Below are 144,179 nucleotides of genomic sequence, written 5' to 3'. Positions count from 1 at the left end.
ACTTCTTAGCATTCATAGAATAAATGTCTCCCAAATGAACTGAGTATGAAAAACTCTGATACAACTAATTTGGTAAATTTCTAAGAATATAGAGAGTTAAAGTTCCCTATTTTCTTATTGAAAAAAATTCCCATCTGAAATACTCCACCCCTTCACTTGGGGCAATTGTGTTCCTTCACAGATGTCTTTCTTTAAGTGAGAATTTTCTTTAAAGGAATGTATTTTGTTCATAGTTCATTTTTGAGCTACAAGAAAGACAAATGAGAGGAGAAGGAATTGTCCAGAAATCCTTTAGGCTTCTTCCATATCTAACATACTAGAATTCCAAGAAGGTTTGAGAATGTTTCTGATACTCACATTTGGCCCAAGAAAACTAATTCAGTCAGCTTTCACTTTGAGTAAAGTCTCACAGTCCACATCCTTGGGTAAAACGTGAAAAGACCCCGGTTAGTCCCTCTGATGTTCTATGAACTGGAATCCCACTTCTTAACCTGCCATTCATTTCTGAGTATGAGAAAAACAGGAGTGATATTTAATGTCTTAACAAGCGAGTGCTAGGATACCAATATTCACTAGCTGACATAACACAAATTATGTTTCAGAGAAATCCACCCCCTTATAAATCAACTATTTTTAAAAATCTGCACATGCATAAGCTTGTGTATGAATAAGAAGGAGAAAAAGCAATTTTCCTGGAAATGTAGAGGTTTATTAGTGGAGACAAGCCCTGTCCATCTAGTACTCCAGAGGTACATTCCCAGTAAAGGCATTCCTTAGTGTGCTGGCTCCCTTTTTGTTTGCCGACCTTTTGCCAGGAATTTGGTCCTAAGTATCAGCCAGTACAGAGAACCATCTACAAGACTTAGCAAAGTGGTGGTGTTTCATGCGCTGGCCAACATCCCCAGAATTCAAGTTGGTTCTTCAGAGAGAAGAGAGAGCCCCCAGAAGCAGAACAGCAAGAGCCTGAAGGCTCGTAAAGATCTTTTAGTTCAAGCCCCTCTCTTTACAGACAAATAAATGGAGCCCCAAGAGTTGAGATGACTTTTCCTTGGGCGCTCATCAAGATAGAGCAGAGCTGGAGACAGAGGGGAGGTCTCCTGATTCCACACCTTCTGCTCCTCCTTCACCATCACACTTGCTCTAACCAACGTCCTCCTGTAGGGTAATGCAAAATACAAAGGTGACGAGAGAGCTGGGAAAAGCCGCCTGTGAGTATGTATAATATACATCACTTAGACTGAATGTCCTTCTCCTTTAAAGAAAGAAATAAAGTCCTTGATGTAAAATAAAGGGGGAAGGGAGAAAATGATAACTCAGGTAAGCAGAGGGCATGCAGCGAAGCAAATGCTGATGCCCATGTTGTTGAGCATCCACTACGTGCCCAGGTACATTGCACACATTATCTTCAAGTCTCATCGACACTCTTCAATATAGCGTGATTGTGTCCATTTCATCGGTGAGCAGACTAACGCTCAGATGGGTAAATTACCCACCACTGTGTGGTAATAAAGGGCAGAACCCACACATGAAACCAGGATTCCCTGACTCCAAACCTCATCATCTGTTCCCTTCACCAGGTTGCCTTCTCCTAACACCTACAACTGTGCCCATTCTTATGAAACCTGGATAGGAAAAGGGGCAGAAGCCCTGAAGGTCCCCTTGAGTATGTTCTGTTTCAAGAACCTAAGGAGGTGCTGTTTCTAATAAGCCAAATTAACACACAGAGCTGCCCTCGGCAGTGTGACTTCCACAGCTGTTGAGCTCAGCATTTGCCTTTAAGATGAGAATTGTTGACTCAACTGAAGACCTCAGTTCAAGCATGAGTCATGCAGCATAGCAGACCTGGTTTGTTTTTAGCCAACTGTAGGGTGTATGTGTTCACCAGCAAAGCATGTCAAAGAGGATGTAGACACACACACACACTCGTCTGCCTCTTACAGCTGCCCCAGGCACCTCTCGCCTGACAGAGTAGGGTCTGTTTCCGACCCCCACACATCCTTAAGGAATGTGATCTTGAAGATCATGGACAGGAAATAACCTCGTGGAAAGTCACTTGATGTCATTCCTTGAATGTTCTGTTGTCAGCTCCCAAAACTGTCAGGAATGAGGTCATGAGTGTCTCCTTCAGCTGCACAAACAGAGGCCACCAAAGGATTCCAGAAAAGAAAAAGCTGGTAATCATAGTAATTCACATTTGGACCAAATATGGCAGCACCAGTAGGAGGCTGCTCGGTCTGGTGATTCAGACAAACCCAAGCTCAAACCTTACAGCTGCCATTTTCCAGGGGTAGAACATTTACAAGCATATTTAACGCCTCAGTTTTCCCAGCTGCTTGGTGGGCCTCGGAGTGTGAGTCAAGTAGTCGGTCCCTGATAAATGCTGCTTCTCATTCTTTCTCTCTCCAACTTTGTGACGTGGTTATGAAGGAAGTAAATTATATTAAAAATTTAAAAGTTAATACCTTAGAGACAGGCACCTCCACACCCTAAGGATTCCTGGTATAAGGGGGAACGTTTATCGATCCTGACTGACTCTATTCATAGAAGACTCGCCCTAAACTGTTCGGGGAAAATTGAGAACAAGAGAGTGCTCCAGAGGGATAAGTTTGGGAGGGTCGGGGTGGAGGGGGTCCAGATGGGGACGCGTGTGTGTAACCTGATAATTGCTTCCGGCCATAGCAATTCGCCATAAAATGTAACTGTTTAAATGTTTTAAATTAGCCAATCATGTAAGACCGCGCCAACCTTTTCCCGCTTTATGCTTCCGAATCCTATAAAAGAGCTTGCCCCTTAAGGTTCGGGGTCGACCCCTCTGTCTCCTGCGAGAGATACGTGTCGACCCGGAGCTCCGCTTAATTAAAACCTCGTGCATTTGCATCAAGCTCGGTCTCCTGTGTCTGTGGGTCCGCGCCTTCCCGAGACTGGAGTTGGATTTCCTTTTTGGAATCCTACAGTTAGAAATCGCTGGTGCCCACCAGAACCAAAAACGGTGGCCCACACATAGGGCTTACCAGCCCAGCTTCCCTGCCATCAAGGTCACACTGACACTAAAATGGAGCAAATCACCAGGCTTGACATTTAATATAAAGCTACTTGCATCAGATTCTCAAAGGGGTCCATTTCCGCCCAAAAATTTAAGAATCGCTATAATAAATTCTTCTTCCTTGCAGCTCCCAGAAGCTCCCTCTTTTCCTTGGTAACTGTCACCACTTCAGTTCAAGACCTCATTGCCTCTCTCCAAACACTGTAGCATGTCCTCACTGTCTCGCTGCCTTCAATCTGCCCCTGCCACCCCCAGGTCCGCACCACTGCCAGAGTGAGCTCTCTGACATGTCAGTCAAAGGCAGTGAACATTATTGGTTGTCTCCTAGCATCATTCCAGTCTCCTTTCAAACAGAGCCTGGATTTTATTCAGGTATCCATAACTCGCTCCTTTTCTTTGTGCCTGGAGGAAAGCTGTCCCTACTCCCATCTCCTTGGGTGGGCCTGAATAGGCTAAGAGTCAGCCCATCTGCCTTACGAGTGACTGGTTTAGTATTGGTCTGCATCTCAATTCTGGGCAATGATATGCGAAGAAAGGTTTGTGGCTATTTCTGGGAATGCTCTTTATCACTCTTATATTGTAGGACACGAAACATGCCTAACTCTGCCCTGATACTATCACATTGCCCTATTCATTGCCATGTTTTAGTCCCTACCGAGACTGTAATTTCATAGAGTAGACCTTTTCTTATGCTACTTTTCATCCCACTCCTAATACAATACCAAGCATATAGTAAGCCCTCAAATAACATTTATCGAATGAATAAATGAATGAATGAATGAAAGAATGAGCAAGGAATGTCATAAGCCAACCAAAGTGGTGAATTTTCCTGATGTGCTTCCTAATAAACAAAAAGACAAAGATCCTAGTTCACAATAAAAGAATATCTACTTGGTGATTATGTTTGGCTACAAACTCTCATCTGTTACAGCTGTTTTCCAGAACATGATGCCAGGCCGGATTTCAACCTTCTTGACCAATTAGGAAATGGTTCCTAAGTGATATATGCAAGGAGACTTCCCTACAGGATGTTATGATCACAACAAATCAAGGTTTGAGGACACCAAACACAGAGAGACTTTCAACACCCTGTCTTCTCAGCAGAGAGACAATGCCACGTACCGGCCTGAGTCACCAAACTCAACAAGACAGGTAGTCCCAAAGGGATCCTGCAGGTGGATGAAGTGGATATAAGGTATAAGGTCTACTCCCTTAACCACCAAAATCATTAAATTAAAAATCCAGCCTGTCCCTATAAAGTCTAAAGGACAAATTAGCAGCATTGTGTACAGACTGCTACAGAATCATTTGCAATTAAGAGCAGTAATTTAGCTTCTGTTCCTGTAATTACAACTTCTCCTGTGTGGACAGACAGATCCCTCATTGTGTCTGGAACAATTGCAGCATTCCAAACACAAAGCAAGCCAAAGCAGCATACCCCAGGGCCAGCTCTGTCAACAATCCATCGCTCAACAGCTCCAGGCTGCAGCCAGCTCGAGGACCCAGCTTCCTGCCATTGTTAGCACGTTGAGCCTGGAATTCCATCCAAATGGATTTGACCCCTTTACTAAACAGCAGTGCATATTTCCCTGATTAGTATATTCCTGTGTTTAGATGGGAAGTGGCAGGATTGGGGGAGGCCAAGGAAGAAAGACAAGAAAAATAACAAGAAAAAAACAACTTCATTCTCTTCATGCTATAATGATAACAACCTGGAACTCAGCTTCAACCACAAGCATAATAAAAATGCTCACCCATACATGCATACACATACATCCATCAAAAATCCTGTTATATGTGTGCAATAAAGTAACTGGACTGAGAATGAGCAAGGACACCTGGCTTTATTAATAAACAGTTATTGCTATGGGGCTCTGTTTGTTCTAAACAGGAGAACGCAGAAACTTATAAACTATAATCTCTTGTGATTGTCCTTATCTACATGAATTCTCTTCCTTAAGGATATTATTTCTTCTCACGGTGACGCTGAATAATATAAGGTAACTGGGATGATTCCTAGATATGCAAGATGACAAGGGTCCTTCTTAGCACAACGCCTGCACTACACCCTACATTTTTCCTCTAATGTTACAACTTCTATCCATTTTTATTGCCATTTTATATCAAGCTGAAACTACCTTATATAGATAAATTCACTATACGTTCTATAGCAAATATTTAACCACCACATGTATATTAAGGTCTATTTGTAAATGACCCAAAGGCAGAGAAAAAAAAATTCACCATTTAGAAATCTATGAAGTTATCAAAATTTAAAACTTATGTGCTTTAAAAGACACCATCGAGAAAGTGAAAAGACAACCCACAGAACGGGAGAGAAGTTTTGCATATCATATATCTGATAAAGGACTTGTATCTAGAATACACAGGGAACTATTACAACTCAAGACAAATAACCCAGTTAAAAGTGGGCAAGAATCTGAACAGACATTTCTCCAAATAAGATGTACAATTGGCCAACAAGCATATAAAAGATACTCAACATCATTAGCCATCAGAGAAATGGAAATCAAAACTACAATGAGATACCACTTCACACCCACTAGGATGGCTAGAATAAAAAAGATAGATAATAACAAGTGTTAGTGAGAATGTGGAGAACTTGGAACCCTCCTACACTGCTAATGGGAATGTAAAAGGCTGCCGATACTTTGGAAAACAGTCTGTCAGTTCCTTAAACAGCTAAACATAGAGTTACGATATGATTCAGCCATTCCACTCCTAAGTACATACCCAATAGAAATGAAGACGTATATCCAGACAAAAATTTGTACACAAATGTGTGTAGCAGTGTTATTCATAATAGCTAAAAAGTGGAAACAACCCAATGTCCAGCAACTGATGAATGGATAAATAAAATGGGATATATCCATACAACAGAATATTATTCAGCAAAAAAAATAGTGAAGTACTGATACATGTTACAACATGGATGAATCTTGAAAACATACTACGTGAAAGAAGTCAGTCACAAAAGACCACATACTGTGTGACTTCATTTTATGAAATGCCCAGAATTTGCGAACTATAGAGACAGCAAGCAGATTAATGGTTGTCTAGGGCTGAAGAGGTGAAGCATCTGAATAGACATTTCTCCGAGGACACAGAAATGGCCAAATGGGGGTATTTGGGGCTGACTGCTAAGGGATGTGAGGTTTCCTAACAGGGTAATGAAAACGTTCTAAAATTGATTGTAGTGATGGATGCACACTCTGTGGATATACTAAAGGCCATCGATTTGTACACTTTAAATGAGTGAGTTGTATGTTATGTGAATTATACCTGAAAAAAATTTAAAAAAAACAAAAAACAAAAAACAAGAGGTTAATTAAATACTCATAATCTGCTAACAAATTTCAGTGAAGAGCATGGGGCTTAAACCCAGAATCTTTGCAGTCTTGTCCTAATATTGCCCCTATTTTGAACAGTTGAGTAACCAGGGCAAGTCTCATTAGTCTCTGACCTCTGTGTCTTCACCTGTAAAATGCGGAGGGTGGACAGATGCTCTCTGAGGACGTGCCCACCCTTAATTCTTTCAAAAAACAGTGACCTCCCAAACAATTGTGCTGATAAAATGGTCTGACTGTTCTTTGAACTCTCTGAGAATTATCGTATTCTTTTCCTTGGTTTTTAAAATTCCACTGTGGATTCCACTGAGTAGTTAAAATAATAAGTTAATTGTGTTTGATTTCAATCAAAGCAAAGTATTTTAAATTAGTGTGATTTGTTTATGTGCTGATAGCCTTTTTCTGTGTTCTGGGTTGGGAGGTGGACTAGTTAAATCTGCTCACTTAGAACCAGGCTCTGGGGGACCCAGCTGAGGACCTGGAAAGCCCCTTCCTACTTGGTCTAAGTGGGACCCATCAGTCCTCTCTGTCCCACTCATGCTAATTCTTACTTCTCAGTGACCTTCTTGTATGATTTTGAGGCCATTAGGTCCCTAGCCCAGCACCACATAGACTTGTGGATTCATCCTGGCCTGTGGGTGAATCAGATCATGGCCTTACATTTTTTGGACATGAGTTTTGTTGTTGTTTTGACTTTTTTTGACTTAACAGTGGTGGGCACAGAGTGCTATCTGCCAAGCTGTCGCATAAATCAGTGGTCAGATGCCTGCTTGACATGATGTAATTCAGCCAAGACTGGTCTTAGAGAGTGGGGAAGAGGGCCCCTGGTCTCCCAAGCCCCTAGGTTTATGGGTGACATGGCTGCGTTGACATAGTGACTGTTTATTTTCCCTCTTTCCCATGCCCAGCCCCTTGGCTCGGTTCCAACGATGCTCTTTTCCCCATCAAAACAGATATTTATGCTTTTAAATTACAGCTTCAGCTCAAATCCTATCTTCTCCTTAAAGCCTTCTTGTCTACCTACACTGATATCCTCTTTCTCTAAATTCCATTATAATGATCATGAGCATAAAATGAGCAGAATGGGTTGCTAGTTATTTAATGCCTATGATATCGGCATCTTCAACCGGACGTCAAGGTCAGAACCTAGTCTAATGTTTCTCTGCTGTCCCCCTCAACGCCTAGCACGGTCACAGTAAACATGAAATAAACATTTATTAGTTGCACTTGGCTGAAAATGGAACTCAGGAAATGCCTACAAAGATGTCATCCACGCCAGGAAAATGTCTACGCCGATGTCATGAGACAAGCATTTGAGAACGCTGACAGTTCTCAAACAAATTTCTGAAAACGGAAGTAGAAAATTTCCAGAAATATTATGGTTATGCCCTACTTTAGTCCAGTTAGAACTTTTGTCAAGGTACATTTAAGCATTTCTGGAAATAATGAAGTCATCACTTTCTTTCTCTAGCTTTTTTATGGGTGGGAGAGGGAAGGGAGAGTACCTCTGTCTCGAGATGAGGTCTCCATCTGTCTGATCCTCTCTCTCCAGGGCTTTAGAGCAGATCTTCATCTATTATCTGAAGACAGATCCTAAATGCACTTCTTATACTTGCCTTTTTATCCCTTCTTCCTCATCTCACTATATCATCTTCTATAGTAGCCTTTTTTCCTCACACTATTTTTGGAGTAATAAAAATGTTCAGAATCCATGTAGGTAAATTGTATATTACATATACAATTAGCAACCCTCTGAAAAATAGGATTATTGCAAATACTTAATTCAGTTTGGTCATGGGCAACTTTTGGAGCTTGGTTTGGTTTGGTAGATCACAGTAGCCTCCAAGAACATTTGAGTGGACAATAATTAGCTTTCCTCTGCAACCTCGTTGGCAAGTCATAATGAAAGCAAGTCTCAGGCCAAATTCTCATACACCTACAGACTTCTATTTGACAAACATTCATTAACAAAGCAGGCTCAGAACAGTTCATCAACGAGTTCTCTGAACTTGATCAAGTCTGGCTCTCTGTTCCTTTAGGTGCTCCAAACATGTCCTACAAAACGTTTGCTCACAGCAGACACAGCAAGATTCCTGGGCAAGATTCAAAACATTGTAATCAACATTATCTCATCTCTTAAACCAATGACTGGACATAGGACCAACTGGAGCTCAAGCTGAAAAAATATCGCCAAGGGGAATGAGTCTGTGGTTGAGTAGATTCTCAGGTCCTGTTCATTCAAGGAAAAGAAGCACCTCTACCCTCTCATCTACACATCTTGAATTCCTTTAGTTTCACCAATGAGAACTATTTAACAAGACATTAGTTTCACCAATAAAAGCCCATTGTTGATACCTAATGTAAGAATTAGCATAGCAATGGTAGTTGAACATGGAGTTATAAAAGATGTGACTGGCCTTTCTGCTATAATGGTGGCTGGCCATCTCCTAACTAGGCATTCTTGATTAGCACATGGAGTTGACCTAAGCTAAAGTAACACACAGAGTATCATGCTATTTATACTCAAGTATTTTTAAGTAACTTACAGGCATCATAACAAGCCTGTAAATTAACACTTTCTGAATTGAACCTCTTTGAAAAAATACTTTGCATCATTTTAGAAAGAATAGCCCCCATCCTCATATTTATCTTTTAAATGATTTTTTTTTAAAATCTAGTTTTCTTAAAGTTAGGCTCACATGTGACAAAATGATGATACTCTACCAGGCGCACTGTGCCTGTGAGTACTTGGAGGGTCTTCTGAATAAGTAATGAAGATGGAAGGTGGATGACATAGTGACATTGCCTGCTACCCGAGGAAGGGTCCTTTAAGCAATGTTGGGAGCGGAGGAACTGTGACTCCCACTCTGGACTCCCCACTTCATTTGTGGGACCTAATCTCTTTCCAAAAAAGTTGTGCTTGGCAAATTTTTTTCCACACCAATCCAGATATATGCTGAAAAGTCTGGAGGTCTCAAACTTTTGTGGTTCAAGGCCCACTTTGAGAATAGAGTGAAAATCTCTTCAATAAAAAATGCACGTAGGCACATGTGAGAAATAAATTTTAAATACCATTTCAGATACTTTACAGACCCCATCACTACCATCAATACCACCCGTAGCAGTTTTATTCTTCAATCTCCCAGGAATCCACTGAGGTGGTCAATAGACCACCTCTGACATCATGACATCAGGAAAACCAGTTAACCTCTCTGAGTCATCACGTTTCATCTTCCATAAAACCCGCTGTCACATTACTCCATCTTGCTCGTCACAGTACTCTGAAGAGGAAGTGAAATATCAATTATGGAAGCACATTGGAATTGTGAATTACTTTGTAAATACATGGTGATTCTGTTAACGAATTTACAAACTGCAGTGAGGACAGGCATCCACCCTCTGTGCATTTCCCTGGACATGCAAGACGTTACCTGGCACCGACCTGCTCACCCTCTTCTGTGTTTTATCAGAACCAGACAAGCAATACTCTTTCTCAGGACTGCTCTCTGTGATGATGGGGAATAAGCAAACCTTACTTTGGGTGACTTCTCCCCTCTCAAAACGTTGTCCCTTGCTTTTAACTGCTCAGTTTTCCTTCCCCACCCATCCTCACCCAGCGCTGCCATAGGGCCCTGAGTCCTGAACTGCTGAATTAATTCACACTGAAGCCATAAGCGATTTAATGTGGTGTTTATCCCCAGCAGTATTTTGCATTTTAAAAGCAAGCTGCACTGTTAGGGCTACAGTTGGTGCTAAAGAGCGAATCTCTAATATTGGAATTCCAATAACTATTGTACCGGTCTGAGGAAGCTATATTTTAAGGGAGATCTTCAAGTCAATCATGTAGGATATTGCAAATTCCTCATAAGCCAAAAGACTAAATTTGCCACTTGTTTGAAATTTTTAGGGGAGATGAGAAGATCCTCCCATATCTAGGCAGGAGTATTTCAAAAGGGATAGTAAAGAACTCTGCCCCTCTTTCTATAAAGAGCACAGCTTTTCCCTACAAAGAGGGGGAGAATAGGGTCAACATCTGTAGTTTCAGAATGTAAGCCGATGACCCTGGTTATCCCAAGGGCTTCCATTTCCATTAGCCCTGGGGCAAGCCGTCCTGGCCACCCTGAGCTCACGGCACATGTTCCGGGAAGGTGTAGGAACATCACCAAGGGATCCTCCTGGGATGGAAGACCCTCCCCTTCCCTCATCTCTTATCTGAAAAGCCTGATTTACTTGCCCCCACCTGGCCCTTTCCCACTCCCCCCCAAAAAAAACACACACCACGAGCAAATCTAGGCCCAGATCCCTCTGTTAAAGCTCTTGCCTCGCCCAATTATCTTGTCTTATTTCAGACTAACAGCCTGACCCTTGCCATTCTTCCTCCCATATTGCATTTTCCCATCCGTGACCTCTCCCGGCCCAGGATCCTGCTTGCCTAGTCAAGTCCTGGCTTGAGTCTATTTGACAGCCTCCAGATCCAACTTGCACCCCCTGACATTTTTGAGCCCACCCCAGTCCTGCTGGGGAGGAGAAGGGCTCTTCCTGGTTCCAGTTGCCTAATCCTCTAAGCAAACAGTCAGCTCTGCCAATACCTTACCACAAACTTACATTCCAAAGGAGAAACTTATAAGTTCATGTGCTTTCCTAGAAACCAATGATGATAGTGCAAAGGCTTCTAACACAATCATGTCTTTTAAAAAAATTTGAGTCTGCATTAATTTTGTTTTCCATGTAATTCATATAAGAATTCTGGACCCTTGTTTTCTATCCTCCTTCTATTTCCATTTTCCCTTGCTTCTCTGTCCAAGTTTTAATGGCTCAGCTGGAGTTGAGACCATATTTGCTACTCTTCTTTGTTTGAACACTTAGGTTCTGTGAAAATATTTAACTCCCAAATTCCCAACGACAGACAGGTGTCCTAGCTCATTGCTGTTATTTTTTAAGTATCTTGGCAGGGAGAGAACTGGCTTCAAATTTCACAGAATCCCTTTTCTACTCAAAAGTTCTGGTGCCACCACACGAAAGCACTTATAATGTGCACTCACAACATGGAGCCACCAGGACCCCCTTAAGAAGAAAAGATAACTCTTCATTTTCTCCCAGGGCCCACTAATTAGCTCAGTGACCTTGGATTTAACCTGTCCAGGTCTTGGTTTCCTCATTTGTAAATGAGGAATTTGTTTGATTCCTAAGCTTTCTTCCAGCGATAACCTTCTAAGGTTCTAGCAAAACAGGTCACAGCAGGCCAGCCCCATGGCCTAGTGTTCAGCACGCTTCACTTCGGTGGCCTGGGTTTGGTTCCCAGGCACAGACCTACACCACTCTGCGGCAGCCATGCTGTGGTGGCAACCCACACACAAAATAGAGGAAGACTAGTGCAGATGTTAGCTCAGGGAGAATCTTCCTCAAGCAAAAAGAGGAAGATTGGCAACAGATATTAGCTCAGGGAGAATCTTCCTCAGCAAAAAAAAAAAACATGTGACAGCAAAGGAAACCGTAATTTTACTCCCAGCACAAGGATTTTCAGGAGAATATTACAAATCTGCAAAGATGTCATCAATCTCCCTTTGCTAACAAAATGCATTTCCATTTGCTCCTGCTGTACTCTTTCACTGAGTAATTGGAAATAGCCTTGAGGGGTAAAGATTTGATGGGCCTTTATGACAGCGGAGTTCATTCTCCTGCCTTTAGATTCCAGAGTTAAAAAATTGTTGAAGCCACTTCCTCTCACTAGGCCAGATCTAGCAGTAGCCATCTCAATTGGGTCCATCTCAATGTCAAATGAAATGAATATGAACACATGTTTTCACGGATGGAACAAATGGAAGAAGGACCCCTGGCACAGCTCTTTCATTTTTTGTTTGTTTCACCGGCAAGGGACAAATCTCTCTTCTGGAATCAAAAGAAGTAGAGACAAACCACGGCCTATTGCAGCTGCCTTTGACATGTATCAACCCAATCGTTTGTTCATTGAGTCAGGGTTCCGCTGGCCCCTTAAGTTCTGGAATTGAGGGTGTGGGGGAGTGGGGATTGGGAGACAGAGTTGCCAGTCATCTGATGATTTTTCCTGTGCTCGGCTGTTAGTTGATTAACAAAGCTACAACTGCCACTTTGCTCCTACAGCCCCTGACTTCCCAGCACAGCTCTGAAATGTCTCTACATAGAAACATGCAGCTCAGTGAAAACGTCCCTGATCATTTTAGCTACATCACGAGTCTAATAAAGGCCGAGGGGCGAGCTATAAAGTAGTTAGCTGCAAAAACCCGGCCTGCTGCCTGGAGATTCTCGGCCTTTTCTCTGCCCTTATTCCCTGGATACTGCGTCTCCATCACTTTACTGTTCCTTTGGGGTCTTATGGAAACCCACAGGCTGTGTTTTTATGAACGAGTACTAAATGGAGATCTAAGATGTCAGTTTCATGCATCACTCACAAGAAATTGCCTATCTTAGCCCTGTCCTCTTACAGAGTTACAGTTACATAGGAGTATTTTTTGGCTCACAATTCAGTTCTCAACCTCCACTCTTCCACTATCTCTTTTCTAATGAAAAACAAAACAAAACAAAACAAAACAAAAAAAACTCTGCAAACACAACTAGCTGCATCTTCGTTTTGTTTATTGTTTTCTGTGAACAAAAAATATAGCCTTTCATTTCTTCCCATTAAGCACATCGTTGTGTGTAGGGGGAAAGGGTTGGAAGAGGCTGTATCCTATTCAAGAATCCATATTTTTTAAAAAAAATTGGTTGTTAGAATTTAGAATTCTTTCTACCAACTATGAGTTCAAAGAGTTTAGAAAAAATTTACTGCCAATGATTCAGTTTATAAAGGTCTAGAGAAACATTTCATATGGGGAAAAATAAGGTCAAGCAAAGAGGAAAAAGGAAGCTTCCACCACCAGAAATAGGGAAAGGGCCCTGGCAGAAACCAGGTGACAAGAGTATCTCAGAAGAAAAGCATTCCCAGGCAGCAAAAGGCATGCGTACACACACACGCACCCCATCCAGACACACACATAGACACACACAGATCTGGACCAATGGGCTGGTGCAACCATGTTCTTGTTCTTGTTTCCTGGGCTCCTTTTGTGTTTTGTCCGTGATAAACCAGTAATCTCTAACTTCTGCTGCAGAAGCAAAATTCTATAAAAGTCAAACATGATTCTATAGTTGTTGTTTCTTTTAAACATAGAAATCCCTGACTGTATCTCTTTTCGCTTCCTACTGAGATGACCATTCATTTATTCCACAAATATATTTTTTCGTGAACATCTACCATAGTCTAGGCACTGTGGAGACAGCACCAGAGCACAACGGCCTTGAGTTATGGTGCTCCTGTCTGGTGACTGAGACGGCATAGAAAGAGATAATTAGAATGAAAACATTTGGTATGAAGGAGTATATACGCCATATGTGGAAACACAGATAAAGGAATGACTAACTCTGCTTGGAAAAACATTTGTGCTCAGCCTAGAAGGATGGGGGGGAGGGGCTCACTAAGGAAGCAGGAAGGGCATAATGAGCAAGGGGAAGAGCGTGGGTAACAACAGAGGAGAGAAAGAGCGTGGGGTGTTCAGCAGACAGACGAGCTCCCATGAGGCTGGAGATTAGGAGGTGAGTCAGATTTTCAAAGTCCTGACTGGGGGAGTGAGAATAGAAAAGAAGATTCACAGACACAGGCCAGGAAGGACCCAGACCACAGTTGTGTCCTTAGTCTGGTAGATTACCCCTATTGGGGTCATCTGTCTCCTTCGAGGCCCAGTGAACACAGAATGCTCCATGACTCTTCTGGGAACAGCTGTCAAGCTCCATTGCAGGGGAGTGAAAACACCCAACTCTTCATTTCCCTCGGGCCTCCTGCCTGGGACTCAATGGGCCTAACCTTGTAGGACCAGAACTTATGCCAGGTTTAGAGTGTGGAGAACTCGAGTGTCCTTCTCAGGAACAACCTGCAATCTGGCTCATTATGATAGTAAAGCCAGCACTTTGACTCACCTTTGAAATCAGTTTTCAAAATAGAGAATCAACTTCCTGGATCATCAGAAGCAGCTTGGTCCTGGGGATGAAAGGTGAACTTTTTCACAACTCTGCATCACACATCAGGATCTCCCTCACCTTGAATATTAACTGTCGTCAACTCACAGTTTCCAACAAGGCGACCCAGATATGAACAGATGAGAAAATCCCCAGACAGATCACCCCACAATTAGAAATGGGATGGCAGTGGGGATGAAGGAGACTTTATGAGAATGGGCATGAGGGAGGGTTGAGGTGAGATTCGTCATCCCTCTGAAGGCAGCAGGCAAAAAAAATCAGCCAGTTTCAGCAAAGGAGGGTGGATGTTGCAAGCCATCTGCTCCCCACCTTCATCCATGGAGGGCCACCACCATCTGAAGCAACCTTCAAATATGGAAGCACAGTTAAAGGAGACATCAATAAGCACAGCTGTCTTTCCATATTTATTTTTTCTTTTAAGACCCAAACATAGCATGTTGTTGGTACTCAATGAATGCTTTTTGAATGAATAAGAGGGTTGGACTACACTACTGGTTTTCAAACTGGGCTTCCCTGAGGTCAAGTGCTTTCTGAGAGAAGCCCTGGGACCTGCTGTAGGGGAAATGTGTGCTGGGGCCCAGCAGAGCCGCTTTATCTGTGTCCCTGTGACTGTCCATATCTTCTTTCATTTTAAGAAAAGTTTCCACAAGTAAGACTAGGTAATGGCTAAAATCCTTCCATTCCTAAAATGTCTTTTGGATCCTATGCAGGAGTAAGACATCAATGAACTGCTTTCCAATGCTCAATGTGCTCTAGCAAGTCGTGTTTAACATATTTTCAATTCATTGATGACAAGTTAAAACCAGCTTTCTTCCCTTATACTGGGGGAAAAGGGAATTCTAGAAGTGGCCTGGTTTAGGAGGAATGAAGCTGCCATCATGGGGTTTGCCCAGCTTGCTTTATAAATATTATTCTACCCTCGTCTCCAGGTCTTCAAAGAGTCAGTGATACCACTCTGGCTTAAAATGACAAACTCTTGTCGGCTCTCTGACCCTCGTTAGTCACCCCCAAACCTCTCTAGGGAAGTGGGACTTCCAACCAGAATGACTTCCTCACCCACCAAGCAGTGGGACCTGGATTTTTCTTTTCTTAGGGTATCTTTCTAACTTGTTATTTCCATAATTAGCTTTAATTACTCTCCTCCTCCTCCTCGTCTCTTTCTTTCCAAACAACTCGCTATTTTCATTCTTTGTGGGGGTGGCAGACCTCCAAGCTTTTAGCAACTCTCCCTTTGGCTCAGGTCCCAGGGAAGAATCTCAGACGGTCAGCTGAGGGCATCTAGGAGAGCTGCATAAGAATGAGGCTTAGATGATGAGGAGGGGGTGGCGGAGGGTAGGTAGAGGGGAGAAAGGAACTTTACACTGGAAAAGGACTCAAAGAACCTTTATTGCAAGCTCCATTTCACAGATGAGAAAGCTAAAACCTAATGAGGCAAAGAAACTTACCCAAGTTTGTCACTGTGGGATCTTGGGGGACATCAGATTATCAAAGCTGAGGGTGGAGTTGAAATGAGACTGTCCTTTGTTGGCTTAGGTGGTAACCTGTACTTGTTCCTTTCCAAGTAATATGTGGTAGCAGCACAGTCAGATTTTTCTGGAAACTCCAGTTCATGTCTTAACATTAAAGGCATTTAGCCGGCCAGGCCTCTTTTGTAGATGCAGCCACATCTTCCCGCTGGAGGCTCCTCAGCTCTCTCTGCCAAGGTACTCAGGGTCTCCAGGGCCCAGGTCCAGGGCAAAAGGAGACGGGGAATCTCCTCACGGAAGGAAGGGATTCGCCAGCACAGCAGACAGCGCTGCACTCTCCTCCCGCAGACGCCTCTCTCCACACGCCTAAGACCATCACGTTTCACACGAGTGGTTTTTTTTTTTTTTTTTTTTTTTAAAGATTTTATTTATTTATTTTTCCCCCAAAGCCCCAGTACATAGTTGTCTGTCATAGCTGCACATCCTTCTAGTTGCTGTATGTGGGACGCGGCCTCAGCATGGCTGGAGGAGCGGTGCCTCGGTGCGCACCCGGGATCCGAACCCGGGCCGCCGGCAGCGGAGCGCACGCACTTAACCGCTAAGCCACGGGGCCGGCCCCACACGAGTGGTTTTGAACACGCTCTCTCCTTCCCTCATCTGTGAATCTAAATTGCTGGGACCTACAAGCACCGTTCCCTATGCAGCGCCACGGGGCCCTGCTCCCTCACAGCCTCCCCAGCCTGGAACTGCTCCCCCCCTTGCCTGGCTGGCTCAGCGTCGGGGAGCGAAATGGGGCACCCACAGGGCAGAGCGGGAAAGGTGGAGGAGGCAGAGTGTGGGTAGAGAGGGTCTAGGGGAGGAGAGAGAAGGGTTTGTCACGCAGGTTTAGTTGACACAGTAGCTTCAACACAGATTAGTAAAGAGACAGAAGACAATGAGATCCTGTAAGATTTCCCTGGAGAATAGAAAGGTTAGTTGAGGTCTGTAAATTTAGAAAGCATTTAGAAAGCAAAACTCCGTAGAACTAAAGATATGGGAAGGGAAGGAATAAAGCTGTTTGTCTGCTGGAAGCAAATAGACTCGGCGAGGGACACTGGGGAGCATGGAGTCCAGGAAGACAGGGAGCTTAACACCCAGACCCCCTGCCTCATGTGAGGGTGACTGCCTGGTGCAGCCCAGACCCGGAAAGAGGTTTTCTTAAAGTCCTACACAGCAAAGGCAGCCCTCCTCTCCTCAGATAACGTGGGAGAGCACACAACGTAGAAAAAAAATGACATGGAAAGATGGTCCCAGTATGTTGTTCGAGCCTATGATTTATTTCAAAGTAATAAATATAGTATGAGCCCATTTTGTTAAAGGTAATATACACACGCACACACACACTCACACACACACACTCACACACAGGCACACAAGAAGCCCACATTTCCCTAAACCGCCTCAGCCTCTGGGAAGAAATGGAATCACATTAACCATAGTTACCAACATTTCTGATCTTGTACCCCTTTGCTAATCGGGACCTCCCAGCCCCCTGAAGAACCTCGAAGCAGTTCTGGCGTCCCTGGAGGTATCCCTCATCTGGCTCGTGGCTAAGTCTCGGATGCTGGTTCTGCCCTGGCCCAGTGGATCTAAGCAGCTTAAGAAGAGTGAGGAAAAGAGTGAGAGGCAAACCGAGGGCGGGTGGACCAGGCCCAGCAGCCCCCTCAGCCCGGCTCCCACCCCCGCGGTGGGTGGGCACACGCCCCGACCTGTCCTCCTTGGGCTGAGTTCTCAATCCACACCAGTTTTGTTCCTCAAGCAACAGGCGTCTGCAAACCTCTCTCTCCTAGCTCAGCCAATTGCGCTTAAACTCAACCTGAGACACAAGAAAAATGTGCACACAGACACATAGGCCCAGGCACAAACACACACAGACATCACACAGAAACCTAGAAAATGGCAAGGAAGGATTGCTTTACTAGGGGGTTTATGTTCTTCTCTTTGTGTATCTCTCCTAAATTTTTCTTCAGCTCATTTAAATTACTAATTCAATTTGACTATTTAATAACAAAAATAAATATGTTATTTTTAAAGTGTCTACGAAAAGTGAGTTAAATAGGCCCGGTCTCTTCGTCACGTGTGCTTCATTCATTTGCTCAGCAAACGTTAGTTTTCACCTCATTGCCAGGCCCTGCGCTTAATGCTAAGGGTATGAAGATGACTGATAGACTGTTTCTGTTCTCAGTCTATCATCTACCAAGGAAAAAAAGAATACAGCGAAAACATCAGTTAACTACATTAAGTGTAAACCCAATCTTGATATTAAAATAGGATTACAAAAGATTTCTTAGCACCGGTTAGTGATCAGCGTGTTTCAGATTGAAATATTATCCCACAAAAGAAGTCTCCAGTCCAACCAAAGAGCCTCTCAGGGCACATGGGTAACGGAGTCCGACCTGTACAGGTGTAACTGAGAAGGTAACGGGGTTCAGCTTTCCTCTTGTGTATTCACAAACACACCAGATCTCCTGTCTCCAGATAAATGGAGTCCATCAGTGTAGTCACCACGGGGGGCTGTGCACTTGTTCTAACCACATTGTCATCGCTCAGATGACTTTTGGAGCTGTTCTTCTGGAACTTTGCTTACAACCAGTTTATCAACCACACGGGAAAATCAGTCACTGTTTTAACAGTCTGCTTCAGAATTCATATTTTAAAGAAAGGGGGGAGACGTGGTGTCGGGAGGGTCCCTGGGGGATTAGGACCCACAAGATGCCAAGTGTAATGGCGACCACTGAGCCCAGACCATGAGCTCTCTGAGGACAACCACAGGGCCTGGTATACAGTTGGCAATTAATAGATACTGGTTGAGAGGAAAAATAATTAAAGGAAAGAAGACATGAGGCAACATTGTGGTAAAATTGATAATCTCAATATGCCAGCCTCACAAGTGTCGGGACCAGCTAGGACGCCTCGCCTCAGGGATGGGCTGCCACAATTGAAATTCGAAGGAAAAGCCTCTTTCTTCTCTTGTTATCTTCTTTTCTAATGAAAGCACAGGGTTAGGCTTTAACTAAAATATTCTCAGTCTCAATGTTCATTACCATGTATTTGACACGAAGGCAAAGAGATGTCAGAATCATCATGATAGCCAAAGGCAGACAGGTTCAAAGCCAAATGTTTCACACTCAGGCCAAATCCCTCAAGTCAGGACAGGCTCTCATGGTGGCTGGAGGCTTTGCTGGCCCTGCGTTTCACACCTGCCCCCTTGCACAGGGTCAGGGCTCTGAGGCGGTGTCAGCCAGTGACAGACAGGTCCAGTGACAGACAAGTCCCCCTCTGCTGGCCCTGCCCTCTGGGCAAAGTGAACACCTGTCTGTGGAAGGCGCCTGTTTTGCTCCTGTCTGAGCCTGAGGAGCCTGACATTCCTAGGATTTAACCAAGATCCGTAGAAGCCCTCCTTCGCACCCCATCTGCCAGGGGCCTCTAGAGTTCACTGCTCTCCAGGCCAGGGGCTACTGGCCAGGGCTAGCAGGGGGCAATAGCTCTCTCCAACTTTTTCTCTAAAAGCAAAGGTATTTCAGAAGATACCCCTCCCTGGGGTGGCGTCAGGAGTGTGGGGAATGGATAAGAGGGTGAACTTTTTCCAGACAATCAAGATCTGCTGCAATTTTTCAGTTTTCCGGGAACATGGAAAAGAACTGCTTTTTCCCCCCATTCAAATTGCACACATCTTAAAAGAAAACAATGGCCTGCAAGTGTGTCATTCAGTAGCTGGCTGATATTTGCGCTCCTGGAAATCCCTGAAATGGGCAAGCCAGTCATGTCTTGCCCCATCAAGAATGTCTTACATCAATTCAGAAATTCCCTGAGTGGGCCTCTCCTTCATGATGCCCTCCCTTGGGCATATTGCAATCTTTATTAGTAATCAGAGCAAATAAAATTATTAGTTATCTTATTGACTACGCTCTATTAAAGGCTTACAACCCTCTAAACCCTGGGCTTAAAGTCAATTATCTCATCTAATCCTCATGAAAATACTATGGAATAGGGTTTCTTCTAATTTTATAGAAATAAAAATAAGATGTGTAGGTGGCACCCCAAACAGAGTAACAAATCCACAATATGATGGCGTTACTGATATAACTGATGCATATTGTTACGGATTATTTTTCAGAGTCCCTGGGAATTGTTCTTCTCTGTGTTGTGATAGCTGAAAGGCAATAATGCCATGTGAGCAGAAAATGAGACCTGTGCAGGCACAGCGTATACAGTTGTGATCAAATAAACTTCAGGTTAATCTGACCCCTGAAGCCACTCACAGCCAGAGCTTGGCTGTGAGGTAAATTGTGGACTGTACGGGGGGGTGAGTGGCCGTACAAATACCTCCTCTGCTAGAATTTTAGCCCCTTCTGACCTCTAGCTTCTCCCTTCCCAGCCCAGCTTCCCAGTATTGGTTATCTAAGTCTGGCCTCCCTCCGAGGCATCCTGTGATCTAGGAAGCTGTAAGACCCAGAGAAAGTAATATTTACAGTCCAATTCACCAGGACCTAGTGTATGCCTTGCACATAATAGATGCTCAACAAATACCTGCTGGGTTACTGATCCTTTGCCAGAGACTCTCATTGGGCAAGTGAGAGCAGACCCACCCCACCCCACTGCGTTCCTGAGTTAGGCTTTCTCAAAGAGACCCATAGTGCTGTAGATGTCAAGTGGTTACCAAGCTGTCATCTCCAGCTGGGTCTACCAGAAAAGCCACACGCGGTTCACACGAGTGGTGACCTCTACTGGCTTTTTCCAACCCCAGGCCTGATCTCAGGCAGGCAGGACTGAAGGCTGCTTCTGCCAGGGTTGGAGGCTTTCAGGGGATGAACCTGGGCCCCCAAAGCTGAGAAGCCACTCAGGACTGGTCCTGGACACTCATGGAGCAAGCACGTGTCTTTGCTGCTGCCCCTCCTCCTCTCTGTCCCTAAGCTTCTTGGTGTCCATTGTCTCATTCCTTTAAATATCCTGCTAAGGCATTAATAGATAACTAAGATAGAATATTTACATTTTAAAAGCAGGTCTCAAATCTGGAAAACTCTCATACCCAAATGAAGACAGCTCTGATGGGGAGAGAATAGTTGAGGTCAGGAATCCTTGCCTGATTTCCCTGAAAATCACACACTGGCAGTAATTCCTTGAAGCAGCTACTCAAAATGCTGGTGCTGCCCACGTGCTACAAAGGACTGAAGGACTGTGTACAAGAAGGTCCCCATTACAACAGCTGCACCAGAGAGATGCCAGAGTGTGTCAGCATCCTTTAGATAAACCACTGGTTTGAGGAGAATGGGAGTGGGGGGTGGAGAAAGAGAGGGAGAGAGAAGGAGAGAGAAAGTGTATGTGAGTGCGTGTGTGTGTGTGAGAGAGAGAGAGAGAAAGAGAAGGGGTTAGCAACTAGTTTCAGGACCTACTGCTCACCAGCAACTCTGCTGAGCCGTGGTCCTGGGCATAAAGAAGATAAAAGATAAATGCCCTCAAGGAACTCATGGGCTAGCATAGGAGATGAAACATATAAGCATGTACGGTTGACATAATGTACCAGGTCTTACAAAACCAGTGGGGTCAGGGAACACGTGGACTAGAAGGATAATCCATCTCTAGCCTGAGGTTTCCGAGTTTTCCCAGAGAGACTTCACTTACATTAAGATATGTAGAGAATCCCGGGTGTGGACCTACACACCGCTCACCAAGCCATGTGTGGCGGCATCCCACATACAAAATAGAGGAAAATGGGCACAGATGTTAGCTCAAGGCTGATCTTCCTCAGCAAAAAGAGAAGGATTGGCAACAGATGTTAGCTTAGGGCTGATCTTCCTCACACACACAAAAAAAGATATATTTTTGGGTTGGTTTCTGATAATTTAGTGGTGAAGATTTCCTCCACCTGGCTTTCCTCTGTCAACACTCTTCACAGAGCAGCTGTCTGTGCATGCTCCTCTGGCTGGAAGGCACCCCAATTCGATCATGGCGGACTGACTTCCTATCCTGCCTAGCCAGCGAGCTTCACGCCCCTGAGGAACAGCAATGCTATGTGCAGGGGGCCCAAAGGTGTAAGGCAGAGGAAAGTCAAATGTCGGCTGAATCTCAGGAAATGTTTGTCAACAACATCATCCCAAAGGCAAAGGCAGATCCAGGTCTTGTGGACCCTGGAGCTTAGACAATTTAGGGGACCTTCTTTAAGAAAAAGAATTTGAAAAGATTCCTTCCACTAATTGTCAAAAACACTGCAAGTGATGGGCCCTAAATCTTAAGCTTCGTGAACTTCATGGCAAACTCACCTTTGCTCAGAGGCCAAGAAATGGTCTTTCTCCAAAGGAAAGAATTGGAATCCACTGCACCTCCTGCAACTTAATCATCCTTGAACTGCAAAGGCAGAATGGCAGGTTGTCACTGACAGAAAAAGGAACACATGCCCAAACAGGGCTTCCTCTGCCTGTTCCTGTGGCTCTCCAGAAAGACGCAATGTTATTTTTGGAGGACAAACTTTCTTTAGCTTTTCAGTTTGGCCTCTGAAATTTTCACAGCAAAGCAAATTACAGTACTGGGTGGAAACAAAATAGCTTTCATATCGCTTTTTCTTGTTATTCTAATGAGCCAAGGAGAGAAGATATTAATTTTTTAAAAACATATCAAAAATATTTGCCCTTAATGCTTTTCTTTCTTTTTTTTTTTTCCTTTTTGGAGGTTAAAAAGGTCAGAGGTTCAAACCTCTCATGTTAACAGCAGCAACATATCTATTGCCTTTCTTCCCATCCAACACACAGTGTTGCTAAAGATTAGGAAAAAGAGTCTAATGAGCAGATGGATATTGACAACTGTTTACCATAGTTGTTATTATTGTTACTGTGACTATTACTAATACTAATTAACAATAATAATAACCAGCTCTCCCTAAGACTTAATAAGTGAAATGAAAAATGAATGAGTTCATCAAGTACCAACCTAAGCAGAGTTAGAAAACAAAGAACACTAGAAATGCTGGCCCTGCTGAGTTTCCACTCCAGATCCCCCCTCATGAGTCCTCCCCTGATATTCCAGGCCACGAGGCACTTACTCTTCTGTATTCAGCCCAACACTTGGAACAGGGCTAAGGCAGAGTGGCTAACTGTTTAGCAAAATCCATCCCTCCCTCCCTAACTTTCCTTCTTAGGGAAGCCGTCTGCCATGTGACACCATCCTGGATGGTGACATGCAGGCAGAAGCCACTGGGGAGGAGGCTCCATCTAAAACCAAAGGGCAGAGCCTTGCTAAAAGGAAGCTCTTCATTCTGCAGCCCCCTTTACCTTCTCTTTTTCTCCCTTCCCATCTCTCGACTCTACAGCCTGGAGGTGCAGCTGCCATACTGGAAAACAAGGAATGGCAAGTGTGGAGAAGGGTCCTCTGTGCTAAGCTTGACACAGTGGAAAGACAGAAGGTCCCAGTCCCTGGGGCATGGATGGGCCACCATCAGGCCTGGCCTGGCTTCCTCAGACTACGATTTTGTGAGATGAACAAATCCTTACTTCTTGAAGCCACTATTATCAATATTTTTGATGCTTGTTGCCAAATACATCCCTAACTGATGTAAGAGAAAGAAATAACCTTTTCTCCTCTGATTCCATCATGAAGGTATTAGCATTGGAACAAGTATAAGAGCTCTGCGCAATCTAAGGGTCAATTTTCTCCTGGGTAAAATAGGTAACTATGCTTGCCCTCTCTCCTCATTGAGTTGCTCTGAGGACAAGATAATACATGGGAGAAAATTTTGAAAACTATAAATTGTACATTATTAATTGTTGCAGGCACCATGCTAGGAGCCTCATCTAAGAGCCCACCTACCCTGGGGTATTAGGGTCAAGACCTGTAGAAACTATGAATAAATATCAGACTGGGGGTCAACTGTGCCAGAAGAAACATGAGCTTTCAGGTACAACCCTGAATTAGTTTCCAGGGATTTCTGCAAAGAAATGATCAAGCTGGGTAGTTTAAACCAACAGAAATTTATTTTTCTCAGAGTGTTGGGGGCCAGATGTCCAAAACCAAACTCTCTGGCAGGGTTGGTTGCATCTGGAGGCTCTGAGGAAGAATCTGCTCCATGCTTCTCTCCTAACTTCTAGTGGCTTCCAGCAACCCTTGGTGTTCCTCATTTGTAAATGCATTATTCCATCGTCACATGGTGTTCTCTTCTCTGTGTCCCTGTGTCTTCTTTTCTGTCTCTTATAATGACACTCCTTATTGGATTAGGGACCAATCCAATGGTGTTTTGGAACACAATATTAGGGACCACCCTAAATTAGGATCATCTCAATCTGAGTTTCTCACCTTAATTACATTAAGACACTTATTCCAAATAAGGTCACATTCTGAGGTTCCAGTGGGCATACCTTTTGGAGGCTACAATATGAACCCAAATGGTGTCACTCAAATCTTCTTAGGCCTGTGTCCTGGGTAACTGGTCCACATTCTTGCAAAAATATGAGTTTGTGTTTCTCCTTGGGGACCCAGAGGGTCTGAGATGTCCTCTGAGATGTAGGTCCTCACCTCTCTCCAAAGGCTATGCTGCAGGAGGGAGATCTGGTTCCCACAGCAGCAGATGAGAGAAGCAGAAACAACAGCAACCACTGCAGAAAAGGAAGCTATTCATTCCTCATCAACACTCCTTCTTCTCTGCCTGACCAGCCACCTGTCTGTCTTGACCCAAGTTCCAGAATAATCCTAACAAGACGTTCCAAGCCAACTCAGTCCTCCTTCTCCCATCTTTCCCCTCCTCCTCTCTACCTGCCCCCCCCCCCACTCCCAACCTGGCAAGGCTGGGAGTCACATCACTCACCCTTTTGGTCTAACCTGGGAAACCCCTGAGCCCCTGAGACCACCTTAGTCACAGCTCCTCCCAACCGTTGTCTCCATATGACCCTTTCTGGTCCCAGAACCTCTTTACACAACTTCCTCGTCTTGAATCCACCATGCCCTTCAGACCACTGAGTTTCTCTCTGCTCTATTTCTGAGTTCCGTGCTGTCATTTGATGGAGCTCTCCAAAATATCCTACTGGGACCCCACCTTGCTCTTGCCAGGCTTCTCAAATTCCACTCTTTCCCACCATCTTTCCTTGCTGAAAGACAATGGACATAGCTCGGAGAATGCTGAGAGAAATTGAGGCACAAGAAAGGAAGGTTATGAGGGTGTTGATGTTGACCCACCGAGTATCAAGGCTTCACATAACCACAGAGCTCACATGACTTGGGGAGAAAAGGAATCCATAATAACACTTGGAAGTGTCAAATGGGTGGGACAGACATAAAATCCCTGGAGGAAGTTATGTGAGGGAGTGACCACCTCAGGCACGGGGAAAGTAGAATTTGATTTAATTAAGAAAATGTTCCCTGAGAGTTCTTGGTTATCTTTTCTTCTCACACTTCTATAATGTCTTACCCAATCATATGGCTGAGGACTTCTCAACCTGTATCTCCAGCTCAGAGCTTTCTTCTCAGTTTTGCATGTGTTATCCGTAGCTCTACCAGGCATCTCCACCTGGATATCCCACAGGACCTCAATCTCAACATAGCCAAACTTGAGCTTCTTGTCTTTATCCTTGGCACATCACTGCCTTCCCAAAGCAAAAATCTAGGAATCACCTTTAGCAACTTTTTTCCTTTATCCTCTTACTCAACCAAATAGGCACAAATAAATATGTTTAAAGGAAGGAAGGAAGGAATAAGGGAGGGAGGGAGGAAGGAAGGAAGCACCAAAGGAAGGAAGGAACGAAGGAAGGAAGGAAAGAAAGAATGGGAGAAGGAGTTCAGGTATCGAGCCTCAAACACTAAGTTCTTAATTAATCCAGAGGCTCAATTTGCACCACGGGCCTTAGAGCCAACACTGCTCATTGCCTACCTGATAATCATGATTCCTTCCTTCCGTGTTAACAGAATCATGATTTGTTTTGGGGAAAGCAAAGTACCCAGCTAAAATTACTACATTTCCTAACCTCCCTCAAAGCCAGGAGTGGCCATTTGACACAACGCTGGCCACTGAGCTATAAGTGGAAGTCCCCAAGAAGGATGTCCCTTCTCAAAATAAAAAAAGCAAGTCCTAGCTAGAAGAAAGCCCTTTGCCATTTGCCCTTCCCTCATTCTTGCTTAGAAGGCAGCAGCCATCATGCAGCCACGAGGGGACAAGTTCAAGGGTAGCTGGAGAATGGTAACATGGAAAGATGGACAGAGCCCACATCCCTGATGCTGCAGATGCCCTGTTGGACCATTCCTACATGCCTACCTGGAGACTTCTTATTGCACGACACACACAAAAAACCCACTCTGTGTTTCATCTGCTGTAGTCAGGTTTTCTATTACTTGTGTTCTTGATATCTGCCATTATTTTAATATTAGTATTCATTCTTATATCTTTTTTTTAATCTGCAAATTCCTCAATAATCCTCCATAAGGCATAAGGGAATGTCCTAGATACTGACTGTGCTACTGCACTGATCCCCTCTTCAAGAATGAAGGATTTACTGCCCAATGCTGTCAGTCCCCTTTGGGAATTAGCTTTGCTAAAGAGAGCCACTCACCAGAGGTCACTTCCCCTTCTGGAGCAGCACACATCCAATAAGTGGCTGATGCAGGGTATGAATATCTGGCCTCTCTCCCCAGCTCAGGACATCTCTGAAGGGCCATCCCTGCTTCAGAGTCCCTTCCATCTGTGGAGTCCACTGAGACCTTGTGGTGACAACACTGAGGCCAACTTCTCCCTCTGTCCCCGCAGACATTGATCACGAGAGCACTCCCCTGTCAAACCCCTGCAGGCAAATCTCCATCTCAGAGTCTGCTTCCGGGAAGCCAGACTGCAAAGAGTTGTCATGATTACAAAACGTAAGAAAGAGAAATCTCAGCCTGTACTTAAGGCAGTCTAAAGTATTCACATTAAGGCATTTTCAATTTTACAATAAAATGACTTCTTTTTCCTTTTAAACAATCAAGTTACAAAATAGTTTTGTAAAAATAGCATTAACACCGAGCCAGGTATCATGCAGCATCCCATACTGGCTTGACAACAAGGGCATGTAGTGACTTCTTCGCCTATCATGGGTTCTGTCAACTTTTTACCTCTTGGCTTAAATATTAACAATCTATTGTCTGATTTTTGTGGACTTTTAAACGCAGTTGCCAACTCTCCTGGAAAAGATCTGTTTTGTCAGTAATTCAGGCATGAATATTGGAATTTGAAAACAAATAAAAAAGATATAGTAAGCTCATGGGACTTATCCTTCCAGAGGAAAAGAGTTCCCATGTATACACATCCTCTTACAAGCCTGTGTGCCCGCCCTCTTACAATCCTAGGTGTATTCACGACCAGATGTATTCTGTTTAGGGCTGCAGTAATCATGTATAATTTAGATGAAATGATTTTGTGCCAATATTTGTGTGAGTCATGGAGCCATGAATTTGAATTCCTTGCTGCCCAGGTGGGCTGGGAAGTCTGAGTAGACGTAGGAAAGAATTGTAAAGATATTTAGGAATTTTACAAAGAACTGTGAGCTCAAGAAAAAATGAGAAAACTTTATAGTGAGTTCAGTACAGAGAACTTGAGCATAAAAATATGATCAGAAGAGAGTTGAGTTTGGTTCAGGGAAATTCCATGAGCTGAGTCCTAAGAAGTCACTGAACTTTGGTGTGAGTAACAGCAGTACAGAGTAGACATTCTATGAGAAGGATCTTGGTCTCAGAATGGAGTCTGGAAGAGTTCTCAGAGAAAGATTTGTTGTCAGGCTAAACAGAACTGGAAACAGCTATGAGAGTTGGATCTTTGAGTCAATCTTGAGATTTTTCTCATGTTATGTTGAATAGCAGAGAATCTTGGCTGAAGAGGACAAAATGGGCAAGTGGAATGTCACTGATGGATGGGAAAAGGGCAACACTCCAGAGACCTGGTCAGAGGTAGAGGAACCACTGCGACCCTACGGGGAGGTGGGGAGTGCTCCTCCAAGTGTCCCTGAGTTGGAGATGGGGCCAGAAGGGTAGGTGTCCTGGCCTACTTGATGTCAAGGGTTCTTCCCTTTCACATACATCACCATATCACACAAATCACTTCATTTGTATGAACAAAAAGCCCAGTTTTGTCCACAAATTTCAAGGGACAAGGGGCATAGATCCCTATGCAGATGGACAGGCCTGTCCACACCACAGATGGGTTCTCTTTTTGGTCAGAGGATCTTTATAGCTAGTTCAGACATGCTGGTTTCCCCATGCCCATGAGATGGCCTTCCTCAGGATTGGGAGGTGGCATGGGGCTGTTGGTTACACAGAATCTCACAGAATAATCCCTGGCAAGGTGCGCAGTCACAGAACAACCTGTTATGGGCTGAACTGTGTCCCCTTAAAATTCATATGTTGAGGTCTTCATCCCCAGGACCACAGAATGTGACTGTATTTGGAGAGAGGGCCTTTGAAGGGGTATCCAAGGTAAAATGAGGTCATATGGGTGAGCCCTAATTGAATATGACTGGTGTCCTTATAAGGAGAGGTGATTAGGACACAGATACACACACAGAGGGAAAAGGATGTGAGGACACAGGGAGAAGACAGCCACCTTCAAGCCAAGGAGAGAGACTTCAGAAGAAACTAATACTGCCAACACCCTGATCTTGGACTTCTAGCCTCCAGAACTCTGAAGAAATTAAGTTTTCTATTGTTTAAGCCTCCCAGTTTGTGGTACTATGTTATGGCAGCCCTAGCAGACTAATACACCATCTATGGAGACCAAAGTCTTAAGAGACCCCTGAGTGTGCTGATGGTAGAGGGACTGTGTCTGCCTGGTTTACCCTGGCCCCCCAGGGCCAGGCCCAGTGCCTGGCCTACAGGATACTCAATCAGTGTTTGTGAAATAAGTGAATGACTCAGAAAAACCTTTCTGGGATTGAAACTTTCCAGGTGGTCTTGCTTGGCTAGAGAATCTTACCTGAGTGGCAGCCAGGAATCTTGCTCTGTCCCAAGAGGCAATAAATGCAGAGCAGTAGTAACCTGTCGATGATAACAAGCCTCTGGGGTAGGCGGAGGGGGGAACAAACTCTTTTTAGTTTCCTCTATTCAGCTTTCAGCACAATTGTTTTATGCAGTTCAATGCTTAATTAGTATTTCTTTTCGTGAAGGTAACTACAGTATTGTCCCATGGGCTGGTTCCACAAAATCCGTGTTTAGTAATACTAGTGCTATACAAACATTTTTCCCTTCTGTACTCATTGCTCCAGGACTGATCCCATTTTATTCCTCCTCACTTCTGTTAACGGTATCCCCATTCTCCCATGGCTCAAACTCAAGCCCTTGGAGTTACAGTTGATTCTTTCTTATGCTTGAATCCCTAAATCCAATCAGTAACAAAATCCTTTCCATTTTTCCTTCACTTGCCTCTCCTGTCGCTCCCTCTCCAGGCCCATCACCATCATAACCCAGCCCATGTCTCATGACATAGGAATCCTCGCTGGTCTCTCTGCCTCTAAACTTTCCACTCTATTACATGGTGTGTTCTGCTGCAGACTCACCTTTGTCAAGACTCAAAAACTCTCTCTAGGGGCCCTGAATAGATAGCAGAGAAAGTTAGTCTTAGTCATTTTATGCCTGGGAGCAATGGCTAAGAAGTTTGTAGAAGGAGGGGGAGTGGGAGGCTAGTAAAATTGCTGGCAATATCTGCTACACTCATCTACAATCATCGCTGTGGGGTCTTCTGGAATCTGCTACTATATAAAATACACATAATCAGGTTCACCTTAGGTTGTTGGACACAAGAACTCAGCTTTTACAACATACCAGAGTTCATGTGTAAACTATTAATTACACAATCTTTCTCGTTTGTTTATTTTTGCAAGAATTGTTATAAGATGGGGTGGGGTTGGGGGAGGAGATGACATGTGGAGGCCAGAGGGACATGGGGAGAGAAGACTGCTCCCAGGAACACAAAGTAATCGCCAAGAACTATAATTCTAACCTTCGCCCTGCATGGTTCAGTGGCTTATTGGCTGGGAGAAGGAAAGTGACATCTGTGATTTAGTCCATATGAGATGCTTGACCTCCCCAGCTTCATGCTTCAACAGGCTCAGTGTGGGGCTGAGGCCAGCACACAGCAGGACGTGCAGAGCAGGGGAATGTTGACAGAAGAAACATTCATATGTTCTTGTCTGGATGCTAATTACAAAAAGCCCATCCTCCTACAGGATGTTTTATGGTAGATTTTCTGCTTATGTAAATTTTTAAAACTAATTAATGCTTTTGGTTTAGTTATCCACGGAAGGATGATTTCCTGAAGAACACTGCCACAATAAAAACACCTTCCTCTGCCCTGGATTTTTCCTGAGACCGTGACCATGCACATGTCATAGGAGTTTCCGTAGCTGAGAGTCCCATAATGGCCAGCGACTGACCCCAGGTCTGAGTCTAGGTTCTCCATGCTTGACATGCAAAGGTGGTTTGGAATTAATAAAGGACTTGTGAAAAACAGAAATTGTTTTTCTTGTTAATCGCTACAAGTCTAGGCAGAGGCAAACTGACATGTCCACCAGAATCACTGTGTCCTGGATTTACTCCCTTACTCTGCCTCCCTCCGCTCCATACCACGATGAAACATTGAATACCCTGTCCCTGCAGGTACCCACTACCTTTGAATCCCGAGAGCTAAAACTTTGGGGAAAAGCACAGAAAGATATCTCCAAGAGGATCTGGCTTGGAACATCCAAGGAGAAGCATAGAGAGCTCTTCTTATGCAGGGTCAATTCTGTTTCCTCATCTGACAAATGGAAAAATAGCTGATCTCTAGCATCTCTTCCAGCACACAGATCTATGATTTTAAAATATTGCTATTTTAAGCATTATTAAGCTATTAAGGCTAAGAAATATTAATATTTCTTTATCTAATTGATTGGTTACTTATCTTAATTGACTATGGTTAACACTAACGCAAAATGTACGTGTTGGTGACAGTGGTATGCTGGAAAACTGGCTCTTCAGAAAAAAAGAAAAAGAAAGCCCTGATCTGTAGCACTTGCAGATTTTCATGGTGCAACTAGCCCTAGCGTGGCCAATTTCAGGCTAAGAACCTGACATTACTGAACCACTGAAGAGGGACTGGGAAGACAGGCATACCATTGGCTCTCTAGAGCTGGCTCTAGCACACCATGAGTTGGTTATTACCTAAGAAATGTCAAGATTGACTGAAATCAGTTTAAATTCCTATGTTATGGTTTTGTTTTTTATTTTCTCTTTAGGACACACAAAAATTTGTGACAAGTGTGTGTAGTCTGACAACAGACTGACACATATTTTGAAACTGAACTTCCATGGGACAAGAGAATAAGAGGTGAAAATACTGAAACCAGGTTGGAGTCTAGTCATCTAGCTCTTCTTCCGAAAGTCAGAGAATAGTGGAAGTAGCCAGACAATGAAGTTCTCCTCATCACTTCAAGACGCTTGACCTCTTAACTACTGGAGTAGCATATGCTGGCGGCAGCCCCATTTCCATCAAAGTCTTATTGAGCTGTGTTCCAGGAACCCAGCTCAACCCACAGCCCATGATAGGTATTCAATAAATATTAATCAAATATGAATGTATTCTATAGCAGGGTCTTGAATTCTAACCACTAGGGCACTCTAGTTCTGATCAAAGTCTGGCAGATCCAACAGGCTGTTGGCCAATTGAATGGAGAAAGAAAGTAATGAGTGATATGCCAGAAACCAAGATAAACACTATCCTCTCTAATGATGGCTGGACTCATTCTGCTGATGCTCTAGGGTTAGATCAAGTTTACGAAAAGCAAAGAGTTTCTGGGAAATCTATAAATATACTTTCTTCAGGGAAGGTAAGTCTGGTTATTAAGAACCACATCAGAAACATCATTTCTATTGACAAGTAGTGGTCCCTGGGCACCCACCTAGGATGGAAGCCCTACAAAGAGCCCATAATACTCATACAACTCCCTCTTCATCTTTAAAACAAAGACATCAGTGCTGGCTTTTCTGGTGGGTTGTGCAGATTAAATGAGATAACGTGTGTAGAGTACCTAGCACTGTGCCTGGAATATAGCAGAAATTCAGTAAATAATAGATGTTGTGATAATTATCACATTCTTTTAAGCCTTTTTATATCTTCTCACTTCTTCATATTGACTCCACTCTAGTAAAAACACATCTCTAAGGTCTATCAAAAGTATGGTTCTGGGGGCCAGCCCCACAGCTTAGTAGTTAAGTCTGGCACACTCTGCTTCAGTGGCCCAGGTTCACAGGTTCAGATCCTGGGTGTAGACCTACACTACCTGTCAGCCATGCTGAGGTAGCGACTCACAAGAAAAATAGAGGAAGATTGGCACAATTAGCTCAGGGGTGAATGTTCCTCAGAAAAAAAAACAGTATGGTTCTGCCTCTCCCTCTCTGAGACATCTGGTGTTATGTGGTATGATTGCAAGCAGCTCAAGCTCTAGGCAATAAGTAAAATCCCACCCTAGCTGGGGGAACATGCTGAAGGATCACAATTTCAGTATTTTCACCTTTTAGGCTGTGGTGGACTGAATAATGGTCCCCTAAAGCTGTCCTCATCCTAATCCACAGAACCTATGACTATGTTATCTTACACGGTAAAAGGATTTTGCAGATGTGATTAAGTTAAGGATCTTTAGATGGGTAGATTGTCTTGAATTATCTGGTGGGCCCAATATAATCACCAGGGTCCTTATGAGAGGGAGACGCAAGGGTCAGAATCAGGAGATATGATGATGGAAGCAGAGGTTGCAGTGATGCAGCTTTGAGCCAAGGAATGCTGGCAGCCTCTAGAAGCTGCAAGAGGCAAGGAATGGATTCTCCCCTAAAGCCTCCAGGAGGAACAGTCCTGCTGATACTTTGACTTCTGCCCAGTGAGACAGATTGTGGACTTCTGACCTCTGGAACTATAAGATAACCAATTGTTGTTTTAAGCCACTAGGTTTGTAGTAACCTGTTACCACAACAACAGGAAACCAATACATAGACAAACAATGAAACATGGATCACGTGTCCCAGAACGGGGGCAACCCTTTCTCTCCAAACTCTGTATGTGAGAAGAAAGGATACAGTCTCCTTGGCCTGTGACTAAGTCACTTCTTCAGATGACATTTCTTCAGACCACAAACATACTGGTCACCAAAGTTGCCCCAAACCTTCCAAGAATATAAAAGGAATATAACTGAAGTCAGGGAATATAAAAAGAAGGAAGATAGCAGGTGGAAGTTTAACATGTATAAAAGTTGTCAGCCGTCAGGATTGTTGAACTCGGGTGGTATATATATATTTAATTTTAGAAAGGTTGGGAGCGATGACCTTGTAAGTGGATCAAGAAAGCTAAGTAAAGCGTTTTTCAAATAAATACTAGAGAGGAATTGGAAAATGATGACCTCAACTGAATTATGGCCTAGTCTTCCAAGAAGGAATAAAAGCTCCAGCTTAGAACATGTTAGTCAATAAGTTAGTAAGAATTCCCTCCTCACAGCAGCCCCCAGCTCTCTCCTGACATCATAAGGAGTGTAGTCTGCGTCTCCAGAGCCTCAGCTGACCCTGCCCACCATGTGTGAGCCACATTTGTCAACTCCAGACGGACGTGCATTATTCGAGAGTGTCCTATGCGTTCTAACAAGTTGGCAGAGAGACTTGAAGAAAGCAGAAAGGAAAGTAGAGGGTCCTGGCTATCTGGCTGACACCCTGGACGCCCATTTGGTTCACGTTGTCCCACTTTGCAAAAGGCCCCCTGCTCTCCTCTTTTTAAGCAAAATGCTTTTCAACCGGAGCTGCTAATGGATGGAAGACCTTTCAGCAGGCTCCGTCTAATATTTTTTAATTGTGCTAGCTCAGAAAGCATATGGAAAAACAATCATTAAGAATGATTTTCTAATGTGTGTGTGTGTGTATATATACATATATATACCCAAACATAGAAGCCCAGGAGTATCCTACGTAGGATACAAATGAAATTGGTTAAGAGTGGGTACTTTTGTGGGTGGATTGGAAAAGCGGCAGGGGGACTTACGTTTATTTATTTATACGTTTTTAAGTGGTGCTGTTAAGGGTGCTTTTTCTTTTTTTGCGCATTGTTTCAGTTTTTGTTTCCCAAATACATTTTTTTAACAGAAAAGAAATCTTTCCCTTTGGCTGAAACAGTGGTAACACCGCACAGCAGAAAACAGATCAAGTTCTAATTTCGCCCATTGAGTTTCCTGAATTAAGTCCTTTCTTCTTACACCCAAATTGTCCTGGACCAGTGAGTGGCTAGTCTGTCTCATGGATATGCAGCATGGCATGCCTCCATTTCAGGTATTCTAGACAGGGCTTCTCAGTCTGAAACGTGCAAATGAATCACCCTGGGATCTTGTTAAAATGCAGGTTCTGATTCAGCGTGTCCAGGGTGGGGCGAAGAGTCTACATTTCTAATCAGCTCCCAGGGGATGCTGATGCTGCTGGCCCATGAACCAACTGTGGGTTGCCAGGGCCCAGATCATTGTCAGACAAGGTATCAAGTCATGCATTCTGATTTAGGGATCAGAACACAGAGGCCCACAACTATGTGGACCTCAAACCAGCAAGTCAGAATCTTCGCAAAACTAGGACCAAGGTCCGGCCAGGATCAGACAGCTGACTCCAAAACCAGATTGGATAACTGATGGTCAAGCTCCCAGGGCCCTCAAGGCTGAAGGCAGTTCTTTGAGGCCCCCTGATCTCAACACTGGAACACCTGGGAAGTGCTGCCGCAAGCACAAATCGTCTCGTTCAAACATCAGGTCCCACTTCTTTACTGCCTTTTACCATAAATGGAAAGCCTTCCCCTGGGAGGTCCCCAGGGGCCTTACACTGCACTGTGGTCACTGCTGTTATCACTGATATTACAGTAAGGGCTGTGATGCCAACGAGCTGGAATGTTTGTTCCACACACCAGGATGTCCAATTCTTTGCAATTACCCTTCAACAAGAACCTCTGGTATTTTGAAACTGACACACTTATTAAAAAATTTAAATACTAGATGATCAGTCAAAATCTGGGGGAATTTCCCACCCTGAATTGTGCATGCCAAAACTAACCAAACCACTTGGTTGTGTTTTCCTTTTTTATTGCTGGCATGCAAACAATACAAGCATCGTAGCTTGTGCCGGAGATACGGTATCACCCCTAACCAAGACAAAAGATCAAAACAGGCTTTGTTCTAGGACTCTCTGTTCTACGGCCAGAGAGTTCATGAAGGATTTCTACTTACGGGTCCTGGGAGTACAAATTGGATTCCTTTAAGTCCTCAGAACACTTGTTCCTGTAACCAAGACAATTAATAAGGACTTGGCCAGCTGATGTCGTCTGTGCCATTTCAATTTTCTGCAATTCCAGCCGTAAAAAGGCATTGCCCATGCTGGGGGTTTCCCTTTTTTGCTGAGATGACAGGGGGAGAATCTCTGCCTCCATATGTCTCTGGGCTTCTTACCAGTCGCTTTAGGGCCATTCAGAGATTCAGAATCACAGAATCAGATTTTTAACGAATTTTGGAAATCAACAAGCACAGTCTCTTCAATCTGCTGATGAGAAACCCATGGCCAAGAGGAGTGAAGTGCCCAAGGTCATCCAGTCAGTTCATGGCAGAGTCAGAGCTAGAATTCTGTCTTCTGACCCCAAACCCATACTAGATCCACTGCTCCAGATCATGGCTGGTACTGAGGGGGTCTCCCATCTCACATAGGAAAAGTAGCATTCCAAAACCTCCTTCCAAGTCAAATCTACCCACAAGGCATGGACACCACCTTGAGAGTCACTTGCTGAAAATCTGAATAAGCAGCATCTAAGTATCTAATTAACAGATTAATAGCCAAAAAACCTCACAGGGTTCAAGAACTGACTTTACTTCAAACATCAAGTACATACATGGATGATTGAGTATTTCCTGGGTGGTATTTTCCTAATATATAAAATGATATTAACAATAGATTCTGTCCTGCTTCCCAATGTTATTAGGAAGGTCATTGGGAGGAGGTGTTATTCAAACCGTCAACATAGATGGGTTTGATTCTTGTTTATTGGCAGCAGGCTTTGGACAAATCCTTTAACCACTCTGGCCATCAATTTTCACATCTTTAAAAATGAAGCAAATAATTCTATCTCATAAGTTTGTGGAGGATTAAAATGAGATAGACATTAAATTGAGCATATAACACAGTGCCTGGCACATAGTAAGCATTCAAAGATGGAACCTTGCAGTCTTCCCTCATCATTTTCTTTGTGTACCTGGTTTTCTCTAACTAGACTTCAACATCCCCACAGGTTTGGTTCCTTTAGTGAAAGGCTGACACACAGGAGATGCTCAATAAATGCTTCCAGTTCATTTCAAAAGCAGAAGAGAACACGATGCTGGCCTGTGAGGAGCTTTCATTGCCTGCAGAAAAACAAGATGAGCTAATGTGCCGAGCACTTACCACGTGCTGAGCACTTAGCACGTGTACTCTCATGTAAACCTGATGGCATCTCTATAACACACACGCTATCGCGAAGCTCGTTTTGCACTTGGGGATACATAGGCACCAAGAGATTAACTTACCCAAGGTCACAAATGTAGTAAGTGGCAGAGCTGACCTTCAAAACTCTTCCCACCTTGAGCCAGGTTTACAGACCTGCTGACAGACCTGCTGCCTTTTCATGCCCTTGTGCTCTGATCCCACATCATTTCTTCCAGAGTCCACTCTAGCAAAGAACTGTGTTTCCACTTTTCTTAAGAAAATTTTTTCTAACTGTGTGTATTCATTTGCTGGGCTACCATAACAAAGTACCACAGACTGAGTGGCTTAAACAACAGAAATTTATTTCCTCACACCTCTGAAGGCTGGAAGTCCAAGATCAAGGTGTCAGCAGGTTTGATGTCTCCGGAGGCCTTTCTCTTTGGCTTGTAGCTGGCCACTTTCTCCCTGTGTCCTCACATGGTCATCCTTCAGTCCAAGCTGTCTGTGTCCTAATCTCCTCCTCTTATAAGGATACCAGTCATATTGGATTAGGGCCCATGCTGATGACCTCATTTTAATTTAATTACTTCTTTAAAGACCCTATCTCCCAATAGTCACATTCTGAGATACCACGGGTTAGGACTTCAACATACGAATTCTGCATGGACAACATTCAGCCTATAGCACCGTGATTAGCGTCACAAATGTGTGTCTCCTCCTAAACAAATTCTAAAATCCACAGGTGTAGAAATGGTGGACAAAGGTTGGACGGAGAGCAGGGAGCATAGTCTCTGCCTAGGAAGATGCACAGATGTCTCTTGGAGCACCTTTCTGTGACCCCTTCTGCTTTCTTGAATGATTTTACTATTCATCATTCCCTGCACCATCCATGTTCTTCAACAGGCCCTTTCTACTGTTCGTCCCTGCTCAGAACCACCACATACCCACTCCATAGGTTGGGTTCTGCCAAAAGATGCTTAGGTCAGCAGTGAATGATGGCTGAATCCAACCCTGAGTCCACTTGCCATGTCAGGGGGCACAGGACTGCATCTTCCTAAGAATGGGATGTCTTTGCCTTTCTTTTGTTTTTTGGGGTTTTTTTTTGGTGAGGAACATTGTCCCTGAGCTAACATCTGTGCCAGTCTTCCTCTATTTTGTATGTGGGATGCTGCTAACGCATGGCTTGATGAGCGGTGTAGGTCCACGCCCAGGATCCAAACCCATGAACCCTGGGCCACCTAAGTGGAGCACACAGACTTTTTTTTAACCACTACGCCACTGGGCCAGCCCCTGAGATGTCTTTTTCTTGACATAAACGAGCACAGTTTTCTAATTGGTCTTCTCAGATGGGTGCTTTTTATAATTTTCCCTAAGTCTCCATCTAGGCTCATGTTGCCTTGCCTCTGCCCTCTCCTAACCCACTTCCTTCTCAGCCCTCTGAAATTTGGCTTTCTCCCAAAGCCACTCTCCCCCATTTCACTCACCCAGTCTGGTGGCTTGCTCTCAGGCTCTGTCCTCCATCATTGGACATTGTGCACTTTCCCAGCTTTGACACTCTTGACCTCCTGGACATCCCAGGCATCTCCCTCCTGGCTCCTCTCCTACCTCTGAGTTCTCTGCATGACCCCTCTGCCCTTCTCTCTTGACTCTACCCCTTGTAGATCCCAGCCACTCTCCCTTCTCCACTTCATCCATGTGGGATACTTACAGATAGCTATGTATCTATGGCCTTCCTTCCCTTCTGGATCAGACCTATTTTGGAAATGAAACAGACTACTTAACGGTAAGTAACCATCCATGCCTCAAACCCACAGATCTACCAATAAACACTTTACCTTCCCAGACAGAGAGGCATACCTACACTTCATCTCCATTCATCAAAATCCCATCTCTTTCCAGCTCAAAACCTCTCTCATCCATAAAATGTTCCCTGAACTCCCTGCCCTCTGCTTCTGAAACAACAGCCTCAATCACTTCTTTAACATCCATCATTTGTGGCTCGATGCTGGAATTTATTCCCATATCTGTGGGTATGGAGAGAGACAGATAAAGAGAGAAAGGGAACAAGTGGGATAAGAGGGAGAGAGAGACGGGAGGGGGAATATTTGATCTCTTTAAGTTCATCCTGGAGGGCAGATTCCTCTTCCTTTACATCTTTGGGTGTTTAATAACACCTAAAAAAGTTACAGTAGAGAGAGAAAAATTTGCATAAATTTATTCTCAGGAAGGTAAACCTGGGCCAGGAATGGCAGTGGGGTGAAGTCTATGCAAATTTCAGCTTGAGGGTCTAGAATTTAAATTCCTATCTCTGCTTCTCAATACTCCTAATGTCCCGCTATTTCTGCTGCTACTCTCAAATGTATCAAGTCCATTTTTTAAGTCCATCCTAAACTCTGTATATTGCTAAATTCTTCCCATTCATCACCACCTCCTTCCATAATTTATAATCTCAATGAGGGAAAGGACTACCAGCATCTCCCAGAGCAAACACATAAGGAGCTTTAATCCTCTTCCCCTGGCCAAAAAGAAGGGCTATTTTCCTCAAGACTCTCTCTTTCTTAACCACCCTCCTCTCCAAGTCCCACCACCCTCACTAATATCTTTCTTCTTCTTTTTTTTTCCTAGGCACACATAAAATCAAGTGCTTTCCTGAGCATTTCTGTTCCAAGTAGAGACCGAAATCTGGGGAGGAGCTATTGGAAGAAACTGATAGTCTGGGTGAAGGGACATTCTGATGCTCTTCATTCCTTTGTACCCAGCTTTTTATCTGGTATCATCTTCTTCTGCTTGCAGGATTTTCTTTAACATTTCTTGTAGTGCAGGTCTACCAGTGACGAATTCTTTCAACTTTCCTATGTCTGAAAGAGTCTCTATTTTACCTTTGTTTTTGAAAGTTATTTTTGCTGGTATGGAATTCTAGCTTGATAGTTGTTTGCTTTTTTCCTTTCAGCACTTTAAAATGTTGCTCCACTGTCTTCTAACTGGCATTGTTTCCAAAGAGAAGTCTCCTAAAATTCTTATCTTTGTTCCTCTGTATACAATGTGTATTTTTTTCCTCCGGTTACCTTTAAGATTTTTCTCCTTATCATGATTTCAAAAAATTTAAATCTAAATTTAAAATTTTTTCATGGACTTCATCCCCACCATCATTCTTAACCTAGGTTGAATTTGTTTGTGACGTACCATGGAGTCATTTTCTTCACATTTCTTCTGTTTGATTTTTGTTGAGTTTCTTGGATCTGTGAGTTTACAGTTTTCTACAATTTTAGGAAATTTTCAGCCATTATTTATTCAAATACTTTTCCAGTCCCTACCTTTTATAACTCCAATTACACATATATGTGGCTACAGAAGTTGTCCCACAGCTCACCACTACTCTGTCGATGTTTGTTAGTCTTTGTTCCTCTGTGTGTTTCATTTTGAACAGCTTCTATTGCTAAGTCCTCAAGTTCACTAATATTTTCCTCCATAGTGTCTACTCTGCTATTAATATCATCCAGTGTAATTTTACCTCAAACATTGTATTTTTGTACCTAAATGGTTGACTGGGGTCTTTTTATTTTAAACTACATTTGACGTTTTCTCTCAATATTCTCGTGCTTTCTTCCATCTTCTTAAACTTATGGGCTGTATTTATAATGGATGTTTTATAAACCTCTTGCTTGGTTTGCCAATACTGCAAGGCCCTACTGGTCTTTATCCAGGCATTCTCTCAGGATTGTTTTTGCAGCTGTTCACCTTGAGAAATGAGGCAACACCCATCTTTGAACAAGGGGCAAGTTAGCTTACTGTTTGCTATAAAAGCAGTGGATCCCCAAAGTTTAGTGTTGTTTACAGTGCAAACCCACTGAGTGAGGGCATCCATCTGGGCCACACTGTGTTTCTTTGGTGAGAGGTAGCATATGTTGCTTGCTATGCTGTGATTAATAGAGTCCTTTTTCTCTGACCCGAGAGTCTTATGGCTTCCTCCAACATCCATGAAATGGTAACAGGCTAACTTATTAACATGTATATATGATAAAATCAAACCCCAGTCCCACCAGAATAAAACAGTAAAAACTGAATAAAAAAGTAAAAATGGTCTGGTCTTTTAAAAATCTCAATGAACCTCGGGTGAGTGCATGCATACATACTCTCACACTGTTTACTTAATGTAAACTCTTAGAAACAAATGGATTCAGAGAACCATCCTCCTCTAAATGGCATTGTTTGAAGCACTATCATTTTACAAAGTTTACATTTTACAAGTGCCCGTTTGCATTTACAAAAAGCAGACCATGAGGATTTGCTGTATATCTGTCCAACCGTACATATTTCCTATGTTAACTCTCTGCATAAGTTGATTTCGTGGCCCCAAATCAATTCCTCAACTACTAATGCATTCTGGAAATCCTGCCCTTAGTACTTCAGGCCTGGAGAGCAGCTGTATTGCAGGCATGGGGCCCAATGAGCCAGAGAAGCTTGAAGGAGCCTAAGAGGAAAAACTGGAAACAGATACTGATGGTCAGCAGCCTGAAAAGGCAGAAGACAAAGGGGAAAACGAAACAGATGAAGGCAATAAAGTATGAGAAAATGAAAAAAATAGTGAGAGAGAAGAGGTTAGTGAAGTTAGTGAGGAGAGCAAAACAGAAGGAGACCAATGAGAACAAGGAACTCATGACGTTTGTAAAGAAAGAGAAAGTGATATTGGGAAGAAGAAAGTAGAATGTGAAATTTCTGAAGGAAATGTGGCCACAGCCACAGCAGCCGCTCTTGCCTCCGATGCCTCCAAAGCCAGGCACCCGGCCGCCGTGGAGGAGAGAAGATCCAGTCTCCGGTAGCTCTCCTGGTTGAGACACAGATGAAGAAACTGGAGAGCAAACGCTGACCTTTTGAGGAGCAGGAAACGATGATGGGCAGAGAGAAAGCGGCTTTAGAACAACAGAGGCAGCAGTTGCTCGCTGGATGCCGGAACTTCCCCATGCAACAGCTGAAATACGCCGAGCTGTGAGCCCGACAGCAAATGGAACAGCAGCAGCACGAGCAGAGCCCTCAGCAGACACACCAGCACTCTGGAGGGCCTGGCCTGGTGCCACACGGAGCAGCAGGGCACCCCGGCATGAAGCCTCCTCAGCAGCCCCCTCCCTACCCTCTGATGCACCACCAGATGCTGCTGCCTCATCCACCTCAGCCGGGTCAGATACCAGGTCTGTTCCGGGGCAGCTCCTGCCAGACCGCTTGATTCCCACCATTGCAGCCAATATCCACCCCTCTGGGAGTGGCTCTACCCCTCCTGGTATGCCTCCAACGCCAAGAAACATCTTAGCACCCCAGGTCCCCTCACAGCACCTAACAGCATGTGTCCTGAACTAGTGTTGGCCAGAAATCCTAGGCCTGCAGTTCAGAAGCTGTGGGGCCTGCCAGAACTGTTCAACTTGTCAGCAGCTCTCTCTCGAGTGATGCTCTCTGGCCCTTATAGAGAAAGGTAATCAGCGAAAACTTATTGATAATCTATTTTGTGCCAAGTGAAGCTAGGTATTGTGAGATAAAGAAAAGAAGACAGAGAACCTGCCCAGGAAGGAGCTTATCATTTAAGAGAAGAAATAAAATTAGCAGAGAGAACCATTAAAACACAACGGAATCAAGATATAATGAAGTGCTGAGAAAAAAAGTAAATGCCACCTGGAGTTGGGTGTGCACTGAGCCATTATCAGTCATTTAAGCCCCATGGGATTTTGCAGGGGACTGACTGGGCGGTATATCTCTGATCCCTTGCTACCCGGGACATGGGGAAACCAACAGCCAGACTAAAGTCGTGGAAGACTAAATTCACCACAAGGTCTGAAGCTGGCCTTTGGGCAAGCAGCACTGGTATGAGGTTCTCCGTCCCGGCCTCCTGATGGCCTGTAGGCTCTCCTTAGCAATACTGTGCTACCTGCGGATTTCCTGGACAGCTTCCATTCTGATCCCTGTATTTCTCTACTGTCCCAAGAGTTTCATCTCAAATTTTGCACAGAAACCGATGCAATAACCGTCATTCGGAACTCTCATCTATGAGGGCTCTTGTGATTGTGTTTCTCTGAAGTCTCACCCAGGCAGAGCAAAGGTTCTTCATTGTTTTATGGGTATTTTTTTTCCTGCTATGGGGTCTCACTAGTCATTTTAACAGGTATCTTCATTCTGTACAGAATCTTTTGTGCTTAGCTAACGTGGTAGATGTTCTTGGTATCTTGCCCATACCTGCAATGCTGTTCTTTAGGGCTATTTTTCTGGCCATGGTAGCCATAAGCAGAACAAGCCAGAAATTATGGAGAATTAATACCTAATAATAGCCTTCCACCAATGATAGATGGAGAGTTGGGAGACAAATACCCCAGCTTCCTTGGTCTTCATTTGGGGTAACTCGGGGATAACACTGCCTCCCAGCGATCCCCAGCAGGATGGAGCTCCAGTTCCCCACAGTGGTACCTAGTTTGGTAGCACACTGCTAAATGGCTTCCTTCCCTTCCTCACCTGTCTCTCTCTCTCCCCTATTGGTATTTTCAGGGATCATCTTCCAAATAAACTACTTCCACTTAAATCTTTATCTCAGGGTGTGCTCCTGGAGGAATCCAAACAAAGACAATCGCTAAAATGAGATCCTCCTTAAATGTGATGTGAACACTAGCAGGCCTGAGCTCTACAAATCTAGTCTCAGTGTTGCGCCTAACAACCATGTTAGGTGTTTCTGCAGACACTGGTGTTTATCACTAGCCACATATTTTGTGGGGCCCAGGGCAAAATGAAAATTGTCTAAAAGCAGGGGGAAGAGTGTTGTTAAAGGTACTATAACATAAAACTTTTTCCTTTCTTCTGCAGTCTCTCAACTTCTCATGGTATTTTTTATTTGCAATTTAACGTCATTCCAAGTAAAGAAAAACAAAAATTTTTAATTATTAGCATAAATTTTACCATTCATATTTACATTGTACAATGCCAATTTTAAATGCAAATATGAGAGTATGTAACTCATGTGCAGAATCACAAAAATTATGTAATTCATATTTTGTAGCTCACATATGTATATATATTTTGTTCTTACCAAAACAGCGGAAATGCTGCACAAAACTAACTCAACTGTTTTTATTTCACTTCTTGATATACACACTTTCTACTTTTGGGGACTTGATGTACACGGTCCCTACCTTTGGCTTGCTAGTGAGTGAGGAAGGACAGAAAAGAAACAGAACTGTCATTTGCCTTGTCTTTCCGTTTCTTTCAATGTCTTTATTTCCAACATAGGGGTTTGGCTAATACAGAGAAGTAACAAGAGTGAGAAAGGATGTGATACGGTTCCTTGGTCACTGGTGTTTCTTAGAAAACCACTGTCTTCTTTCTGCATTCAAAGCAAGTTCTGGTTCAAATGGAAAGTGTGTCCTCCTAGGACTGTCGGTGCCCCTCCTCCTTCCCGCCCCCACTCACCCGGTCACAGACGTGCTTACCTTGTATTTGCTTTGAGTCTTCCCTGGACACATCATGGGTCCTGTGGAGATCTGTGCTCCTGGGGCATCACAAATGCTACATGTGAATGGGCAGCAAGGACCAATGGACACACCCACAGTGCACGTAACTACTCAGCTCATGTGCGTGCTCTGCTGTCCCATTGGACTTCATTTACAAAACACAAGTGCAAAGGTAACATTAGCAAGGATTTCGACATGGCACAGCCAAGTGTTAAACCAGGGGTGGGTCCCTTCTGAGAGCGGGGCCTGTCCAACTGCACAGGTCACCCGCCCATGATGCCATCCCGCCTCACCAGGCCTATAGAGAGGGTAACGTGGCATGTGGAACACCGTGAGGCGGGAGTCATGATGCTGCATCACAACCATGCTTCACCCAGTGGGACGACCAGGGGCAAGGCACTGAACTAGTTGCTCATCAGAGTCTTTATAAAATGAGTGTCTTACATATGATATTTATAAAAGTCTTATTTCTAAAATTGTTCAGGGCTCCTTCAAGTTCTTTATGTCGATCAAGCAGGTCTTATTTAAGACCTAGAATGAATTCGAAGAACACACCTGCCCCTTTCTTTGTGGTTCCTCTGCTTTCCCTGGAGAAAAGTGAAAAAAACCTGACAGCTTTAGAACATATTTGGCAAGAGCAAACTTCTTTCTAGATGTTAAGATACATTCCACGGTTATTTTTCTCTTAAATGCTGAGGGCTTTGCAGGCTTTCCATTGAGTAGCTTTTAAGCCTGAGTGCACCCACAAACACACACACAGACACACACATGCCCTTGGCTTCCCCTCAGTACCCGCGTCCGCTTGGCGTGGTCACTGAGGCTGCTGTGGCCCCGGACATGCTGCTTGCTGTGTTCTCTGGTCCCCTGCACCTGCCGTCACCTCTGCTCTGTACGTTGCCGGACTGTCTGCTGGTTTTCCGTATCAGGCCCATGGAAGAACATAAACATTTCGCCTTTTCTGATTGAGCCTTCCAGTGTGTATGTGTGTGACTGTGTGTGTGTCTCACTTCCTAGAAACCAGGGCTGTTTTCTCCTGCCAGGCGCCACGGCGGGCCTTCCTGTGCAGGAGGTCATTTCAATAAGGACTCGGAGCTTAGTCAGTGGAGAAAAGAAGGTCATTCTCAGACAGGATGTTGAGAAGACGCCCTGAGTGAGCCTTGCTGGGCAAGAGACGCCAACGGGACCAAGAATGTGGGCCAGTCCCCCAGGAAGTTATTCATGAGCCTGCACCGCATGATAAACAGGCAACCGAGGCCTTTTTTAAACAACAAAAATCACAATGCTCCAAATTCCAGAAAATCCTCAAACAATGACTGGACATTCCTTGTTCCCCATTTGCTTATTTGTGCACCATGAAACCAGAAACTGGAGTTCTGACTTGAATTTAAGAGCAGGAATAAAGTGTGCGAGAACATGCGCTGGCACCAGCTGCACTACCCAAGGCCATCCCCCCTTTAGGGGGAGTGTGAGTCTCCCCTCGCGGTGCCACCCTCTTGTCCGGAATCCCTTCTGCTCCCAATAGCCACATCGGGCTGAAGGCCAGCATGAAGTAGCTTTAAGCCTGATCAGCAGGACAGGATCAAGAGGCGGGGAGATGCTTCTGTGGTCATGTTACCGAGATATAAACTGGTCAGGTTAGAAACTTCTTCCTGAATAAACAAAAAGACTATTCAGGGAACTAGCAATTTCCTATGTATCTACCTGACTTGAAAGAGATATCAAAACTCCTTGAGGGTACATATTTTTTATTAAATTATAATATATGTTATTATGTATATGTATGTATACATATATAATCTATAATTATTATAAATAATATTCTGAATATTCTAAATATAAATATCTGCAGAATATAAAATTTAATTCTGCAGATACAGATATGTGTATCACTTTCTCAATATTTGTTTATTGGCAAGACCAGTTCTTGGTAAGAGGGAATCAAAATTCTCATTTGTCATTTTTCTCACTCATTCGGTAAAGTTGCACTTGAAAATTTTATTATGATCTTCCCTTCCCCACTTCACGTGCATACTAGATCCCCCTTTTCCTGCTCTGTTTTTTCTATAGCACTTAGAACTTCTAATGTGCTGTGCAATTTATTTATTATTGTTTACCATCTGTCTCCTACACTCCTCTCCCTCTCTTATAATCTGAGCTTCCAAGGCAACAATTTTTGTTGTTGCTTCTTCATGTATCTCAAGCACACAGAACAGTGACTGGCACATACTAGATGCTCAACGTTAATTTATGAATGAATGAAGGCTTCTGCCTCATCTCCAAAATTCAAAAGCATCAGATACATACACAACACCAATGAACACTGCTGGTGAGTGTGGATCTAAATGGAAGGCTAGGTTGGTATTGGGGTGGGGTTACTTTCTGGAAGATGGATGACTCAAAGTCACAGGCATATAATTAAGATTTAACAGAACCAGCTCTGATGGCCTAGTGGTTAAAGTTCGGTGGCCCAGGTTCATTTCCCAGGCTCAGAAGCACTCTACCTGTCTATCAGTAGCCATGCTGTGGTGGTGGTTCACGCAGAAGACTTACAACTAGAATATAAAACTATGTACTGGGGCTTTAGGGAGGTAAAAAAGAGAGAGAGAGGAAGATTGGCAACAGATGTTAGCTCAGGGCAAATCTTTCTCAGCAAAAAAAAAGATTTAACAAAAGAGGTGTCAGGAGTGTAGAACAAACAGGATAGGTCTTAATAGGACAAACAGAACAACTTAGATCACCTGGAACACAACAGAATTGAGCCCATGAGGAAGCCTGTGGGGTCTCCACTCTCAGACATCTTTAAAGCCAGTTATGTGGAGGAACTGGTTTCCATATTACCTGCTTATAGACTCAGCCTGCACAGAAAGACTCTTCATGATCTTCCCATGTTCTCCTTTTCTGAGGTTCTGTGAATTTCTTAGTCCATTTCCCAGGGGCAGGAATTCACACCACATCAAACCTCCTGACGATGCTGGCAACAAGGCTGGTGAAAAAGGGGCTCCAGACTTGGAACAAGGAGAGACAGAGGAGAGTGAGGTTGAGATCAGAAACCAAGCCGGGCAGCCTGGGGAAAGAGCTCCAGGGAGGGCTGGCTTTGTTCTGCTCGCTTGCTCTGCAGAACTTTTCAGTAAGGCTTTTTCTGGCAACATTCAGATTATTTCTAAAATCAACACAACGTATTTTGTAAAGCTCCCTCTGTAGATCGTGATGTAGGAATGGAGGCCTGGGGGAGCCACAGGACTCAAGAACTGGGGTCAGGCTGTGAGACTGGGTCCATGAGGAGGAAGACGGGTTGCCTTTTGGGCTGTGACCGTAAATTCCATCCAGTTTACTAAATCCCTATCCCACTCATTTACCTGCTGGATCCCTAATCAGATGCAAACTGTGCTATCTTCTCTCTATTTTGTAGGTTGTCTGTTTTAATAAGGCCAGTGAGATCCTAAAACTATCTTTGGGTTTTCTAAATAAGAAAGGGGCGGCCCCATGGCATAGTGGTTAAGTTTGCGTGCTCCGCTTTGGCGGCCTGGGTTCGCAGGCCCAGGGCCCGGGGGCAGACCTACACCACTCATCAGCCATGCTGTGGCGGCAACCCACTTACAAAGTAGAGGAAGGTTGGCACAGATGTTAGCTCAGGGCTAATCTTCCCCAAGCGAAAAAAGAGGAAGATTGGCAACAGACGTTAGCTCAGGGCGAATCTTCCTCAGCAAAAAAAAAAAAAAAAAAGATGTACCTCCATTGAGGTTATGGATATGGACTGTTTTGTGTTACAATGATGCAAAGGAGGGCCTCCTTTGACATTGTTGGGTGAGGTGGAACATGCTATATATTTCATGTCTTTAAGATAGTAATCTTGTTAAGAATGAGGACCACTCTTAACTGAATCATAAATCACTATCCTTGCCAACTGCAACAAAAGTCAATACAAATATATTCATAGGCAGAGATAGCTTGGAATTAAATTTGGAATTGAATTTGAGGAGGAGGGTTATTTCTGGCTTTCCAAGACCAACTCTGAATGAGGCAGCCCCACTTCCTGTTGGGGGCACTTTCCACCTTGAAAATGAATATTAAGCAGAGGCCGGGAGATGACAGGTGTTTAAATTTCAACCTTTTTTGCCCAGGGCGGGCACCGATCCTGGCATTCACCCCTGGCACGCTGATGATGAGGTACGGGGCTTGAATCTCCAGCTGAGGGCTTTTGTTTGGAAAAGTCAGCAGACAAGCCCAAAGACCCTCCTAATAGGCGTGATGGCTTAATTATTACTTTAATCAGAAGGTCAAGGTTTCTTGAAGGGCAGCTTCTTTTCCTTAATTTTTTTTCACCCAACTCGCTGTACCCACAGCTGACTGTGCATAGCACAGTTCAGTAGGCTGTCTCTGTTACGAGAGGGCAAGTGGCCAACTGGATCTTAAACCAGCTTGTGGCCTGTAAACAAGATGTACTCTAATTAAAGGAGGCTAGATGGAAGCGCCAGCGAGGAGGAGGAAGCTGAACACGGGTACAGAGTTGGTTGACTCAAAGGTTAACTACCCATTGAAATGGATTCTAAAACCAGAAATGACCTTTCTTCAGCCTGCTTTTCATTAGCTGCTTGAGCTACAAAGGAATAGAGATACTGCCCAAGATAAGGGCTAGTGACAGCCTTGCCTCGGTTCACTGGATTCTGGCAAGCTTGCCAAAAGACTGAAGGGGGTGGGGGAGAGCATCTGCTTTTAAAAAAGAGTCTTAAATGCAAAATTAACCTACCGTATCTTGTTTTAGAAACATGCACTCTGCAGCAGCTCCACTGCCGTCTTTGTGTTTGAATGGTCAGCGTGGCTCATTTCAAAGCCCTACCCCAATCTGCCACCAACCCCAGCTACACTGCATTAAATGGGGGCAGCTTCTAAATCAGCCCTTTGCCCAAGGCGAGGGTGCCTTGCTCAGAGCAAAAGCTTGAAGGCAGTGGCTCCTCTCCCCTCCGTCTAACGGCCTTACTCTACGTGGATTTTCAGGTTTCGCTTGTACCCAACTCCTCCCAGGGCTTGTTTTCCTGGAAGGTTCAGGATTTCTTTGCAGATTGTTCCCCTGGAGGACTCAACTGTTTCCCCCATCCTGATAGCTCTATACTCTATTTTCAGCCTCTGCGCACCATAACCCTTTTGTTCTTTTCGGAGCCCTCATGCTGACACGGCGTCCTCCTCCTCTATAATCTGTCTGTCTTTCTGTATATTTATCTCTGCAGGAATGGAGCTCCAAAGAAAGAAAAGTCAGCTACAGGTTGATTGCCTACGGCCTAGTTGGCTGTTTATGTCTACACAGAGCATTCACCCCAGAAAAGAATGTGTACTGCTCCAGGCATCCCAGAAAACAAACTATCCCAACATCAGGTAGCCCAGTCGGGCACACAGGGAACTCTCAACAGATCTATTTTTTCCTTTGTATGAGAACATACGGTACCCGTATGTGCCCAGACTCGAGTCAGGGAAAAGGAGGGTATTAGGAGAAACAAAACAAGTGGTGTTGCAATCTGGTTTTTTTCCTTTCCCAGGGCTCCCAGGGCACCCCGCCCTCAGCACAGCCAGGCCAAGAACAGGAGTTGAGTCTTGACTGGAAAGTTCCACATGAGACCACTGAAGGTTCTGCTTCCGGGTTCCTGGGAGGCGAGAGGGGGTTGTGTGTATCTTCCCCATTGATCACGGAGTTCTATCTGTGGCTTCTGATGAGTCCTTTGTAGTTGTGTTACCCATTCCAAGTTCCTAAAATAAAGGTGATTAACAGATTATTCAAAAAGGAAGCTTCTGGAAGCTGATAAAAATTGACTGCTTTGGGCTCAGAGGCAGAATGGGTTTTTATGCTATTCTTTCACAGAGCCTTTTAAATAGAAGTGATGAAATTTTAAAAGGCAAGGCAAGGCAAGGTGTAGGGAGTGTAACAGTGAAAGACGCTGGGGCTCTCCTGCTTTGAACCGTTCTCTAACCACAACAAAAATCAAATGAAGCCCCAAAGCACAGACTCTGAGCCATCCATCCTCTCCCTTCTTACATCTCCTTTCCCTCTATTTTCGACTTTCCCAGCTAACTTAAGTCATCCTGATGTTTCCTTGCTTTTAACCCCTTGCTTTTCCCAGGGGTTAAATTTCTCACTGCAAATAAAAGTTTTCTATCTTGTGGCTACCCTGTGAGAAAGTACCCATCTCAACCATATGACCAGTCCCCTACTACCTGGGTTACGTCCTGAAGCTGAGCCATCAATTATCTTGTACACACAGCATCCCCATGTTTACGTAGACAATCTGCCCAACCCCAGATGAGTGTCCTATGCATTCCGTTCTACCATGATACCTTACAGGTCATTTGTCTGGCCATGCCTCCACTTAAATGGCAAATTCTTGATTATTCTGTTACTTTTCTCTGTCACTTCATGCTCCGCAATCTTGATTAGCTGATATGTGCTCTGGCCCAGCTCTCAGGGTAAAATCCTGGAGTGTCCCTTATCTATATGTCTCTTAGACACCTCCCTGCCTGGATGGGGCAGCCCAAGAGCTAGGGAAATCAAGCCCTGGCCAGTAACAACCCACGTGTTACTGTGAGTGAGCAGTCATGTGCCGGAACTTTGAGGCTTTGAATTCCAACCGGGATGCTTGGGCCTCAGCCTGAGTGAGGTCTTTAAGATGAGGGTTGATGACAATGATCTCAGAAGAGAAACCAGATTTCCTCATCACCATCGTCTTTCCTGACATAAGAGCTCCTCCCCCACCCCCACACCCCAAGCTCCCTCTGCAGAAAGGTTCAGTCCCGCAAGTGATTTGGTGGCAGAGAGACCCCAAGAAACAGCCCTCGGTGTCATCTCTAAACCACAGTCCAGATTCAGGGTCCCATTCAGCCTCTTCTGGCACTGGAAAAGACATCATTAGGGCTGTTGCTGCTGGAACTCACACAGGCATCCGTGGAGTAGCGCAGCACTGCACGTGTGTTCAAATGAGTGCAGCGATGAACTCCCCCACGCCTCCCATAACAACAGTCCTGATGCAGTTGGATTTGGTAACATTTCTGTTATGCCTGTTACATACCAGAGAGTTTGACCATCACTAATGGGAGTGAAAAACCAACAGTTGCAGTGATGAAGATAGATATACATGAACACCTATAGTAAAGGGCAGTGTTTATTAATAATACTGTGCAATTACAGACCCAAATAAAGTGCTGTGGGAGCACAAAGAGGAAGAAGTGACTTCTATGCGGAGGGGGAAGTAGCAAGAGGGTGGGGAGCAAGGCTTCTTATACCTGGGCCTTGAGGGCAGGGTCTTGAAGGGATTCTTACCGCACGAGCCAAAGGAAGTCCTTCAGGGTAGCTGTTTCCCCTGGCTCACGGCTGCTACCCCAGAACCTCTCCTCTCTTGTACGATTGTGAGCTTGAGGTGTCCAGGAGAAAGGACTCCCAGGCAGGACTGATATGCTAAAGGTAAATAACCAGTAAGGCACAGGCAATAACCAATGGGAATGGACATACTGTAAACAACCGGGCTGGTGCACATCCACTAACATCGTCCCCACTTCCAGGGTGCAGCTGGTGGGGATGAGAGCAAGACGTCAAAGTCTGGGAGTAGGAAAAGTTTTGGGGGAGGGCGCCATGGTAATGTTACAACCACACTAGTGCCTGGTTGTTTTCTCTCTCTCTCTTTTTTTAAAGGGATCCTCTGAATTTGATCTAATAGGTATGTCTTGTTTTTATCCTTAAGTAATAAAGATATGAAAATTATCTACTAATTTTAAAAATAAAAACGTTTCAAAAGGAGACTATGGAACTACCTCACACTCATTAGGATAGCTAGTATTAAAAAAAGAAAGAAAATAAGTGTTGGCAAGGATGTGGAGAAATTGAAACACTTGTGCACTGTTCTTGGGAATGTAAAACGGTATAGTTACTGTGGAAAACAATATGGCAGTTCTTCCAAAAATTAAAAATAGAATTACCATATGACCTAGCAATTCCACTTCTGGATAATATACCCAAAAGAATTTAAAGCAGGGACTGCAATAGATATTTGTATACCCATGTTCATAGCTGCATTATTCACAATAGCCAAAAGGTGGAAACAACCCAAGTGTCCATCAAGGGATGAATGGGTCAACAAAATGTGGTACACACATAGAATGGAATATTATTCAGCCTTAAAAAGGAAGGACATTCTGACACATGCTACAACATGAATGAACCTTAAGGCTATTATGCTAAGTGAAATAAGCCAGTCAGAAAATGACAAATACTGTATGATTACACGTATATGAAATATCTAGAGTAGACAACTTTATAGAGACGGAAAGTAGAAGGGTGGTTGCCAGGGACTGGGGAGGGACGAATGGGGAGTTCCAGTTGTGGAAGATGAAAAGAGTTCTGTTTATGGATGATGGCGATGATTGCACAATAATGTAAATGTACTCACTGCCACTGAACTGTACATTTTAAAATAGTTGAGAGAGTAAGTTTTATGTTATATGTATTTTGCCACAATATACTTTTTAAAAGAACATGGAAGAGAAGGGTATCCCAGAAGGGGGGATTGTTTGTACAAATCCTGGAGGAGGAGGAGCAGAGTGCATGCCTGATCCCATCACAGCAGCCGCGTGTCATTGCCCGAACCACACATCAGAAATGAATCCTTTCATCAAAAACGAACTATTTGGTTGAGTCAAATGGTAGAGGTGCATGACGTCAGAGTTAGATATGTTATTTTATAATGATTTGATAGTTTTTGAGGAAGAGAGTGATATGAGTCAAAATGTATTTCAGGGAAATATCTGTAAGCAGAAGTATGTGGGTCCATTGAATGAGGAAGAGACTGGGGCTCTCAGCTAAGAAAGAAAGGCTAGCAGAACAGGGACTTTTTAATGAGAATGGCAGAGGAGAAGGATGCGACAGACGTTGCAAAGGTGGAACCAATGCGAGGGGCGAGAAAATGGGAGGAGTTGGATATGACGTGGAAACTCTGGGAAAAGATGCTGATATGACTTTTCCCGAAATGGCAGCATGGAAGGAGAGGGAAGAGATAATGAATTCAGTTTGAAGGCTGTGCACTTTGAAGTGTCTGTCACTAGGGGATCCCTAGTGAGGTGGAGATCTGATTACAAGGACGAATGAGAGGTGAGGAGACAGCAGAAATGCCCCAGGCTCCATTGCCTGGGTCCTCCAGATCTGCCCAGAACACATTCTCCATCCTTCAGTTCTCTCACCCCTCCTTCTCCTTCTCCTCAGACGTCCTCCTAAATGTCACTTCCTTAGGGAAAGCCTTTCCTCCTCTTCCGCATCCCCATTCTGATTTAGGTGTCCCTGCTAGGTGCTCCCATGACACCCTGTGCCTCCCATATCACAGCACTTTCCATGCTGTATTGTAATTGTTATCTTCATTTTATCGTACGGTAGCTGGCCCACAGAAGATGCTCAATAAATGCCTAACGAAGAGATGAGAGGAAGGAGGGTGGAGGAAGAAGGAAGAAACAGGAAGGAAGGGAGGGAGGGTGAGAAGGAAAATCTGAAGTTCAGAAAAGAGGTAAGGCCTAAAAGTGCCAATTCAGATGTCATTCACAGATAAAGTCAGAAGAAAAAAAAAGACAAAAGAGTATATATAGAGAAAATGGAATATAGGCCAAGACAGAAACTGCACATTTGGAAAGTGGGGGGGTGGGGGGAGAAGGGAGAAAAGGCCAGAGTAAAGAAAAAGAATAATTTCAATGGTAGGAGAAAAATCAAGACAGAGAAGTGCCACCGACATGGGGAAACAGGAAGTTTCGAGAAGCAGATCTTACAGTGGAGCAGGGAGGATGAGGATAGTGATGGAGAGTGTTTGGACTCGGCGTCCAGGAAGCCTGTGATGGTGGAAGTCAGAATGAGGATGAGACCTCTACGCAAGTGTGAGCTGTGAGTGGAGGAGATTCCACTTCTAGGAAGTGTGGCACTGGAAGGACAGAGGAAGATGAGATGGCAGCTCAAAGGAAGAATGGGCCTTCGATATTTTTTTTCCCTCAAGGATACTAAAGAGATGTGAGACCATTCAATAACCTATGAGAAGAGAGTCGCAATACGAGAAACAGAAGACACAAGAGCTGGAACGAGGTCAATGGAGTTTGGAGGAGGACTCAAAGTCAAGGTCAGAGACAAAGGGCATTAGCCTGCAAGAGGAAGAGGAATACATGGTTCCTTAAAAGAGAAGGAAGAAGGAAAGGCCAGGGAAAGATAGCAAGCAGGTGAGAGAAGTTGAGGGGTCCCCTTAGATGAGCCGGGGTCATTTGCTGAGTGAGGGGGTCAGGTAGGAAGGGTAGTAAAGGTGGGACTGGGTCTTGGCAGGAGTGAAAAAGGTTTGGAAGTCCTTCTCTGGTTAAATAGGAAAGCATGCTAATATATGCAGGAGGTCTGGGCTCCACAGAACCCTTAAAATAACAGCACGAGGGCCCTGGAGGCTCGCTCCTTTCTAACAGCCCAACCTTGAGCGTCCAGGGGAGAGTGAGTTCAACCAGACTTTCTGAGAAAAGGAAAAGACTTTGTATCCATTGCAAGTATTGTTCCAAGCAGCGAGGTCGAGCTAATAGAATAGCCAGGACAGCTAGAGTGCTGCCTGCAGGGATGGCCAGCCGGCTCTCCCACGTCTGCTTTGTGACCGGTCTAGCTTTCAACCCTGCAGCCTGCTACAAGCTGCAGGAGTTGAGCTCTCTCTCATAGGAGAGCTATGAGTCTCTTGGGAGTCGTGACCCTGGTCATGGCTGGAGCCAGCCTAACTGCAAGGGAGAGCAGACAATTCCCTACGTGATGGGTACAATTAGAGGTGTGCGGGACATCCGTTACTCCTTTGGAACTGCTGCCTATTTTACTATTAGAGATGTACCTTTGAAATCAAATTGAGACGGGAAGCACAGTAAAGAGGGAGGCCATTCATCGTGGTCACGTGTGGATTGGCTTAGCCCTATGCTCATTCCTAAAAATTAGCCGATATCCGTTATCCCAGGAAATGAGAGTGGTGGAAGGTCACTGGGACAGGCCATTTGGGAAAACAAGGAAGAGGGTGGAACTGGACAGACTGCTGCAGTAATGACTCCTAGACAACAAGACTCCTGGGTACTTGAGATTTTAGGGGTGCGGGGGGGAGTGGAGATGAGAAGCCAACAGAAAGAGGAGGTAGAGAGGAACAAAAAACAAAAACAAAATACCAAAACAAAATTCCGTATGCTCCATAATTTTACTTGGAATTGACTTTATTTGGGGGGCAGTGGAGTATTTTGAAAAAGAACCTACTATCAGAGAATTTCGCAGAACACAGAGTGGGATTAGCTCAGAGTTTATTCTGTCAAAGCCATCCACCCAGGTACAACAGAATAAAGTCAGGGAGTGTTGGCACGAACACAGAAAGGATGAAAAGCAAATGAGGTCTGGATTGGGCGTCCTCACCGGCGGCTTATCCTGCGAGTGTGTCTCCTTGGGCAGACAGTCAGCAGGCTTCTCCTGAGCTCCCCTCTTTCTCCTGAGAATTCAGGTTATTGAGCACCTTTTCTGTGTTCTCTCGTTTGCTCATCCCAACCACTCATATAGTGAGTAGCAGAGTCCAGCTCAGATTCAGGCCAACGTGACTCTGAACTCTGTGCTTTTACCCAGAAGCCTCACCACCTCCCTGGCGCTGCTGTTTCCTGGATGCAGTGAGGAAAATGAGAAGGAAGAGCGGAGGGACAGAGGAAGGGAGGGCAGGAGCTGTATGGGAAAATTTTGAGAATTGGGAAATGGTTCTGCAGACACATTCCAACAGGCAAGGGATGCAGTTATATCAGATGCAAGAGTGAAGTTCTGGTACCATCCAGTTCAGAGAGGTGAGCTGCAGGCACCCAGGCCCTGAAATGTATACCGCGAGCTTAGATATTTTGACTCCTGGCTTATCCTTCCTCCTGCCTCTCTTCCAAGTATTAGTAACATAACATTCTTTTGATAATTTTTCCTTTTAAAGGAGATACTACTCTTACTAAAAGGTCAACCAGCTAAAAATATTTTGCTTGGATTTTCCATGCACTTTTCTGCATGACTTCTTTGCTTCAAGTCCTGCCTTGCCTAGGAGAAACGGCTGAGACATTTCCACCCACAGGGAGTCGTTTTCCAGGCGTGGATGCCAACGTTTCCCTTCTCCTTCCTCCCCTGCTTCACCCCCTTTGGTCTTAGTAACTTTCAGAAGAACCCAAAGAAAGATCTTCTTTTGTAAAAAAAGAAACATTTCTTTGACATTTAAAGCCAAAAAGGATCGAAGTTCCTCTAGTAAATCCCGTTACAACAGCAAAGGCAAGGCACTGTCGCATGCAAGTTACTGAAATGAGAGTTTTCCTTGGGGCAGGGCCTCCAGGTGCCGTGGGCCACCTGATTGCCATGGGTAGGCACAGTGAAGTGATTTGAGGGGTACCCTGAAACAGGACCTGGATTCCTACTAGCAGAATCAGGTGTTTGGGCCAAAATATGGAAGATCCCTATTCCAAATTTTCTTCTTAGAATGCTCTTTCCTCTATTTCTCTACCTGGCAAAATCCTACTCATTCTTTAATACATGCCTCAAAGTTTACCTGCTCAGGTCGGTTGTTCTGTCTCCTAGATTCTCATAGCCACTGACTCCTACAACTGTTACGGTACTTGTCACTTATTTGTTTGCATGTGTGTCTTTCCATAGCACACTCCCTCTCTCAAGCACTTCCAGGCCAGGACCAGTCTTATTATCTCCATAAAACTAAAGCCTGGGACCCAATGGGTAGTGTCAAGGAAAAAATTATTCTGACCCTTGTTAAAGTGTTAAGGAAAACTTTATTCAAGATTATGGCAATAGGGGAGAGAGATTGAGCTCAACTCTGAATACAAAGGACAAGTGGGCATTTATAGCCAAGCAGTGGAGTGAGGGGAGGTCAGTGGATGGAATATTACTCATAAGAGACATCGAGAATAGGAAGATTCTTGCTAAACTGATTTGGCAGGATTCTTTGCTAAAATTGGGCTCTGCAGGTCAAAAGATAGGACGAGGGCCAATTTTAAGGCCTAGTAGAAAAGAGGGCTCAGAGGGGCCTGACTATAGTTTGGTCGAGGAGAGAATCTTTGTCAGTATCAAAGAGTTTATAGAATGAAAGTTTCTAATTGTAAGAAGTAACTCATTCTTTTCATTCAACCCTATTCACATTATTCTCCTTACAAACAATTACTGGCCATTTGACAAATATTCTCTCTTTGACCAAATTTTAGTCAGGCTCCTCTGAACTCTCTTCTCAACTAGGCCTTGACTTTTGGGCTTCCATGTTCCTCTCTGCATTGTCCAACTTTAGCAAGATCCTGCTAAGTCATTTTAGCCAGGCTCCCCCATCTTCCACATCTGATCACCCCCAATATCTGATCGGGTTCTTCATCCTCCGCCATCCCCCCCAGGTGGTGCCTGATCACCCTGGCCTGCCTTCAGCAAGGATCCTATTAGGTTGGTTTAGCCAGATCCCCCTCACCCCTGCTATTTCCTGTTAGTAATTTTCCATCCACCAACCCCCGACCCTGCTCCTTGGCTATAAATTCCCTCTTGTCCTTATATTCAGAGCTGAGCCCTATCTCTCTCCCCTACTGCAAAACCCCATTGCAGTGGTCCCTATACACATCCTGATAGGTCCCCCTCAGCCTTACTGTTCTTTAACTAGCATCATGAACATTCTTTCACCAACCTGGTTAGAGAGCCGGCTGTATCCCAGGGCATTGACAGGGGACTGGGGGAGGGGGATGGACCTGGATGGGGATGCTCTGGCCAGGCAGCCTGAGGCCATGGGCCCCTGTGGATCAGGGCACTGAGAGGAGATAGGTGCTGTGCTCCTAAAGACCATCTCACCTATGTCACAATTGTGCCTGCAGCTAACTCTTGTTCTCAAGATGTCAAATTCTTCTCATATCCAACTAAACTTTCAGCCTGTTACAACTTCCTAGTCAAAGAGGGCTTTTTTTTTTTTTTTGCCATGTAAAAAATTTCAATTTAAATATGAAAAGCAGCCTGCCTTTTTTGTTTCAAGGTCTTTGATGTTTTGAGACTATCTTTCAGCCCCAAGGCAGTCCTCCTGGGAATTTCTTTTAAGACTAGGAAACTTGAGAGACCAGGAGGGAGTGGTGGAAAGTGGAGGTGCCCCCGGGAGGGTGAAAGTAAAAGATGAGTCCTGTTTGTTTTTAGTCTATTTCCCTCGGGATCATCTCTTCCCCTAAGGAGCTTCCTGTTGCCCCATACTCTCTTCAGAGTTGTTAGAACTGGGCAAAGATCATCTAACCTATCTCTGACAGGTCAAAGCTTTACAAGAAAAAAGGCCACCACTGAGGCTGAGATAGAGGTGAAGGTATTTGCTGAAGGTCCCAACCCTTTGGAGGAACAGGATCCAGACAAGAATCTCCAGGGCTTACTCTCTACCCTCCGCAGAGCAGAGCTCGGCCTTAACAGGAGCTGTTAACTTGTCAAGGACTTTTACATCAGTTCACTCATTTGAATCCCAAGGATCTGAAGACTGGTTTACACAGGAATTCTTCTGTAGAAATAATCTAGTGGCTGTCTTGGGCACTTTACAAACAAGCTACTTAGCTTGCATTTTGCAGCGCCTGGAGAAGGAGCCCTGGCTTGTTCTCTCTCCATGGTAATTAGGTGGCTCAGTGAGCAACAGAAACCAAGCTTCAGCTCACAATGGAAACTCAGGGAGTCGCTCTCACAGTTCCTGCATTTATTGGCAGGCCTAGTATGGAGGCAGTCCCCCAGTACAGACTGCAGATTGCAAGTTCACCCTAAACTAGAACGCCTGACTCACTCAGCCTTTTTAATCACAATATCAGCTGGAGCTGTCTCAATCTAAAGGTTAAAATCAAAACATGTTATATTATATATATATAATATACGCATATATTATGTATATGTATATATTATGTGGATATCATACATATATAATATATATAACATATTATATATGTGCTTATAAATAATATACACATACAATATATGGCCATAGTATATATGTATATTATAAATATACATACAAACATATTTTTAATGTTTCATTTAAAATAATTTCCAAGTTACAGAAAAGTTCATAAAATGATGCAAAGAACTCTCATATATTCTTTGCCCCCAAAATCAAATTTTAACACTGGTCTACATGTGCTTTATCATTCTTTCTCCCTCTCTATCTCTCACTGTCTCTCTTCATATATATATGTATATATTTCCCCCTAAACTATTGGAGAGTAAGCTACATACTTTATTCCCTTTTACCTCTGAATACATCAGTGTTTGCCTGAGAACAGATTCCCCCTAATAACCACAGTATAGTTATCAAATTCAGGAAATTTACCATTGATATGATACTATTATCTAATCTACAGTTGACAAAATATAGCCTATAATTTATCCCAAAAATCTTAGTGCAACTTTAAGGTATTTAAAGTTTTTAATAAAACAAAGAAAATGTTTTACTCACTGCAGAGAAAATTCAAGAGAACCTTCTCACCAATTTATACTAGGAGCAAATTATTTGCTCCATAAATTACTTATTGACTTAGATATTTTTAGTTTGCTTAATGCCTAGCACTGAAAGCCTCTAACTACCTATTTGTAAATCCAGGAAGATATTCTGGCAGTCCTGCTGGTATCAGGTTGATTTGAAAGATCTGATATTTCATTATAAATGCAATTAATCAATAGGGAAGTTGAAGAGGTAAAATACAGCTTTTAAAATATTAGCAGGATTTGGGCTTCTGGGGCATACAAGAATTAAAATGTGGACGAGAAATGTTCTTTATGAAAATTACCCGTCCCCGTAAGACCAGGAAATGCACAATCAACAGTCACACCAGGAGCCAACAGCAAGAGTCACTAAACCAAGCGCAGAACCATCATGGCTCCAAAGCTCTTCCTTCTGAAAGGGAAGAGAGGAGAGCTGTTCTCTACTGGGAGTGTGTGTGGTAATTTCATAATAATGTAATACAGATATTGCATCAGTACCACCTACTTTCCCTCAGCCACACTCTATTGTACCTCCGTTTCTTTCCTATCATTGGAAGAGATGTCCTATCAGGTCAAGACTTCCCCTCGCCCACCATGTGGGATGCTCTTGAGGCTGTTTCCTCTCCTCTCTTCTCCTCTCCTTTGAGACTTTGCCCCAAACAATCTCTTTCTCAATCAATCTCTCTCTCTCACTTTTCCCTCCCTCTCCATTGGCTTTTTCCTTCCTACTCAAGTCTTTCCCCAGGAACCAAGTCCAGGTCCAGCCTCACCTGGAGTAGGCTGCAAGGGTGGGTGTCATGCCTGAGGGGAGGTGGAATGTGCAGGAGCAGGGGCAGAGACAAGGGACCAAATGGACACGTGGAAGAGCTACCACAGGAGGAGAAAGTGAGAAGAGGACTTCAGTCCAGAAAGAGTTTGGGCTGAGGGAAGGAGGTTAAAATTAGATTTATAAAATCTCAACATATAGAGATAAGGATAGAAACAATAAATCAAAAGACATAAATAAATTTTTGGCTAGTAATAACTATCTGCTAAGTGTCTTATAGTTTAAAATAAACTCTCACATGTAGGAGTTTACTTTTACTTATTTGCCACACCTTGGGCCCCAAATAGAGTCCAGATAAGAGACATTACAGAGAATTCCCATCAGGCATTCCCTCCCCTAATTAACTAACTTTAAAAAGATGAAGGGAAAAGATACAAAGGGAATTTTAGTTTTCCAGCTCTAGGCAAAACTTCCATTTGGGGTCAATTGGTATCACCTCCCTCTGACAGTCTTCTTTGTGGGAGTAATTGGGCAGATTGGGTTTCAAGAAGCCATACTCCCAGAGCCAGCCCAGGTGGCTGCTTCTGACTGTTGACAACAGCTGACGCTAATGCTAATGAAGAAAATAAAGAGATAAGGGGCTCAATCATAACCAAAATAACGCAGCAACTCCAGTGAAGAAGGAGAAATACATCAGCCTCATGATTCTCTCCATTGTGGGCAATGAGGGCCATGTGGGCTCAGGGACCCTGCGAGCGGCAGGCAGATGACCAGACAGCATGCCTATCAATGTCACTGGAAAATGGAGGTGCTCATAGTGCAGATCAGAATGATCCCCCCCATACACAGCTTTATTAAGTATGTCTGTAGCCATGTTTTATTCCAACTGCATGTCACTTTCTGAGTGTTGTATGGTTTAAGCCTTATAACAACCTGGTGAGGTAGATTTGAAACTGTTTAATACATGAGGAAACAGGTTCTAAGAAATTAAACAGCTTCCTCAAGGTCGTAGGATGACTGGCAATACTAAGTGGCAAAGGTGGGATTAGATCGAGGGTTCTGACTGAAAAGCTCTTGTTCTATCCCACTAATACCTAGGAAGCAGACACTAAGGTGATGTGAAAGCAGCCAACAGCACCCTATCACTCGCCTTCTCTCTAATTTCAGATGGAGGTGTACTTTTCTTTCTCAAAAAGTTGCAGTGGTTTTCCTCTGCCTATAAGATAAAATTCAAGTGCACATGCCCGGTTCAGGACTCTTACATCTGGTGTCTGTTGACCTTTCAGTCCTCCCTTCCGCCATGTCCCACCTCAGCCTCACCCTCACCCTCTGCAACTTACTCATGTGTCCTGTCCCTGACCTGGGTTCTTTTGTTCTCCCCCTTGAAGTATCCATGTCATCCTTTTCCTCTTCAATATAGGCCACCACTGCTGCCTTTAGCAACATCCTTCAAGGCCTGTCCTATTGCCAAGTCATCTGTGAAGCTGTCCCTGGCCTTCCTAGGGGCCTCTCGCTTCACGGAAATGCTGTGACATGTAGTCTGCATCTCCCATTTGACATCTGCCAGATGCAACCTTGAATGTTATATGAGGGTCCCATTGAATATGACGCTCTTGAGCCTGGGCCATGGATAGCAAATGCCAGGCAGAGAGCTTGGGCCTGGGAAGCCGCAGAAGGACATGGAAGTTAGGAAGCACCTGGCATGGATATGCCACACACGACATCACAGGGCTGGGAATGTACCAGAGGCCAGGGGTCAGCCAGAGGATGTGGAACCAGAGGGTCAGCATACACTGGAGGCCAGGGAGGAGCAATGCTGGGCAGTGGGGATTAAAAATTTAAAGCTTGGATATCAAAACCCTGCTTCATATTTAGTGTGATTGAGCCAGAGATCTTTGGGATGGGGACACCGGGTAGAACTTTAAAAATAAGCTTGGAAATGCTTTCCAGAGGACCACAGAATCAGCTAGCAAGATTTCTGTCATTGCTATAGATAATTTTCAGAGAATTCATGGCAATTAAAGCCAAATAGGGTTCTTAACTCAAACCTCCTCAAAAGTTTGCTTGTGTGAATTTGCTATGCTTGTGTGAATTGTGAATCTCTAAGACAGGAATATAGAAGGCGAGTTTTATCTAACTTATTTGTCTGGGGAATTCTTTTTCTCAAAAGCCTCTCCCAATTAGTGCTCTTTGGAATACACTTAATAAATGCTATTTACATTTAGTCTGATCCATGTTTCATGGTGGCTTAAAAAGTGGTAAGACCAGGAAATTTTAGAGAGATTGGGTCTTTTTTTGCTGAATTTATCACTGTATTAAAAGCTAGAGTTATTGGTAGCTTTGGACAAAAGAATGAGACCAGACTGGATTAGATAACAGTCAAGATAACCACAGAATTCTTTGAGGGGTACATCATAAAACTGGACCCCTACCAAATGATTTGATACATTTCTCAGGTCGACATCTGATATTTTCCAATATTAAAGATACTGAATAGATATTTAAAGTAAACACAATTTTTAGTCCTTTTTAGTTCGATTGTCCTCATTTTAGCTTATGGAATAAGCCCTGCTTTAGTGACAGAACCTATTCCAAGGGATTATTTTGTTAACTTCGGGACTGTTCTTTTGAAAAAAATCTTATCTACTTGATCCATCTTAATTCTCTATCTATTTTGCATGTAAAGAAATCTTTTGATGCTTAACCACCTCTATCCCCTTCCAGAGATGGTGAGTGAAGACAAAGTTTATATACCTTTGAGAAAGAAATGCTTTAACATATAAAGCAATATTTGTAAAGTACACATTTCAATGTCAGGCAACAATTCTTTTGGGGTTATTCGCCAATTTATTATCTCTGCCTCTTTTCTCTTCCATCGTGGAGGGGTTGAATAATGTTGAACTAGTCTTTACAAGCTCTATTGTAATATAAATTTCGGTTCAAGCTTTTAGTAGTTTCCCCAATACAGTTTCAAATACCACAAGCGGATTCCTGATGTCCTGGGTGGATGTGTTTTTACTTGATCACAATTCTGAGGTTAATCAGCATGCTGTTCATTTTTTCCATCATCGCCAGCAAACCTGCTGCTGACATACTGCAGGCTCTAGTCTACAGCTGTCCGAAAACACTGCTTCCCATTTCTACAATACTAAAATTACACTTTTTTCTTTTGTCCGTTTTGGAATCAAAATGTTCAGGAAGACTTAAATGTTTTGCTTTGACTTGGCAACTTTTCCTGTCCAGATAATTGGTGATGTGCATCGAACCAGTTAGTGTGAAACAAGAGTCTTTGAAAACCATGCTGTTTTATTTATGAAATAAATAATCTGCTTAGTTAAGCTAAATCTTGGAAAATCTTAAATATGGTGGCACTTGTAGTGATCTGAGCATTCTACTGACACTGGCATGTAATTCTCATGACTGAAGATATCCATCTCAAGTTAGATATTCCTGATAGCAGCAAACAGGTTAAGTCCCAATAAGATCTCAGGTGAACACAATTGGGCCTTTCTGTATCCTTTCTTAAAAGTCTTAAGCCAAAGCGTTGTGGCAGGAGAAGGAGTTAGTCATGGGTCCTAGGAAGTGATCAGTTTCCAAGGGGGGGGACCTCTTTAGGCCTCTGAGGACTACCTGAGTCCAGGCAACTAGGCCGCTGTGGTCATTTCAGGTCTGCTGTTATTATTTGCATTTGTCCAAACAGCTGCCCAGGTCTCTTAAAAGACCTGTGTTTAACCAGGTAAATGGCTTTGATTAAAAAACAATGCGGGGCCGACCCTGTGGCCTAGCGGTTAAGTGCGCGCGCTCCGCTACTGGCGGCCCGGGTTCAGATCCTGGGCGCGCACCGCCGCACCGCTTCTCCGGCCATGCTGAGGCCGCGTCCCACATACAGCAACTAGAAGGATGTGCAACTATGACATACAACTATCTACTGGGGCTTTGGGGAAAAAAAAGGAGGAGGATTGGCAATAGATGTTAGCTCAGAGCCAGTCTTCCTCAGCAAAAAAAGAGGAGATTAGCACGGATGTTAGCTCAGGGCTGATCTTCCTCACAAAAAAATAAATAAATAAAAATGCATTTTACCTTTCCCTCAAATAAGAACAAATTGTGAAGATAAAATGAGATTGTAGATGTGAAAATAGTTTGAGAGTAAAAATGGAATACCAACATTATTACAAGGATTACCTTAACAATAATATAGGCTTTACATATTTCCTTCAGATACTTGGGAAAAAACCCCAGAAATTAAACTTTGGATTTGAAATTTTCACCCCTTCTCATTCACCTTGCAAAAAATCTCCAAGTTACACAAGCTTCAAATAAGAAATCTAAAGATGGACTAAAGCTTAGAACTGTAATGGATATGGCGAATGTCAAGTTCATGATGCCAAACTGGTCCAGGCCTAGGAAAATCCAAGAATAACAGATTTATACTGATGTTGTCCCACTGAAAGTTCCAACCTGCATTTAAGAGAAAACAAAAGAAGCTAATCTATTTCCATGTTTATTGCAGAAGAAATTGGCATAGAGAGATTAAGCCTAATATGAGGTGTCATGTACACGAGGGGTCAGAACCAGGGAGGAGACCCAGGTCTGACACCTTCCCACTCAAGTCAACATGAACAAGGCTTTCAAAAGTCCTAAGTCTCAAACTTGTTGTTCCCTCAGCCCTATAATGCCTCCCATCCATCTCTGCACCTTCTCCAATTTTCCACATCAAAGACAACACAAGTGTCTTGTATCACATCTTGGAGTCATCCACTGACACCAATTCCCACAAAAAACAAGCAAAAGGGACAGGAGAGCTGTTGTTTTATGAAAATCTGTTTGGTCTTTTCTCTGGTCTCTTAAGTTCAGTCCTAATTTCTTTAAGACCCTGAATGCACTAGCACGTTTGTCCATGGCTGCTACAAACCACAGTGTTTAATGAGACTTGTGCTTTTAAGGTCAGAAACTCGGGAGCTGAAAAGACCGACAGTTCTCTGAGTGTGAGTTGAGACTGTTTCTGCAGAGCAATAAACAAAGCCAAGCAGCTCACTTGCAACAGGATCTGAGGTGGTTGATGACTATGTGCACAGCTGACAGGCGAGTCACGACCATCTTTCGGGGGATTTACGTTGGAGACTTTGGCTTCCTCCTCTTGTACATATTTGGCTTAAAGAATGCAAGGAATTTGCTAGCTGAGCAAGTTTATCCATTCTGTTTTCTAACCAGGATCTTTTCCACTGAGGTATGTTTCTGAAAAATTCTCGCAGCAGATTCTGCTGCCAAAGCAGCACACGGTTCAATGGGACAGTTTAAACCTGAGATAAATCCTAAAAATGCACTGTGTGCTGTACAGAAACAGAATCCGGCTCTGACTTTGAAATAGAGGTATCTGAACTTACTACCAAAAGTTATGCCAAAGTCTAGAACTACCTCATCCTTCTATGTGCACACATGAGAGAAAGAAGCCAATGGGATAGACAATAGTCTAGCTGAGCACTCACTACATGCAACATGAGATTTTATCCCCATTTACTTATGAGAAAACTGAAGATCACAGAAGTAAAATAACATGGCCAAGTTCAAATACTAAATGGCACAGCAGGAATTTAAAACCAAGTCTCATGATACAAGTCCGACTATGTTATGTGGGTGTGTTCCCTTTTATCCCAACAAGTTGACCAATTATGTAACTAAATGGCATTGAAGTAGAGACTGTTAAATTACTTAAAAACCATTATGCATTAAGAGTTGGAATGACAAATTTAATGAAAATACATAAATTAAGTTCCAGATGAATGACTTACCAAAATCACACAATTAATGTGATTTTCTGATTTGCAAATAACCCCTGAACACTGTATCCTAACATTCTTTGGAAAGTTAAATTCATCAATGACAACATATAGAAACTCTTGATTTTTCTCGTAATTTCTTCACATGTATTTTTATCATAAAAAATTAACATTAGATGTATCTTATGAAAACGAGTCCAAAAGTACAGACTGAGTTAATCAGGGTTCATAGATAAGAATGGCCAAGACCACAAACGCAGGGGAAATAACAGAACCACTGCACCATCTAGTGACAAGACTCTTGCTTTGCAAGAAAACCACCTGATGCAATTCCATTTTGCAAATCAGTCCCCAGAACTTAGTCTGAAGAATATTCATAAAATTGGCCAAAAGAAAAATGTCTCTTGACAGGGAATAATAGAAAATTAAGGGCATATAAACAGGAACAGTGGAAAGAGATAGATTTTTCTCTTAAGATTCCATTAGAAGCTGGAGGTGAACCCAAATACTCCTCCACAAAGATCTGCCATAGGTCTGTTTTTCTCTCTGTATCCTAAAACTTTGGGTACTATTTTATCAATTTACAAGGGTTCAACTTCAAAACACAGAGGACATAAGTACCTATTCAGTGAGTCTGAGATATTCTTCCTCCACAAGCCTGACTAGGACTAATTCTCCATCATAAAGGTCAGTGTAAGGCCTGAGCATCTTTCTTCTAGATTACTTTTCCCTTTGGCCTTGTACTACATAAGCGGCAATAAACCTGAAATTCAATGCTTTCTTTCAATGCTCAGTAAATATCAAAATGCCCAGATAGTGTACCTATTACAAAGACATTATAAAAATACTACTTTAAAAGCCAAAGATAATAGAATCAAAATAGAAAATTTTTTTAATCTCAAGATTTATATTTTCTTCAAGAACATTTTAAGACTCATGATCAGGAAGGAAATATATTTAATAAATTTATAATTCTTATGATTGAATGAAATTATCTAGAAAAAAGAAAATACATTTCAATTTAGTAATTACACAAAATAATGTCAGCGTATGTGAAAAAATGTTTACTTACATTTTTCTTGCACAATTTTTAAAGTTAAGCTAGTTTTTATTCCAGCAGAGTTTGCAAATATTACAGTGACTAGCTCTGTCAGGCCCAATCTCTTCTCAAACAGAAGAGTTGAGCCTGTTGGGTACCTAGTACCACCCCTTAAAAATCCCTAACAAAAATTCAAAATATGCATAAATTTGACAATACAAATCCTGAGTTGATAATTTTTCAAATCCCCATAATGCCATCTGGTCTTTGTCAATAATGCGTTATCTCATTACAGGTAAGAGCTTCCAGAATACTCTGTAGAAACATAGCATAGTGGGGGAAAAAACACAGGTAATAGAGTAAGAAAACCCCCACTCAGCATTATTAGCTGTGTGACTTGGAGAAGTTTCCCACCTTTGCTGAACCTCAAATGCTTCATCTATAAAGTGAAGGATTCCTTTAGTAATCCTTAGTAATCCACTTAACTTGAAGGATTTACCATAAATGTTAAAGATTACATATGAAATGTCTAACAGATCATAAGCACTCAAGTAAATGGTAGTCATCTATTAATAAAAGTGGTAGTATGCTTTTTAAAACAATAACTCGTAGAAGTAGATGCTTATGTGGCCTAGAATTGGCCTTATGTAAACCATAAACTAGGTCAAGTTTGTTCTTTAGACTTCTTGCTTACTTTTTCAGCACTACCTCCAAAATCCACATGTAAAACTGGCCCAGGAAAACTGACAAAAGGGTGAGAGAAAATATTTGAGCCATGGTGAATAAGTTGAAAAGATATGTCATCAAGAGTCAAAACACCCCATAAAGCTTTTAAAGACAGGTTTATTTATATATAAGTGCATGAAATTGAATACAGAAACTTTATTAAAATACTGTATATTACAAATTTTTAATCCAATAAATTCTGTGTAATGATGTTTAAGTGCTGGATTTACTTTTAACAGCTGTTTTGTGTGTATCAGTAAAGAGTTCACCCTGTATATTACAAAGAGGAGAGACACATACGGACCTCAGAAACGGTCCTGTGATTAGACAGTGGATGATGTTAATTGTGCATCTTTTCTTGAAAGCAATGAATTGGAACCTAGATCTTGTCTTTGCAGACCAACTTTCTATAACCAAAAATAACTTGCATATGTTTATTGCTGCCCTTTGAAGAACATGAGTGGTGAAAAATAATTTAAAATAAAGATCAACATCTCTAAGGCTAACCTGATGCTTACCACAATTAAAATAATTAAAATTCACTGCAAAATTTGTGTTCTCCAGGAAATTATGCTATATACACAATGAGATTTGTACATGAATTGGGAAATTAAAAAATTGCTTATATAAAATTAAAAATCAATAGTATACAATATTTACAGCTTGTTAGGTATTATACATAAACATAGTTTTTTAAATAATCCTTCAAAATTAAACTGTATTATGTAAACATGCAGTACACATACCCATACAGTGTAGTTTATAGTCTTAACAGAAGGGGTGAGTTGTGTTCACATAGCTCAGGGTACTTCATCACAGACGCCTTTCTTGTGCGCTATCACTCCATGTTTATTCTTCCTGTCTTTAAACTTCACAGTACATTAAGTATTTCTATAGTAAAAATAAATCCCTGATGGTAAACATATTCCTAAAGGTTACATAAAGTGTCTGCCCTTGGACTACAATATAAAACTAACACTGTTTACACTACAATCTCTAGTTTACAACAAAACTAAATTTTAAAATCCCACATTTACTTATCTTGACTACATTTTTCCCCATTTCAAACTTACTTCGAAAAAGAAAAAAACAGAGACAAATATCACATCATGAAAATGCAATGCAAGTAGTTATCATCTGTCATAGTTAATGACGAAATAACTGATATTTATTATTAAACCATAAGGAGTTAATTCAATTACACCGATCCTAACTCTGAATCCCAGTAACAGGTGAACCAATCCTGCATCTCAGTAAACTCACTTTGCAAAAGTATCTTAACTTCCAAGGCACTAAGGCATCATTTAGCTTTCGAAAACTATACTGTGGTTCACTAAACGATTCATCAGTGGTCTAAGAGTTGACACAGCTTGAAAGTGAGTTTTAATACCTATCAGGTAAACTATATTTTTGCTATTTAAATAAAGACATTGTAGTTGGTTAACTTTAAGATAAAGTTGATCCTCTCATCTAGAATGACTAGTCAGGGGTCAATACTTTATGGTAGAATCATATGAATTTTACCAAGTCATATGACTAAAATGAAAAATACTGTGTAATTTTATATTGTTCATCTAAATCGATAGGGCTCGTGTGTGTGTGTGTGTGTGTGTGTGTTTATGTCGGGGAGAGGGCCAGAATTTTAAAAAATTCCTCCATTGTAAATGCATCCTATATCACAAATACTAAAAAAGTGTCAACAGACTATCAACGCACCCAGTATTGAAAGTAAATCATTTTTACTTTTCAAACAAGTGCCTCTATTTTGGTTTCTATGGAGAAAACTTTAAAATGTTCCTTCCCAAAGATAGTGATGATGTACAAACACTTTAACTTAAAAACAAAGGAAACATTTCATCATCAGTAGTACTATCGAGTTAACGTTCATTTATACAGGGCTCTAAGGAAAGTGATGGTTTTTAGAAATTAGCAATACATAATAGAGTTAGGAGAAAAAGTGTTGCAATTATCCTGATTATGCATTATAGTTCCTCTTTCTATAACTTTATGTTACACTGCTTTCCAGTTTCAGTTACATACCTAAATACAGCCCCCAAAAGGGGGCAGTCACATTACCATTGAGGGGAGATATACATTATATGGGTGCAGTATATAATCTAAAAAAATATGCAAGTGGTTCATGCTCTCTTGACTTGCCTATAGTATTTATTTTTCAATAAGATTATAGCTGCATAACCATAAGGTGTTAAGAACATTCTCTTCTAAACCAGCACTTCTGATTTCTATCAACTGTACATATGTTTAAACTATAACATATGACATCTGTGCAGAAGGGGAGGGAGATTAAGAAATTTATACAATGTTATAAACCAATGTTACCACAATAAACAAAAAATTAAAAAAAAAAGAAACTGCTAAATTAGTTCTCAAAATCAAGAAAGGGTTATTATGGAAGTTCAACACATGTGCAATGAATGTGAAAATGAGTCCCCTAAACTCAGGGGAGGAGACAGTTATAGTTCATAGCTCAGTTCACTCAGAAATTTGGGTATTTCCACTAATTTAATAAAGTAGTAACTGGTACATCTCCACATTTACTGAAAACATCACTTCTCTCAAATAAATTCACAACTACATTTTTAGATAACTACTTCAGCAGCCTCCTCAAAAACATGGTATTGCCTACACTGAATAGAGATCCTTAAGTTAGCAGGGCAAACCTACCACCACACACGCACAAATGTAATATAATTTCAAAATGCTCCGTGTAATTTAAGTCTCACACATAAAGAAACACAGCATTTTGTAAACACGCAGTCCACATCCTCATACAGTGCAGTCTACAGTCCTAACAGAACGGGGAAGTTGTGTTCACATAACATGGGGTACTTCATCACGTAAGCCTTTGTTTTTGTGCATTAGCCCCCGGTGTTTATTCTTCTTGTCTTTAAATTTCCCTCTGCTACAAAATGCTACCAAACGTTTGAAAAATTTTATCATCATTAATCAAATAATGTCCTTTTTATCCTGGAGAATCTACCTCTAAAATGTTATAAAAAGGACTGGAATTTCAGGGAAATTATGAGACCGTTCAATTACTAGCCAACTTTAACCATTGAGATTCTCACCCTTGATTATTACAAGAACAGCAGTTCACACAATCTCCAGCAAGTGTTGCCAAACTTCTCTGCAATCTGGGTCTACTAGAATTTCTTCAGTAACTTTCCACATTCTTCACATCTTACAAACAAGTAACGACTCTTTGAAGAGATTATGATTAAGATTTTCTGGGAGAAACATTCGTAACAGCAAGAGTGAAGTAGTTTGAGACTATTTCAGAAAGTACTCAGCATCTTGTTACTTCTTGAATTATAAAATGGACATAAATTAAAAACAACAGTATTTCCTTCTAAGTTAACAAACAAACAAGTAAAACTAGGGCTCAAGCACCTTTGGTCCATGGAAGGAAGGACGTGGTAGACACTGAAGCCCAGTTCTGTTTCCCTACAGAATTGGCAGTACAGTGCACAACCAAGTTCCCAGGGCGGAGGAAGAAAGGTGGACGTATGGAGGAGACACTCTTCCATCCCTAAAACAAGGACAGTAAGTTGCACGTAGCAGAGATTCAATGAATGTTGGCTGAATGAATCCAAGGCAAGTAGCAGGATCAGGTAAAGGGTTAATGCTGGCTACCTATACCCTTTCCTATTTTAGTTAGTGGTAAACACACTCGTAATTTAATCCTGCTTGCCCAGGCCATTTCCACACCACCAACTCCCAAAAGTGCTCTTAGATAAATATCTGCTATCTTAAAAATAAAGAGGTGGAGGTAAAGAAAATAAGATTATAAGAGAAATTTTTTAGTTTCCTTCTTAAAATATATGCAGGGAAAATGTGGAAATGGAAGAAAACAGATGAATTTTACAAAACGATATGTTCAATTTGTATTGCAAAATGTGATTAAAAATTCTAATGACTATCTATTGATTATTTACTGTCAAATATATGTACTGCTTTGCCATTCATAAACAAAAAGTCGACAAGTGACAGGGCCTGGATTCAAATCTATGTCACTGGCTTAGATTCTCTTCAGTATTCTCTTCAATATGTCACAGCAATGACATCTGTTACTGATATTCCATTGGGTGGATAAATTGGGAAAATCAGAATTTGGGGGAAAAAAACCAGGACTTAAACTCTCAACTAGAATCAGCAAGCAAAATGTTGTCCCAACCTTTTTTAGGATTTAAATCATCTGGCTAGCTCCTGGTGGACTCAAGGGCAGGAATCCCATCATGGTCAACCTTGTCCTTACTATAGAAAAGACTCAGTACAGGACTTTGTATATAGTAGATCCACCAAAAATGTTTCCAAAACTGCACTAGTTGGTGTGTAAGTGTCAGCTTGGGCATATTAAGAATGGCAGCCCCACTCTCCTCATCTTAATTAGAGATTCTCTGAAGACTTTGTCCAACAACATTCTTTGATTTTAAATTATCCCTGTTCCTTACATCACAAATACACGATAGACAGGGCAGCTTACTTCTTTATTTCTCACTTAAAGCACAAATAAAACCCTTACACTTTTTTGGGCAGTGGAAATATATGCTGTAAATACTAAGACAGTACACTGGGTAACCAACTTTAACACTGCTCAGTAAACATTGAGATCTAGGGGAGGATAATTACGCTGCAAATCCTGATACAGCCACCATCTAGGACTTCCTTTACTCTAGGCAACTAACAGACTTGTCCCTGGGGGCTGTTTGCTTGCATCTCCTTCATTTACAGGTTTTAAGCATTATCTGCAGCTTACATGAGGCCCCCTGACTAACTCTGACCTATGGACATTTCTAACCAGTATGTTAAATAACCATTAGTTAGGGCATATAGGAGTCTCTTCTTTGGGGAATTGATGTCACTGTCAGCAATATTTCATTAAACATTTTTTTAAATAAAGGAGTGTAAACTGCAGAGGATTTCCTCCTTCCTTCCTGCATTTATCATGAAGAAAATCTACTGCTGACTCACACACACATTTTAAGAAGCTGTAACCCAAATACCTCAATAAGGGCTCTTGTCATATCACAAACAAGGGTCTCCAGCACTATTAAACCAAGACAAATTTCCCAAAATTCAAAAATCTCAAACATCCTCAAACCTACTTAAAAGGTCATTCAACTGAACAAATATATCAAATTATCCACTAGAACTTGAAAGTGTTCATTGAACAAAAGATTTCCAATTAGACTATTCACATATAGCAGCTTTATATATATGTATATAATGATATATATGTGTCTGTAGATATATATCATTAACCATTTCTTGTCTCTATAGGAAAACCATTAACTTTTTAAAAACCTCAGCATAGAAATAGCTATTAAGACAATTTCATCAATTCACACTATTCAACTGCATTTCAAAACATCAGAAGAGTGACAGTTGCACAAAATCCCAATGGAAATAACTAGAAACAAACCAAAAATTCCCCCACAATTTAAAAGTACACACACAAATACACATATACACATACACACAATTCGTAACGTAAAGCAACTTGATAATGAGATAATTGTAGGACACTCTACAAACTAGCTATTAACCATCCAATTATACTTCCATTCTAGAGTAAAAACAGGAGTTGAAATCTCTTTGGTCCACACATTGATACATATAATGGGTCTAAGTTATTTTTTGGTTAATTTTGGATTTTGAACCATGTGCTCCATATTACCTTACCATGACAACTTCCTTAAATCATAAAATAACAATATGTTAAAATCAATATTCATTTTGTGGATCTGATACAATTTCAACATGTTATTGGTAATCCCTCTCAAAGAGTATGAACACTTTAAACTATTGATAGAATAGCCAAAGTAAAGAAAGAACACAATTCAAGTCTAACAGAAAAGGAGAAATCAAACTGACTTGGAAAACTGATGCCTAAATTTAATTTGAGAAAACATTAGGAATATAGAGAACTCATGAAAATAATTTCAGGCTTGTACATAATAAAAGGAATCAATTTTAAGGTTTACTTCAAAGATCTCTAAGAATGCATAGCTACTTATTGGTTTTTTTTTTTTAAACAAATTTCCAAGCCACAGTGTTAGCAAACTCCCAAAATTGGCTTCCCTACTGGTAAAAGTATCCCCCCAACTCCTCATTGTTAAGTTGTTGATATATTTGCTTTCTGGCAGAGAAAAACGGTGTGGGTAACGAAGGTCTTAAATTTGAATGGGACTAATAAAACCTACTTTTTACCAAATCAGGATATAAAACAGCGAGGCTAGAGTGTGCCGATTATTTTTTGAGTTGTCCTTAGCTTCACACTCTCTGCAGGGGCTCTTCCTTTGAGTTACTGGCACATTTATAATTGTACCTGGTGTTAAAAAATCTCAGTAGAAGACAAATTCAACCAGGTTCTGTTTCCCTTACTTCCCGTACTCTTAAAAACAATTATATATTGCCAAAACCTCTTAAAATGTTTTACACTACAGACTTTTTCATTTCTAATAAATGTCATCACTGATTCTAGTAAACTTAAATAAAAACATAAATCAAGAACTGAACAACTGAAATGAACCACTCAAATATATGTTCAGTACTGTATTGATATGCTGAGATGAACTGACAAATTTTAAAGTTATTTACTAAATTCCCCCATTTTTACTTAGTGAAATTACATTACCACATATCCTAAGTAAGACTGTTTATTACTCTTCCTATAGAACTTACTTGTTACTTATCTACAAACGAGGCTTTTTGTTTTCACAGCCTAATTTAGGCCACTCTTTAAATGTAGTTAATACTCCAGAATGAAAGACTGTTTACATTTTGTCAAAAATCAAGACATATGTAACAAGTAATATAATCCCACTGAGATACTCTTTATAAAGATGTTTTCGCCATGAAATACATAGCCAGAACTTTCTTTAGAAGGATCAAAGAATGCAACATGCATTTCAGACTTCTCACAAAATTTATAGTAAAATTTTCAAATTATATTTTTATGACACACAAACTACAATCAATACGTGTGACTCACAAAGTTGTTGAATTCTTATCAACAGAACATTGATGTATAAGGGAAACTATTAAAAGACCGTTAATTAAGGGACTGAAAAGGATGCACCCTATAGATCTACTTGGAGTCCTTAAAAGAGTTTAGCTAGTTTTCCATTAAGTATTATTTTCCACATAAATTAAACAACAATAATGCCTAAACACATTAAAGCCCTAAATCCCAGAAACATTCAACATTAAAAATCAAATAATTTATCTCATATTAAATGTATTCAGCACTCATACGGGATTTAGCGTTACAAATCTCTCTACATTACCTGAATTCATGTCAAATATGTTCACAGCACTCATCTACATCTATACTTGCAAGTTGTCACATGATCAATGTTAAAAAAAGAAAAGTTTGGCACATATATCAATTCCTCATAACGTCCCTGTAACTTAACACTGTTAAGAACGATGATTCCAATGTTAACCTGATTGGCAGCTAAACAAGGTGCTTTTTCTTGTAGCTTCACATAGCGTAATGCGCCTTGCCTGGGACGGAGGCACGTAAGGTGCAGTGCGGTAGTGCAATCTCTTGAACACCAGAGGGCAATCTTTCCACACAGCTCAACGCCTTATGTTTGACCTGCTCCTTCCACGTTCTTGTACAGCTTCATTCCCACTTGTTAACAACGCCATTTTCAGAGAATCTGTACATCTGTTTCCTTTTGTGAAGTAAGACGTTCCCACAGAAACGTCAAAGTGTAGCGAGGATCCTTGAAAAGGAGATGATTAATGTCAGTACAGTCTGTCCGACGCCCCATACCAGCGCTTCCAAAGGGGCCATGTTCTTCCCTGCCACCCTGTAAATACCCGCCACCGCTGCACCTGGATGAGAAACGAGGGAGAAACAAAACATCACGTTCCTTCATTTCATAACACACTGCGTGACTGTAACTTAAGATCTCTTCCCATTTTATCAAAACAGAATAAGTCATCTATCATTCTTATTTTATAAATTGTTAATAAAAGTGTTTCCATGTGATTGGTAAAAGTTACAGTGACCCATACCACACTTACCCACTTAACTGAAAAACAGACTTTCCTATTCAACTGCAAAATACATATTTATAGCACATGCTGCTTACTTGACACCAAATATGTTCATAAAAATTAATAATTTATTATTGTAATCTCTCACGTGGGCATTGGTCAGACGTCATCAGCATTTTCATAAATTTACAACACAATATATTGATAGTTATAAATGATAATACAGAAAACTACTCAATTTAATGTAATTTCTAAATTATTCAAGAAAATTTTAATATTAAAGGAACATATTTCACAACCTACCATATAAAATAGTTCATTAAGCTTTTTAATAAAGCATACAACTGCAAAGTTATTTGGAGACTAGTGTCTTGACATCTAATAAAAACGAAAGACGAACTTGACATCTGTTTTAGGAAATTTTTTTTTTCTTGCTGAGGAAGATTAGCCCTGAGCTAACATCTGTTGTCAATCTTCCTCTTTTTCTGCTTGAGGAAGATCAGCCCTGAGCTAACATCTGTGCCACTCTTCCTCTATTTTATATGTGGGTCACTGCCACAGCATGGCTGATGAGTGGTGTAGGTCTGCGCCTGGGACCTGAACCTGCAAACCCAGGCCCCTAAAGCAGAGCAAGCCAAACTTCACCACTAGGCCACGGGGCTGGCCCCAGGAAAAATTTTTTAGATAATGCACACTTACAAGAATGAGAGCATCTCAGAGTTACAAGGAGCCTCAGAGCCTACCTGATTCAACAATTCATCCTATTAATATTGTATATATAATGACGTGGTATCTAAGTGGCTGATTTTAAAAGAACGTTCAGAAATATTAAAGGAGAAAATATTTAAATTGTAGTATGCCATCTCACAGACTGAGATGGCCTTAAAACCATTTTTTTGGAAAAAACTGTCTACATATCCTAGAATGGTCAAACAAAAAGAAATAACAGAAATAAATTATTTGAAAACACTGAATTGACAATTATTTGAGACAGAAATCTATTCATAAAAATTAGTTAAGAATTAACTCACTTATTTAAGTAGTTCACTTAAAATCTCCCAAATAAAAATTACTGTATTCCTCTATAAGAGATATATGTGGGAAAAGTAAATTATTAACCTAAGCCAAGGGCTTTCATACACATATTTTTTTAAGAAGGAAATTAAAATGTATAGTATATTTACTGCATACTATGTATCTTGCTAGGAATTTTACAAATATTATCTTATTTAAATATCATACCACTCCTAAGCATAAATACCTAATTTAAAGATGAAAAAACAGAGGTTCAATTACTAGCCCAAGGAAAAACAGTAAGTACAAGAGCTGGAATTTCATTCCAGGTTAGTCTAGCTATAAATCACAAAATCATTCTATCATTGCATATTTATACTAAGTGACTAAGAGAACGAGGAATCCAGAAAATAATAAAGTAACTGGTAACCATATCAATATTAAATAAAACCCCTAGTGGCACCAACATTTACTTAACCAAGTAATAAAATTCACTCAGTATAATTGGTCATAATCCTCAAATGGAGGACATTCTTAAAAAATTTTAAAGATTCTATGCCGTCTTTGTTATCAGAATTGTATTAAAATAAATCTGAGGAAATACTCTGTTTTTATTTGCATTTACCCTAAATTTCCATGATTACATTCAATTTTAAAAACCACAAGTTGGGGGCCGGCCCCATGGCTTAGCAGTTAAGTGCACGCGCTCCGCTACTGGCGGCCTGGGTTTGGATCCCGGGCGCGCACCGATGCACCACTTCTCTGGCCATGCTGAGGCCGCGTCCCACATACAGCAACTAGGAGGATGTGCAACTATGACATACAACTATCTACTTGGGCTTTGGGGGAAAAATAAATAAAATTAAAAAAAAAAAAAAAAACCCACAAGTTGGGCTCCATCTCTCCAGGGCTAAGTTTGCAAAAATGATCCCAGAAGTGGAAAATCTAAGCAATTATTAGCTCAGGCTGCCTGGGAAATGGCAACCAAATCTGTCAATTCAAACATCTCATGCTTATATATGGTTAAGAGCATGGGTTCTGGAGTTAGACTTGTGGATTAAAATCCCAGCTCCACTACTTAGCAGCTGTGTTACACTGAGCAATCACTTAACCTCTCTGTGACTTATTCCTCAACTGTAAAATGAGTGGGTGTGAAGATTAAAAGATAATACTTGGAAAGTGCTTAGAATACTGTCTGGTCCTAGTATGTACTGTAAATTTTGGTTAGTAGTGGTCATAGTAGTAAAGGACACAGGTATTTTCAATCAGTGATTCGCCATTCAATAAGTGGGGCTGGAACAACTGCTAGCCATTTGGAAGAAATAAATTTAGGTCCCTACTTCACACCATTCCCCCAAATAAATTTCAAATGGATTAAAGAACTAAATGTTAAAAAAAATCTATAAATGTAAACATTAAAATATTAGAAAATATGTCTATAATCTTAGGAAAAGAGATTTGCTTAAGACCACACAAAAAAAGAACAAAACCCATAAAGGCTTGACTAAAAATATTTGCTCTATGTCTAACAAACTGATGATTAGCATCCAGAATACAAACACATATATACATGCACAAAAATACATATAATAACCAATGTGGCATTTTTTGCAATAGCAAAAAACCCAATGTCCATCAGCAGGGAATGGCTAAACTATAGCAAGTCCATAACACGGAACCTGTACAATTTCAAAAGAAAAATACAGATCTACACGAGCTGATGAAGCAAGAACCTAAGACATATCATTTATGCAACAAAGAAAAAGAAAATAAAACATAAAAGCATACTCTCTACTAGTATATACATCCATATGTATGTGTGTAAGTGTGTAAGCATGTATATGTGTACGTATGAATGAATGTAATGCACAAACAAAAATCTGGGGGATACATACCAAATAGAAATAGGGATTACCTTTGAGAAGAGCACTAGTTTGGGAGTGCTAGTCAAAAGAGATTTTGTCTTATTCATAATGTTTTTTGCTTGTTTTTATTGACGTATAATTGATGTACAATATCCTATTAGTTCCAGGTGTACATCATAGTGATTCTGTATTTATATACACTACAAAATGATTACCACAATAAGTCTAGTTACCATGTCACCATACAAAGTTATTATGATATTATTGACTATTTCCCTATGCTGTGCATTACATCCCCATGACATTTATTTTATAGTTTGTACCCCTTAATCCTCTCACCTATTTCACCTGTGCCCACAACCCCTCCCCCCCCAGTAACCACCAGTTTCCTGTATCTATGATGCTGTTTCCGTTTGGTTCTGTTCATTTGTTTTGTTTTTAGATTCCACATATAAGTGAAATCATATGGCATTTACCTTTATCTATCTGACTTATTTTATTTAGCCTAATACCCACTAGTTCCCTCCATGTTGTTACAAATGGCAAGATTTCATTCTTTTTTATGGCTGAGGAAATAGTCCATTGTACATATATTCCACATCTTTATCCATTCATCTATATCTTGACCATTGTAAACAATTCTGCAGTGAACATAGGGGTGGATATATCTCGTTGAATTAGTGTTTTCATTTTCTTTGAATAAATACCCGGAAGTGGAATTGCTGGATCATATAGTAGGTTCTATTGTTAATTTTTTGAGGAACCTCCATACTGTTTTCCATAGTGGCTGCACCAATTTTCATTCCCACCAGCAGTGCACAAGGGCTCCCTTTTCTCCACATCCTTGCCAACAGTTGTTATTTTTTGTTTTTCTGATAGCCATTCTGACAGGTGTGAGGTAATATCTCATTGTGGTTTTGATTTGCATTTCTCTGATGATTAGTGATGTTGAGCACCTTTTCATGTACCTGTTGGCCATCTCTACGTCTTCTTTGGAAAAATGTCTATTCAGATCTTCTGTCCATTTTTTAACTGGGTTGGTTGTTTTTTTGATATTAAGTTGTGTAAGTTCTTTGTATTTTTTGGATATTAACCCCTTATAGAATGTATGATTTACAAATATCTTCTCCCATTCAGTAAGTTGCCTTTTTGTTTTGTTGATGGTTTCCTTCACTGTGCAGAGGCTTTTTAATCTGATGTAATCCCTTTTGTTTATTTTTGCTTTTGTTGCCCTTGCTTGAGGAAACCGGTCCAAAGAAATATTGCTGAGACCAACATCAAAGAGCTGACTGCCTATGTTTTCTCCTAGGAGTTTTATGGTTCCAGGTCTTACATTCAAGTTTTTAATCCATTTTGAATTTATTTTTGTATATGGTGTACGATAATGGTCCAGTTTCATTCTTTTGCATGTAGCTGTCCAGTTTTCCCAACACCATTTATTGAAGAGACTGTCTTTTCTCCATTGTATATTCTTGCCTCTTTTGTTATATATTAATTGACCATATACATGTAGGTTTATTTCTGGGCTCTCTATTCTATTCCATTGATCTATGTGTCTATTTTCATGCCAGTACCATACTGTTTTGATTACTATAGATTTGTAGTATAGTTTGTAATCAGGGAGCATGATGCTGCTAGTCTTGTTCTTCTTTCTCAAGACTGCTCTGGCTATTCGAGGTCTTTTGTGGTTCCACACAAATTTTAGGAGCCAGCCCTGGTGATCTAGTGGTTAGGATTCGGCTCTCTCACCACTGTGGCCCGTATTCATTTGCCCGTCAGGGAATCAACTATCTGTCACTTGTTATATTGTGGCAGCTGCATGTTGCTGTGATGCTGAAAGGTATGACACCAGTATTTCAAATACTAGCAGGGTCACCCATGGCGGACAGGTTTCAGCAGAGCTTCCAGACTACAACAGACTACGAAGAAAGACTTGGCCACCCACTTCTGAAAAAGTCAGCCATGACCTGGAGAGTATTATGTTAAGTGAAATAAGCCAGAAAGAGAAAGACAAACACTGTATGATCTCACTCATATGTGGAATATAAACCAACACATGGACAGAGAAAACTGTACTGTGGTTACCAGAGGCAGGGGGGGTCGGGGGTGAGCACAAGGGGTGAAGGGAGTCATATATATGGTGATGGACAAACAAAAATGTACAACCCAAAATTTCACAATGTTAAAGTCCATGAAAACATCAAAAAACAAAAAGTCAGCCATGAAAACCCTATGAATAGCAGCAGAGCACTGTCTGATATAGCACCAGAAGGTGACAGAATGGTGCAAAAGGATCAGGTGGGGTTCCGCTCTGCTGTACGCAGGGTGCAAGGAGTCGGAACTGACTTGATGCACTAACAACAAACATATTTTAGGATTCTTTGTTCTAGTTTGATGAAAAATGCCATTGGTATTTTGATGGGGATTGTATTGAATATATATAATGTGTTAAGTTTAACATGGGGAATATATACAATCATATATTACTTATGTTAATTAAAATTAACTTTAAAAATCTAACAATTTCCACACACACTTGCCTAAACTTTCCTACAATTCCAAGAAATTTCATTTTAAAGGCCAGAATATCTTTCCATCCTATTCTCCAAACAAAAATATTTTATGTAATGACAAAGTTCACTAAACTCTTGATTTAAAATAGCAGGGAATAAATATACTTTAAGCCAGCTAGCAAATGTTTGTGGAAAAAGACAAACTGTGTACATGTTAAATGTCAAATGTCTTCTATGTGACTAAAAGACAAGGTGGTATATTTATTATTTTTGTTCCTTTGAAGTTTCAGGGTTGAGAGGCTTAAATACTTTTGGTTCAAGGTGGAGAACCCAGGGAATCAGTGTTTGGGACATCTCCCATGTGGGTTAGAATTTAACTGGAGGTCAGGAGCCATGGGAAAGCACCCGAAGAGACAAAGTGAGAAGGGAATAAAAGAAGAGTTTTAAGGAACAGAAGAGTGAGCACTGAAAACGTTCCTACTTCACTGTCATCTTCTTTCCCAAACAAGCTGACTTCTTTATTTAGTATTTAGCTGCTCTGATGAGGATAAAATGGATTTCACTTTGGAAGGCCCCACGTTTGAGGAAAAACAAATAAACAAAACTACTAAATAACCCACTTTTCTTTATAATCTTCCAAGGAACAGAGGACAAGACCTTCAACTGTAGCCTATAATGATGAGGAGAGAAAAACTAATAAAAAGAAAAAGAAAACACTGTAGGACTCCAGAGTTTCCACAATCAAGGGAGACGCTTAACAGTGTTACACAGAAAATAAAACCAATTGTCATTTTCCTCCCAGTGTGTTAGGATTCAATTTTTAATTTACAACTTCCTTCCAAAAGAAGTAGATTTATAAAAGTCCCCACTGCACTGTATCATTTGACAATCCAGAAGCACTAGTCAGAAAAGACTGTTCCAGTGTAACTTAATCTAAAAGATCTGAAAGAAAAAAACTTTGTGTGCCTATTAAATGATTTTGGAAACACTGCTATTAAATATTAAAAGAGTATTTATAAAAATATATGCAGATTATAAAAATAACAAATTCCCAAGTACTCATCATCCAAATGAAGAAAAGAACATTATTATTTCCTTGGAAGTTCCCACGGACTCTCTTCAATTGCGTCCCATTCCCTCACTGAATCTAGTTTTTATCATTCCTTTGCTTTTCTTCAGCTTTATCACCTGCTTATACTCCTAAAAATATATATTAGTTTTTTAAATAAACTTTATATAAATTGATACTGTAAGTATTCTAGAATTTTTGGCTCAATATTATGTCTGAAAGTTATTCATCTTGCTGTATGTAGTTACAATTCATGCATTTTCCCTGCTGTACAGAGTTCCAAGCATGAATAACCACAACTTATTTTTCCATTCTGCGGATGACATTTGTTTCCAATCCCTAACAATGACAAACACTGCTTCTGTGAACAGTGTTGTGCATGATCCCTGGCGCACACAGGCAGTCAAGTATCTCTACAATACATGGGTAAAAGTAAAATTGCTCAGCCCTATGTTATGGGCATTTTCAACTCTACTAGGTAATGCCAAGTTGTTTTCCAAAGCAGTTGTACCAATTTATAGTCCACTTACTCCATATCCCCAGAAGCAGTTGATATCTTCTGTTTTTCAAAATTTTTGTCAATCTGGGGGGTGAGAAATTTTATCTCTGTGATTAATATGCATTTCCCTGAGAATTAATGTGACTGAGCTTTTCCTCATATACTAACGGCCCTTAGGGTTTCTACTTCTACGAAATGCTTATCGAGTCTTTTGTCCATTTTTATATTGGACTGTCTTTTTCTTATTTGATACATAGGGTTTCTTTTTAACATAGTATGGATACAGGGATACCTCAGAGATATTGTGAGTTTGGTTCCACATTATCACAGCAAAGCAAGTCACATGAATTTTTTGGTTTCCCAGTGCATATAAAAGTTATGTTAACACTATACTGTAGTCTATTAACTGTGCAATAGCATTATGCCTAAAAAAACAATGTATATACATTAAAGTAAAAAACATATTATTGTTAAAAAATGCTAACCATCATCTTCAGTGACTCGTAATCTTTTGCTGGTGGAGGGTCTTGCCTCAATGTTGAACGCTGCTGCCTGATCAGAGTGGTGGTTGCTGAAGGTTGGGGTGGCTGTGGCAATTTCTTACAATAAGACTACAATGAAGTGTGCCTCACTGGCTGACTCTTCCTTTCATGAACAATTTCTCTGTAGCATGCAATGCTATTTGATAGTATTTTACTCACAGTAGAAGTTCTTTCAAAATTGGAGTCAATCCTCTCAAACCCTGCTGCTGCTGTATCAACTAAGTTTATGTAATATTCCAAATGCTTTGTTGTCATTTCAACAATCTTCACAGGATCTTCACCAAGAGTAGATTCTATCTCAAGAAACCACTTTCTTTGCTCATCCATAAGAAGCAACTCCTCATCTGTTAAAGTTTTACCATGAGATTGCAGCAATTCAGTCACATCTTCAGGCTTCACTTCTAATTCTAGTTCTCTTGTTGCTTCCACCACATTTGCAGTTACTTTCTCCACTGAAGTCTTGAACCAAAGTCATCCACGAGGGTTGGAATCAACTTCTTCAAAACTCCTGTTAATGCTGATATTTTGACCTCTTCCCATGAATCAAGATGTTCTTAATGGCATCTAGAATGGCGAATCCTTTCCAGAGGGTTTTCAATTTACTTTGCCCAGATCCATCAGAGGAATCACTATAGCCTTATATAAGGCTATATAGCTATAGCCTTATTAAATGTATTTCTTAAATAATAAGACTTGAAAGTCAAAATGACTCCTTGATCCATGAGCTGCAGAATGGATGTGGTGTTAGCAGGAATGAAAACAACATTGATCTTGTGGTACATCTCCGCCAGAGCTCTTGGGTGACCAGATGCTTTGTCAATGAGCAGTAATATTTTGAAAGGAATCTTTTTTTCTGAGCAATAGCTCTCAACAGTGGGTTTAAAATATTCAGTCAACTATATTGTAAACAGATGATGCGTTGTCATCCAGGCTTTGTTGTTCCATTTATAGAGCACAGGCAGAGTATATTTAGCATAATTCTTAAGGGCTCTAGGATTTTCAAAATGGTAAGTGAGCATTGGCTTCAACTTAAAGTCAGCAGCTGCATTAGCCCCTAACAAGAGAGTCAGCCTGTCCTTTGAAGCTTTGAAGCCGGGCATTGACTTCTCTAGCTGTGAAAGTCCTAGATGGCATCTTCTTCCAATATAAGCCTGTTTGTTTTCATTGAAAATCTGTTGTTTAGTGTAGCACCTTCATTAACTGCCTCAGCTAGATCTTCCGGATAACTCGCTGCTCCTTCTACACCGGCACTGGCTTCACTTTGCACTTTTATGTTATAGAGAAGGCTTCTTTCCTCAAACCTCATAAATCAATGTCTGGAAGCCTCAAACTTTTCTTCTGCAGCTTCCTCACCTCTCTCAGCTTTCACAGAATTGAAGAGAGTTAGGGCCTTGCTCTGGATTAGGCTTTGACTTAGGGAATGTTGTGGCTGGTCTGATCTTCCATCCAGACCATGAAAACTTTCTCCATATCAGCAATAATGCCGTTTTGCTTTCTTACCATTCATGTGTTCACTGGAGTAGCACTTTAATTTCCTTCAAGAATTTTTCCTTTGCAATTACAACTTGGCTAACTGTCTGGCACAAGAGGCCTAGCTTTTGGCCTATCTTGGCTTTCCACATGCCTTTCTCACTAAGCTTTATTATTACAAGCTTTTAATTTAAAGTGAGAGATGTGCGACTCTTCCTTTCACTTGAACATTTACAGGCCATTGTAGGGTTATTAAATTGGCCTAATTTCAATATTGTGTCTCAAGGAATAGGGAGGCCTGAGGAGAGGGAGAGAGACAGGGGACTGGCTGGTCAGCAGAGCACTCAGAACATACACAACATTTATTGATTAAGTTCACCGTCTTATACAGGCATGGTTTGCAGTGCCCCAAAACAATTACAATAGTAGCATCAAAGATCACTGATCACAGACCATCATAACAAATATAATAATAATGATAATGTTTGAAATATTGTGAGAATCACCAAAATGTGACACAGAGAGATGAAGTAAGCAAATGCTGTTGGAAAAATGATGCCAAAAGACTTGCTCAATGCAAACCTTCAATTTTTTTTTTTTTTGTGAGGAAGACCGGCTCTGAGCTAACATCTGCCCATCCTCTTCTTTTTGCTGAGGAAGACTGGCCCTGGGCTAACAACCATGCCCATCTTCCTTCACTTTATATGGGACGCCACCACAGCATGGCCTTACAAAGGGTGCGTTGGTGCACGCCCGGGATCCGAACTGGCGAACCCCAGACCACCGCAGCGGAGCGCAAACACTTAACCGCTTGTGCCACCGGGCCGGCCCCCAAACCTTCAATTTTAAAAAAAAACACAATATCTTCAAAGCACAATAAAGTGAAGTGCAATAAAATGAGGTATGCCTGTATTAATCTTTTTTATATTTATATATGTCAAAAAATATCTTTCCCCAATTTGTGCTTTAGTTTTCACTCTCTTTAAGGTCTCTTAAAGGTGTCTTTTACTGAAAAATAGCCAGTTGAAAGAGTACAAACATTATGGGCTTTATTTCCTTGGTGAAATATGAGGCTAAGATATGCAAGAATGAAAAGGACAGAAGTAGAATAGGGTGCTTGAAATCAATGATACATGTTTGGAACTGCCCCTATGAACAATGGCAGAAGAATCAATCAGAAATAAGGAAAGATCTCAAAAATATTGAGAGGCTAGAGAAGACTGGCATAGTGAAGATCAAGTGAAAAAGCAATACTGCTGAGTTGATCTGAAGGTGAGTAAAAGATATCAACCTACGAGGACAAGGGGGACTAGGCGAAGAGTTGCCAGCAGACAGAAGACGTCAGTACACAGCAACATAAGGTAACTGCAGAGGGTGCACCAATGAACAGAGATTTGATTAGCTCTCCATATTTCCTGAGAAAAAGCAAATATAAAGGTAAAGGCAGACTGAGCTTCAATAGTGTATTGATTCTATTAGTTTGTGTGGTTAGATTGGGGTCGCCAAACTACAATCCACAGGTCAAATGTGGCACCATCTGTTTTGGTACAACTTGCAAGCTAAGAATGATTGTTACATTTTTAAATGGTTGAAAAAAAAATCAAAAGAAGAATATTTCATAACACATGAAAATTATATGAAATTCAAATTTTAGTGTCTATAAATAATGTTTTACTGGCATACAGCCATACTCATATCTGATATTGAACTATCTTTGCATTCCCAGGATAACATTCATAAAGTAAACAAGCCTATACTTTTCCACTCTTGTGTAGTCTTTATCTTGTTTGGCAACAAGATTATTTTGGCCTCAGTAAATAAGCCATGCACAGTTTTCACTCTTTCCATTTTCTGCAATAATTTGGATAAAATAGGAACTAACCGTTTCTTGAAAATTTGGTACAAGTCGTCCCTAGACCCGATTTGGGCCTGAAGTTCTTTTGGGAGAAGGGGGTCTTTAACATTTCAATTGTTTAAAAATCTTACTGTTCTATTCATATTTTCTATTTCTTCTTATGCCAATTTTGACATTTTATATTTAGGAATATATAGCTATTCAAAAAACCATCATTTTTATAATTCTTTATTCTATCTTTATTATTGGGCCTATAGTTATTTCTTCTATTTTGTTCTATATTTTATTTTTCTGCCTTAACTCTTTTTTTAAATTAGTTTGCTAGCAATCTATTATTCTTATTATCTTTCCAAAGAGCAAGTTTTTTGCTTTGTTAATATTTCATAAACTTGACTTACAAAACAACATCATTTCTCTATACCAATAAAACTAAACAATGTGATAAAGAAGACACCATGCATGACAACTATAACATAATAAGAGTTTAAGAATTAACCAAAAATATATAACATGCCTCTTGAGAAAACATTATTAAACTCTAACAAGACATAGAAGATGATCTGGATAAATGGAAATATATTACATGTTCTTGAGTGGGATAATTTAACATGCCAAGTCTTCCCAAATTAACCTCTACATTTAATTAAATCCCAATAAAAATCATAGTCACACTTTTTGAGGCACTCAGTAGACATATTCTAAAATTTATATGAAAGAATAAAGGTCCATGAATAGCTGTTAACTTTGAGAAAGAAAAGAAACAAGAGGGACCTAGCCCTACCAGATATTAAGAAATACTGTAAAACCACAGGGATAAAAAGATGTGGCCTTGCTGCAAGAATAGATAAAAAGACTAATGAATTAGAACAGAGTTCAGAGACAGATCCGTGTACCTTGAGAACATAAACAAAATAGGTAGCACTACAAATCAGTGAGGAAATGATGCATTTTCTAGTGGATGGTGTGAGAAAAATTGACTTGCTATATAAGAGGAAGAAAAAATACACCTAGAATCCTGCCTAATACCAAATACAAAGATAAACTCTAGACCAGGGGGCAGATTATGACCTGAATACCAGACACCCGTTTTTGTAAATAAAGTTTTATTGGGAAAAGCCATGCCTATTCATTTACATATGCCCATGGCTGCTTTTATGTTCCAATGGCAGCGTTGAATAGTTGTGATAGAGACCATCCGCCCTGCAAAGTTTAAAATATTTACTATCTGTCCCTTTAAGAAAATGTTTGCTGACTCCTGCTCTACATGAATTAAAGACCTTAATATAAAAGGTAAAACTACAAAATTAACAGAAGAAAATATATCAGAATCTCTTTTGACCTTGGTATGGGGGAGAACTTCTTAAATAAAACTCTAAATTATAAACCATAAGGCAAAAAACTCTTTAAGCTTATTACATAGAAATTAAGGATTTCTGCTAAATAAATAATATCATGGATGAAGGTAACTGACAAAAGACTGAGAAGTTATTTGCAAAGTCCAAAACCAAAAAGAGACCAATATCTCTAATATATAAGAATCAGCTATAATTTAATAAGGAAACAAGAAGCTCAAAAGAAAACTAAGCACAGAATTTAAAGAAGCAATTTGCAGGGAAAAAAATCTAAATATATAAGCATAGGAAGAGATGCTCAAACTCATTAGTAATCAGAGAAATGCAGATTAAACTAACATAGAGATGTCACTTTATACCCTCAGACTTGCTAAAATTAGACAGCTATATAATGCCATTCCTTGATATTATATAGAAACCTAGTTTCTCCCAATTCTGGTATTAATTATCAATACTAACTAAAATGAAAAATCACTCCACTCTGGAAACAAAATTTAAGAAGTAGCAAAATATAATAGACACGTATCTATATTCAGTTAGTATCTTATTCAATATAGATATTCAGTAATTGTTTGCTGAATTGAATATTCAGCTATGAATGTGCTGGCACTCACAAACTGCATTAAGAAAACAAAGATAGGTAAATATTCACATTGGCTAGTTTTCTTAATTCAAGTGTTTGCAGGTCAGAAAACCAGCCAGAAGAAAATTAAATGTTTTATTGCTAACCTGGATACGAAGTTTCACTTGAAATTATGTCAGACTTATATTTTTAAGGATTTTAAAATATAACCTTGCAGTTTCTAAAACCACTGGCTCTGTACTGAATTGAAAGTAGGTAGTATACACATACACATCACTAGAGGCAAATGGAAGCAGAACGACATTTCTCATGCTCTCTTTAAAGTCTGACAATAATCACGGCAATAACTACACATACACACATACTACTTACAACTTCTGAACAAGCTGTTCCTGTTTCCTTCCTCCTCTCTTCATGGTTCCACAATTACAACAGCAGCCCACATCAAAAACACTGGCAGTCCTTTCACATCTCTTTGTGTGCCATGACAGTGAACAGTAACTAATTTGGATTTTTTCCCTTTGCCATAGTCCTTACATCAGCTCCTTCTTTCCAACTCACCGCCACTACTGCAGTTCAGAGCCCAGCCTCAAGTTCAGATTACAGTTAACGCCTCTTAATTACTCTTCCTTCCCCTTTTTTCTCCCTTATTCCCTCTCCCCTTTCTTCCTTCTTTTCCTCTGCTCTTCCTCACTACATCCATCCATCCAAGCGGTATTTTTTGAGTATCTATTATGTTTCAGGTCCTGTTTCTTTGTTGGGGATACAGCAATGATGAAGACAGATAAGGCCCCTGCTCTTGCAGAATTTTTTTCTCGGTTCTTCAAATATATATTCTATATTCAGCTATTAAAACAAATTTTCCCTTAGAACTGCGTTGCCCTTTGCCAACCTCATTCAAAAATATCTACTTGTTTTCCATGGCCTGCAGAATAAAAGTCCAAACTTTCCAGCTGACCTCCCAAGATCCTCTAGGGTCTGGCTCCATTCTGTCTTTCCAGCTGAATCTCCTACTACTTCACTATGTGTACCCCGTGCTTCAGCTAAACTTGAGTACTTATTTTAAACCCTATCTATGGCAAAACAGATGAGGTACCATAAGATAAAGTTACAGGTTGAATGCAGCAACAACAAAAACCTAATACAAGATAACACAGAAAAACTAAAGAGTAAACGAAGAAAGGATGCAAAAATGGACTACCCACTACTTCCCACAACTATTCTTTGATTGTCTTATTAGTGCCACAGGACACACCCAGAGACGTGGGAGCAGGGCTTTCCTCTAAAGGCAAGGTGTATCAGTCACTCTGGGAAAAGGTGACTGTGGAATACAAAAGGAGGGAGGCCTTTGAACTATAGACAAAAAGGACTTCCTCTCATCTCTTGGGCTAAGAACAAGCTAGAAGGGAAGAAGTCCTTCTTGGAGAGTCCCAAAAGAGATCCAGTGGTAACAGTGAGCTGCCCCAGACCTATGGAAGTAGGGCAAAAGTGAACAGCAACATAAGCCTCTATTATTCATTGGCAGTAACAGAATCAAGAGCAGCACAGAGAAGCAGCCAGTTTCTGGGAGAATCATATGAAGGAAGCGGCTGTGGCACACCCTCCAGTCTCAACAGGATGCATCTAAGTTCTAGCTCCACTAGCAGAGCAGAATCCACAACTAACTCTTTGAACCCAAGGCTGGAGGTGAGACCCAGGTGTAGTGTTAAGAGGAGAACGCCAGAGGGAATGAACCTGAGGACTTGCACGAAATGCACATGAGGCAGCACAGTAGAAAACTTGCAAAAAGCTAGAGGACACTCTGAAACGGCTAATTTCTAGTAGGCCAGGGGAGACTTGTGTCACAATAATTTGTGTATAAGTAAGTGTGATTTTATTTTGCAGTCACATGCAGATGACATAGAGGACCTAAGGGCTATATTTTCACTTTTTTTAATGATAATTATTGCTGTCATATTTGTGTGCCTCCCTCCCTCCTTTTCTAGATAGTGAGCTCCTTTAAAAGCAGAACAACACCCATTATAAGATAAATTTTCCATGAATTGCTTTGTCCCTTGTCAATTTTTATAAGGTTTTTCTATTTCCCACAAAACCTTGCATGATGAGTCTTCACATAGAAGTACAAAAACTATCTGTTTAATGAATAAATGAACTCACCTTTACCTTCTAGGTGAAGTGTGATTAGTGCTGAAAAACATTCTACATGAAAGATTACATGAATGTTACATTCACAGTAAGAAGAAAGTTACCAAAATCGTAAGTGCATATAAAATTATATCCCTAAACAAAACAAAATCAACTTACTAGTAATCATTGCTCCAGTGATAGAAGCCAGAAATCCGATGCTGACTGCAATGATAGAGATGACTCTCCCCTGCCTATGCCTCTGCAGCATCACAAACATCAACACTCCTGCAGCACCATGGACAAACAGAGAGGAGAAGAGAGCCCATAGAAAGATCCAGTACCACATCTCTGAAAGGAAAAGCAAAGTGTTAATAATCCTGTTGACAACATCTTAGAAAATTCAGTTTAACAAATAGTGAGCATCTAGGGTTTAGGAGAAGGCTAAATGAGATAACAGATACAGAAATGCTAGTATAGCACCTAACACATAGTAGTACTAAATAAATTTTAATGATTATCGTCATCACTAAAGCTCGATGGGGAAAATAATCCCATGACTTCAGAAGGTTAAGGCCATACTCTAATTTCTGATTTTCTAAATGTCTCTGTCATAGAGCTAAAATCCATCAAATTGCCTAATAAACCCCTAATATATTTGCAAACTTCTTAGATTAAATTATATGTTGTTATTTGATATATAATTTCCTATTTTCTACACTAAATAACAGTGTTAAGACATTTTTAAAAACTACGCCTTAATTCAAATCATTCCAAAAATCAGTCAATGATTTTATCTTTTATGATTTTAAGAATTTCAGGCAACTCCTCTCTTGGCTCTCAACTTTATATACTAAAGAATCAGTTAGAATTTTTTTAATTCGTTGCCTCAGGTCTTTTTAATAGTCCTTACCCAGAACTTTTCAAGCTCCATTATTCTCCCTTCAATGCATCCTCAATTACCGTTCACTGAAGTTTAGTTTACAGACAGTTGACGAGCACACCTTTCATTCTGTCTCTCTAGCATTCATTCCCTTTCTGTCTGGCTGCCCGCTGCCTCCTGGTCAATCCACACAGCTCCAGTGGATACCGCCAGGTCCTTGCAGTGACTCCAGCTCCCTGACCTCGCTTGTGGTGAGGCCCATCAGGGCAGGCAATTGATCCAAGCTGGGCCAACCATTCCCTTCTCTGAGAGTTCTGGATTGGGATCAACTGAACACCTCAGTCTTTGGGGAGCTGAAGCCGAAAGGCAGGATTTGTGAACAGCTACTTCATCATCCCATGACAAAAGCCACAATAGAGGATGAAAGAAAAATAGACCCATCAAAGGCAAGAGACAACCGAGTCCCTTATTCCAGTGATTTCTAAGACCCAACACGTTTCTACCCTCAGATTCAATGTAACTTCCCAGTTTCCTCGTAATAAAAATCCCTCTTTTTATTTAAACTAGTTCAAGTAAGGTTTCTGTTACTTATAGCTGAAAGAGCTGACTCCAAAATGGTTAGATGTCACCTTGAGGATCACCCTTGGTATGCAAAAATTCTATAATGCAAAATATCTCATCTGATATTTGTGCTAATATTCAATATCAAGTGTAAAAGGAAGGTCAATAAAATAGTCATGACATAGAATAAAAATGGATGAATTAAAACTTAGTTATCAAAACATCACTAAAGTACAGACATACACTGTTGATGGGAATGTAAAATGGTACAGCTGCTATGGAAAACAGTATGGCAGCTCCTCAAAAAATTAAAAAAAGAATTACCACATGACTCAGCAATTTCACTTCTGGGTACATATCCAAAAGAATTAAAAGCAGGATCACGGACAGATATTTGCACACCCATGTTCATAGCAGCATTATTCACAATAGCCAACAGGTAGAAGCAATTCAAGTGGCCATCAACGGATGAATGAATAAACAAAATATGGTATATACATACAACGGAATATTATCCAGCTTTAAAAAGGAAGGAAATTCTGACACATGCTACAACATGGATGAACCTTGAGGACATTATGCTAAGTGAAATAAGCCAGTCACAAAAGAACAAATACTGTATGATTCCACTTCTATGAGGTACCCAGAACAGTCAAATTCATAGAAACAAAAAATAGAATGGTGGTTGCCAGGGGGTTGGGGGAGAGGGAAATGAGGAGTTGTTGTTTAATGGGTACAGAGCTTCAGTTTTGCAAGAGGAAAAAGATGTGGAGATCAGTTGCACAATAATGTGAATACACTTAACACTACTGAACTGTACACTGAAAAAAATGGTTAAGGTGGTAAATGTTATGTTACGTGTTTTTTCACATTAAAAAAAATTAAATAAAATGTTTGAAAAGTATAGATATAAATTTAAAAGATAATTATTTTAAGTCAAGACCATAAATGACCAGGCATTTAAAAACAAAACAAAAAACTCCCTTACGAAAGGAAGGAAAGTGTGGTTATAAAAGGGTAACACTAAGATCCTTGTGGCAACAGAACGGTTCTGTATTTTGACCGTGGTGTTGGACACGTATACAAGTGATAAAATTGTATAGAACTAAACACACACACACACACACAGGAATAAGCACAACTACACAAGTAATACCAGTAAAATCTGAATATGCTTGGTAGATCGTATCAATGTTAATATCCTGGTTTTGATATTATACTGTAGCTTTCCAAGATGTTCCCACTGGGTAAACTGGGTAAGGGGTACATGGGCTCTCTCTGCATTATTTCTTACAACTGCATGTGAATCCACAATTCTCTTAAAATAAAAAGTTTAATTAAAAAAAAAAAAGGAAGTGGGGAAATACACAAAAAGAGTTTTTAAGAAATCAGTTTCACCCTGCCAAATTCTTAAGAATTGACACTCAGAAAGGACTCAGATAATTTGAAATCATGTCAAGGAAGAGATATCTGACATATTTTCCATCATGTGTTGAAGTGCCATGCATGCTTCTCAATGGCATAAGAGAGAGATGCTGGTGATTAAGAAAACAGACAAAGCTTGCCTTTTAGAGGTTTTTCTCTTCCAGCTTTCAGGGAAATAGTGCTTTCCTGCTGTCACTCCCAAACAAATGGCTTCAATTTATAATAAATGCATTAAAGACAAAAAGGCTTAACTTGCTCAGAAATATTTATATTTTGAAAGACAGAATTTTCCAAAGTGAACCTAATACTGAGAACAGAAGGGAGTAATAATGTACGGGGGGACATTTTCATGAAGGGAGCTCTGAGACAAGGAAAAGCCCTGCAACGAAGACACACTCCTAATGAGAAAAGTCAATAATGTGCTTTGCATCCCAAGCCCACTTCTGACAGCTTATCAGATCTACCCCCAGAAAGCACTTTTCTTTGTTGTCCTTGGAATGCAAGAAGAGTGAAAAGTTTCTCTACTATACTTAACACTATGAAGGAAGGATTGACATTATAAGTAATGTTTGCCTACTGACTGTATAGCTATTGACCTCAACAATAAATTTATCTAATAAACAGGAAAAGTAAATTTTAAGTTTAATGTTTTATAAAGCTCACAATATCAAAGAATTATACAACTAAAATAGAATCTCAAATAGTCTTCTAATGACCAATCCAGGATTATCCCTTAAGCAGACTGAGCACAGAGAAACTACCTAAACTCAAATTTGTTTTTATGTTTCTTTCTCTTTTTTAAAATCATACTACTTACCATGGAAAAAACTGAACTCTGCTGAGAATATCTACAATTCACGTAGGTTTCACGTTATCACCATTATTTCGAATTACCTGATGGATCAACACAAGCCTGTCGGTGAACAGGGCCTCTAAAAATCTTGATCTACTCCGGACAAACAAGCCTGTCTGAGGTCCTGCTCACTGGCAAACACAGGACACCTACTGGCTCAGTTCAGGTGAAGAGAACAGCAGGATCCTAAGAGAAGAGCAAGAACTTATGCCCAAGAGCCCTAGAGAAAAAACAGGTACCAAGAGGACAGGAGGGGAACATCACCACCTTTTCTTAAACACTCTAGGCCGTACAACTAACATGACCAGCCAGAGGCGTACAGTTTTTTCTTTCCATCATACCCCATCTAATCCAAGCTTCTAACAATTGAGCAACAACGAAAGGAGGAAGCCAGAGGGAGACTTTGCTAGTGCAAAATACAAACCAAAATTTTAAAAATACAAGGCACAAAACAGAAACTCTGAAGCATGCCCTCCAGGCAATCACCTTAATTCACTGGAAGGAGAGATCCCTTCTTCCTCGGGACATCTCCTAAAGCCCTTCTGTTAATTTTCCCTATTCAAGGCTGCCCATAATCTTCATCTTATACCGGTTTTGCCTGGATTTTTGCAGTGTGTCTGTTTACCTTTTAGTGGGATAAGAGGCAGGAGAGTTGTGATTTGTTCCAGCCTCCAAACAATACTAGAAATAGCCCTGCTCCCAATCTGTATCTCTCATCAGCACTGGTTGCCAAGTCACTCAAAAATTATCTTCTGTGCTTTTGTTTTTAATCCTTGGACAAAATTATTTATGAAAAATGAATTTTTCTAGATGTCTAGAATATATAACTGAGTAAAATCAAGTGAAAGAATGGTATATTATTGTTTGATCTTATTTGTTTAAAAAATTATATGTTACACATGTACAGAAATACATAAACAGAAGAACAATGGCTGTCTTTTAAAGCTAAGATAGAAGATGCCTGATTTTACATATTCTTTACATAGTTTGCTTATTTTTTAACAACCCGCCTGAAATACTTTTTAGAAATTTTTACTACAAATATACTGTCTTTAAAAATAGTTTTTCATTCTACAATTCATCAAAGCCAATGGTTCTCAACTGAGGCTGCTGACGAGAATTACCCATAGAGCGTCTAAAACAATCTCTGCAGGTGGGACCTAAACAACTACTTTTTTAATCAAGTCTACCAAATAATCATGGCATGCAATAGAGACAAAAATCACTATTCTAGGCTAAAGTTAAATAAGAGGTATTTATTAAAAAATGCAAGTCATAAAAACAAGGAACCTATCTCATTAGACAAATGCTATAGTCTTTGATCCTCTATAGTGTATCTAACCCTTCTAATAAAATCATTAGCAAGTAGATACCGAACACTCACTATGTACTCATCCCCTAAGCCTCAAGCTGAAAATACCAGACCAGTAAGACTATGTTTTGGGGCTGTTCATAATTTTCTACCTTCTTTACAGAAATGGTCCATATTATATGTTTAAATAATCTGTGTTCAAATTAGGTTATCTCAATATTTAAGCTTTTATTCATTCCAGCAAATCCAAGGTATGGAACTAGCTCTTAGTTTCCAACATCTGTGACTTCTCAGTTTGGGGATATGTCTCACATATGGGGCTTATTAGACTCTCAGGGAAATGACATATCTACAATTTGAAAAAGTCCCCTAGATCAAGGGTTAGCAAAGTATGGCCCATGAGCCATATCTAACCCAGCACCTGTTTCTGTACAGTCTGTAAGCTAAAAATTGTTTTTACATTTTGAAATGACTAAAAAAAAAAAAAAAAAAAGAACAATATTTCATGACACATAGAAATTACACAAAATTCAAATTTCAATGTCCATAAAGTTTTATTGGAACAGATGTGCTCATTCATATTGTCTATGGCTAATTCCGTGCTACAACAGCAGAGCTGAGTAGTCGTGACAGAGACCATATGACCTGCAAAGCCAAAAATATTTACTGTAGTTACTATATGTTGAGTATGCTGAGTACTGGCCCTTTACTGAAAAAGTTGCTGACTCCGGGTCTAGATGATTTTGACATAATGTCCCAGGGGCTGGGCTGTCCCACACCCCCCTGAAAATTACAGTCACAGTACTTTCATATATATCAAGAGCTGACACTTTGGGTGTTTAAGTAGTGATAACTCAATGTCATATATTCTAATACCCCAAGTCCTTCAGAGCACAGTACACAGCTGATGCTGTGGGGGAGGAATGTCAAGAAAGATCCCAATATATTCAGCAACACCTGCAACACCTGAATTTTAAAAAATAAAGAGGAGTTAACTTTAATCTCCAAAATATATAAAGAACTCATGCATCTCAACAACAAAAAAACTAACAAGCCAATTAAAAAATGGGCAAAAGACCTGAACAGACATTACTCCAAAGAAGATATACAGGTGGCCAACAGACACATGAAAAGATGTTCAAAATCATTAACTATCAGGGAAATGCAAATCAAAACTACAATGAGATATCGCCTCTCGCCCATCAGAATGGCTATAATTAACAAGACAGGAAACAACATGTGTTGGAGAGGATGTGGAGAGAAGGGAACTCTCATACACTGCTGGTGGGAGTGCAAATTGGTGCAGCCACTATGGAAAACAGTATGGAGATTCCTCAAAAAATCAAGGATAGAACTACCATATGATCCAACTATTCCACTGTTGGGTATTTATCCAAAGAAATTGAAAACGCCAATGCGTAAGATACATGCACCCCTGTGTTCATTGCAGCATTATTCACAATAGCCAAGACTTGGAAGCAACCTAAGTGCCCATCAAGGGATGAATGGATAAAGAAGATGTGGTATATGCACACAATGGACTACTACTCAGCCATAAGAAACGATGAAATCCAGGCATTTGTGACAACATGGATGGACATTGAAGGTATTATGCAAAGTGAAATAAGCCAGAGGGAGAAGGTCAAATACTGTATGATTTCCTTCATTAAGTAGTAGATAAAAACAACAATAAACAAACACACAGAGACACAGATTGGATTGGTGGTTACCAGAGGGGAAGGGGGGAGGGAGGAGGGTGAAAGGGATAATTCGGTACATGTGTGTGGTGATGGGTTGTAATTAGTATTTGGGTCGTGAACATGATGTAATCTATGCAGAAATAGAAGTACAATGATGTACACCTGAAAGTTTTACAATGTTATAAACCAATGTTACTGCAATAAACAAAAAATTAAAAAAAAATAAAAAATAAAAATAAAAGTATTGCTAAAATCTTAAAAAAAAAACCAAACCATTAGATTGAAACAAAAAAAAAATAGGGGGAAAACAAAAAAGAACTTCCAAAAAAAAAAGAGAAGTTAACCAAACAATAAACATATTAGAGATGGAATGAGGGTGAGAAATGGGGAGTGGGACACTCTAAGGCAACGGTTCTCAGCTGTGGCTGTATGTTGGCGTCACTTGGGACAGCCTAAAGAAAACACCACCCCCAGAAATTCTGATTTAATTGGGCATCAGAATTTTTTAAAGTTCCCCAGGTGATTCTCATGCACAGCTAAGAATAAGAAACAACTGCTCTAAAACGTAATGATCAAATCATGGAATTATGTACAACGGAGAATATGACATTGAAAAAACTCTGGTTTGGCTAAAACCAAGAAATATGGAAAGATGAGGATGTAGATTACAGAGGTGTACTGGAGCCAGAGTAGTGCTGGTGGGGAGGAGGGGGTGGGAGCTGGGGAGGGTGTTGCTTAGAGACCCTAAAGAAGTGGACTTGATAGTGAAGACTGAAGGTTATGGGGAGCCAATGAAAGACTGTAAATAAGGAAGCGATACAATCAGATCTACCTTTTTAAAAGATTAATTGCCCTAGCAGATATGGGAAAGTAGGAGTGGAAGGAGATGAGAGACTATCACAATATTTCAAAAGTCCAATGAGAAATTAAGGCCCAAGCCCCCTCCAAGGAGAGAGGGGACATACAAACTGTGTCACCTGTGGCAAAGCACAGGAGCAAGAAGTGGGCACCACACAAGTGAGTAAGAAGAAATCAGCTACAATTTTAACACACTGTTAAAGGCCAAGTGTGGGTTAACGTGTCAGCCTGAAGTAACCAACACAAGGAAAATGCACACTCACTTCCAAGCTCTTTTCCACAGATCTCTACTGGGTGCTCCCAAGAAAGACGGGGTCCTAGATGGGATACTAGAGACAGCCACCACTGGTGATGTATGGAGGGCTCTAGGAAGTGATCAACAGCTGCTAGGAGAAACAAAGATAACCTTGTCTGTTTCTTGGAATACTTCTGCTATTCAAAGCAAAAGCCTTAAGCCATTGGGGGAGGGCAAAAAGTCCTGTCACCCTCAGGGACAGGCAAAGACCCACTGCAGCTCTAGCTTAGGGAAGGGTAGAAGAAAAAAAACCTCTCCTGGAGGAGGGGCAGAAAACCATCCAGGACCTATGATCCCATTCTAAGCAGAGTCAGTTACTGCCGAGGGAAGGATAGGAAACTCCTACTCGAGACCAATCACAGATACTAGGGTGAGTGTGGCGACCACAAAGGCAAGAATGCTGACAGCCCCACCCCTGAGACCCTAGGACACAGAGCTTGACTAAGACTAAAACTGGACCAGGACAGCAGAGAAATCTCCCTGCCCCCACAGGAGCCTAACACCAAGTAAAATAGCTATAAATAACATGTTAAAGACCCTCATGGAAAGGGTGGACAATTCACATGAAGAGATGAGGAATTTCAGCAGAGAGATGGTAACGCCAAGAAAAAGTCAAATGGAAATGCTAGAAATTAAAAAAACAAAAATCAAGAACAACAAAAAAAGCATATCAGAGATGAAGAATTCCTTCAATGGGCTCACCAGTAGACTTGACACATTTAAGCAAAGAATCAGTAAACTTTAAATATGGACCAATAGAGATTATTTGAACTGAAAAATAAGAGGAAAAAAGAGTAGAAAAAAAGGAGGATGTAGAAGAGGAGGAAAAAGAGAAACCATCCAAGAGCAATATTTGAAGAGATAGTGGCTGAAAAGCTTCTAAAAATAATTAAAGATGTCAAACCACAAATCTAAGACTCTCAGAGAATCCCAAGCAAGACCTCCCAGTAGGACCAAAAACAACAATAAAACCAAAATAAACCACACACACATACCTAGATACATAGTAGTGAAATGACTGAAAATCAAAGATAAAGGGAAAATATTGAAATAGCCAGGGAAGAAAAAGACATATTACATACAGAAGAACAAAGAAAAAAAGTACAGCAAATTTCTCATCAGAAACTATCAAACCAGAAGACAACAGAGTGACATTTTTAAAGGACTGAAAGGCAAAAAAACCGTAAACCTAGAAATCTATATTCAGGAGAAGCATCTTTCAAAACTGAAGGTGAAATGAAGACTTTTTTCATAGAGAAAAAAGCCAGGAGAATTAACTGCCAGCAGACGTGTCCTACAAGACATGTGAAAGGAAGCTCTTCAGACAGGAGTATCATACTAGATGGAAACTAACTCTCAAAGAAGAAATGAGCAACAAAAGAGATTAAAATAAAGATAAACATGAAAGACATTTTTTTCTTATTTTTAATCACTCTAACATTTAACAAGATTTAAAAATAAGTTGCTGTATTTGTCTACTTGTCAAATAAATGACAAATACTCATTTAACATAGAAGTTAAAGCTATTGTAGATATTTAATAGTTGTCTGCTTCTGCTTCTTAAAAGAAAGCAAAATCACTATTTTTTAAATTTAATTATGACACCTTCAATGGCTGCTTTATATATTGCTTCTCTTAAAGCTTACGGCAATACTGTTTATTACCCACTTAAACTAAATTACTCTTTTACTAGCTAATTATATAATTTCAAATTGTAAATTACAGTACTCATCATCGAATAGAGAAGGAAATTCTTAGAAAGCAGATTTCTAATTTAAAACAATCAGAATATCATTCGCTTTAAAGAAATCAGGTTAAGGCTATTTAAAATAGTTCAACAATTGCTCTATTTTTAAGCCATAACACTATCCTCCTAAAAGATGCCATTCAATTAGTTCTTCCTCATAATTGATTACTCCATTATAAAAGTATAGGATTAAATCTCAAAATCTGAATCTATTATGAAATTATAACAGAGCTTTATACACAGTTTCAATTGTTATTACTTGTATGCCCTCAAGCATCTTATATTATAGTCATACAAAAAAAAATAAATTAGTAACAATATGTTCATTTGAATAGTCACTTACCTAAAAAATCTTCTCAGAGACTGATAAAATGTTTTACAATCTCATGATATAATATTTCCAAGGGATATTTACACTGAATACTAAAAAATGAACATTTTACATCAATGAGCATAACTTATAATGAAACTCCCAATATAACAAATTCCTAAAATTAAATCTAAGTAAGATACCAAATGACAGACCAGCAAATAAAAGCACAACCAGGAAGGGGCCAGCCTGGTGGCATAGTGGCACATCTAGTGGTTAAGTTCGAGCGTTCCACTTCAGTGGCCCAGGGTTCACAGGTTTGGATCCCAGGTACAGACCTACGAACCGCTCATCAAGCTATGCTGTGGTGGTGTCCCACATATAAAATAGAGGAGGATTAGCACAGATGCTAGCTCAGGGCCAATCTTCCTCACCAAAAAAACCCAAAAAACAAAAAACCAGGAAAACTTAGCAAGTAATGCACAAGCATGGTCAGAAGAGTCACACCATAGTATTACTGACAGTTATCCTTAGGAAGCAGTTATGCCACACTGGGATGGACATAAATAAAAAATAAAAACAGATAATTTCAGAACTGGAAGGGTTCTCCAGGTACTGAATCCAGAGTTTCCTAAACCAAGTGTTAAGGAGGCCTGATTCTAAGGGCTATTAAATGGTGTTGGGAGAACAAGGATTTTCTATGTCCTAAACCTCACCCTACAAATTGGCATATTAAAGTTCTGAAGCAGCCCCACTTAAAAAAGAAAGTTTCTTAATTCTAAGGATTAAAGAAATCAGTTTATATGCAAATAGGTAAATGTTTTGTTAACTCATAGTAAAATCTCTAAACTTTTTTTTAACTTGTTAAAATTTCTAGAACAGCTTTCCCTTAACATCAATATGAAAATTATTGGCATTAGACTGTACTAGGATGAGAAAACTGAGGCCTGGAAAATATGTGGCTTGTCTAAAGTACAAAAGCTAATTAGTAGCATTCAAGGATAAAACTCAGTTTTTTGACTCATAAATTCAAGGATCCTATTGCTTCTTTAGACTCTTTTATTTGCATACAGAAATCTAGCAGAACCCAAATTACCCTAGGGGAAAAAATACCAATAACTGCTCATTATGTAAGTATGTACAAAAACACTGTTAATGTTTAATTCTTCCATATACTTCAGATTTAATATAACTGAACTGTCTAGAATTTTTAAAATACTACCATTTAATAGGAACTATTCTCTATAGCTAAGAGCTCATATCAATAAAGAAAACATTTTTAAAATATGAGTTCTAATATGATCCTCTAATGTTAAAAAACAGTCAAGGGGCCAGCCCAATGGCATAGTGGTTAAGTTCGCGCACTCTACTTTGGCGGCCTGAGGTTCTCGGGGTCAGATGACCTACACACCGCTCATCAAGCCACGCTGTGGCGGCGTCCCACATACAAAATAGAGGAAGATGGGCAAAAATGTTAGCTCAGGGACAGTCTTCTTCATCAAAAAAAAAAAGAAAAAAAAACTGGGTTATAGCATCCTCTGGGAAATAAATGAGTCATTTATATTGAAATTTTAACAAGTCTTTAGCTATACTAAATATTCTATATTAATTTGCATTATATATCACAACATACAAACTGATCAAAAAAACTTTTTAAAATCAGGTGTTCCCAATCCTTGAGCTCTCAATCACCTGAAGAGCTAGTTAAAAATGTAGCTTCCTAGGCTCTGCTCTCAAAAATCCTAACTCCATAGACATGGACCGGGGCCCTGGATCTGTACCCGTAACCAGCACCAGGTGATTCTGATATGTAGTAAGGTTTAGAAACTATATCAGAGTAAAGTAATTCATCGTAGGGGGTGGGAGGGGGGAGAATTTAATAATGAAAATCTGTTTTCACATTACTGATGAAAACATCTCAGCTGGACATAGCTATTCAAGAACAGTGTAATACTTTTAAACTTGATCAAGTCCTGGTGGTATTCCTGGACCATCCTACAAGCAGTTAACCTCTCCTCTTTCCATCATCCCATAAACAGGTTCTTTCTCCACTCTCTACCTCTCCTGTTGTCTTCAAAATCCCATTACCTGGTTCTCCCTGAACTCAACAAGCCACAAAACTACTACTTAACCCGAAGGTTAATTAGCATCTCGAGACCATGAGCTCCTTATAGACAATGACTGACATTTTCATCTTTGTTTACCAGTGTTTCCCACAGAGACTGGCACATGACTCATCATTAAGAAATATCCAACAAGATTTGAAAATGCTAGACACTACTTTTTAGTATAATTCTATGTATCAAGACTTTTTTGCTTTTTCTAGTCAACTGTTTCTCTTACAGATACTTCATCCCTCATCCACTATGTTGCCTCTATTCTTCCCTTTAAGGGCCTCATTCCCCTCTCCCCATACCTACCTTTAAGATTGTGGTAGCCAGGCTCTAGAAGGCCCCCAGTGATCCCCACTTGGTATTCACATCCTAGTACAGTCCTCTCCGACAACATACCAGAGTTGGTCTGTGTGACCAATAGAGTACAGCAGAAGTGATGGTTTATCACGTCCAAGATTAGATCATAAAAGACCCTATGGCTTCTGTCTTAGTTTCTCTCTCTCTGACCACTCGCTATGGGGAAAGCTATGTTGTGAGCAGCCCCATGGAGAGGCCCACGTGGAGGGGACTCAAAGCTGTCACATGAATGTACCTGGAAGCAGCCGACCCTCCAGCACCAGTCAAGTCTGCAGAGACTGCAGCCCCAGCTGACGGCTCGACTGTTGACACTGTAAGACTCTGAGCCAGAACCAGCAAAACCATTTCCAGATTCCTGACCATCAGTAACCATGTGAGAAAATGTGTCCTGTTTTAAGCTGCTAAATTTGGGGGTAATTTGTTACTCACCAATAAAACTAATACAAAGATTTGTAAATTCATACTCACTAGAACATAAATTACTTGAAAACAGTCATCATGTGTTATCTCTGTATCTCGGACAGCAACATGTCCGTTGTAGTTACTCAAAGGTTTGCCAAATTGAATTGACTGATAATTTTTCAAGTCCTGGCTAACAAGCTCTGTAAGCAGGGGCAAGATATTGTCTATGCCTGTTTCTTCACTTTTAAAAATGAAGTTAAGGGGGCCGGTCCCATGGCATAGTGGTTAAGTTCAGTGTGCTCCATTTCAGTGGCCCAGGTTTGCAGGTTTGGATCCTGGGCACGGAGCTACGCCACTCATCAGCCATGCTGTGGTGGCAACCCACATGCAAAATAGAGGAAGATTAGCACAGAAGTTACCTCAGGGCGAATCTTCCTCAAGCAAAAAAAAAAAAAAGGAAACAGATGTTAGCTCAGGGCGAATCTTCTTCAGCAAAAAAAAAAAAAAAGAAAGAAAGAAAAGGAGCTAATAATGGTCCCTACCTCATGGTATTATTGTGAGGATCAAATAAAATAATACATGTAACGTTCTTAGAACAATGCCCAGCATACTAAAAAGTGCTAAATGTTGTTAACTACCACAAGTAAAATTTCTAAACAAGGAAACGTAACCCTCTCTTTCCTTAGTATCGAAATCCTGGATATGAATTTTTTTAGCATAAGAATTATTTACAGGCATATCTCATTTTAGTGCATTTTGTAGACAGTACATTTTTTACAAATTGAAGGTTTATGGCGACCCTGCACTGAACAAGTTTATCAGTGCCATTTTTCCAACAGCATTTGCTCACTTCGTGTCTCTGTGTCACATTTTGGTAATTCTTGCAATATTTCAGACTTTTTCATTATTACTGTATTTGTAATGCTGATCCATGATCAGTGATCTTTGATGTTACTATTGTAATTGTTTTCGGGTACCACAAACCATGCCCATATAAGACAGCCCACTTAATTGTAAATAAATGTGTTCTCACTGCTCCATGACCAGCCACTCCCCCGTCTCTCTCCCTCTCCTCGGGCCTCTCTATTCCCTGAGACACAACAATATTAAAATTCCACCAACTAATAACCCTACAATGGCTTCTAAGTGTTCAAGTGAAAAGGAAGAGTCCTATGTCTCTCACTTTAAATTGAAAGCTAGAAATAAGCTTAGTGAGAAAGGCATGTTGAAAGCCGAGAGGCCGAAAGCTAGTCCTCTTGTGCTGAACAGTTAGCCAAGTTGCAAACATAAAGGAAGAGTTCTTAAAGGAAATTAAAAGTGCTACTCAAGCGAAAATATGAATAATAAGAAAGCAAAACAGCCTTACTGTTGATATGGAGAAAGTTTTAGAGGTCTGGATAGAAGATCAAACCAGCCACAACATTCCCCTAAGCCAAAGCCTCATCCAGAGCAAGGCCCTAACTCCCTTCAATTCTCTGAAGGCTGAGAGAGGTGAGGAAGCTGCAGAAGAAAAGTTTGAAGCTAGCAGAGGTTGGTTCACTAAGTTTAAGGAGAGAAGCCATCTCCATAACAAATGCAAGGTGAAGCAGCAAGTGCTGATGTAGAAGCTGCAGCAAGTTATCCAGAAGATCTAGCCAAGATAATTCATGAAGGTGGTACACTAAACAACAGATTTTCAATGCAGACAACAGCCTTCTATTGGAAGAAGATGTCATCTAAGACTTCCATAGCTAGAGAGGAGAAGCCAATGCCTGGCTACAAAGCTTTAAAGGTCAGGCTGACTCTCTTGTTAGGGGCTAATGCAGCTGCTGACTTCAGGTTGAAGCCAATGCTCACTTACCATTCTGAAAATCCTAGGGCCCTTAAGAATTATGCTAACTCTACTCTGCCTGTGCTCTATAAAAGAAACAACAAAGCCTGACAACAGCACATCTGTTTACAACATGGTTTACTGAATATTTAGTATTGAGACCTACCCCTCAGAAAAAAAGATTCCTTTCAAAATATCACTGCTCATTGACAACGCGCCTGGTCACCAAAGAGCTCTGACAGAGCTGTACAACAAGATCAATGTTGTTTTCATGCCTGCTAACGCAACCCCCATTCTGCAGCCCCATGGATCAAGGAGTCATTTCGACCTGCAAGTCTTATTATTTAAGAAATACATTTCAAGGTCACTCCCGGTGGCCTGGTGGTGAAGTATGGCGTGATCCACTTCAGCAGCCTGGGTTGAGTTACTGCGTGCAGACCTACAACACTCGTCTGTCAGTGGCCATGCTGTGGTGGCAGCTCACATACAAAAAGAGGAAGACTGGTAGTGGATGTTACCTCAGGGTGAATCTTCCTCAGCAAAAAAAAAAAAAAAAGAAGAAGAAGAAAGAAAGAAATACATTTCATACGGCTATAGCTGCCATAGATAGTCATTCCTCTGATGGGTCTGGACAAAGTCAATTAAAAACCTTCTGGAAAGGATTCAACATTCTAGATGCCATTAAGAACATTCGTGATTCATGGGAAGAGGTCAAAATATCAACATTGAGTTTGGAAGAAGCTGATTCTAATCCTCATGGATGACGACTTTGACAGGTTCAAGACTTCAATGGACAAAATAACTGCAGATGTGATGGAAAGAGCAAGATAACTAGAATTAGAAATGGAGCCTAAAGATGTGACTGAATTGCTGCCATCTCATGATAAAACTTTAACGGACTGCTTCTTATGGTTGAGCAAAGAAAGTGGTTTCTTTTTTTTTTTCCCTGAGGAAGATTTTCCCCGAGCTAACATCAGCCGCCAATCTTCCTCCTTTTTTCTGCTTGAGGAAGATTAGACCTGAGCTAACATCTGTCCCAATCTTCCTCTATTTTATATGTGGGTCACTGCCACAGCATGGCTGACGAGTGGTGTAGGTCTGTGCCCGGGATTGGAACCCGTGAACCCGGGCCGCCGAAGTGGAGCACACTGAACTTAACCACTACATCATGGGGCCAGCCTGAAAGTGGTTTCTTGAGATGGAATCTACTGCTGGTGAAGATGCTGTGCAGACTGCTGAAATGACAAAGGATTTAGAATATTACATAAACTTATTTGATAAAGCAGCAGCAGGGTTTGAGAAGACTGACTCCAAATTTGAAAGAAGTTCTACTGTGGAAAAAAGGCTATCAAACAGCATCACACGCTACAGAGAAATCATTCATGAAAGGACCAGTCAATCAATATGGCAAACTCCACTGTTGTCTTACTTAAGAAATTGCCACAGCCACCCCAACCTTCAGCAACCACCACCCTGATCCATCAGCAGCCATCAACATCAAGGCAAGACTCTCCAGCAGCAAAAAGACTGCAACTCGCTAAAGGCTCAGGTGACAGTTAGCATTTTTTTAGCAATAAAGTATTTTTAATTAAGGCATGTAGGTTGTTCTTTTTAGACATAATGCTATTGCACATTTAATAGACTACAGTACAGTATAAACATAACTTTTATATGCACTGGAAAACCAAAAAGTCCATATGATTTGTTTTATTGTGATATTCACTTTATTGCAGCAGTCTGGAACCAAATTCACAATATTTCCAAGGTATGCCTATACAAGCCATGTCAGGATTATGAAATAAACTTAGCAAACTGATTCACATTCAAAGACTTAGATAGCATATCAAATGAAGGGCGATAATGGATATGTTAATAAGCTAATGTTAATTGATCTAGTAATCTATATCCCTCAAAACTATTTTCATTTTTTCAAGTCCTACTATAATAAGCATATAACATACTCCTAGACTATATTCCAAGATATATGTTACTAAGAACACAAGCAATTGGACCCAAGTAAAAGTTTGGTTCTTCTCACTTACATGAAGTTTGGTGAAAAATTTCTTTTTGTTTCAAAGCTTAATCTACTTAGCTAAGGTCACTGGAATTTGATAGTCTAATGAGACCTCTTTCAAATGTGCTCGCTACTGCCACTGTTCACTCTATGATTGATTAATTTTTATTGCTAAACTATTTAGCCATTAAAAATACATAATTAGGGGCCGGCCCCGTGGCTTAGCAGTTAAGTGCGCACGCTCTGCTACTGGCGGCCTGGGGTTCGGATCCGGGCGCGCACCGACGCACCGCTTCTCCAGTCATGCTGAGGCCACATCCCACATACAGCAACTGGAAGGATGTGCAACTATGACATGCAACTATCTACTGGGGCTTTGGGGGAGGGGGGAAAAAAAAAGGAGGAGGATTGGCAATAGATGTTAGCTCAGAGCCAGCCTTCCTCAGCAAAAAAGAGGAGGATTCAGCAGGATGTCAGCTCAGGGCTGATCTTCCTCACAAAAAAAAAAAAAATATATACATAATTAGTCTATCACACCTGATGTAATCATATACATTTAATAAAAAAAAAATTACATGGCCACTTCAATTACAGGAAGTGAGATGCATGCAAAATGCTTTGCACAGTACCTGACATGCAGTGAGTGTTCAATAACTATAGCTGTTACTAGAATTATCCATCTGACACTAGGGGAAATTCAATGTGCTGTACTCTCCAGGCTCTCCTCTCACATCTGACCATTCTTAATTCCAGTTCCCTTCCCTAGTTCCAATTCCTCCTCCTCGTCCCTGCCTCGTCCTTCCTCTTCTGTATAGGCTTCATTACTATAGGAAAAATATACCTAGTTATTCTAACTCCTCTTCACGAATTATCATACTTTTCTGGTCCTGCCTTTCAATCACTAAACAAAGCAAAAATACATAAATTTATATTCTGATAGTTAACTATTTAAGAGTCAAAATCACAGCTTAGGCTGTCCCAAGACTTTTCCAAAAATTGCTTTAGGTTTAAGAAATGTCATCTGGACCTTGGACTTGGTATTGCCAGAGGATGCAGATGTATATCTTCAAAGATAATGAGATGGGAATTAAGAAATTAAAAACCTGAAGACAACAATTCCAATTTTTTAAAAATTACAGTGGCTTCATTCTCAATAAGATATACAGGTAAGTTTTCCAATAAGCAAACTCCTATGAAGTACAAATCATACCAGCACTTATTAATTGGCTCTGTGCCACAAAAAAGTAAGGGATTTTTCATACATATTTCAGAAACAGTAAATTTTGGGGTACAGCACAAATACCAAAAAGTAGCACATTGTCTTTAGGGTGACATTCACAAAACATAAATATCTGTAAGTGGATATTTGAAATAATCCTATCTAAAATATCTTAGAGCATTTAGGAAGAGAAACTTAACCTAATGGGCAACTGGAATACAGGGCAACATGGATAGAAGCATGCCTGTTTGGGAGCACTACCAAAGGAAGGTGCTGGCTATACCAGTATGAGGTGTGAACAATTCCAAATAGATATAGTAGATACCAACTTTTTTTTTCCACTTGCTCTTTTTTGCTGACTATCAGTAGTAACACTAAAGTGGCTTAGTAACTGTAAAGTCCAAAAAGGAACTATAATAGTGTGTGTATGTATAATGTAAAAACAAATAAGTACCTATATATTTTATAAAGACACACACATAGAGGTTTGACTTTCATCCCAGTGTGAATTCCCAGCCTCCCAATGTTTATGGCAGTAGAAAGAGAGGAGTACCTGCCGCCACCTTTGAGGCTGACACTGAGACAGGAGACAAGCCCGAAGCCAGCCTTTGCCTTTCTTCCCAGGGACCAATTATCCCTTTCCCAACACCAGCCCGGCTCTGTGTTTATCCAGGAGTTTAAGGATCCTGCCTTTTTCTAAGCAAAAAATTCTTCTCTAAACCCTTAGCAACCAAATTTGGGTCAAAACACAAAGTTGGGAACTAAAGTAGTTGAAGAAAATAAAAGTAAAGCAAAAGAATACATTTCATTGTAATTTTTTTTTAAGAAGTCAAGTTACCCATAAAACTGAAAGAGTATATCCATACTGACTCTAATTGTAGATTGGGGGGGTGGGGGTATTTAGAACATATTCAAAGAAAGAAAAACTATTTGAGAAAGAAAGGAAGCCAGTTCTCCCAGTGAGCTGAAGAAGCACATAACCTATACATAGTCAGACAATTGAGGAATTCTGTGAATCACACACTCGGGAAGTGACAGATACCGAAGTGAACTTGGGCAATGATTATCAAGTGACAAGATGGGGTCCTCAGGTATTAATCTGCTCTATATGGAATCCCCATCCTAGTGTCTTCCAGAAGGAGAAAAAATAAACAGCAGACTGAACTTGGCAGGATTTCTAAAACTGAATATATAATAAATATGGATCATTAACTTTTACATAGGCAATGGCAACCTAAAATTTTAGAAAGCGTTATTAATTCAATAATATCTTGTATTTTCCGTTATCATTTATTTGCTGGACAAAAATTAGTTGCATTCACACATGCATGGGCTCACTGGGACAAATGCTTACCAGGCTATTCTTAAATATGTTAAGATTTATCATCCGTCAGACCCGCCTGAGTTAGGAAGCCGGGTGGAACGGAAGGGAAAGGAACAGAACTGAGAGTCAGGGGAGGTTGGTTCCAGTCCCGCCTCCATCATAAACACCTGTTTGATCCCTGCCACGTCACTTCAGTGATGTGACATTTCAGTATTTCTAAAATGAAGCAGTCGAACTACATACCTTATAGCTCTAAAATGTTAAGCCAGTTTTAATTTCTAGTTCTCATTATCACTCTGTAGAAGTTTATTTCTATTAAAGTAGTACATACACGAGACTACTTCCTAAAGGTCAGTCTCTAAGATAAAAAGGTCAATACAAAACTTTTCCCACTTCACCTTTGGGATAAGATACAAAGAGAAGAATAAATCACATCTGTTAGTTTGCATAAAGAAAAAAGTAGAGTTGAGAGAGCATTCTCTTTTTATTTGGTTTTTAGTTAACCAGAATTCTTATTAACCATATTTCTGCAAATTCTTCACACAATCATCCCTTAAACCCTAATCAGTCTGGTTCTACACTATGCTCCTTTCTATCACCTGTTTCACTTCCAGGTTTAGTATGATGACAAAAATGTCTTCTGACTTAATAATGTATGTTATCATAATTTGAAAAAAGGTAAGGATTTTTCACTTACTACTATCAGATTAAGTTACTCTTTGCTTCAATGTCTGTATCTGTAAAATAAGGATAAACAATAATCTCTCTCAAGATTGTTGAAAAGATTAAATAAAATGCACAAAAGCATAGTAACTAGCACAAAAAAGTGCATTCAATAAACATTTGTATGTTTTAAAGGTATGACAATTACCTACAAAAGTTACTTAAATACCTCATTCCCTAGTTAATAGCATATTCACTCCAACAGATGTAGCTGAATAACACAACTAGAATGTTTAAATCATGCAACTGTTAAGTATTGTTTTAAAAATTCAACTCAATAAACATATATTGAGCATTTACTATGTGCCAGGTACTACGATGCTAGGGTTCCAGAATTCAGTGAATAAGAAATGACCCCACTCTCAAAAAGCTCACAGTCTAGAAGAGATAGATAACAATTATAATGTAACTGAAAAATAGAATAATAAAGCATTACAAGGAGCAGAAGTAGCAGGATGAAGCAAGTAATTCACTCTGTCTGAAGGAGTAAAGAGAAAGTAACTAAGGTGGCATGGAAAAGGGGAAAAAGAAGTAGTTGTGCCAAAAAAGATGGGGGTGTAGAGCTTAGCTCAGACATTTACCAGCTATCTGATTTGGGGGCAACTTAACGGACCTCTCTGAGCTTCTTCATAAATCTACTTGGGAGAGTTATCCTGAAGATTAGAAAGAATATATGTAAAATGCCTGATGGTAGGAGTTCAATAAATGGGAGTTGTCTTGTTTTAGGAGTTGTTTTTTCAATAGACCAAGTTCTAAATGGTACTGTAGGTAGCATCTCTTGACTAATGATTAAGCTACATACGGGATCATTAGGGTCACTAGCATGGAGAAGGCCATAATGAACATCATCAGAATGTTACCATTACAGAGTTCACTTTTTTTTTTTTTTGGTGAGGAAGACCAGCTCTGAGCTAACATCTATCGCCAATCCTCCTCCTTTTTATTTTTCCCCCAAAGCCCCAGTAGATAGTCGTATGTCATAGCTGCACATCCTTCTAGTTGCTGTATGTGGGACGCGGCCTCAGCATGGCTGGAGAAGCGGTGCGTCGGTGCGTGCCCGGGGTCCGAACCCGGGTCGCCAGTAGCAGAGCGCACGCACTAAACCGCTAAGCCACGGGCCGGCCCCAGAGTTCACTTTTTAGAAGTGATGTGATTCCTAACACATAGTACACTCAGCTGCTGGTGAAGCATATTTCTCATCTACTTCTTTCTCCCTTTTACCCTGACAAACAGAATTTTGCATACTCAGACTCTATTTATTTCCTAGAAGAGGTTCCCATGGTCCTCAATCCTAGTTTGGGATGTTCAGCATATCCTTGATGAAATGGCAAAGCCCGATGAGCAACTGATGATTATTAAAATTCTATTAGGAGATAATTAGAGATAACTCTGGGTTGAAACTACTATTATTAACCTAATGGCTGACTTATGGAACTGGAAGCCAGTATAATGATTAGAATCAAAGTAAATATTTTAAAATATTATTAAATCTGGCCAAGAAGTAAGTTACATTTACATTACTCTTTGGCTCCCAAAGCGAATTTTCTCTAAATACCCATTGATGAGCTAAGCCAGTTATTAACATATACAAATATATACATTCTTAAGTCCTTATTTTTCATTTCACTCTAAGAAACATAACTGATACAACATCTGAAATATTAACAGTGGATAAATACAAGCAAAGCCATAAGTAAGATAAAAGCAGTCTATCGCTAACTTCAATGGAATCATGAAATGGTCTTTATGTCAGCGTAGTTTTTGAGAACTAAAAACATGTTCTTGACCCAAAACCATCATGTAAGGTCAGTTTGCTCCAAGTTAAATAAGTACATATTAAAAGTGAGGACACCATGAGACAATCCACAATCCACATTAATTTTCTAGTTTCCGCATTCAAGGAAACCACTGTCTTTAAATTCATCCTTGTGGTATATAATTCCAAAAATTTTTTCTCTATGAATATCTTAATTCCATATCATGCCAGACTTTAAAATATATCTATATTGTATATACACACACACTTATGTGTATGTAGTCTCTCAAGACAAGCTATATTTGTAAAATACTCTTAAGCAGGTTGACATAATGCATTTTGAAATACTAATGTTCTATCAAAATTAGCCCTTATACATTTTGAAGAATTAAATCCTGAGTATGTTTTTAAGTTTTTTCTCTGAAGAGCAGGCACTGAGGAGTCACCAAATTGCAAATGAATCTCTTTCTTGGAAACACTAATCTTTAGAGGATATTTTTTTAAATTCAGAACTCAGAGAATAATATAAGCATTTCCACAGCAACAAAACCTTCGCAAAGTTTCTTCACAGAGCAAACCTATAAATTCGATAAAAATACGTGAATATTATTGCTCACTTTTACAATTACAAGTTGATGTTAATTATTATAATGTAGTTAAGTCCCATTCCTTCCTGATAGCCTTGACATGAAAGGAAATACACACAATTATCAAATGTCACAGAAGCGGCAGCCTGAAGCCAGAGGGAAACAGACAAAAGGAAATAAGAGAGGGAGGAGAAATATGGTTAAAGCTAAAATGCTTAGAATGCACTAGACCTTGACCCAGCCCCTGACTCACTATAATCTACTTAATTAGTCAGCTATATCACCAAAAAAATGAACAGTTGGAGCAAACTGATCATTGTGAGTAGGGAATTTAAGTCCTACATTCTGTTTGAGATTTGCCAGAAAAAGAGTTAAACAGAAAAAGATCTAAACAGCAAGATGCGGGGGGTGTGCGCGTGTGCGTGCGCGCACGGGGGTAGGGGATGAATAAAAGCTAACAGAGCTCAAGTCTCCTCACTAATGCTATTCCGCGCACACTACACAGGCAGGGCCATCGGGAGCCCTCCCCGCGCAGGGCAGGAGGCGGGGGTCGTGGATTCTCCCCCAGCGATTCGGCAGTCTCCGAGCGCCAGGGGGCACGGGTGGCGGGAGTTGGCACCCCCAGAACAGGCGCGGAGTGGATCCGATTAACGCCTTCCTCGCCAGGACCTGGGACCGCGAGCGCCCGAGCGGGGCGCGCACGGGGGTGGGGCGGCGAGGAGCTTCCTCTCCTCGGGAGGGAGAAAGGCGGCAAGGGGCGGCACCGCATCCCGGTCCCCACCCCGGGCGCACCAATTACCAGTGAGGTTCCTCAGCACCGTCCCGTGGGCCCAGAGGCTCAGGACCTGCTGCACCGAGAGGTTGATCATGGAGTGGTCGCCCCCCTCCGCCTTCATCTTCCCCGGGGGGCGCCCGCCGCCCTCTCCTCGGGCGCCGGGCGGCGGCTGCGAGGCTCCGGGGGCGGCGGCGGGTACGCGGCTCCTCCAGGCCGCCGCCGCCGGGGGAGGCTGCGGGGCACCGGGCTGGGCGCTGCTGCTGCCGCCGACGGGCCTCCGGGGGGGTCCGCTCAGCGCGTCTCCCAGGCAGCCCCCTCCCCGCCGGGGAGACATTGAGGACGGCGGACGGGGGAGTGGAGGGGGCCCGGCGCTCTGTCCGCGCGGCCCCCGAGCGAGGACTCGGGGCGGAGGAGGCCGCTGCCGCTCCCTGTCAGGGGCAGCACCGCGCCGCGGGGGCCGGACACGCGAGGAGGCCGAGGTCACGCCGGGAGGCCCGGGGTGATGGGCAGCCAGCAGGTGCAGCCCCCGACGGGGCCCAGCTCATCACCGCGAGAGCACGAGAAGACCCCGAGGAGGCTGCGGCGGCGGCCGCGGCGGCACCTGCCGCCAGCCTGTCCACCCTCCCGCCGCCGACACTCGAGGAACCACCCCCTCCACCCGCGGCCGCCGCCGGGCCGCTCGTGCGCGCGCGCACGGGTCCGCACCTCCCCCGCCCACCCCGGAGCCGCTGCGCATGCTCACTGTCTCCCTTCCCGCGACCCGCCGCCCTCCGACAGCGGGCCGGCCCCAAACTCCTTCTCCCCCTCCCCGCGCGCGCGAGCTCGCGTGGCTGACAGCGCCGAGTGTGTCGGCCCGCAGTGGGGCGGAGAGAAGCGCGTCCTACGTCACTAGCGCCACCGCCGGGCCTCGCCGCTGATTGGATGCTCCAAGGGTACCACCTCCACGCCCTCCCCGCCCCCAGACCCCGGGCGCGCGCCCTGAGACAGCTGGAGCCTTTGGCCAGAGGCTGAGTGGCAGCCCGACCCGGGGGGGCGGGCTAGACCCACCGCGGAGGGACCGCGGGGTGCTAAACTCAGTGAGATGGGTCTTGTGACAGTTTAGATCTTTGGCTTCGAATGAAATACTTTTGATAAAGATGTTTGCAAGTACACCTTTTTTTTTTAAGGCATAAATATCTCAACATTTTAGATTTATTAATTTGCGGGGTTTTTTTTTCTGATTGAGTCAGATGACCTGAATAGGTCACTACTTGCAGAATATATTTGAAAGCCACTAAAACAGAAATAGGCCCGCTTTATCATTCATCCGGTCCTTCTTCCCACAGCAAGAACTCGGGCCCCCCGTGGTTCCATCGTCTGAAGTCACCTACAGACATAGAGCTCGCAGGTGTCCTACTCCTCAACGCCATGCTGGTCTAGCTCTGTTTTCATTGCAGTATTCTTTTTCTCTAAATTGTAAAAGTCTGTTATTTTTTCCCCTAGGACTGAAACTAGATCTCTCTTCTCTTGGTTTGCTGCCTTTCTTCATGTCCATCGTTAGGCGGAGGAGCTGTCTAAAACCCAACTACAACGAACTAAGCTCCTCCTTGAAGTTTGAAACCTTTTAACTTGAAAAATAAAAATTAAGTTTTGGCGATAATAAAATATGCAATAGCCAGCACCCCCCGGAACACACACACTCCATCCTTTTCCAACCCTCCTGCTATCTGAAAAGAAAATCTACAAAGGAAAGCAAAGAAGTTCATGCTGTAGCTAAGTCATCAAATATATTTGGCAAAGAGTAGAAAGAGTTGAATCACCCGTAAAACGGTGCTCTTGGTGACTACTTTAAAGATAATTATATATGTGTATATATATGTATATAGTCTATTGTTCGTTTGATGCCACAATACAGAAAAGGGAAACTTTTGCATCATTAATAGGAATTAAGCCAAAACTCATAGAGTTTACCTTCCTCCTAGAGTTTAGAATTAATTAGATCTTAACTTAAGATTATAGAACATTAGACTTAAAAGAAGCTTTAACATTTTTAAAGTTCACTTAATTTTACCAATTTGTTCTTAATGCTGTTGAATCAATTCTGACTCCTAGTGACTCTGTACAGAAGAACAGAACCCTACTTTTTGCGCCATCCTACCACCTTCCAGCACTATATCAGACAATTCTCCACTTCCATTCACAGGGTTTTCATGGCCGACTTTTTCGTAAGTGGGTGGCCAGGGCCTTCTTCCTAGTCTATCTTAGTCTGGAAGCTCTGCTGAAACCCATCCACCGTGGGTGACCCTGCTGGTATTTGAAAAACCGGTGACATAGCTTTCAGCGTCACAGCAACAGCAGCTGCCACAGTATGACAACCGACAGATGGGTGGTGTGGTTTCCTGGCTGGGGAAAACACCCTGGCTTCAGCGGTAAAAGCGCCGAATCTTAAACACTAGACCACGAGGGCTGGCTATTTTGCAGAAAGGGAAACAGATTCTGCAGAATTAAGTGACTTGACAGAGGTGACACCACTTCAGAGCCCAGTTTCTGAATTCCTAGACTATTAATTGTAGCAACCACACTATCTTTCTTAACTCACTATTAACTTCATAACTTTAAGGTTCTGGATGGGGAGGTGCAGGTTACCTGATGGTGGTGTTAAGAGATTTGACATTATATGATTAGTGGTATTAGAGAACGTGACTACATTCAATAAAGGATTCATAGCCAACTCTCTGAGCAGCAGCTCATTAAACTCTCACATCAGGAACTTTTGGTTAGTTTACGTGGAATCAATTGGGGTTCTTATTATTGCACACTATTATTTAAAACAGTAGCACACATTTAAAATATTCAGAACCTGGGACAGTGCCTAGCACATAGCGTTCAATAAATATCTGTTGAATAAATAATTTGAATGAACTTTTTAGAAAAGTCAGCGTTTTTCTTGTTGCACATAAATTTTTTTAAACGGAACCTAAGTGTTAATTTCAGGAAATGAGAAAGTAAGACACAGCAATAAAGCCCCAATTCAATAATGTGCTTTGAAAACCTGACAACTTTTCTCCTGCTTTTCAGTTCAATTCAATTTAATAAGCATTTATTTGGCATCCATTATCTGTAATGTTCTATGCTAGGCATTATCTGTAGGATTTGAAGATTAGTAAGGTCTCTACTCTCTAGGCTAATTCATTGCATTTAACTTGTGTTTGCCTTGATAAAGCTGATGATACCCACTGTGTTGGAAACCTATATTGAACATGTCCTCCAATAGCCAGGGTTATTAAACCCAAAACTGAATTAACACAAATGGAAGCTGTGTAATTTCTTTCCTTGCAGATTTGATATTGAGTTAACACACCAATCAAGGAATGGTTTAGTCACATTCCTACCAGAAATCAGGGAACACCTCCAAATGAATCCTAGAGGTCTCTTTCAATCCTGTACCCTTCACAGCGAAGTAAAAAACAATTCGCAAACAGTTCCTGGTATTTCTTACACACAAGTGAGAGAACACCCATAAGTCTTAGGCATCCTATTAATTGTCCAGAGAGGGCTCAGAAGAAAGCTCTTAAAATAAAGTAGAATATAAAATGATATTGATCCTTTGAGAAAAACATTAACTATCTAGGACATTATTTTCTCCACTTTATTATCTCCCTTTCTTGCTGTACAGTACTATTTCATAACGTCACATTACGTACACAACCTAATTTCATCTTATTACATATTTCAGCAGTTCCAACCCCTGAGTTGTGTGGTGGTTAAATAGATCCATTATCTGGAAAATATGGTTTGAATAGTGGCTCCAACACTTACTAGCTTTAAAATGGGAATAATAATAGTATTTCTCTCTTCAGATTCTTGGTGTCTTTTAAATAGTAGTAGTAATCAACACAGAGCTCCTTCCTCGTGCCAGGCCTTGTGCCAAGTGTTAAATATTAGCTCATTTAATTTTCACAAGGATGAGTTGAAATTTCACAACACTATTAGACTGATTTTTTTCAAAATCCATACACAAAACCACACTTTACCCAAATCTTGTCTGTTAACACACACACACACACACACACACACACACACACACACACAAATGGGAGCACTGCTGGTGGTTTTTTGAAGAAGAAAATTAAGTTGGAAGAAATGACAGAAATAAGAGGAAGAAAGAATCATACATATTATTCTAAAATATGTACTGTACTGAAATTTACATGTTGAAATGTTTCTTGGAAACACCTGTTAGAGTCGAGACTTTTCCATCGCAGTAAATCAGAGAAACAAGGTAGAGTATTTTCCTTCTCTGAAAGCTCTGATTCTAAAAATGATGTTGCAAAATGACATTGTGGAAATTCACATTCTAAATGTATTTACTCTACCTACCAAAATTAGAATCATTCCAAATGGCTCACCTAGGGAATTTAAAAAGCCGAAATTTCTGGGACCAGGAAATACAAAGGTATGTCCTGTTTTGTCTCTCCAGTAAGATATGGCACACCTAGGGTGCCAGGCTACCATTATGGGACTGCTGAGGAATCCAGCCCTGCCCAGAAAAGGGAGGAGAGCTGCTCCATATTGGCAGTGGGATATGACCTCCACCCACAGTCACGGAGGGTCAGGGGCGTGTTTGAGACGGAAGGACAAGAGAGAGAGAACTGCCAGTGCCTCTAGCTCCATTTTCCACCTCACTTTTGTGCCCTCCCTCAAACCACCTACCTTCCAGTTTCCGCCAGCTACCACCTCCCCAACCAACGTAGCTCCTTGTTTATTATGCCAAGTCTTAAAAAGAAAGAATACCTAAAGACATTCGAACTCTAAGAATTTATACTTTGAAGTCTGAATGTGAGTGTAAGAAGAAAAAGACTCTGCTAAAAACACACATACACAAAATCCTGCATTTGGCATCATACGAGACTCAGTTTTCCCCCTAAAAACTAGTGTCTAAAAATTACCCTGCATCCAACCTGGTCATATTATGGATGGAAGGCCAAATATAAGACATGAAAAACAGTGTGTTGATTTAAATGTCACCTGTAGAGTCATGATACATAATCCACGCTAGATTCTGTTCTTAAATTATTTAATTGTTGAGCTAAACATAAGAAAACATTGTATGCCAAGAACAAAATGGTGACAATCGTATTTCACTTTATTTTAATTAGCATTTTTCTGATTTTGCGTGAGGTTACGCATTCTTTTTCATGTGTGTAGGAACGTTTGGATTAGCTTTTCTGGTGACTTTTGCCCATTTTTCTTTTAGGTAACATCTTTTAAAAATTATATGTAGGATCTTTTATATATTTAACAAATTAACTATTTGTGATGTGTTGCATATATCTTTTCCAGTTTATCCATTGCCTTTTAATTTAAAAAATTTGTTTTGTCGTGCAGAAATTTCTGATATTTATGTTGTCAGTCTTTTATGATAGCTGAGTCTTCTACCGTGCTCTGAAAAGTCTTCTCCACTCTCAGATTTGATTTTTAAAGTCTTGTATCATTTCTAAAAATTTTATGGGTGTTTTTGTTCACACTCTTGGTCCACTTGGAAGTTTTTTAATGTAAGGAGTTTGGTAGAGACCCAATTTTTTTTCCAGAGGGCTACCCAGTTGTCCCCAAACATTTATTGAATAATCCATCATTTTCCCACTGACCTAAAATACCAACTATATATATCATGTACAAAATTCCTATATATACTTAGGTTTATTCCTAGACTTGCATTTCTGTTCCATCTACGTCTGTTCATGTGTCAGCACACTATTTTTATTTTCTTTGACTGTATAATATGCTTCAGTATCTGCTAAAATAGCTCCTCTTTTTTATTCTTCATTTTCAAATTTTTTCCTGATTAATCTTGAATGTATATTATTCCAGACAAACTTTAAAATCAGCTTCCTAATTCTAAAAATATTACTAGTTATACTTTCATTGAAATCATGTTAAATTTATAGATAAATTTAGGGAAAACTGATAAAATTTAATTTCTTATTTTATTAAAAATTTTGATTTTGAAATTTTGTTGAATATGTCTTCTTAGCATCTATGGATATGACCATGTGATTCTTCCTTTGGTTCTATGTACATGGTGAATTATATTAATTTGTTTCCTAATTTGTTTTCTTTGAATTCTTGAATTAATGCCACTTGGTTATGATCTATCATTCTTTTAATATGCTGCTCAATTCTGCATCTTAATCTTTTATTAGAATTGTGTCATCAATATTATAAGTGAGATTGATCTGTAGTTTTCTCTTTAGAGTCATAATTAATTTAATTGTTTTTCTAATTAATGTTGTATTGGCTTTATACAAAATAATTAGAATTTATTTGCATTTATCTTTTCCTTAAATGTTTGGAGGAATTCAACTGTGAAACTATTGTCAGTGCTTTGGGAAGCAGCTCTTTGTCAACTTTTTCTATTCAGTATTTTTTTTCCTATAGCAATTGGTGCATTTATATTTTTTCTCTTCCTGGTTCCTTTTATAATTTTTTCACTTTGACCTATTTTTATTTATCTGATACAATTTTTTAAAATAATTTGCAGCGTTAAACAATGCCTCTTGTAATTCTTTTGACTTCTCCAACACATTGCTTATTTTGTGAATTTATACTTCCTCTCATTTTATCTTAATTATGTTTGCTAATCATTTTATATTTTTCTCAATCAACTAGGTTTTAGATATATTTATCAGTTCTCTATGTTTCTGTAAATTAATCCACTTTTTTTTCCTTTTATCATTATCAGTTTCTTCTGCTTTCCTTTGGATTGTTTTGTTATTTTCTGTAGATTTTATGTTAGCGGCTTGATTCATTTATTTTTATTCTTTCTTATTTCTTAATAAGTATTTAAGTTTAAATTTGCACTGAGCACTGCTTTAGTTGTATCCTATAGCTTTCGATACATAGTGCTCTGCTAACATTTTCTATTATCTTCTAGAAATTTTGCCATTGTAGTTTTGATTTCTACTTTGAAGAAATTCTTTTTAAATTTTCAGCTTTTGGTGGGAGGAGGTTTTATATTTGCTAGCAGTTTGTAGTTTAATTACAGAATGTTAATTACAAAATGTTTTCTATACTATTTCTAGTTTGGGGGATTTATTAACGTTCTCTTTGTGGCCCCATATATGAGTAGTTTTGGTAAGTAAGTACACGAAGTAGAAGGTATATTCTCTGTTTTTAGGAAATAGTGTGGAATATATGAATAAGATCTGCCATATTTATTATGTTACTAAATGTCTTCTAAATCTTACTTATTTTAGTCCACTAAATCTGCCGTAGGCTGCACCTTAGGTTTCATTAAACCATGCTGCTTAACTAAGAAACTCAAAATTTCATTGGCTTCAACAACAAGTCTTATTCTTGCTCGTGTTGCATGAGAACTGCAGATCTGTTGCTGTTGACCTGGGATCTGCTTGAATGGGTTCAGTCCAGCTCCACAGACCTTCTCATTTCAGATGCGGTGCTGAAGGAGTAGCCACTCTCTGGATTCATGCTATTCTCATGCTGTAGGGCAGGAAGCAGGGTAAGTGGGGCACTTGCATGCAAAATTTAAGAGGATTCCAAAAAACTCAGTGATCAAGATAAATAATATTCTCATGCAATATTTTTAAAAACCAAAAGTAATACAAAAATCCATGATGAACAAAATATCAAAATTTTTAGATAAAAACAGAATCTGCCCTGCACTTGCATGAGCCTGCCTCACCCAACTCCTCCTGATCCCAGTCCTGGCAGGAACAAGAGAGTCAGGGCCAAACCATGCAAGTGCATCTAAAGTTTATGCTCAAATATGGTCCATGTCACATATACTTACATTCCTTTGGCCAAAGAAGGTTGCGTGGTCAAACCCAAAGGGAATAGGATAAAGAAGTATATTCTCCCTACAGGGAAGGATGGCAAGGGTGGATGGGTGCAGGCAACAAATAATTTGAACAAATAATGCCGTCTAACACAGGCTGAGTGAAGTCAGTCTCCAACAAATAATGTATTTCTGCCTATTTCTCCATTTTTTAATAGTTTGGGCTTTATGAATTTTGATTCTATATTTTTTGGTGAACAAATGCTCAAATATGTTAGATTTTCATTATGATTTTACTTTTTTAATTAAAAATATCTTAATTTGTTTTACAGAATGCTTTTGAATTTTAATTTAATCTTTTCCAATGCTAAGATCATAACTTTAGAAGAGACATTAATTTTCTTTTTGTTTGCATTTGCCAAGTATATCTTTGTCCATTCATTTTCAACCATTCTGAATCACTTTGTTTTAGGGGTTTTCCTGTTGAGTTTGACTTTGTGATACAACGTGAGATTCCTATTTTAATAGAAGAATTTAAACCATTTCTATTCCTATAATAGATCTGTGGTATTAGTTGTATCATAGTTACATTATTCTTTCTATTTTTGTTGCTTCTTTTAAGAAAGTGTTTAATTGGTATGGTTTGTGTTCCCTTTGCTTAGCTTACGTGTTCTTTGTAATTTGAAAGGGTTGCTTCTGTTTTTGTTTTTTATGGTAATCTCTATCACCATAACTGATACACAGCTCGTCCTCAGTTTAGAGCGTATCTATTGACCCACTCTAAGCAATCCTAAAATTATATACCTCTATGACCTCACACTGTTCTTCTTCTTCTTCCACATCAGATTTTAGTAGATTGTCTATTTTTTCTAGCCTTTACCTCTACTGCTAAACTACCTAGTCTAATCCTAGTTTGACTGCTTTACCAGATGTGAATATTTCACATTAGGCAATTTATTTAGCCTCTCTAATCTTCAGCTTCCTCATTTGTAAATAGGAAATATATATATTTCATATATATTATTTACTTATATACTATATATTTCATTATATTTCCTTGGGTTAATGTGAGGATCAGATAAGTACTTAGAATGGAGTCTGGAGCTATAAATACTCAATAAGTGCCAGCATTTATTATTGTTTTATTTAAATATTAATAGATTTTTAAAACTATATGGGAATGCCAACCTTCTAAAGAATATTTCTCCTAAAGAACAAGCAAAAAGGACTTGTGGAGGATCCTCTTGATGGGCAAGCATCTATCTTTATTTTCCTACTATTTTTTTTTAACATAATATATTCACATGGCTGAAAACTCTCATCATGAGAAGTGTGTCCAGTGAAAAGTCCCCCTCCACCACTGTCCCCCAGCCACTTAGTGCTCCTCAGGAAACCATCGTTCTTAGCTTTTCTGTGGGGTATTCCTGAATTTTAGCCACTTTAAATATCTTTTTAACCCTAGCTATGAAAGGTGAGGAAATCAGCATTTTAAACTTCCTCCCCTTCCCCTTTTCCCTCCCAACTGCTGTTAGTTTCGCAATATTATTTCATCATCGATGTTAAGAATGCATAGAGAAACCATAGTATAATCCTTGACGTCTTTTGTTGTTGCCTTTGCTTTACACTTGAATGAAAATTTGAGCAAGTATAAAATTGATAAGTGAGGGTCCACTTCAGGATAAGATGGAGTAAACATCCTCCACCCGGTATGTCCTACAGAAGGTAGCTGCTAAACTCAGAGAGAGTGCAGCAAGGACTTTGAAAAGTAAAGAGTAGCGGGTGGATTGGAGAAGATGATGAGAATTTGAAATGCCATGAAACAGACCGTGAGTTCCCCATGCTTTTTTCTCTGGTGTCCCCTGGCCTGGACTTAGGACAGCACAGAACCTAGACATGGACATAGGTGTCAACAGAAATTACTCCAAGAGAAGTCCTCTTATTTTGGCTTGAAGAGCAGGAAAAGGGTTCCCAACACCCAGAGAGAGTGGGGGAAATCCCTCGCTTTTTTTTCCTTTCTTCATGCTCTCGGCCCCAGCCCCTAAGGAATCCTGTAGCTGTGGCAGCAGCAATAGCAGTCCACAGGGGACTGCAGGAGGCTAAAACTCTGAGGGAGTGTCTTCTCTGGTTGAAGGAGCTGTGGTCCCAAGAAGATGGGACAAATCCTGTTGCTTTTTGTCTTTCTCTTTGTCCTGCCGTGTGGCAGGTGCAGTCACAGGAAGTGTGCTACAATGCAGGATAAATATAGCTCCATGCTTTGGCCAGAGGCCTGAAGAGGGAAGACCCAGGGAACCAGAAATTATTAGGAAGATCACGAAGAAGGAGGAGCCCCTGAAAGCAACCCCATAAAGTTGTTAATGAACTTCTGGACTTAACTACTGTGTTGTGCATGCATGGATCTGGCCCTAAGTAGCATGCAAGTCTCAGACTTGGAGAACTGAACTGTGGGGTAGACCATGTTATGGTCTATGTTTCTGTCCCTCCAAAATTCATATGTTGAAGTCCTAATCCCCAATGTGATGGTATTTGGAGATGGGGCCTTTGAGAGGTGATTAGGTCATGAGGGTAGAACACACATGAATGGGATTTGTGCCCTTATAAGAAGAGACAAGAGAGAAATGATCTCTCCTTCTTGGCCATGAGAGGATACAGAAAGAAGGTGGTCGTCTGCAAACCAGGAAGAGGCCCCTCCCCAGACATTGAATCTGCTGGCACCTTGACTACCCAGCCTCCAGAACAGTGACAAATAAGTGGTTTTTGTTTATACTACGCAGTCCATGGTATTTGTTAAAGCAGCCCAAGCTAAGATATACCACCACCCAGGTGCCAGACTAGCTACTGGGTGGTATCTACGTATGAAAGCTCCAAATGGCATTGCAAAGGCTTTGAAAACACAACACAGAGAAGGCTGGTCTGAACTTGTGACCTGAACCCAACCACACTGATTGCTTGCTTTAAAAAAAAGTTAATATTCTTCATAAAATTTAAACAAGATGCAGAGTCTTATAATATTCAGAATTGCCAGGAAATAACCCAAAATTACTGGACATATGAAAAGCTAGGAAAATTTCAATTCTCATGGGAAAAGATAATCAATAGGTATCAACTCCCAGATGACACAGATGTTGGAATTATCTGACCAAGACTCTAAAGCAGCTCTTATGAAAATGCTCAAGCAAGCAATTGCAGACAATCTCAACAAAGAGGTGGAAGATATAAAAAAGAACTAAGTGGAAATTTTAGAACTGAAAAATACAATAACATTCATCTATTGTAATAAATGTACCACTCTTGAATGGGATGTTGATAGTGGGGAAGGCTGTGGTGTCTGGGGACAGGGAATGTATGGGAACTCTACATTTTCGCTCTAATTTTCTATGAACCTAAAACTGATTTAAAAAATAAAGTCTATTAAAAATACATATTCAAAAAAATACAATAACTAAATTAAAAACTCACTGGTGGGCTCAATGGGAGAAAGTTATAGCAGATTTATTCATAAGCACCCAAAACTGGAAACAACACAAATCTCCTTCAGTGGGTGAATGGATGAACAAATTGTACCATACAACACATACAAACCATTACAATCAGTAATAAAAAGTAATTAAAAACTATTAGTACACTCAATAACTTGGATGAAGCTTAAGGGCATTATGCTGAGTGAAAAAAAGCCAGTCTCAAAAGGTTACATATTGTATGGTTCCATTGCTATGGCATTCTTCCAAAGACAAAACTACAGCGACTGAAACTGGTCTGTTCTCAGAGGTTAGGGTGAAGGGAGGGCGTGAGGGGAAAGAGAAAGCACAGGAGAGATTTTTGGGGTGATGGAATTGTTCTGTATTTTCATTGTGGCAGTGCTCACACGAATCTATACAAGCATTAAAATTCATAAAACTCTACATCAGAAAAGTTCCATTTTAACATATCATAGTTTAAAATATAAAATTTAAAAAAAATTAATGAGCCACGTTTTCTTTAATGAGGAATTTCAGATATTTCTCCATTGTTCTGGAATTAAGTGTGGCTAAGAGAGGCCTATCTTTCTTGTCTTTATAGGCTCTTGATATTTTTGCCTGGGTACCCAAAGAATTATTTTCTTGCCTTTGAAATCCAGTGATTTTACCAGGATACATCTCAGAGTTGATCATTTTGAATCAGTATTTTCCCAAAACATGTTATAGGTTTAAGTCTTCTTTTATTCCTCTGAAGTATGTTTTTCAAATTACCTTTTTGAGCTTTTTTCCCATTCCGTTTGTTTTGATCTCTTCTTCAGAGACACTAAGTAGATATGTATTGGATCTTATTTGTCTATCTTCTTTAGCTATCATTTCTTTTTGCTCCTTTTAGACTGTTCATTTCAGCTTCAGTTTACTTACTAATTACTTACTTAAAGGACGTTAATCCTGTCCTTCACGCCCTTCACTATGTTTGCAGAAGAGCCCATTGTCCATTATGCTGCCTCCATTGGACCTTCACTGTGGATTTCTCTTCTTTTCCAAGTTCTGCCAGCTCGTGTGTCCTCTCCTTCTGTTGTCTTGACAAAGAGTCTCCAAGCTCTTATATCTCTTCTTTAAGCTCTATGTTGCATCCATTTTTTAGAGTTCAGGTTTATATTACCATGGCCTGGAAGACCCTATATAATCTGGTCACCCTCTCACTCCCTAAACTCACCCCCTTTCTCTCTTCATCTACTGCGTTCCAGCAACCCTGCCCCTCTTGCTCTTCCTTAAACTCTCCAAACATGCTCCATCTCAGCATCCTTGGAATCACTGACCTCTCTAGCTGGAACACCCTACCCCCGGATGTCCACAAGGCTTGCCTCCTCACTTCACTCTCCTTAAAGAAATTTACCTGATGCCGACCTAGAACATAAATCTTCCATTTATATCTCCTCAGTCAAAATGCTGTCACATGGCTACTCCTAGATGCAAAAGGAACTGGGAAATGTAGTTAAAAAAAAAAAAATCAGCATATTGGCATTCCAAACAAAATAAGTGTTCTTTCAGTAAGGATGAAGGGTGAATGGTGATGGGGTAGGCAGACAGCAGTGTCTGCCACAAAGAAGCAGGGACTGTGCTTGGTTTGTTCACTCATTTACTCCCAGCACATACAGTTACACCTGGCACATAATATATTTTAATAAATATTTGTTATATTAATTAATAACGTCATCTTGGTGGAAACAAAAATTTTAGTGTGAGTTTTTCATCAACCGCTTGTTTTATCTGTTCCTTTTCTTCTTTTTTCTTATAGCATCTTTGTATATATCCTAAGAGTTCTTCTTTTTTTCCCCCAATATTTTATTATGAAAATTTTCAAATGTAGAGAGAAATTGAAAGAATTGTACAGACGAGTTCTTTTATGATAATTGCTTATATTTGAATGAAGTAAGTTCTTTCCAGACCAGCCATGTACAAGAGATCTGTGGAGGAAGGCACAAGGGCACTGTTTTGGGTTAGCAGGAATTCTTCCTGGTTTACAGTAAGTGCCTCAGTCACAGAGTTTTGTGTTTGAGAGCAGTTTTAATCTTTACTTCTCCCAGGCAAAAGTGAGCAGCAGTAGCAGATTTATATTCTTTCTCCTCTACCCTGCCTCACCAGTGCCTCAGCTTCTGGAAAAGGAGGCCTGGCTCTGCTATGTCTCCTTATTCCTTGGACCACCCCATTCACAATGTTCCTGTCAACTTTAAAATAAAATAGCCAATGATTTTACCCACAAAACGAGTTTATTTGGGAATAGCAAAGGAATTGCAATTTGAGACATGCAAACTATGGTCAACAACAGCCAAGTCCAGAGAACAAAGGAGGGAAGCTTGCTTTTATAGAGGAAAAGGGGGAGTTGGGGGGGGGAGGCGCTGTTCTAAATGAATGTTCATTGAAGGAGAGTAAGAGTTCAGGGTGGTGACGGCTCCTCATTGGCTGAGCTATAACATTTTCCATTGGCTGGGCTTGTTGCTGGGCTTGGAGAAAATCTTCCTTCCACCTACTGGGGTAGTAATGTAGTAGGCAACTTCCTGCAGGAAATGCAAGTTATGTCTCTTCCTATTTGGGGTCATTGACAATGAATGGTAGGACATGAGAACTCGCTCTACAGGCCTTCCTAACTCCAATTTTAGCTGAAGTTTCCTTTATTAATTTTCACATTCCAAACAAGAGATTGTTTGACTCGTCCTTCAGTGTGCCACCAGTTTGCAGAACTGAGCCCTGCTAGCTACTTCTGAGATCTGCATCCTCAGACATCATTTTCTAGAGTCTTCCTGTAACCCTGCTGAAAGGGGGTTTGGCTGCTCTGTTTGGCTGCTCTGACTTGTACATTATTTTGCAGAGCTATAGAGGTCTCCATTTCATCAACCATGAAGTTTGCATTTCTATTTATCATCCTCCTTGCTTTGGGTTAAATTTTAATAATATGGAAGGCAGAGTCATTGTTACTGTACCATCTTAAAATGAAGTAACTGCAAGTTAATTTTTAAATCAAGCAGCAATCTTCCCCCAACTACCCTCTCCCCAGCCCCACACATTGAAAAACTGCATTTTGAAAATCTTTTGCTGGTTCTTTTAGTTGCTAAGCATGTGGGCCTGAGTTTGATTGGTTCTTTTGCCTAACTCATTAATGTCCATCTTTTTATTATGAATTAGGCTGATACCTTCAGACCATATGGCAGAGATTTGGTCAAAAAAGCTAAATTTCTTTGCACGCTAATGTAACAGATATGAGAATTTTTCAGATGATGGCCAGTAAAGTGGGGCTGGGACAGTGGGGCTTGTATAAGAGTAAAGAAAACAGAAACAAGCTTTGAAAATTGAGGGACACCCAGCAAGACGGTCACGCTTGAGCCCAAGGAGAGGCGTGGCCACTGAGAAAGTCCCTGTGATGGGAAGGCAGATGGTTTCCTAAAATCTGTGCTGCCTGGGAGTTACCTGCTCTTCTTTTGCCATAAGCCCCTTCTGTTTACTTTGGTAAAAATGTGAAAAGAATGTTTGGGCATGAAGGAAGAATTTAACATACAGCAGAACCAATGCAGTTTCAGGAAGGAGATTTGAGAGGAAATTGAGAATTCAGGAGAAATGTGAGTTGCGTAAGAAATGACTGTTAAAAACATAGCCCCACTCTGTTCCCCAACGTGGAACATTTACAGAAATATTTGTAAGAAAAGGCACTTCATGGGTTCCCAATTGTACATAGCATTTTAGTTAAAAATGAAAGAGAAGATGTATTAGTCAGGGTCTGCAGAGAAACAAAACGATTAGGTTGTGTGTGTATATATATAGAAATAAATTTATTATAAGGAATTGAATCACATAATTATGGAGGCTGACAAGTCCCAAGGTCTGTAGGGTGAGTCAGCAAGCTGGAACCCAGGAGAGCCGATGGTGTGGTGCCAGTCATAGTCTGAAACCCTGAGAATCAGGAAAGGTAATGGTGTAGTTCCAGTCCAAAGGCCAACAGTCTTGAGACACAAGAAGAGCTGATGTTTTAGTTCAAAGGCAGTCAGCCAGGAAGAATTCTCCCTTACTCAGGGGAGATTTTTTGTTCTATTCAGGCCTTCAACTGACGAGATGATTAGGGAGGGCAAACTGCTTTACTCAGTCTACTCATCAAATCTTAATCTCATCCAGCAACACCCTCATAGAAATACCCAGAATAATGTTTAACAGAATATCTAGGCACCTCATGGCCTAGTCAAGTTGACACATAAAATTAGCCATCACAGAAGGAACCCAAGAAACTCAGGAGATTTGAAGACGTCTAGGTTATACAATATATTCAGCAGAAGGCACCTCCCTCATATTATTGAAAGAGGCTATGAAATGAAAAGTGGGATTGTTATCCACAGCTTAAAAGCTATCAATTATTTAACACTTTCTATCTCCATGTACTGGACTATAACCCTCACAACACACTTTTAAGATTCTGCTGTTATTGTACTTTTCAAATGAGGAAATTGTGGCTCTAAGCAACCTTTAACTTGCGAAGGTCACCTAGCCTAGTGCCATCTGACTCCACATCCCCAAAATCTACCTGCTACTCCCCCAAACTACCCCCTTGTTTTAGTAAGACTTCTGAGGCTTGAAATTTACAAAGGCTATAGAAGAGACCTGCTCATTGAATGACTTTTGCAGCAGAGAAGTTAGCTGTTCACCAAAATCTTTTCTTCCCTTCCTCCCGGGCACGAAGCCAGACACATTTCCCAGCCTCTCTTGTAGTTAGGTATGGCCGTGGAATGTGCTCAGATGTTATGTGGGCCACTTCCATGCCTGATTATAAAAACCTCCCATAACTGTTCCTTCACACTCTTTCACTTTTCTGACTCCTTGGGACGGTGATAACCAAGTATCCGTGAAAGCCATGTGTTGAAGATGTCAAAGCTGCCATCAGCTCAGGTTCTTGAGAGGGTTCATGGAACTGAGCACCGAGCACCCTTGCTGATGTAGAACCCACTTTGAACTTTCTCAGTGTTGAGCATTTGTATTTTGGGACTTTTGTTTCAGCAGTTTAGCTTACCTAATTATTATTCCAATACTGCTCTGACGAAAGGAATGCACTCTTTTGTATTTAATGTTTCCAGTGATCCTATTTCTTGGGAGTCTACTGGTGAAGTCAGTTTAATAATAAAATCTAGGTGATCCACATTTTCTCATAGCCAAACAATTTGAGTGGATCTTGTTTACCCACAAAATTCTGCTACCCAAGCAAAAATCTTGCAGCTGGAGAAGCCCATTTCCTGGAGAATTCATCCAGATCACCTTCCTTCACCCATTCTGATTGTCTAAGTGTTTATGTCACATACAGAATGAATTTTACCCTACCACTATACTCCATTTTAAATTTCTGTCCCATTAAGTTATATAACCCAATCTATCATAGATTGAATTCAACTGAAAATATTTTATTGCATTAAAAAAATAAAACTCTGAGGGCCGGCCCCGTGGCTTAACGGTTAAGTGTGTGCACTCTGCTACTGGCAGCCCGGGTTCAGATCCCGGGCGCGCACCAATGCACTGCTTGTCCAACCATGCTGAGGCGGCATCCCACATACAGCAACTAGAAAGATGTGCAACTATGACATACAACTATCTACTGGGGCTTTGGAGAGAAAAGGGAAAAAAAGGAGGAGGATTGGCAATAGACATTAGCTCAGGGCCGGTCTTTCTCAGCAAAAAGAGGAGGATTGGCATGGATGTTAGCTCAAGGCTGATCTTCCTCACAAAAAACAAATAAAAAAATAAAACTCTGAACACAAATTTTCCCAATAGCCATTTTTATGCCATCTTAGATAATATAACTTTTCAAGCTCATATAGTAAATATTTGTGGTAACTGGTAACATAATGAGACCATCTGGCCCAGTGTAGAAGTACAAGATTAAACCCAAGTTTAGAATTTTCATCATTTTTCTTTCATTATACTAATCATATGTGTTAAACAATAGAAGACACTGTTCCTACCTTTGAAGACCTCAGCATTGGTTTAAGGGAGAATAAAACATACATTCTAAACAATAAGAAAACAGGTAAGGACCTATAACTAAGTATACACTAACATTATATAAATTATATTTACATATGTAATATATGCATATTATATATACATGTATAATATGTTATTACATGTGAATATATAATAATATTATACATTACACATTATAATATGTATTCTATGTAGTAAGTATGGTAATATATATAATAATATACATATATGTATTTTATATTTTATGCATTATATGTTTTATATATATTACATAATATATGTGTGTGCTCAGTAAATATATTACATATATATACAATGTAAGTGTGTACTCAGTTACATATATGTATATATATTCCATAAATGCTGAAGGAATTATAAAACTAGGATAGGATGAACCAGTCTTCCTTATAGCTAAGGTCATGTGATCCAATTGCAAGTTTGAGAAAGGTTGTGTCAACTAGGGCACTCACCTCCCTCTCTTAGTTTGTCCATCTTTCCTGTTGACAGAAGAAATGGAAGACAGTGTCTTAAAGTCAAATTAACAGATATTGATGGAGCAAGGCACTGAGTTGGGCAATGGCTGAACAGGTGTCACCTCTCAAAATTAGGCCAAGAGTTCTGTGTAACCAACAAGTTGCACAACAAAATGCAACTTCCTCTCTGCAGCCAGGGAGCATTTTCTGCTTCTCAGAGTCTGGCATCCAAAGGAGCCTCCTCTTTTATTTCAACCTCCTTATATTTGTCCTGGATTTCCAAGCTCAAATAAAGTACAGTTTAGTATTTTACTGTGAAATATGATGCACAAAGTGCAGTAGAAGAATGAATAAAGAATTTAATTTAATCCAGAGTGAAATTTGGTAGTGAAAAATTCATAGTCCATACGTGCTAAGATCCTATTTAAAAAGATCTCATTTTAAACAAAATGACTTTTTGTTAATGACTCTTTTTTCTGTCTGGAAACTCTGGGAAAGTTACTCAAAGTGGGGACAAATTAAATAAGACTCTTTTGCCCTTTGCTTGTCCTTCTTCCTTTCTGATGGATTCACATGATGTGAATAGATTATTAAGCATTTTAAAATGATTGTTTATTCTTTTCTATTCTTTGTAAGCCTTTCCTGCAAGGAAAACAAGGTCATTTCCTTTTCATGCATTCTGAGGTCTAAGATATTAGCAAGGAAATATAAATCCATGTATTTAAATTGGTCTCTAATTTTGAAATTACTAAGTGGATTTTAGTTGGAAATACACCTCTGAAAATTTCATCATTGCTTCAGTAAGAGTAGCGAGTTAGGGCTAACTGTGTGAGTATCTGGGAAAAAATTGATATATAATATATACTTTTAAAAAGTTACATTAAAAAGTTTGCCTGGTTTGAAGTCATCAAGCATTTAGGCCAACAAGGATGATTTTCTATTTGAAGTTAGAAAATTTTCTTCCACATTTCGGTATTTAAGACTAACTTTGATAAATATTTGGCACACTTTTTAAAAATGGCCTCAGTGGTGCTAATGTTTATAATTGAGGGTGAATTTGGTATTTGGAAATAGTTAGAAGTTGTTTGGTGTCATGTCATTTGAATGATCAGCCTGGGAAAATATTTCTTTAGATCAAAAATGAAGTGTATCATAAGTGGTGAAACCTGTGTCTGCATAGTTCATTCTCTGGTTTGGAAGAAAATTAAAAAGTATTTGAAGTAATGACAGCACCATTAGAATAAGAATCTAACCTTCCAGAGTGTCTTCTCTGAAGGATAATGTCAATTTGGAATCATAAATGATAGTATGAGGGAGAAAGTCAAGATGGTGGCGTAGGCAGACTCGGAACTCACCTCCTCCTGCGGACACAGCCAATTTACAACTACTCGTGGAAAAATTACCCCTGACACAGAACTGAAAACTGGATAAGAGGAACTCCTGCAACATCGGACAATCCTAACTGAGGTAGAAGAGGCAGAAACTCACTTCTGGAGAGGAAAAACGCTGCCGTCACAAGCCACAGCGCCTCACGGCTGCCCAGGAGCCACCCAAAGGTACGCAGCCCTCCCTGGAGGTGCGGGGCCCTGAGCCGGGGAGCGCCCCCGCTGTGGGCATTTTGTGGACCCAGCACAATCGAGACCAGCGGAATAATATCTGACTGTGCCTGCTACTAAAACACTGGGGAGTAGCCCCAGAAAAGCTGGTTCACAAAGAAACTAAAACCGGCTCTTAAAGGGCCCGTGCGCAAACTCACCCGTTTCAGAAAGCATCCTAAAATCACCAGAAAGAAAGGTGCACAGTGCTGTGGTGAAAAGAGACTCACCTAATAGGCCCTGAGTGCATCTCAGTGAGAAGTGAGACCTCTCCAGGGACTGGGACATTGGCGGCGGCCATTGTTGTGGCCTGGTGTGGGCGTGCTGACACAGGCACCATTGGAGTTCTCCCTGGGGCCTGCTAGCCCAGGTCTGCCCCACCCACTAGAGCACCGATTTAATCCAGCTCAGCCAGGGCGGGCAGCCCACCCTAGAGACTGGCCCAACCCAACAACAAGCCCTCAGGCAACGTGTGGGCCTGCATAGATTGGTGACTGGATTCTCTGCTGCCTGGCAACTGAGCTGACTTCAGTGGGGCAGGGCTTGCACAAGGAGCGGGTGGAGAGTGTGGGGAGGTGGTGGAGTGTGTGGGGCTCCCGCCATGGAGAGACTGGGTCCACTTCGGGAGGTCGGGGCGCACACACGGGACAGGACTGTGTTGACTGTGTGTGTGGGCCTGTGGGTGGCAGGGGTTGTCAGCTGCAGAAGACTTGTGATTCTCAAAGACCCACATAGGGGGTTTGCCCCACCTTCCAAAGCCTGAAACAATTGGGTGCTCCCATGCCTGAGGCCAGCCCCACCCAGCTGCAATCCTCAGAGAGCTGACAAGAGACCTAAAGGCTGGAGGCTTACAGCAATTGTAAGCCCCTGAGCCTAACAACCTGCCACGCTGGGGGCCTACTCAGTTAAAAGAAATACTACAAGAGAAATGTGGTATTAGAACTTGTAGCCAACTGTGCTGGGGCTCCCCACACCTGATAAAGAGACTGAAGAGCCCACCACAACTACAAGCAGCTGAGCATTACAACAGCTGGCCAGGAGCATAACTTGGCCTCCCTGGGCACCTACAGAGAGGGCAAACAGGCCACAACAGAGGGACACATGTAGCCCACATAGGGGTCACCCCTGGAACATTGAGAACTGAGGGAAGCACACTGCAGGCCTCCTAAGCCATCACTTACATAAGGTCACCTATCCAAGAGCAGGAGACGTAGCTATCCTACCTAATACGTAGACACAAGCACAGGGAAAGAGGCAAAATGAGGAGGCAAAGTAATACATTCCACGTAAGGGAACAGGACAAAACCCCAGGAAAGGAACTAAGTGAAACAGAAATGAGCAACCTACCCGACAGAGAGTTCAAACTAAGAGTGTTAAGGATGCTCACTGATCTGGGGAGAAGAATAGATGAACTCAGTGAGAATGTCAACAAAGAAATGGAAGATATAAAAAAGAACCAATCAGAAATGACGAAAACAATACTGGAAATGAAAAATTCATTAGAGGGACTCAAAAGCAGAGTAGAGGATACAGAAGAACAGATCTGTGAGCTGGACGAAAGACTAGAAGAAATTACCCAAGGTGAACAGGTAAAAGAGAAAAGAATTAAAAAGAGTGAGGACAGTCTAAGGGACCTCTGGGACAACATCAAGCACACTAACATCCGTGTTATAGGTGTCCCGGAAGGAGAAGAGCGAGACAAGGGGGCAGAGAATCTATTTCAAGAAATAATAGATGAAAACTTCCCTAACCTAAGGAAGGAAACAGACATCCAGGTACAGGAAGCACAGAGAGCCCCAAACAAGATAAACCCAAAGAGGCCCACACCAAGACACATCATAATCAAAATGTCCAGAATTAAAGATAAAGAGAGAATCCTAAAAGCCGCAAGAGAATGTCAAGTTACATACAAAGGAAACCCCATAAGGCTATCAGCTGACTTCTCAGCAGAAACCTTACAGGCTAGAAGAGAATGGCACGATATATTTAAAGTGCTAAAAGGAAAAAACTTACAGCCAAGAATACTCTACCCAGCAAGGTTATCATTCAAAATGGAAGGAGAGATCAAAAATTACCCAGACAAGCAAAAATTAAAGGAGTTTGTCACCAAGAAACCAGTGCTACAAGAAATGTTAAAGGGACTGATTTAAGGGGAAAAGAGAAGACCACAAACAGGAAAAATTATCTATTTCCATGATAAGAGGGTAATGGATACAAATGCACAAAAAAGAGGTTAGATATGATATCAAAACCATAAAAGGAGGGAGGAGGGGAGTTAAAGAGTAGAGCTTTCACACAGGGGTCAAACTAAAGAGACCATCAATTCTGTATAGAAGAAGAAAGGAACAGAGAAGGACTACTAAAACACTGAGGAAAAAAAAGTTAAAAAATGACAGTAAGTACATACTTATCAATAGTTACTTTAAACGTCAATGGACTAAATGTTCCAAGTAAAAGGCATAGGGTGGCTGATTGGATAAAATAACAAGACCCATATATGTGCCACATACAAGAGACACAATTCAGACCTAAAGACACTCACAAACTGAAAGTGAAGGGATGGAAAAAGATACTCCATGCAAATGGCAATGAAAAGAAAGCTGGGGTAGCAGTACTCATATCAGACAAAATAGACTTTAAAACAAAGATTGTAAAAAGAGACCAAGAAGGGCATTACATAATGATCAAGGGAACAATCCAACAAGAGGATATAACACTTGTAAATACCTACGCACCCAATGTAGGTGCACCTAAATATATAAAGCAATTATTAACAGACATAAAAACAGAAATAGACAGTAACACAATAATAGTAGGGGACTTTAACACTCCACTTACAATGGATAGATCATCCAAACAGAAGATCAATAAGGAAACATTGGCCTTAAATGATACACTAGAACAGGTGGACCTAGTAGATATATACAGAGCATTCCATCCAAAAACCGAACAATACACGTTCTTTTCAAATGCACGTGGAACATTCTCCAGGGATGACCACATATTAGGCCACAAAACAAGTCTCCATAAATTTAAGAAGATTGAAATAATACCAAGCATCTTTTCTGACCACAACCGTATGAAACTAGAAATCAACTATAGGAAGAAAATCAGAAAAGACACAAATACGTGGAGATTAAACAAAATGCTACTGAACAACGACTGGGTTAAAGAAGAAATCAAAGAAGAAATCAAAAAATACCTGTAGACAAATGAAAATGAAAATATGACATGCCAGAATTTATGGGATACAGCAAAAGCAGTTCTAAGAGGGAAGTTTATAGCAATACAGGCCTATCTCAACAAACAAGAAAAATCTCAAATAAACAATCTAACAATGCACCTAAAGGAACTGGAAAAAGAAGAACAAAGCCCAAAATCAGTAGAAGAAGGGAAATAATAAAAATCAGAGCAGAAATAAATGAAATAGAGACCAAAAAAACAATAGAAAAAATTAATAAAACCAAGAGCTGGTTCTTTGAAAAGATCAACAAAATTGACAAACCTTCAGATAGACTCACCAAGAAAAAAAGAGAGAAGGCACAAATAAGTAAAATCAGAAATGAAAGAGGAGAAGTTACAACAGACACCTCAGAAATACAAAAGATTATAAGAAAATACTATGAAAAGCTATATGCCAATCAATTCGACAATCTGCAAGAATTGAATAAATTCTTAGAATCATACAACCTTCCAAAACTGGATCAAGGAGAAGTAAAGAATTTGAATAGACCAGTCACCAGTAAGGAGATTGAAACAGTAATCAAAAACCTTCCCAAAAATAAAAGTCCAGGACCAGACGGCTTCCCTGGGGAATTCTACCAAACATTCAAAGAAGACTTAATACCTATCCTTCTCAAACTCTTCCAAAAAATTGAGGAGGGGGGGAAGCTTCCTAACTCATTCTACGAAGCCAACATTACCCTGATACCAAAACCAGACAAGGACAACACAAAAAAAGAAAATTACAGGCCGATATCACTGATGAACATCGATGCGAAAATCCTCAACAAAATTCTAGCAAATAGCATACAACAATATGTTAAAAAGATTATACACCATGATCAAGTGGGATTTATTCCAGGTATGCAGGGACGGTTTAACATTTGCAAATCAATCAACGTGATACACCACATTAATAAAATGAAGAATAAAAATCACATGATCATCTCAATAGATGCAGAGAAAGCATTTGACAAGATACAGCATCCATTTATGATAAAACTCTGAATAAAATGGGTATAGAAGGAAAGTACCTCAACATAATAAAGATCATATATGACAAACCCACAGCTAATATCATCCTCAATGGTGAAAAACTGAAAGCCATCCCTCTAAGAACAGGAACCAGACAAGGATGCCCACTGTCACCACTCCTATTTAACATAGTATTGGAAGTCCTAGCCAGAGCAATCAGGCAAGAGAAAGAAATAAAAGGGATCCAAATTGGAAAGGAAGAAGTGAAACTGTCACTATTTGCAGATGACATGATTTTATATATAGAAAACCCTAAAGAATCCACCAGAAAACTTTTAGAAGTAATAAACGAATATGGTAAAGTTGCAGGATACAAAATCAACATACAAAAATCAGTTGCATTTCTATACACTAACAACAAAGTAGTAGAAAGAGAAATTAAGAATACAATCCCATTTACAATTGCAACAAAAAGAATAAAATACCTAGGAATAAACTTAACCAAAGAGGTGAAAGAGCTGTACACCGAAAACTATAAAACATTTCTGAAAGAAATTGAAGAAGACACAAAGAAATGGAAAGATATTCCGTGCTCTTGGATTGGAAGAATTAACATAGTTAAGATGTCCATACTTCCTAAAGCCATCTATAGATTCACTGCAATCCCTATCAAAGTTCCAACAACATTTTTCACAGAAATAGAACAAAGAATCCTAAAATTTATATGGAACAACAAAAGACCCCGAATAGCTAAAGGAATCCTGAGAAAAAAGAACAAAGCTGGAGGTATCACACTCCCTGATTTCAAAATATACTACAAAACTATAGTAACCAAAACAGCATGGTACTGGCACAAAAACAGACACACAGATCAATGGAATAGAATCGAAAGCCCAGAAATAAACCCACACATCTATGGACAGCTAATCTTTGACAAAGGAGCCAAGAAGATACAATGGAGAAATGAAAGTCTCTTCAACAAATGGTGCTGGGAAAACTGGATAGCCATATGCAGAAAAATGAAAGTAGACCCTTACCTTACACCATACACAAAAATTAATTCCAAATGGATTAAAGACTTGAATGTAAGACCTGAAACTATGAAACTTCTAGAAGAAAACATAGGCAGTACACTCTTTGACATCGGTCTTAGCAACATATTTTCAAGCACCATGTCTGACCGGGCAAGAGAGACAATAGAAAAAATAAACAAATGGGACTACATCAAACTAAAAAGCTTCTGCACAGCAAAGGAAACCATCAACAAAACGAAAAGACAACCTAACAATTGGGAGAAGATATTTGCAAACCATACATCTGATAAGGGCTTAACCTCCAAAATATATAAGGAATTCATGCATCTCAACAACAAAAAAACTACCAACCCAATTAAAAAATGGGCAAAAGACCTGAACAGATATTTCTCCAAAGAAGATATACAGATGGACAACAGACACATGAAAAGATGTTCAAAATCACTATCAGGGAAATGCAAATCAAAACTACAATGAGATATCACCTCACGCCTGTCAGAATGGCTATAATTAACAAGACAGGAAACAACATATGTTGGAGAGGATGTGGAGAAAAGGGAACTCTCATACACTGCTGGTGGGAGTGCAAACTGGTGCAGCCACTATGGAAAACAGTACGGAAATTCCTCAAAAAAATCAAGGATAGAACTACCATATGATCCAGCTATTCCACTGTTGGGTATTTATCCAAAGACCTTGAAAACACCAATTTGCAAAGGTACATGCACCCCTGTGTTCATTGCAGCATTATTCACAATAGCCAAGACTTGGAAGCAACCTAAGTGCCCATCAAGGGACGAATAGATAAAGAAGCTGTGGTATATATACACAATGGAATACTACTCAGCCATAAGAAACGATGAAATTCAGCCATTTGTGACAACACGGATGGACATTGAGGGTATACTGCAAAGTGAAATAAGTCAGAGGGAGAAGGTCAAATACCATATGATTTCCTTCATTAAGTAGTAGATAATAGCAACAATAAACAAACACATAGAGACAGAGATTGGATTGGTGGTTACCAGAGGGGAAGGGGGGAGGGAGGAGGGTGAAAAGGGTGATTAGGTACATGTGTGTGGTGATGGGTTGTAGTTAGTATTTGGGTGGTGAACATGATGTAATCTGTGCAGAAATGGAAGTATAATGATGTACACCTGAAACTTATACAATGTTATAAACCAATGTTACTGCAATAAACAAAAAATTAAAAAAAAAAAGTTGTATCTTAAAAAAAAAAAAAGTATGTATTAAAGCATGTAGTCTATAAGACCCTAATGAAAGAAATTGAAGACACAAATCAATGGAAAGATACTCCATGCTTATGGATTGGAAAAATTAATATTGTTAAAATGTCCATACTACCCAAAAGCAATCTATCCCTATCAAAACACAATCCTTATCAAAATTCCAATGGCATTTTTTACAGAATTAAAACAAAAAATCCTAAAATTTGTATGGAATCACAAAAGACCTTGAATAGCTAAGCAATTTTTAAAAAGAACAAAGCTGAAGGCATCATGGTTCCTGATTTCAAACTATATTACAAAGTTTAGCAATCAAATCAGTGTGGTATTGGCATAAAAACAGACATAAGCCAATGGAACAGAACAGAGAGCCCAGAAATAAACCCATGCATATATGGGTCAATTAATTTATGGCAAAGGAGCCAACAATATACAATGAGGAAAGGACAGGCTCTTCAATAAATGGTGTTGGGAAAACTGGACAGCCACATGCAAAAGAATGAAACTGGACCACTGTCTCACACCATACACAAAAATCAACTCAAAATGGATTAAGGACTTAAACGTATGACCTGAAACCATGAAAATCCCAGAAGAAAACATAGGCAGTAAGCTCCTTGACAACAGCCTTGGAGATGATATTTTGGATTTGACACCAAAAGCAAAGGCAACAAAAGCAAAAATAAGCAAATGGGGCTACATCAAACTAAAAAGCTTCTGCACAGCAAAGGAAACCATCAACAAAATGAAAAGGTAATCTACGGAATGGGAGAAAATATTTGCAAGTCATATATCTGATAAGAGGTTAATATCCAAAATATATAAAGAACTCATACAACTCAATAGCAAAAAAAAAAAAACACAACAATTTGATTAAAAAATGGGCAGAGGGGGGCCGCCCCGTGGCTTAGTGGTTAAGTGCGCGCACTCCACTACTGGCGGCCTGGGTTCGGATCCCAGCGCGCACTGACGCACCGCTTCTCCAGCCATGCTGAGGCCGCATCCCACATACAGCAACTAGAAGGATGTGCATCTATGACATACAACTATCTACTGGGGCTTTGGGGAAAAAAAAAGGAGGAGGATTGGCAATAGATGTTAGCTCTGAGCTGATCTTCCCCAGCAAAAAGAGGAGGATTAGCATGGATGTTAGCTCAGGGCTGATCTTCCTCACAAAAAAAAAAAAAAAATGGGCAGAGGATCTGAACAGACAATTTTCCAAAGGATATACAGATGGCCAACAAGTGCATGAAAAGTTGCTCAACATCACTAATTATCAGAGAAATGCAAATCAAAACCACAACAAGATGTCATCTCACACCTGTTAGAATAGCTAGTATCAAAAAGACAAATAACAAGGGGACGGCCTAGTGGCACAAGGAGTTAAGTGCGTGCGCTCCACTGAGGTGGCCCGGGGTTTGCCGGTTCAGATCCCTGGCGCACACCGACACACCGCTTGTCAGGCCATGCTGTGGTAGCGTCCCATATAAAGTAGAGGATGATGGGCATGGATGTTAGCCCAGGGCCAGTCTTCCTCAGCAAAAAGAGGAGGATTGGCAGATGTTAGCTCAGGGTCAATCTTCCTCACAGAAAAAAAAAGACAAATAACAGGTGTTGGCGAGGATGTAGAGAAAAGGAAATCCTTGTGCACTGTTGGTGGGAATGTAAATTGATGCGGCCACTATGGAAAAGAGTATGAAGTTTCCTCAAAAAATTAAAAATAGACTACCATATGATCCAGCGATACCACTTCTGGGTGTTTATATAAAGAAAACAAACACACTAACTTGGAAAGATATCTGCACCCCATGTTTGAAACATTATGTACAATAGCCAAGACATGGAAACAACCTAAGTGTTCATCGATATATGAATCATTAAAGAAAATGTGATATATATATTCAACCGTAAAAAAGAAGGAAATCCTGCCATTTGCAACAACATGGATGGACCTTGAGGGCAACAAGCTAAATAAAATAAGTTAGACAGAGAAAGACAAATACTGTTTGATCTCACTAATATGTGGGATCTAAAAAACAAAAAAACAAACTCATAGACACAGAGAACAGATTGGTGGTTGCCAGAGGTGGCAACCTCTGGGATGGGGAGTGGGCAAAATGGGTGAAGGGGGTCAAAAGGTACAAACTTCCAGTTATAAAATAAATGAGTCTTGGGGATGTAATATACAGCATGGTGACTATAGTTAAAAATAATGTATTGCATATTTGAAGGTTGCTAAGAGAGTAAATCTTAAAATTTCTCATCACAAGAAAAAAGAATTTTGTAACTATGCATGGTAAGAGATGTTAACTAGACTTATTGTGCTGATCATTTTGCAGTATATACAAATATCGAATCATTATGTTGTATACCTGAAACTAATATGCTAATGTTATATGTCGATTATACCTCAATAAAAAAAGTTCATGGTCTATTATTTTATAGTCACTTCCCTTGAAATCTTTCATTTGCACTGGGTTTTGTCTTTAATGAATATCTATATTATCTCCAAATTCTTCAGTCAACCCCTCTTACTAGAGATCTTATTTTCTGTGTTTAAATATGCACAAATAACTCCTATTTAGAAAGAAACGCAACTACATTTACTTCATCTTCTGCATGGTTTATCTAAGATCACTTTCTTCTTTCTTCCATACCAAATTGTTCAAAGAATAACATAATATATGGCAACATGTAACTGAGCGCTTCCTATGGGGCAGACACTGTGCTAAGTATTTTTCATGTCTTATTGCTAACCCTTCCTATGAGGAAAGTGTTAGTACCCTCACTTTAAGGATAAGGTAACCAAGTGTATTAGATTGCTAAGGCTGCCTTAACAAAGTACCACAATCTGGGTGGTTTAAAACAACAGAAACGTATTTTCTCACAGTCATGGAGGCTAGAAGTCCAAAATCAAGATGTCAGTAGGGCCATACTCTCTCTAAAAGCTCTAAGGAAAAATCTGTTCCACGCCTTTCTCTTAGCTTCTGGTGTTGCCAGTAATCCTTGGCATTCCTTGGTTTGCAGCTGCATAACTCCAATCTCTGCCTCCATCTTCACATGGCCATCTTCCCTGTAAGTGTCTTTCTCTGTGTCCTTTCCTCTTCTTATAAGGATATCAGTTATATTGGATTAAAGTCTCACCTTACTACAGTATAACCTCATCTTTACTAGTTACATCTGTAGTGACCCTATTTCCAAATAAGGTCACATTCTGAGGTTCTGGGTAGGATGTGAATTTGGGGGGACACTGTTCAACCCAGTGCATAAAGACTTAGGTGAACTTCTGCATGTTAAGTTGCCCAGTTTGGGTAGAGACAGGATTTAGGTACAGTAGCCATCAGAGCCTGTCCTCCTAAATTCTTCATTATTCCGCCCCAGTCCACTGGCCCATCACCTTACCACCTCCTTCCCTTCTTTATCATGTGACCTAGTTTCCAGTCCCAGATCACTATTGAAAGTCTTCTCCTAAAGGTCCTCATCTTCTTTTTTTTTTTTTTTTTTAATTTTTTGTTTATTGCAGTAACATTGGTTTATAACATTGTAAAAATTTCAGGTGTACATCATTGTACTTCTATTTCTGCATGGACTACATCATGTTCACCACCAAAATACTAATTACAACCCATCACCACACACATGTGCCGAATTATCCCTTTCACCCTCCTCCCTCCCCCCTTCCCCTCTGGTAACCACCAATCCACTCTCTGTCCCTATGTGTTTGTTTATTGTTGTTATTATCTACTACTTAATGAAGGAAATCATACGGTATTTGACCTTCTCCCTCTGACTTATTTCACTTTGCAGTATACCCTCAATGTCCATCCGTGTTGTCACAAATGGCTGAATTTCATCGTTTCTTATGGCTGAGTAGTATTCCATTGTGTATATATACCACAGCTTCTTTATCTATTCGTCCCTTGATGGGCACTTAGGTTGCTTCCAAGTCTTGGCTATTGTGAATAATGCTGCAATGAACACAGGGGTGCATGTACCTTTGCAAATTGGTGTTTTCAAGGTCTTTGGATAAATACCCAACAGTGGAATAGCTGGATCATATGGTAGTTCTATCCTTGATTTTTTGAGGAATCTCCATACTGTTTTCCATAGTGGCTGCACCAGTTTGCACTCCCACCAGCAGTGTATGAGAGTTCCCTTTTCTCCACATCCTCTCCAACACATATTGTTTCCTGTCTTGTTAATTATAGCCATTCTGACAGGCGTGAGGTGATATCTCATTGTAGTTTTGATTTGCATTTCCCTGATAGTTAGTGATTTTGAACATCTTTTCATGTGTCTGTTGGCCATCTGTATATCTTCTTTGGAGAAATGTCTATTTCAGGTCTTTTGCCCATTTTTTAATTGGGTTGGTAGTTTTTTTGTTGTTGAGATGCATGAGTTCTTTATATATTTTGAGATTAAGCCCTTATCAGATGTATGGTTTGCAAATATCTTCTCCCAATTGTTAGGTTGTCTTTTCGTTTTGTTGATGGTTTCCTTTGCTGTGCAGAAGCTTTTTAGTTTGATGTAGTCCCATTTGTTTATTTTTTCTATTGTTTCTCTTGCCCGGTCAGATGTGGTGTTTGAAAAGATGTTGCTAAGACCGATGTGGAAGAGCGAACAGCCTATGTTTTCTTCTAGAAGTTTCATAGTTTCAGGTCTTACATTCAAGTCTTTAATCCATTTGGAGTTAATTTTTGTGTATGGTGTAAGGTAAGGGTCTACTTTCATTTTTTTGCATGTGGCTATCCAGTTTTCCCAACA

The 144,179-nt window shown here is 40.5% G+C and overlaps 1 protein-coding gene across 2 annotated transcripts; it reads right to left on the bottom strand.

Annotated features, from left to right (window-relative positions):
* Nucleotides 1-67,782: 67,782 nt before the first annotated feature.
* TMEM170B (transmembrane protein 170B) lies at nucleotides 67,783-114,259 on the bottom strand. Of its 2 annotated transcripts, none has more exons than XM_087438005.1 (3): nucleotides 113,650-114,259; nucleotides 90,781-90,951; nucleotides 67,783-75,437 (listed from the first exon to the last, which is right to left on the bottom strand). In XM_087438005.1, exons 1-3 carry the CDS (start codon nucleotides 113,957-113,959, stop codon nucleotides 75,289-75,291), a joined length of 630 nt encoding a protein of 209 aa, XP_087294131.1. In that variant the 5' UTR covers nucleotides 113,960-114,259; the 3' UTR covers nucleotides 67,783-75,288. The 2 variants fall into 2 exon arrangements, with proteins under 2 accessions (XP_087294131.1, XP_004432177.3); XM_004432120.3 differs by having other exon boundaries at nucleotides 67,783-75,549; nucleotides 113,650-114,255.
* Between the last annotated feature and the right edge of the window lie 29,920 nt (nucleotides 114,260-144,179).

The sequence above is a fragment of the Ceratotherium simum genome, chromosome 13 (genome assembly GCF_057802395.1).
Source record: "Ceratotherium simum simum isolate JZ-2026a chromosome 13, ASM5780239v1, whole genome shotgun sequence".
Lineage (NCBI taxonomy): Eukaryota > Metazoa > Chordata > Mammalia > Perissodactyla > Rhinocerotidae > Ceratotherium > Ceratotherium simum.
This window is presented reverse-complemented; position numbering and strand designations above follow the sequence as displayed.

Excerpts from the sequence above, each read along its gene's own strand:
- TMEM170B (XM_087438005.1), bottom strand. The coding sequence starts at position 113,959 with ATGTCTCCCCGGCGGGGAGGGGGCTGCCTGGGAGACGCGCTGAGCGGA. Across the intron at positions 90,952-113,649 it reads GGTGCTGAGGAACCTCACTG|AGATGTGGTACTGGATCTTT; the intron begins GTAATTGGTGCG and ends TTTTCCTTTCAG. Across the intron at positions 75,438-90,780 it reads CACTGGAGCAATGATTACTA|GATCCTCGCTACACTTTGAC; the intron begins GTAAGTTGATTT and ends CTCCTTTTCAAG.